We start from the raw sequence: 144,179 nt of genomic DNA on the forward strand, positions 1-144,179 counted from the left end.
TCATATACACTCAAATATGTTCCTGAGTAGGTCCTTCTAGTGGAATCCGTGGAATGTGAAGACGTTTTAAGTGATAACTGATCAATGGAATTTTCTTTTCAAGATTTTGAACGCGGCTGCGCTTCAGTAACTGTGCATGTAAGAGCTTCAATGCATTGGGGAGTAACAGCCAACTACAAAATACAGGTTTAATGAACTTTGACACTGGTTTAGACGATTTTAGAACCGTCTTCTTCAGAAGACGTTGTACCTGTTAACAAAATTACGACATTGTGTGTGGAACAAGTACAGAAACATTACAACAAGTAAAATTACAGGAAATGTTTGCAAAAAATTAGTGTAGCATACTCACGTAGAATCACATACCGGTAGCCGATGTGGGAGTCGTTGACTCTGTCTAGTACATGTCATCGATTTCAAAAATGGTTCAAATGGCTCTGAGCACTATGGGACTTAACTTCTAAGGTCATCAGTCCCCTAGAACTTAGAACTACTTACACCTAACTAACCTAAGGACAACACACACATCCATTCCCGAGGCAGGATTCGAACCAGCGACCATAGCGGTCCAGACTGTAGCGCCTAGAACCGCTCGGCCACCCCGGCCGGCTGTCATCGATTTAATCTCCATTTAAAATACATTCTATTAAAGTAGTAGCGGTCAGTTATAGGGCTTTGTCTTGAAACCTGTGAAAATGCCACATATTTGGATACAGCAATATATAATATGCCACTTGAATTATTTGTATAAAACTGGCATTAAAATATAAAATGTGGCATCGGCTCCTGTAGAACGGAAACGTTCCCCGTAATTTTGTTTATTGTAATGTTACTATCTTAATTCGACACACAATGTCGTAATCTTGTTAAAAGCTACAATATCTGCTGAAGAAGATGGTTTTAAAACCGTGGAAACCACGGTGAAGTTTTAATAAACTTGTGTTTTGCAACTGTTTGGCAGTTATTTCTAATCCACTGTAGCTGTAATCTTGTGGCAGTTATTTCTAATCCACTGCAGCTGTAATCTACAGAAAGTAAGCCTAATAACACTTTTTGCTTGCTGTTGTGATTACCTTATTTTTGCACTACAGGGCTGTGCAAAGCCGATTGTACATTGGCGAAGAGTTCTTGGGCTTCCAGCCGGGTGGCGGTGTCTTCAAACTGCGACGTTTCGACGAGTGACATACTCGTCATCTTCAGAAGATGACGAATATGTCACTATTCGAAACGTCGCAGTTTGAAGACACCGCCACCCGGCTGGAAGCCCAAGAACTCTTCGCCAGCTGTATACGCCGGGAAAGCATACATTCACATCTGTACATTGCTAAGTCACTAGTAGCTTGTCATCTGCAACTGAATGATGTTAAGGGGGGTAGGACGTCAAACGGGACGTCTTGGAGCGGGAGAGACACCACAGGAATTTTTAATTTCCACAGTCTATACTTTTAAAAATAAATTCATAAAAATGACCAGAAAGGATTCAGGATTTACACTTATAGTGGTGGAAGTTCAAAAATATAAGAAAATAATTTATTTTTTTACATTTGTATTTCACCTTTTTTTCACATACCATTGGCTGCATTTGTTGGTATAGGTACACTTTTCTTCATAATTAAGGGAGATTCTTCGATGAATTTTGCACAGCATACAAACCATCCTTACAGGTGTATGAAACTCTAGAATTTTCCAAATCTATTAAAAACTGTGGTAAAAATTGAGATAATTAACTATAAAATTTGAGTTTTTTCTAAACATGAAGTTTAAAATGTAACAGCACATTCATTTTTTTTATAAATTAAATAATTGCTAGAGTTTCATACACCTGTAAGTATCGTTTGTATGCTGTGCAAAATTCATCGCAGAATCTCCCTTACTTATGAAGAAACGTGTACCTATAGCAACAAACGCAGCCAACAGAAGTGAAAAAATGTTGAACTTTCACATGTAAAAAAAAGTTATTTTGTTATTTTTTTGAATTTCACTGCCATGATTGTGAATCCTGAATCCTTCCTGCTCATGCTGACAAAGTTTTATGAATTTATTTGTAAAAGTATAGAGGGTGGAAATTAAAATGTCCTGTGGCGTCTCTCCTGCTTCAAGACCGCCCGTTTGACGACCTACCCCCCTTTATGTGAATTTGGTTTGTGAGTAATTTTGTTGTGCGAAGATATTTCGCACCTTTATTTACCAATACTTACGTTTTTGCTTTGAGGAATTTTTTTTTTCATCTGCTTTACCTGAGTTAGTGAGACCCACACCGCTGTGTTTGCAGCCCCCGGTCGGCGGCAGCGCAGCGCCGGCATGAGCTCGGGCGGGGACGTGGACCCGCCCCCCGCGGCGCACAAGACGGCGGTGCCGCCCCCGGCCATGCCGCCGGGCGCCGGCCTGGGGGCGGCGGGGGCGGGCCTGGGCATGGGCGGCGCGGGCCGCCTGCCGCTCGACTTCCGCAACGGCGACCTGGTGTCGCGCCTGCTGGCCGCCACGCCGCCCTACCTCTACAACATGCCGCTCGTGCCGCACTCCTTCTTCTTCAGCGAGATGCTGCGCAGCTTCGTGCAGGCCAAGGCGGCCGACGTGGGCGGCGGCGGGGGCGGCGGCGGCGGCATGGGCGCCGGACCGGGCGCGGGCTCGCGGTCGGCCGCGGCTGCCGCCGCCGCTGCTGCCGCGGCCGCAGCTGCCATGTCGCCCCAGCACCAGCAGGTGAGCCGAGCTGAACGCAGCCAATACACCGTACTGTAGAGAAAGGGCCGGACAAGTGCGGGGGGGAACTCCGCACAAACTTCATTATTACTCGTACTTACAAGGGAACCTCCCCATCGCAACCCCTCAGATTTAGTTATAAGTTGACACAGTGGATAGGCCTTGAAAAACTGAACACAGATCAATCGAGAAAACAGGAAGAAGTTGTGTGGAACTATGAAAAAAAATAAGCAAAATATTTAAACTGAGTAGTCCATGGGCAAGATAGGCAACATCAAGGATAGTGTGAGCCCAGGAGCGCCGTGGTCCCGTGGTTAGCGTGAGCAGCTGCGGAACGAGAGGTCCTTGGTTCACGTCTTCCCTCGAGTGAAAAGTCTGACTTTTTTATTTTCAGTTTATGTCACAAACTCTTATGTTTTCAACACTTGATTGGGAGTGATTATCACATCCACAAGAAAACCTAAGTCGGGCTAGGTAGAAGAATCTTTTTACCCATTCGCCAAGTGTACAAGTTAGGTGGATCGACAACATATTCCTGTCATGTGACGCACATGCCGTCACCAATATCGTATAGAATATATCAGACGTGTTTTCCTGTGGAGGAATCGGTTGACCTATGTGTACTAATCGCACGGTTTTGGGCTGCGGTCGCAAAACACAGACACTAAACTTGTTACAGTGAACGGAGACGTCAGTAAACGAACGGACAGGTCATAACTTTGCGAAAATAAAGGAATTAAACTTTTCACTCGACGGAAGACTTGAACCAAGGACCTCTCGTTCCGCAGCTGCTCACGCTAACCACGGGACCACGACGCTCCTGAGCGCGCACCATCCTTGATGTTGCCTATCTTGCCCATGGACTACTCAATTTCTATATTTTGCTGATTTTTTTCATAGTTCCACACAACTTCTTCCTGTTTTCTCGATTGATCTGTGTTCAGTTTTTGAAGGCCTATACACTGTGCCAACTTATAACTAAATCTGAGGGGGGGTGCGATGGGGAGGTTCCCTTGTTAGACATCATCACCGTTTTACAGTGCATTCTTGGGAATATTCGCCCCGGAGACGGATAGGGAGTTGGAACGTCCGCCTGTGTGTTGAGATATACCTGCAGTTCTCTACTTATGCGGTCTACCTGCGCAGTTGAGTGGTAACGTGCTTGCCTGTCATGCAGCGAGTCCGTGTTCGATTCCCGGCCGTGTTGGAGATTTTCTCCGCCCGTGGCCTGGGTGTTGTGTTGTCCTCATCATCACCGACGGGCAAGTCGCCTAATGTGGCGTTACGTGAAGTAAGACTTGCACCCGACAGCCTAACTTCCCTGGGTGGGGCGTCCGGCCAACAATACCACACGATCATTTGATTTCATTTCTCCCTACGCAATATGCTGTCCTCAAGCTCCTATGGCTAAAATTACCCCAGTACAAGTCAGAACACGAGTCAAGATTTCTGTTTCCTCACTTGCCAGGAACAGAGTTCCGACTCAAGTATTCTCCCGTAAAGAACACTTCACTGTGTCAGACTCTCCAGAAAGCTAAAGAATCGTCACTGGAGTGAACAGAATAACTCTGTTCACAGAGAAACGACTTACGCTTTCCACGTGTCGCAAACAAAACTTCTCGAGAATGAAATTTTCACTCTACAGCGGAGTGTGCGCTGATATGAAACTTCCTGGCAGAATAAAACTGTGTGCCGGACCGAGACTCGAACTCGGGACACAGTTTTAATCTGCCAGGAAGTTTCATATCAACGTACACTCCGCTGAAGAGTGAAAATATCATTCTAGAAACAACCCCCAGGCTGTGGCTAAGCCATGTCTCCGCAATATCCTTTCTTCCAGGAGTCCTAGTTCTGCAAGGTTCGCAGGAGAGGTTCTGTGAAGTTTGGCAGGTAGGAGACGAGGTACTGGCGGAATTAAAAGCTGTGAGGACGGGGCGTGAGTCGTGCTTGGGTAGCTCAGTCAGTAGAGCACTTGCCCGCGAAAGGGCCCGAGTTCGAGTCTCGGTCCGGCACACAGTTTTAATCTGCCAGGACGTTTCAACACTTCTCGAAATCTAACCGACAGATTCTTCACTCTGTGTCTCGCCAGCGAAGTCTCTAGGTCGATCTTCAGAGCAAAGTGTCTTCGATCGATGCCCACAGGGAAATGCCTCTTCATGCCATAACCCACTGCCTCCTGGGCGCCCAGCTTCGAATACCACCGGCAGCCACAAAAATATCCCCCTCCCCGTCCTGCACGGGTAATGAATCTGCCAGCCGATCATTGGCAGCACATAATCAGTTAAGGAAATTTTCTGGATATTTCCCTTTCCCTTCCTAGGTCCTTAGCACTCTTTCCAATCAAAAAAGGGTCTCTGCTTTTCGGTGGGAAGTGTTCCCCAGCACTTCCCGTGAGGAGGTTCTTCGTAGGTCAATTCATGACCATCGTTTGTGCCCCTTATGTTTCTACACACTAAAAGGATGACGTTTCGCCTTCGTCCACCGCTAACCCTCCCTGTACAGTATCTCTATTCTGAAATGCTTTCCATTTCACCAGAATGCATTCTCCTGCCCACACTACAGGGGTTTTGTGTTCTCCAGCATTATGAACCACTCCTCCTCGCTCTGCTCTCTCTCAGGGCGGTAAATGTCTGCCCCTACATAATGGAAGTCTCTTCCCAGTCCCTCATTAGCCGATAGAGGCTTCTGAGGAATAGAAATGCGTGGCCATTCGCATTTCCTGTGAGTGCTCAGCTCTGATTAACTCCCATGCATGTAGTACTACGGAAATTGTTAGTACATGGTGCTAGACAGTATCAGCCAATTATATGATTAACAATCCGATTGTGCACCGTAAACAATGATCTAGTATAAATATAAATCGAAACGAATATGCAATGCATGGTGGTAAAGTCTTGGCGCCTTGCAACAGATAAAAATAAAAATTTCCTGTGGCTCAGTGACTTGGTGCAAGTTTATCTTTTGGACGCCACTTTAGTGACTTGCGTGACCCTAAGCTACCCCAGTTATCGGACCAGGGAAAGGGGGCTTACAGTTGAACGTCGAATTCGAACCATGTGTCCTTTCTGGCGACTCCTCACATCGTTGAGAAATAAGGGCTAAGTTAAAAGAAGGTCTCTAGAAATCCGTGTCTGAGTGGGATTCGACTCCGCGACTTCCCAGTTTCCAGGCACAAGCTTTACCACTAGCGTACCAGGCCCGACATGTGCATAGATTGTTTATGTATAGGTTTTTATGAGTGAGATTGCAAATATACCTGTTAACTGCAGTGACTTAGAAGCTTAACTGTTTTACACCCCAGAGGGTCGTAGGCCTTAGTATCTGACCCAAGTTTCAACCTGGTACCTCACGTGTTCCTGAGAAGAAAGGTTCTTAACAGTCAGATAGACAGATAGAGAGACAGACAGGCAGACAGACATACAAGAAAGTGATCCTGTAAGGATTCAGATTTCACCAACCGAGGTACGGAACGCTAAAAACACCGACAGCCCTCAACATACAGCGTGAATCACCAAAACCTCACGCAGCTTATATTTCGTGAACCGGTAGATACTGAAAGGAGGTTTTCGGCAGACAAAACAACAAAGGACTTAGCCCACTGTTTCCCTCATAGAAACTAAGTTTATTGTGCGGTATCTCTCCTTGTCATATTAATAAAGCCAGCCAGTACCCTCGTAGAGTCTTAGTAGTCTGTTTACTACTGCACAACACCAAGATAATTTTTTATGAAGACTGCTGATAGCGTGTTCTAATCATGTTCTTTTGAACGAAATTGGCAGTGATACAATTCATGTGTTTCTATACAGCTGTGGTAGTTTCTTATAAATGTTAACAAGGATCAACCGTTGAGCTCAAGATGAACAATGCTATTTTCGTCAGGTTACCTTTCATTCACAAAGCTGTTTAACTCAGCGACTGTTATATTGATCTGTAAATTATAGATTGCAGCGATCTGTCGTCCTTTTTAAATTTTATTGTGCAGATCTAGATTTCGGCTAGAACCTAGCCATTCTCAATGCACTATTGTTTTCGCTCAATGCATGTAATTCCCTGTTGGTCGGGCTTCATCCACAGTTCATTGAATACTCAGTGCATTGAGCGAAAATAATAGCGCTTTGAGAATGGCTAGGTTCTAGCCGAAATCTAGATCTGCACAATAAAGTTTAAAAAGGACGACTCCTAGCTGCAATCTATAATTTACAAACAAATATTATTTTCTATGTGAAATGGCTACACAGTGTAGGATCATAAGACATTGAGCTTCACGTTAGCGTCGTCGTACAGGTGTTGGACAAAAATATGGGAACACCGCGAGACACGCATGCTTGAACATAAATGAGGATGCTGGCCAAGCCTGCAGACTGCACTGTTCTATTTGACCACGAACGGCACCCGCGCAATCTAGTTGAAGTGTTTTTCTTGTTGCTTTAGGGTTTCATGTAGCTGCTGCCTCACTCATTGTAGGTAAAGCTGAGTTGGGACACTTCATGAGATCTGTCAACCGACGTAACATCTGACGTATTTACCTTTTTCTTTTAATCCGGGCCGGCCGCGGTGGTCTAGCGGTTCTGGCGCTGCAGTCCGGAACCGCGGGACTGCTACGGTCGCAGGTTCGAATCATGCCTCGGGCATGGGTGTGTGTGATGTCCTTAGGTTAGTTAGGTTTAAGTAGTTCTAAGTTCTAGGGGACTTATGACCTAAGATGTTGAGTCCCATAGTGCTCAGAGTCATTTTAATCCGGTCACCGTAGTTGATTCTCTTGAAGTTAAAGTCCTGCTGATCAGTGCCTCCAGAATCCTTTGGTAGCTGTTACTGGAGCAAAAGAAGACCTACTGATATCGCGAAGAGGCACGTCCACCAGTTTCCCTTTACAATCACATGCTTTCTTGAATAGGCGCACAAATCATTGGAGTGACTCATGAATTTGAGTAGAACGCAACTTTACATACCAGATACGCCTCGAAGGTTCAACATGACATTCAAGATTACAATATATGAGGGTTAAATGAAAAGTAATGCCTCCACCTTCGTTAATTGAGTTTGGATGGGGATATTTTAATAAATCAAACGCAGAAATAATCCTTAGAATGTGATCTTTAATTACCAATATTAACTTTACCACATAATCACCAGCCAATTGGATACTTTTCTGCCAACGATGAACAACTTTTTTGAAGCCGTCACGGAAGAAGTCGACAGGCTGTACCCGCAACCACAGTCTCACAGTTCTCTCAGCGTCTTCACCGGAAGCACAATGATGTCCCCGCAGATCGTCTTTCATTATCGCAAACAGATGGAAGTCAGACGGTGCTAAATCTGGACTGTGTGGAGGATGCCGAACGGTGGTGAGATTGAGTCTGTGAAGTTCTGCTGTGGTGGCATGTGAAGTGTGTGGTTTGGCATTGTCATGCTGCAGGAGAACATTTCCATTTTCCTTTCAGACCCTTGTTAGCTGTCGTTTCAGAGTTCGCAGCGTTGTGATGAAACGCTCTAAATGGCTCTGAGCACTATGGGACTCAACATCTATGGTCATCAGTCCCATAGAACTTAGAACTACTTAAACCCAACTAACCTAAGGACATCACACAACACCCAGTCATCACGAAACGCTCTGAGTTTATTGTTGTTCCATGATCAAGGAAATCAATATGGATAACACCATCTGCGTCCCAGAACACCGTGGCCATGATTTTCCCAGCTGAGGGCTGCGTCTTGAATTTCTTTTTCTGGGGAGAGCCTTTATGTCGATATTCCATAGACTGAGGTTTTGTCTCCGGGTCGTAATGGTGTACCCACGTTTCGTCTCCTGTCACAATTGAATGGAGAAAGGTGTCACCTTCATTCTCGTAACGCGAGAGGAGTTCCTGGCAAAGTCTGTGCGCTTTCATTTCGGGAGTCAGCATCCGGGGCACCATCGTGCACAGATCTTCCGATAGCCAAGCAAAGCAATAACGCGACCCACACGTTCTTGTGAAATGCCGATTGCGCTCGCAGTTCCTCTCTGCGTGACACGACGATCGTCCTGAATCAATCTGTCAACATTTTGCTTGTGAAACTCAGTGGTTGCTGTCACAGGCCGTCCACACAGGTCAGATGTTCCCGCCTCAACATCTTTAAACTCAATCGCCCAGCGGCGCACTGTACTCACGTCAACACAATCACCATAAATTGTTTTCATTCTCTGATGAATCTCCTTTAGGGTCACATCTTCTGCTGTCAAGAATTCAATGGCTGCACGTTGCTTAAACCGCAATGACCGACCGTCTGCGCGGGATTCCATACATTACACTGTAAAAACACAATCGTTCAATGCTCAGGCTTCCTGCCAACTGGAGCTGTAGAGAACAGGCTGCGGCACAAGCCAAAACCTCCCGTATACCATTGCTGCCGATTGCTGAAGAGTTACGAAGGTGGAGACATTACTTTTCAGTCAACCCCTGTATTTTATTTATATAAAAAAAATGAAAAGGTTCAAATGACTCTGAGCACTATGGGGCTTAACATCTGAGGTCATCAGTCTCCTAGAACCGTGGTCTAGGGGTAACAAAAAAAAAAGGGGTAGCGTCTTTGATTCATAATCAAAACGTCTTCAGTCGCGGGTTCGATCCCCGCCACTGCCTAAATTTTGATAAATAATCAGCATTGGCGGCCGAAGACTTCCGGCATAAGAAGTCAGCCTCATTCTGCCAATGGCCTTGTCAAAGAGGGCGGAGGAGCGGATAGAGGTTCAGGGCACTCTCTTGTCCTAGGGGTGGGAAATTGCCCCTAAAGGCGGAAGAATCAGCTATGATCAACGACATGAGGATAGAGGAGGCAATGGAAACCACTGCATTAAAGACACGTAACGTGTATCCACAGGACATGTGGCCTGTAATTGAAGAAGTGTCATGATGATCTCTCCATTGGCAAAAGATTCCGGAATAGTCCCCCATTCGGATCTCCGGGAGGGGACTGCCAAGGGGGAGGTTACCATGAGAAAAAGATTGAATAATCATCGAAAGGATAACGTTCTACGAGTCGGGGCATGGAATGTCCGAAACTTGAAGGGAAACAAGAAAATCTGAAAAGGGAAATGCAAAGGCTCAATCTAGATATAGTAGGGGTCAGTGAAGTGAAGTGGAAGGAAGACAAGGATTTCTGGTCAGATGAGTATCGGGTAATATCAACAGCAGCAGAAAATGGTATAACAGGAGTAGGATTCATTATGAATAGGAAGGTAGGGCAGAGGGTGTGTTACTGCGAACAGTTCAGTGACCGGGTTGTTCTAATCAGAATCGACAGCAGACCAACACCGACAACGATAGTTCAGGTATACATGCCGACGTCGCAAGCTGAAGATGAACAGATAGAGAAAGTATATGAGGATATTGAAAGGGTAATGCAGTATGTACTTCAATCTGTACATCGAGGAAGCAATGATGGAAATAAAAGAAAGGTTCAGGAGTGGAATTAAAATACAAGGTGAAAGGATATCAATGATACGATTCGCTGATGACATTGCTATCCTGAGTGAAAGTGAAAGAAGAATTAAATGATCTGCTGTACGGAATGAACAGTCTAATGAGTACACAGTATGGTTTGAGAGTAAATCGGAGAAAGACGAAGGTAATAAGAAGTAGTAGAAATGAGAACAGCGAGAAACTTAACATCAGGATTGATGGTCACGAAGTCAATGAAGTTAAGGAATTCTGCTACCTAGGCAGTAAAATAACCAATGACGGACGGAGCAAGGAGGACATCAAAAGCAAACTCGCTATGGCAAAAAAGGCATTTCTGGCCAAGAGAAGTCTACTAATATCAAATACCGGCCTTAATTTGAGGAAGAAATTTCTGAGGATGTACGTCTGGAGTACAGCATTGTATGGTAGTGAAACATGGACTGTGAGAAAACCGGAACAGAAGAGAATCGAAGCATTTGAGATGTAGTGCTATAGACGAATGTTGAAAATTAGGTGGACTGATAAGGTAAGGAATGAGGAGGTTCTACGCAGAATCGGAGAGGAAAGGAATATGTGGAAAACACTGATAAGGAGAAGGGACAGGATGATAGGACATCTGCTAAGACATGAGGGAATTACTTCCATGGTACTAGAGGGACCTGTAGAGGGCAAAAACTGTAGAGGAAGACAGAGATTGGAATACGTCAAGCAAATAATTGAGGACGTAGGTTGCAAGTGCTATTCTGAGATGAAGAGGTTAGCACAGGAAAGGAATTCGTAGCGGGCCTCATCAAACAAGTCAGTAGGCTGATGACCAAAAACAAAAAAAAAGAACTTATAACTACTTAACTAACCTAAGGACATCACACACATCCATGCCCGAGGCGGGATTCGAATCTGTGACCGTAGGAGTTGCGCGGTTCCAGACTGAAGCGCCTAGAAACGCTCGGCCACACCGGCCGGCTTTTATTTATCACAAAATCATTTTGTATTTTGTTTTCATTGTTGGAGAGAGTGGTTACTCCTCGGCGGTCAAGCCACCACCAAGCCGCGACGCCTGAACGTAAAAAGCCCCGCACACAGCACGTGAAGCCGTTCATTTATGGTCACACCTTGCCGTTTTCTCGTACTCCACACCTCCCGTCTAATGTCTGCACATACGAAAACAAATATCCGCGCACAGTATATGTTCCGCGACCCACTCCCTACTTAATGTTATTCTGTCACGGACATCTTTCCTTGTAGTACATAAGGAGTGTGAGATGTTTGCATAAACGGCATGTAACACTTCATCCTCAGTAGTGTTCGGAAGAGTGTTCCGCGTAGTTATGAGTGCCTTATGTCGGAGCCAAGTGAACTCTAACGTGGCAAAATCGTTGATCCTCGTATGGTGGGTGCTTTCGTAAACAAGGTAGTCGAAATGGCTGGTGTTTCAAGAGGAGTCCTATCGAAAATTTACATTACACATAGGGAAAGCGGAAAAACGTCATCCGCTGAGTCACAACGCGGACGAAAGTGTGTGTTGACTGACCGTGACGAACGTTCATTGAACAAGATTGTAATGAAAATTAAAGGGCGACAGCTGCAAAAGTCACTGCAGAAGTGCGCAGTGGTTAGACACTGGACTCGCTATTCGGGAGGACGACGGTTCAATCCCGCGTCCGGCCATCCTGATTTAGGTTTTCCGTGATTTCCCTAAATCGCTCCAGGCAAATGCCGGGATGGTTCCTTTCAAAGGGCACGGCCGACTTCCTTCCCCGTCCTTCCCTAATCTGATGAGACCGATGACCTCGCTGTCTGGTCTCCTTCCCCAAAACAACCCCCCCCCCCCCCCCCCCCACTGCAGAAGTGAATATCGCACTCGCGAACCCTGTCAGCACGGGAAGAAAAAGAAAAAAGGAAATGGAGGGAGCTCCGTCAGCAGGGAAGTCCTGGGCGAGGTGAAATTCCAAAAGCTACTCATCTGTGATGCAAATACACCCATAACAGAGGAAAACGTAGAGCTGTTGGTGTAAAACCTGCACTATGGAGGAAGAGTGACATTTGGTCAGATTTTTTGACACTGTTTCTAACTTCTGGCCGAATTTATTTTCCTATAATAAAATATGGCGGGGATTCGGTTATCAAGGTTACATTACTGCCAAGGATTATGCGACAGTTCTGGCGGATGAGGTTCATCCAGTGGTACAATATTTGTTCTCTTGTTCAAAAGGCGAGAATCGCCCGGGACTGGTTTTGTGAACACGAGGATTAATTTACGCATGTCTGTGTTACTGAGCCCTTGTGGTATACGTCGCAAGAAAGGTGCGTGATCTAGAGATGGGTCGTTCGCGAACTAACGGGTACAATGTTACGGTTCACCAAGATGAGCGGAACGAGCGAGGAACGAATTCTAAGGAACGGTCGTTCATAGTTCACTTCGGTCGCGGCTTTCCACTTATACACTCCTGGAAATGGAAAAAAGAACACATTGACACCGATGTGTCAGACCCACCATACTTGCTCCGGACACTGCGAGAGGGCTGTACAAGCAATGATCACACGCACGGCACAGCGGACACACCAGGAACCGCGGTGTTGGCCGTCAAATGGCGCTAGCTGCGCAGCATTTGTGCACCGCTGCCGTCAGTGTCAGCCAGTTTGCCGTGGCATACGGAGCTCCATCGCAGTCTTTAACACTGGTAGCATGCCGCGACAGCGTGGACGTGAACCGTATGTGCAGTTGACGGACTTTGAGCGAGGGCGTATAGTGGGCATGCGGGAGGCCGGGTGGACGTACCGCCGAATTGCTCAACACGTGGGGCGTGAGGTCTCCACAGTACATCGATGTTGTCGCCAGTGGTCGGCAGAAGGTGCACGTGCCCGTCGACCTGGGACCGGACCGCAGTGACGCACGGATGCACGCCAAGACCGTAGGATCCTACGCAGTGCCGTAGGGGACCGCACCGCCACTTCCCAGCAAATTAGGGACACTGTTGCTCCTGGGGTATCGGCGAGGACCATTCGCAACCGTCTCCATGAAGCTGGGCTACGGTCCCGCACACCGTTAGGCCGTCTTCCGCTCACGCCCCAACATCGTGCAGCCCGCCCTCAATGGTGTCGTGACAGGCGTGAATGGAGGGACGAATGGAGACGTGTTGTCTTCAGCGATGAGAGTCGCTTCTGCCTTGGTGCCAATGATGGTCGTATGCGTGTTTGGCGCCGTGCAGGTGAGCGCCACAATCAGGACTGCATACGACCGAGGCACACAGGGCCAACACCCGGCATCATGGTGTGGGGAGCGATGTCCTACACTGGCCGTACACCACTGGTGATCATCGAGGGGACACTGAATAGTGCATGGTACATCCAAACCGTCATCGAACCCATCGTTCTACCATTCCTAGACCGGCAAGGGAACTTGCTGTTCCAACAGGACAATGCACGTCCGCATGTATCCCGTGCCACCCAACGTGCTCTAGAAGGTGTAAGTCAACTACCCTGGCCAGCAAGATCTCCGGATCTGTCCCCCATTGAGCATGTTTGGGACTGGATGAAGCGTCGTCTCACGTGGTCTGCACGTCCAGCACGAATGCTGGTCCAACTGAGGCGCCAGGTGGAAATGGCATGGCAAGCCGTTCCACATGACTACATCCAGCATCTCTACGATCGTCTCCATGGGAGAATAGCAGCCTGCATTGCTGCGAAAGGTGGATATACACTGTACTAGTGCCGACATTGTGCATGCTCTGTTGCCTGTGTCTATGTGCCTGTGGTTCTGTCAGTGCGATCATGTGATGTATCTGACCCCAGGAATGTGTCAATAAAGTTTCCCCTTCCTGGGACAATGAATTCACGGTGTTCTTATTTCAATTTCAAGGAGTGTAGTTCCCTGGAACGGGAAACGGTCGGTCTCGTTCCCGCAACGGCACGTCGGCTGGTCTCGTTCCAGCCTCGGTCCCCTTCCCGTCTGTCTCGGTCTCGGTCTCGCTCGGCCGGACTCGCCCTTCTTCGCGTGGGCCACTCGTCGCAGTTCCACTGCCGACTGCTCGCAGTTCAGTATCGAGTTGTTGTTATTTGTTCGCTTCGACGCCCATTCTAGATCCGTTTCAAATCTCTTGTGAACTCTGAACTTCTTGTTCTTTTCGTATTCTATTCAGCGTCCACGACCGGTAATTAAAATTTATTTTATGATCACGTAAAGTGCATGAAAATTACATGGTATGTAATACATCTTTTCAGGTAATAAAACGGCGTATCAGCTTACTTCACTATTTCGATAACCAGCAGAAGAAAAGGCAAGATTTTTTGTTATTACACATGCAAAGGACGTCGGCACGGCATTCAGGAGTGGCCATTTTCCGTCTTTTTCTGATCCAAGGTACAAGAGTATTGTTATGTAAGGCAGACCGACTCACAACCGAATGAAGCCCGCTCTTCGTAATGGAGTGTATGGTGTCACATTTTGTAAAGAGTATATGATAACTCCTACAATATTATTTCAGTCGTACAGGGTGGCGCAAGAAAAATCGGCCGCTGCTACTACACCGCTCATTGTCACTCATCAATCATCTATTGTTTAGAAGTTGTTTGCATTAGCTTATTTGTTATTATTTGTTATTTCTTCACTGCCTAATTATTACATGTTTATCTATTCTGCTCGTAGCGGTCAACAAATCGTGTGTAATTGGCGAACAGTCTGTACTAGGGACCGGGTTTTTCGTGCGCCGCCTTATGTTTTTCACAGCGTTCAGTCACATAACGCTACAGTTGGCTAAACGAGATGTTTTGCAGAATCACGAAAATTACAAGTGTATGAGAATTCTGTTATGAATAAACACTCTGTACTCCAGGGGGTAAGCAACGGCCTTGCCGCAGTGGATACACCGGTTCCCGTGATATCACCTCAGTTAAGCGCTGTCGGGCGCGGCCGGCACTTGGATGGGTGACCATCCAGGCTACCATGCGCTGTTGCCATTTTTCGTGGTGCACACAGCCTCGTGATGCCAATTGAGGAGCTACTCGACCGAAAAGTAGCGGCTTCGGTCAAGAATACCATCAGAACGACCGGGAGAGCGGTGTGCTAACCCCACGCCCCTCCTATCCGCATCCCCCACTGAGGATGACACGGCGGTCGGATAGTCCCGGTAGGCCCCTCATGGCCTGAAGATGGAGTGAGTGAGTCCTCCAGGGTGTAGGCAAGTGCTCCCTTTTGACGCCTTCCATCTTCAGTCACCCATGGTACTAATTTTCAGTTTTTCATAAGAACCATATACCAAGGACAATGAACTGTGAACGAGTAAAAATGAACGGTTCCCAAAAAAGAGCGATGACCAGTAAACTAGTTCCAAAGATTAACGACTTTTCCCATCTCTAGCGAGATCGCTATATATCTCAGTCACCGTTAATTCAACCTGCCAGTATTTTGTAGGAATAATAAGATTTCCTTCAAACCCATACAGGTTCTGTATTTAACCATTCCGAGACGACTGGAAGCTGAAAGCCAACGGCTTTTGAGCACCGTATTTGGCATAATAATGCGTTGTGTTTATGGTGTTCCCACATTTTTGTGCACCTTGCTGTATATCAGCACCATTCCGAGACGACTGGAAGCTGAAAGCCAACGGCTTTTGAGCACCGTATTTGGCATAATAATGCGTTGTGTTTATGGTGTTCCCACATTTTTGTGCACCTTGCTGTATATCAGCACACACAGCGGTGAATCCCTTACATCATTTCAATTACGACTTGCTGGCACTATTCATTTTGATTAATCGCGTATTTCGACTCGTCAGTGTGTGTGTCTGGCACGTGGAGAGCCCGGACCGAACGCCTGCCACCTGTTGTCAGGCGCCCAGCCGGCGCAGCCGCAAGCGGTCGTGGCGAGAGAGCAAGATGCTGTCGGTGCCGCCCCCGCCGCCCCCGGCGCCGCCGCTGGACAAGCCGCTGGAGCTGACGACGACGTCGCGGCAGCCGCCCGCGCACGGCGCCTGCTCGCCGCGCGACGAGAAGCCGCCACCGCCGTCTCTGTCGCCCGCGCTGCCGCCCCCGCCGCCCCCGCAGCTGATGCTACCGCCGCCGCTGCTGCCGCCCCCACCGTCCTCGCACGACTCCTCGCCCACGCTGCCTCCGCCGCCCGACATGCTGCTGCCTCCGCCACCTCCTATCTGGTAATTTGTGTCTCTACTGAGCGCTTTTGTAATCTAGATATAGACTAGCAGGGTTGATAGAGAAAGATTCGGAAAATTAAGAAGATATGGTGGGACATCTCTGTGACAAGACATGATCGGAGGTAAAAGTAACTTACTACACGTACCATCGGCGGGTGCGTAAATGATTAGACCTGAAGTTCTCTGTGAACGTCCATCGGAATGTATCATTGGTGTTTAGTGCGGTTACTAGTCCTAGTAGACTTTACAGTGTGATTCAGAAGTTAGTGCACACACTTCGTGGGTGTGGTGTGCGAATAAAAATAAGGGTTTAATTTTAAGGGGGTGCAACGTCAAACGGGCCGTCTTGGAGCAGGTGAGACACCACAGGACAATTTAATTTCCACCTGTCTATACTTTTACGAATAAATTCATAAAACTTTGTCAGCATGACCAGGAAGGATTGAGGATTCAGAATCATAGCAAAAAAATAACAAAATAATTTTCTTTTTACATGTGAAAGTTCATCATTTTTTCACTTCTGTTGGCTGTTTTTGTTGCTATAGGTACACGTTTTTTCATAAGTAAGAGAGATTCTTCGATGAATTTTGCACAGCATACAAACGATACTTACAGGTGTATGAAACTCTAGAAATTATTTAATTTATGAAAAAATGAATGTGGTGTTACATTTTAAACTTCATGTTTAGAAAAAACTCAAATTTTATAGTTAATTGTCTCAATTTTTACCACAGATTTTAATAGATTTGGAAAATTATAGAGTTTCATACACCTGTAAGGATGGTTTGTATGCTGTGCAAAATTCATCGAAGAATCTCCCTTACTTATGAAGAAAAGTGTACCTACAGCAACAAATGCAGCCAATGGCATGTGAAAAAAAGGTGAAATACAAAGGTAAAAAAATAAATTATTTTCTTATATTTTTGAACTTCCACGACTATCAGTGTAAATCCTGAATCCTTTCTGGTCATTCTGACAAAGTTTTATGAATTTATTTTTAAAAGTATAGACTGTGGAAATTAAAAATTCCTGTGGTGTCTCTCCTGCTCAAAGACGTCCCGTTTGACGTCCTGCCCCCCTTAAATAAAGGTTTGTATGACCCTGGCTTATTTCAAAGTTATGGTGCACAACGTCATGTGTGGTAGGCATTGTACCATGGGGCAGTAAAGGCTTCTGGCACGTCTTCACCTGCACATCGGCTGACGTTGCATTGTCGACGATACCTCTGCACACTTCAGTCGGAGGCAGGAGGGTATATCATCGTTGCTTATCTCGATAAGTGATCAAGTCGTGGAGGACCAGTTGCTTGACGCACCAGATCTCTGGGTCTTAACCTCTGGACTTCTCCATTTGGGGCCATCCCAAGGAGCTCGTGTATGGTATTGCAGTTGAGAACGTAGCGCAGCTACAACAGCGAATTGAAAATAACTGTAAGACTATGCAGAATGAGATGAACGGAGCTTGCAACATTTCGAGAGACGTCGAGTACGTCACTGTCCTCGTGTAGATTGACATCATCTGAACATGTCCTGTGATAAACTTACACTACATGAAACATCCCCTTATATCAATTGTACATGACTGTGCTTAATCTGGCACACAATATTTTTAGTGCAACGCAATCTGACTTTCAAAAATCCCTACAAAAGAATGGCCCTGACTAACATTAACCTATACCTTTCACAAATCACTTACCTCACAAAAATCTTCGTTACTCGAACTACTGCAATACAGCGAGCGCCACTACTGCCAGCTAAATAAAAGATTCAAACTACTGAAGGCACTAACTACTGATAGGCATAGTTAGCAAATGAAAGATTTTAATAGAGAACAAACAATGTATTTACCTTAATAGTGTTGAAAAATCATAATATACATAATAGTTCATGACATCCAGTATTCGAAATTTCAAAACTCCGCCATTTCTCTCCCCACATCCACCACTGCTGGCGGCTCACTTCCAACTGCGCAACGCTACGCGCTGTTCACATCCAGCTGCCGCTGCCCAACACTACAATGGCAGACAACAATGCAAACTAGCCACAGACTGCACACAGCACAGCCAGTGATTTACATACAAAGCGCTACGTGGCGTTACCAATATAACAACCTAAACAGCCTACTTACATACATATTGAGCTGAATTTCGGGTCCCTTCGTGTCGTTCCTTTCTGAGAGGAATCAATTTTGTGTTGCACTGGTGATCCCTACTGCAATGCATAACTTTGCAATAAAGCAATTTCAGACAAAACTTCATAACTTTTTACTCTTACTTTGATGCATACATTACGCCCACTAATTTTGTACAGCTGCTTTTGAATTACTCTGTATGAGGGGCGTGAACATGTTGAGTAGTTGCCGTGAAGGACACGGAAATGCGGCGTAGCCATGTGAGACAGCTTTTTCAGCTCCTGACAGAGTTTGAAAGGGACCTCACTGTGGATCCCAATTTGGCTGGCTGGTCGAACCGTACAGTATCTGGAACCGTGTGGCATCTGAATGCGACATTGGCCCGGTGAATGGGAATGTGAGACAAAGGCAAACTGTCCTCTGTATTCACTGCACATAACTTTGGATGTTGTGGTTTGAATGTTTCTCCAGTCAGTTGGCAGCCGATGCTTGAACTACAGACATGAAAGTTTTTAGATAGTCTGCGTAACCATTTATGTTGGCTACTGATGCAATATATGTAGGGCTCGTGTCAACCGCTTCAGCATCAACTACAGCCTGAAGATGGCGCACTGAAGCGCCGAAACTGGTAGTTACAAAATAAATAAAGTCATATGGACGGCTGTAGGCGTTTCATTTTCTCACAATAGTTACAAAAGTAGTGGACCATATTACCACAAGAGGGGATACAAGAGGGGAACCAATGCATCCATGCAGGCCACAGGAGGTGCAACGTCATAATAGTAAGTGAGCTCATATTGCCAGGATATTTGTAAAAATGATTTTAATCACTGAAATAACATCACAACCCTTTTAACTTATGAAGTTCCAATTTGTTTCCTCCTCCGCATCTGGGTGCCTCATTTTTTGATCGTTCAGTGTAATTATTATCAACGGTAAAGTAAGCATTAGAAACTATTATTGTCATGCTTGGATAAGGATTTACAGAGAAAGTAGTAAATAATTTTTTTTATGAAAGTTACTGACTGGTTTTCCAGAAATGTGCTAGCGGGAACTTGAGGAAACACAGCCCATTCAGTTTTGTACTGTCCAAAATATATCACACCCTCTTAATCTTGTACAGCAGGAAGAAATAATAAACAAGGTGGGAAGTTCTAATTTCTTATGTGTGCGTAATGATGAAAACCTAAATTGGAAAAACAGCTTAGCAGACTTGCTAAAACGTTTATTTTCGACTACTTTTGCTGTAAGAAAAAAATTGTCATCATTGGGGATGTAGGAGTACAGGGCGACAATTATTGAACTATATGAAAAAAAACGTAAATTAGTTACAAACTGTGGCGTACACACACCTTATTCAACGTCTAATGCTCATTACAGATCTTCAGTTTTAGGTTATGACATGTTTGATATGCTTGCCATCCTTGGTGATGATGTGGCGCAGACGAATAGCGAAATTCTCATGAGTCACTGAAGTGTCACAACATCGATACTGTCGATGAGCTCCTGAATGGCTGTTGTCAGCTCAGTAATTGTTTTGGGGCTATTGCTGTACATTTTGTCTTTAATATAGCCCCACAATATGGCGGCTAATCTAGGTCCGTGGCATTGGCCTCTGGGTACCCCAAAGCCAGGATGCGGCCCCCAAAGGGCTCCTCCAGGGTATCAAACACTCTCCTGCTTCAATAGGATCGGTCACCATGTCGAAAGAAGCATCACTTTGTATAATGGGGATGAAATTTTCTTCCATAACCTTGAAGTACCGTTCGATAGTCACCGTGTCATCAAGGAATATCGCACCGATCATTTCGTGACTGGACATTGGACACCACACAGTCACCCGTTGAGGGTGAAGAGACTTTTCGATCGCAAACTGCGGATTGTCAGTCTCCCAAATGCGCCAATTTTGCTCATTGACGAACCCATCCAAATGAAAGTGGGCTTCGTCGCTAAACCAAACCGTGCATGCGCATACTAATTTCCGTCTTGCCCCGCGGCCAACAGAGCAGTTTGAAAGTCCTAATGCAAACCGTTCAGAAGTTATCATTTTATTTCATACAGTTTAATAATTCAAAAAATGTTCAAATATGTGTGAAATCTCATGGGACTTAACTGCTAAGGTCATCAGTTCCTAAGCTTACACACTACTTAACCTAAATTATCCTAAGGTCAAATACACAAACCCATGCTCGAGGGAGGACTCGAACCTCCGCCGGGATCAGCCGCACAGTCGATGACTGCAGCGCCTTGACCGCTCGGCTAATCCTGCTCGTTTAATAATTGTCACACTGTAAGTAAGTTAATACAATTTGCATATTTTCATTGACAGATTCAGCAGATCTCTTCATTTAGGTAAATAGAATTCATGGTACAAAAGGAAGTAATTAGAATTACTCGTAGTCCTGACAGGAACTAGCTTCGTCGTATGAAGAGCTATAGCCTGTTTTCAGTTCAGGGTGAAGGTGTAGCCAGCTACGGCATATACTAACGTCTTTACACACAGATAGGACGGCTTGCTGGAAACGCAGTGGACTTCTTGTGACGACAAGGATCGAAGAGCGGCAGTATTATTTATTTATTCATCAACAGTACAGAGTAGCCCACCACTCAGAAATGTAAGGTGGGTCGGATGCTTCTGAATCTAATAGCAAAGACTTCTCATTGTTACAACCTTATTGGTATACAGTTGTTAATGTTTTGTTTAATAATATAATGAACATAATATATAAAATCTTCCAATCCATATGTGGTACTAGTACCTGAGCCCCCATCTTACCCTGTTGCTCGCTCCTGTGAACGGGAACGCGTTATGCAGATCTTGGTGTCACTTGCGTCCATCTAGAAAAGATAACCTGAAGATGCCTAAATAAGGCGAAACGCGTCGTTGAAAAATAAAAAAAAAATAAAATTGCACCCAAGGCTGTTTTTAGTAACATAATATATAAAGATTTCTCTGTGGTTACAGAAAAATGAATGCTTAACAATTGTTAAAATGGTTCCATATGATTTGTTACTACCTAGTTGATAAGAATTAATTTATATAATTCAAATGTCAAAGAAAAATAAACAAAAAGAAAACGTAACACATTGAGCGTGGTGAAAATAATTTGTAGTATGTAGAGGGAAGTGATATGCTGTATTTGGATGTGTAATGCAGTCTAAGTAGCATGTTGGTTAGTAATGGCCTATTGCCACCCATTTCAGATGAGAAGGTCTCGGTACAACCTCGAGGTATTGTCATCTGAAATGGTTTGTGGTAATGTATGTTTACACAGATTATACAGATTAAATGCTGATTGAGCACTTCATACATGGAATACATGAATTTTAGCTTTACATGAGAAATACACTTATGTTTGTACCTTGTTAGTAGAAGTAGACTATACTTCATTGCTACTTGAATGCATTATTTCTTAAATAACTTAATACATTTCTGATATATGAAATTCATTGATTGTAGCTTTGAATAGAGAAGAGAATATACTTCTGTCGGCACACAATAAGACGAGCAATACATTACTGCTTGTGAGCAGTATACTTTAAACACTATGTAGGATATCATGTAGGAGGTGCCTCGGAATAAAAGTTCTTTGAGCCTTCTACTCCCAAGCGACATTATCTTATTACTACAGTCTGAGTATGTGGTGCCAGTGTTTATTTGTTTTATGATTGTTGTGTTGTTTGTGACTGTGTTGTGGCATGCAGTGCCATGTAATGTTGGTTTTGGTCCCTTACATGTTGATGCCTTCTGAGTTATGTTCACTTAGTGTTCCTTCCTCGGTTTCGGAATCTGTGATCGTGTTTGTGTCCTCCGATGTGGTTTGCTGTGTTGTTTGTGCTTGTCTACACCTCCTTCCATATGGGTTTTGGCGCTTGTATTCTTCGTGCAGAGTGTTCGATACAATATCGGCTACGCTATTTATTGTGTCCCAGTCATCGGGATTACGTATTATTCTGGCGATGTCACTGTCGTTCTAGCCGGCCGCTGTGACAGAGCGGTTCTAGGCCCTTCAGTCCGGAACCGCGCTGCTGCTACGGTTGCAGGTTCGAATCCTGTCTCGGGCATGGATGTGTGTGATGTCATTAGGTTAGTTAGGTTTAAGTACAGGGTTATTACAAATGATTGAAGCGATTTCACAGCTCTACAATAACTTTTTTATTTGAGATATTTTCACAATGCTTTGCACACACATACAAAAACTCAAAAAGATTTTTGAGGCATTCACAAATGTTCTATATGTGCCCCTTTAGTGATTCGGCAGACATCAAGCCGATAATCAAGTTCCTCCCACACTCGCGCAGCATGTCCCCATCAATGAGTTCGAAAGCATCGTTGATGCGAGCTCGCAGTTCTGGCACGTTTCTTGGTAGAGGTGGTATTAAACACTGAATCTTTCACATAACCCCACAGAAAGAAATCGCATGGGGTTACGTCGGGAGAGCGTGGAGGCCATGACATGAATTGCTGATCATGATCTCCACCACGACCGATCCACGGTTTTCCAATCTCCTGTTTAAGAAATGCCGAACATCATGATGGAAGTGCTGTCGAGCACCATCCTGTTGAAAGATGAAGTCGGCGCTGTCGGTCTCCAGTTGTGGCATGAGCCAATTTTCCAGCATGTCCGTATACACGTGTCCTGTAACGTCTTTTTCGCAGAAGAAAAAGGGGTCGTAAACTTTAAACCGTGAGATTGCACAAAACACGTTAACTTTTGGTGAATTGCGAATTTGCTGCACGAATGGGTGAGGATTCTCTACCGCCCAGATTCGCACATTGTGTCTGTTCACTTCACCATTAAGAAAAAATGTTGCTTCATCACTGAAAACAAGTTTCGCACTGAACGCATCCTCTTCCATGAGCTGTTGCAACCACGCCGAAAATTCAAAGCGTTTGACTTTGTCATCGGGTGTCAGGGCTTGTAGCAATTGTAAACGGTAAGGCTTCTGCTTTAGCCTTTTCCGTAAGATTTTTCAAACCGTCGGCTGTGGTACGTTTAGCTCCCTGCTTACTTTATTCGTCGACTTCCGTGGGCTACGCGTGAAACTTGCCCGCACGCGTTCAACCGTTTCTTCGCTCACTGCAGGCCGACCCGTTGATTTCCCCTTACAGAGGCGTCCAGAAGCTTTAAACTGCGCATATCATCGCCGAATGGAGTTAGGAGTTGGTGGATCTTTGTTGAACTTCGTCCTGAAGTGTCGTTGCACTGTTATGACTGACTGATGTGAGTGCATTTCAAGCACGACATACGCTTTCTCGGCTCCTGTCGCCATTTTGTCTCACTGCGCTCTCGAGCGCTCTGGCGGCAGAAACCTGAAGTGCGGCTTCAGCCGAACAAAACTTTATGAGTTTTTCTACGTATCTGTAGTGTGTCGTGACCATATGTCAATGAATGGAGCTACAGTGAATTTATGAAGTCGCTTCAATCATTTGTAATGGCCCTATAGTTCTAAGTCTAGGGGACTGATGACCTCAGATGTTAATTCCATAGTGCTTAGAGCCATTTGAACCATTTGAACCATTGTCATTCTGTATGAGTCTCACTTATGCTAGCGTGTTGCACAGCAGTGTGACATGTTCTGGTGTCCCAGTTTCTCTGCATACGCATACTGCATCGTTAGTTAGTCCCGAACGTTTTGAATGCACCGGATACGGCCTGTGGCCTGTTAGGAAATGGACCATCCCTCGGCTTGGGCAGACGTGTTTCAGTTGTAGTCTTTCGTTTACATCAGGAAAGAAAGATTGTACTCGGCGACCCTTGTCGGATGCATCCCACTCTCTCTGCCATGTTTGAATCCGCCATTGTTTCATTTGTGTTTTGTTCATAATTTTGGTTCCCGTAATTTCGGTGACTTTATCGAGCCTGTCCCTCTTAAGCCAGTAAAGTGCAACTCTATAACGTATTGTTACGTCTATAGGGCAGGTCCCTATCACAACGCAAAGTGCCTGTAGTGACGTGGTGTTGAAGGCTCCACTCATTCTCAAGAGTACACTACGCTGACCTCGTCTTGCATTTGTCTTGTTAGTCTGTATGTCCAGTCTGTGAGCCCAAGCACTTGCGGCGAAGCATGCGATGGATTCAAATATCGCAGTGCGGTAGGTCCTTATCGTCTTAATAGGCAATTTGTACTGTGTTTAGTCTTGCTAGTTTGTGCATAATTTTGGAGACTTTGTCAGTTGTCAATTGTCAATTTTATATGATGGTTCAAAGTCAGTTTTTCGTCTAGATGCAGTCCGAGATAACGTGTGGCTTGCTTCCTCTGCATGCTTGTCTAATTTTAGAATTGGATTCCTCTGTAGTGTCCCTCTGAGCAGTAAATATACAGTTTTGTTGGGAGCTATTTTTAATCTATTTTCTTTGCACCAACTCTTGATTTTCTGAAGCAGCTGCGTGCCTTTTGTCTCCAGTGCTGGTCTCTACCTGGCTGACAGCACTACGAGCAGGTCGTCCTCTTACCCTGTCGTCACTGTCCAGGGTGTTCAGCAAGGGCTCGATTGCGATATCCCAGAATATTGGTCCGCAGATCGAACCCTGTGGACATGCCTTTGTTATTCTCTTGACAACCTTCCGTGTACCAGCCCTCCACTCCGCCACTCTTCCTCTGCAGTAGTCGAAGAGGCTATTGTAGAGCGTAGCTGATGGCCTCATTTCCCTTAACCTGGCGAAGAGCGACGGCCACCAAAAGTTGTCAAAAGCCCAGGCTATTAGAATGGCGGCCCCGTATTTGTCGCTGATGCTATTTGTAACTGTCAGTGCTTGGTTGACGGCGTCTTCTATTGATATACCATCCCTGAAGCCGAATTGATGGGGCATTAGGCCGAGGAGGTGTCTGTGCGATTGTAAACGGTCACACAGAAGCCTTTCCTGTATCTTGCAGAGAGTGTTCAAGAAGCAGATCGGTCGGTACGTTTGGGGGGTCTGTTGGCTCTTTGTCTTGTGATTTACTGGTTATTACTACATTAGCAGTTTTCCAGAGTGGATTTCTGCCTGTTAGTCGTGCCTCGTTGAACAATTTAGTAAGAAAAGGTGTGATCTGTGTTACTGTGTGTTTTAATGTTTTCGAAAGTATTTTGTCTGGGCCAGGTGCTTTTCAGGTCTTAAGCCTGCTGATTGCCGTCGTGACTTGTTCTTGCTGAATGGCATGCTTACACTGTCACTGACGTATGGTTGCCTCATGCTCTCTCTTAGGTCAATGTGGTGTCGCTCGTCTTGTGTGGGGTCGTCATCTGGGAGGAGCTTGTTCAGAAGATATTCTGCTGTGCTTTTCCATCCTCTGGTCATTGTGCCGTCAGCTTGTTTTAGTGTTGACAGAACTGTCGGTGCCTTAAGTCATTGCGCAGTGGTTAGACACTGGACTCGCATTCGGGAGGACGACGGTTCAATCCCGCGTCCGGCCATCCAGATTTAGGTTTTCCGTGATTTCCCTAAATCGGTCCAGGCAAATGCTGGGATGGTTCCTCTGAAAGGGCACGGCCGACTTCCTTCCCCATCCTTCCCTAATCCGATGAGACCGATGACCACGCTGTCTGGTCTCCTTCCCCAAAACAACCCAGAAGATCTTAAGTCATTCTGTTTCTATCTGGAATGGTTGTCCCCCAGATGTCGTTCTGTAGCTGGGTTTTTACAAAATTGGTCCAGTAGTCTTGCCTTGTTGTCTTTAGTTGTTTTTGGTATTTCTGTTTAGCGTCACGATACAGATGAAGTCTTATCTTTCAGGAGCTGTCTTTGCTTGTTGGTAGTACTTTCTTTTTTACCGTGAATCATTCCTTAGTTTTGTCAGTTCTATCGACCACGGCTGTTTCTGTCCCCACCCAGTTTTTGCGCGTGGTATAGCTGCTTCCTGTGCTCTTTGTAGGACCTCTGTCAGTACATGCGTTTTGTAATCTATACTGTCTTGAACAGTGTGTAGTGACGACGCCTCAAAAATATCTCGAACTTTTTGCCAGTCGGCTCTTCCTATGAGTAAATGCTGCTGTTCGTAGTCCATGTTATGTGTATTGATATATCTGTCTGTGGTTATGATGATTGCATTGTGGTCGCTGTGTGTAGCTCTAACTAATACCCTCCATGTATTGACTAGTGGAAGAGATTTTGCGTTCCCCGCGGTAAGTAGATGGCTGACCCTCCCTATTCAGTTTGAAGAGGCTGCACTCATTTACCACGTCAAGCACCAATTTCCCTCTGTCGTCAGTTCTATCTGAGTTCCACAAGGGGGATTTTGCGTTGATATCAATTAGAATGAGCAGCATTTTTCTTTCTGAGTGTCGTTCATTTTCTTTTATTTTGTCTAAGAAAATTTCTGTATCATACGAGTACTGAGCGTAAATAGACGACATGAGCCATACACCCTGTGCGTCTGTTATTTCTGCTGTGGCAATGTGTTCAGAGCAAAACTGGGTGATCTGTGTTACTATGAGGTTTTTATTAACTACTATTATCGCGGCTTTCGCGTTTAGTGTTCCTGCTATTGTAATGTGAGGGGAGCCCTGAAATTTTCCCGCCTCGCAGATGAGGTTCCTGAACGCAGGCCATGTCTGCTTTTGTTTCTTCTAAGAGACTACCTAGTTCCATGTTTACTGGGGCACTGCCCTGGCAATTTAGTTGTATTATCTTCAGAAGGGATATCTAGTGAAGGGAAAACTCTTGAGTGTGGTTTCTTTAAAATCCAGAAACACACGTCCATGTGCTCTCACGAAGTCCTTGTATACTTTCTCTACGTTTAGGCCCTCTCCCCTTCGCGCAGCCGGCCGTGGTGGCCGAGCGGTTCTAGGCGCTTCAGTCTGGAACCGCGCGACCGCTATCGTCGCAGGTTCGAATTCTGCCTCGGTCATTGATGTGTGTGATGTCCTTAGATTAGTTAGGTTTAGGTACTTCTAAGTTCTAGGGGACTGATGACCTCAAATGTTAAGTCCCATAGTGCTCAGAACCATTTGAACCCTTCGCACACATGCCTCCTCTTAAAGCTTACGTAGCTCTTTGGCGTTCGTTGGCAGATTTTCAACTCTTAGGATCATCCTGTCAGTCTGTTCTGTAGTTGGAAAGCAGAGTTTATCCCCGTTTTCATGCTTAGTTCATATTACATGGCGAAGAGCTGTTTGAAATATATCCTTGTTTTCTAGTCTGCTAATCCGTAGGTTAATTTCTAAGTTTTCGTAATTAACCTAATTAACGGTATCAGCTTGGGGTGCTTAGTTGTGTCTCTTTGGTGTTCTTGACTGTTCGTTTGTTGCTCCGATTTCGAGTAATTTTGTAGTGCAGCACGTCTTTCCTGCTTTGTGGTTTCTGGTAGTATGGAGTTTGACGTGTTTTCGTTGAGCATTATCCCTGATAGTGACTTGTTGTTTTTGCCGGGGACTTGTTCGTAAAATGTGACTGTTGTATGTCCGTTTTTTGGAGTGGTTGTGTCTCGAGCTGTACCTCTGCAGGATGTGTCTTTCTGTTCAACTACCTTACTGTTTTGTTATTCGTAGTGACTGTGTGCGCTGCCTCCGTAGACAAAACGAACTAATGTAATATAGGGTCTACATTTGGTTGTATCATATTCTACTTGTTGCGCGGGTAGTGTACAATTGTCTTTGTTTGTGTTTGCCCGTGATGTTGGATTTCTTGTTAACTCAGTGACATCTTCATTCTCAGGATGTTCAACGACGTCGCTATATTTCTCTGTACTCGAGTATTTCGTCTTCTTGTTCGTCAACTCGTAAAAGGAGACCAGCGTGGAAAATTGGCCCAATCCAACATGTGATGTTTCAGGTGCTTGGCAACCTCATATTCAATTGCACCTTGCATGCACATATCGTCTATATAGTCGGTAATGCTGAATTACCTGCACTGTATTGTCTCCTCGCACTGAGGCATTACATTAGTATAGGTATCTGCAGTTGGGGGTTGTAATATCCCCATGTGTTGCCGCCAGCCAACGTCTCTTCGCCAGCCTCTCATCCTAGTCGAAGGCGATTTGTACCTTTGCCTGTTTGTGCTATTAGTTACGTCTGTTCCTGCGTGTTAGGGGGGTGGGTTTCTGACAGTTATGGTAGCACTCCTTATTAATGGACGTTGTACAGAACATCGTATTCGGTGCGCTCTATTTGTCTTTCGTAGAGCTGTTTATATGTAGGACAGTCTGGCACCGTGCCTTATCGCATGTTCTGTTTCTGTGTTTGCATGGTATACAGCCTACAGGATTCTCCTGCCTGCATTCTGGCTTTTTGTGTCCCGGTTTTGCACATCGTCCACATACTGCATCTTTGTCGCAACGCTTCGATGGCCGACCGAAGCCCCGACAGTTAAAACGTTTCGGTACAGCAACAAAGTCGTTGATGTACAAAGATTCAAACTGAATAAAAACCCTTTCTTTTTGAAGCAGCTCTTGGCGACACTTCTAGAGTATTGTTTTTACTGTCCTTTTCCCCTTTGGTTCTGTTTTAAATTTTATTTTAACCTCGTTATCGAAGGTGCAGTGCTGGGGGAAGACATGAAGAAACTCTCGCGCAATGTTAAAATTGGGTAAGTTGTTGTGAGCAAATAAAGGAAGTGATCGAACGACGGCGTCAGAAATTAGATTCTGGTATTTCCCTCAAAGAATGAGAAGAAGAAGACGTGAATTAGTCTCTTTAAATATTGTACGATTCCATTATGCGCCTTTGAAAGGTGTCCGATCAAATGAACGCTTTTTTTAGAAGGAATTCTTTACATGGATTGCATTGCTAAGGGTAAAACAGCAACTGGCGGATACTATGTAGTTCTTCAAAAGTGAATGAAAGATAGAATACTTGCGAAGGTGGTTGGATTGTAAAATAAAAATCATATTAGATCTGGTCAATAGGACGGGCAGGTACTGAAACACCACATAGATTGTGTGATTGGATTGAAGAGTTCCTGGATAACAGAACGCAGCATGTCATTCTCAATGGAGAGAAGTCTTCCGAAGTAAGAGTGATTTCAGGTGTGCCGCAGGGGAGTGTCATAGGACCGTTGCTATTCACGATATACATAAATGACCTTGTGGATGGCATCGGAAGTTCACTGAGGCTTTTTGCGGATGATGCTGTGGTGTATCGAGAGGTTGTAACAATGGAAAATTGTACTGAAATGCAGAAGGATCTGCAGCGAATTGACGCATGGTGCAGGGAATGGCAATTGAATCTCAATGTAGACAAGTGTAATGTGCTGCGAATACATAGAAAGAAATATTCTTTATCATTTAGCTACAATATAGCAGGTCAGCAACTGGAAGCAGTTAATTCCATAAATTATCTGGGAGTCGGCATTAGGAGTGATTTAAAATGGAATGACCACATAAAATTAATGGTCTTCATTGGAAGAATCCTAAGGAAATGCAATCCGAAAACAAAGGAATTAGGTTACAGTACACTTGTTCGCCCACTGCTTGAACACTGCTCACCGTTGTGGGATCCGTACCAGATAAGATTGATAGAAGAGATAGAGAAGATCCAACGGAGAGCAGCGCACTTTGTTACAGGGTCATTTAGTAATCGCGAAAGCGTTACGGAGATGATAGATAAACTTCAGTGGAAGACTCTGCAAGAGAGACGCTCAGTAGTTAGGTACGGGATTTTGTTGAAGTTTCGAGAACATACATTCACCGAGGAGTCAAGCAGTATATTGCTCCCTCCTACGTATATCTCGCGAAGAGACCATGAGGATAAAATCAGAGAGATTAGAGCCCACACAGAGGCATACCGACAATCCTTCTTTCCACGAACAATACGAGACTGGAATAGAAGGGAGAACCGATAGAGGTACTCAAGGTACCCTCCGCTACACACCGACAGGTGGCTTGCGGAGTATGGATGTAGATGTAGATGTAGATAGATGATACGGTCTGTATTACTATTTCAGAAAATTGCACCGAAGATTGAACCGTGTGGGCATTCTTAAGTTTTTTTTATAACTTTTTGTGTCCCTGCTTGCCACCGAGCCACCCTTTCTTTGTAGTAACTGAGTAAGTTATTGTTTAAGACTGTTGGTGTTTGCGTCTCTTGTAGCCTTGCGAACAAAGCTGCCGGTTGTTTCTGTTGACTAGTCGATCACACAGGAGCCTCTCTTGCACTTTAGCCAAAGTGTTCAAGGGGCAGATGGGCTTGAAAGTGTTTAGCTGTGTTGGTTCCCGATCCTCCGATTTTTTTGATGATTACTACGTTCGCGGTTTTCTGTTACAAAAGGGATGATGTGTGCAACTATATTTTTGAATATTTCTTAATGTATGCCATTTGGACCGGGAATTTTATTATTTTTAATTGTTTAATTGCTAATGCTAACTCTACTTGGGCAAACAGAACAGTAACGGTGCCATTTGTGTTAGACTCCTCCATTTGTCTTCGTAATCTGTGTGATCTTACTGGTCAATAGTGTTTTCGTCATCAGAGAGAAGGTTGTTCAGCAAGTAATCTGCTGAACTTCTCCAGCCCTTTTTAACAGTGCCGTCCGTGCGCCTATGAGTTGACTGTGCTGTTGAATGATGTCTCCCCCCCCCCCCAACCTCCCCCATATATATTATTTTGTAGCTGAGTTTTGACAAAATTGTCCCAGTGATCCCGTCCGATCTTGTGTAATTCATTTTTATATTTTTGCTTTGCATCACGGGGTAATTACAGTCTTGCTTCCCTCTCTTGTCCTGTTTTTGCCCTTTAGTATTGCTTCCTTTTAACTCTAGCGTCTGTCCTTATTCTTGTTAACTCAGTGGACCCTGGAGATTGTTTTTTCGATCTCTGTGATAGGTAAGTGTTGTGCTTTTTGAAGCAGGTCCGTCAGAATGTGTGCTTTATACCTGTCGATTGTCAATGCACTCGGAACACGCCTGGGATTTTTGAGCTTGTACGGGAATTAATGAGGAGACGTGCTGGGGCCTCTCTTCGCATGCGCGGTGGGCAATTGCAGTGCGTTTGTCCTCTAGTGCATATCTACAGTTCGGATCCTCGGGGACTCTGTTACAAGGTGTTAATGTACTCAGTCGTTATAAGTCGCATCGGAGAAACCGTTGGTTTCTGGACCTATGTTTACTAGGATTATTTGCTCGTTTCATTGTCCTCTACTCACCCCTTTTTTTTCCTGTATTGATTTTCAATTCACCCCGAAGGGGGCGGGCTGGCAGCAGCTTAGTACGCTGCTCTACAGCCTACAGACATTTATTTAAAAAAACGGAAGAAGAAAAGAAACAAGAAAAACAGGCGATAAAACGGTGACGTCAAGTGTAAAATGGCGGAAAAATGCGGAAAGTTAAAACAGAAAGCAAAAGGGGTTGGCAACGTTAATGAAGACACAGGAATCAGACAAGTAACGTAGTACACACACAATTAAAAAACACGGCGACAGTCTGGTTTCTGTTCGCAAGACATAAAAGGCACACCCTGCGACAGTATGATGGCCGTTCGCAACACTTCCCAAAAAACACAACAAGGAACACTCACTGTAAAACACTCACTGTAGAACACTCACTGTAGAACACTGCACGAAAGTGGCAGCACAAAGATGACACTCCCGAACCAAAGGTAGATTGGGGGGGGGGGGGGGGGCGCCTGGAGGAGGGGGAAGAACAAGGAGGGAGGAAGGAAAAAAACGAAAAAGGGGGGGGGAACCAAGGAGGATTAATAAAGGGGGAGAAGGGCAGACGCGAGAGGGAATGAAAGGAGGCAGAGGAGGGAAATGTAAAAGGACTCGGGGGAGAGAAGGGGGCAAAGAGAGGGAGAGAGGGGAGGTGGGGAAGAAAGAGGATGGAAGGGGGGGAGAGGGAGCCTGGGAAAAGGACAGAGGAAAAGAGGGGGAGTGAGGATCAGAGTTGATAGGAGGGATAAATGAAGGGAGAGAGGGCATCATCCAGGAGGGGGAGTTGATGGAAGCCACCTTGGGAAAGGAGATGTAGGGTGTAGAGATGGAGGGTAGGGGGGACACAACAGTGAAGATGGGGCAGGGGCAGGGGGCAGGGATGGGAGAGGAGAGGAGCAACCAGGGAGTGAGGGGGTTCAAGGCGGCGGGAGGTGTAGAGGATGCGGATATGTTTGAGAAATAGGAGCAGATGGGGGAAAGGAATGAGATCATAGAGGATCCGCGTGGGGGACGGGAGGCGAATACGGAAGGCGAGGCGGAATGCATGACGCTCGAGGATCTGGAGGGACTTATAGAATTTGGGGGGGGGCAGATATCCAGGCAGGACTGGCATAACAAAGGATGGGACGGATTATGGATTTTTAGGTGTGGAGGATGGTAGAGGGGTGCAACCCCCATGTCCGGCCAGAGAGGAGTTTGAGGAGTCAGAGGCGGTTGTGGGCTTTGGATTGGATGGAGCGGAGATGAGGGATCCAGGTGAGGTGGCAGTCAATGGTGGGGCCCAGGTAGGTGAGGGTGGGGGTTCTACTCACCCCTTTCGATGGTAGATATAATAGTGTAACGCCCCGTGTGTCAGACGGAAGACCTCTCATAATATGCCGTTATATGTACGAGTTAACAGGGTAAAAGAGTTAATACATAAACAATTTTTTGTATCACTTTTGTAGTACATTTCCCAGTGAGTAAGTACTGGTTTAATGTTACTATAAACTGCAGACGTAAAGTATGCTTTGCGTGTTACATCTGTGCGATGCAAAATGAGTATCTCTATTGGCAGAGCAACGTACCGCACGATTGCCTGAGCGTGTTGGTGTCTTGTTGGTTCAGGTACCCGCCGTTGTACCCGCTGGCGCCACCGCAGCATCACCACGCTCCGCCGCCGCCATACGGAATCGACCCTCTGCATTTCTTCATCGACCTGCGCGTCTCCGGACACATATGGGACAGAAAGGTACGGTTCACGTTTGTCTTCTTTTTATTCTGCCTAGTAAAGCGCGACGGCATCTTCCAAGTGCTCGCGGTGATTCGCCATTGCGAATTGGTATCACTTCTACATACAGTTCCCATAAAAATAAATTCTCTGTAAAGAAATAAATAACTGTAAGGAAATAACGGAATTTATTTAGCCTGTGACAGCCACCTCCACACCTGTAGACATCCTCAAAACTCTTTTTTCAGAATCGTCCGTGCGCCTGATGGGCCAGGGGCATAAATTATTAATGGACCTGGCCGACGATGACACCTCCCCCCACCACATTTCAGTTAAATTTTTACATACAAGGATTTCTAAATTTCGCAGGTACCTTTAAAGAAGCATTAAAACGAAGTATCACAATATTGGCAAGAAATTCTTTAATTTTATTTGGTCATCAGTCTACTGACTGGTTTGATGCGGCCCGCCACGAATTCCTTTCCTGTGCTAACCTCTTCATCTCAGCGTAGCACTTGCAACCTACGTCCTCAATTATTTGCATGACGTATTCCAATCTCTGTCTTCCTCTACAGTTTTTGCCCTCTACAGCTCCCTCTAGTACCATGGAAGTCATTTCCTCATGTCTTAGCAGATGTCCTATCATCCTGTCCCTTCTCTGTATCAGTGTTTTCCACATATTCCTTTCCTCTCCGATTCTGCGTAGAACCTCCTCATTCTTTACCTTATCAGTCCACCTAATTTTCAACATTCGACTATAGCACCACATCTCAAATGCTTCGATTCTCTTCTGTTTCGGTTTTCCCACAGTGCATGTTTCACTACCGTACATTGCTGTACTCCAGACGTACATCCTCAGAAATTTCTTCCTCAAATTAAGGCCGGTATTTGATATTAGTAGACTTCTCTTGGCCAGAAATGCCTTTTTTGCCATAGCGAGTCTGCTTTTGATGTCCTCCTTGCTCCGTCCGTCATTGGTTATTTTACTGCATAGGTAGCAAAATTCCTTAACTTCATTGACTTCCTGACCATCAATCCTGATGTTAAGTTTCTCGCTGTTCTCATTTCTACTACTTCTCATTACCTTCGTCTTTCTCCGATTTACTCTCAAACCATACTGTGTGCTCATTAGACTGTTCATTCCGTTCAGCAGATCATTTAATTCTTCTTCACTTTCACTCAGGATAGCAATGCCATCAGCGAATCGTATCATTGATATCCTTTCACCTTGTATTTTAATTACACTCCTGAACCTTTCTTTTATTTCCATCATTGCTTCCTCGATGTACAGACTGAAGAGTAGGGGCGAAAGGCTACAGCCTTGTCTTACACCCTTCTTAATACAAGGACTTCGTTCTTGATCGTCCACTCTTATTCCATCTTGGTTGTTGTACATATTGTATATGACCCGTCTCTCCCTATAGCTTACCCCTACTTTTTTCAGAATCTCGAACAGCTTGCACCATTTTATATAGTCGAACGCTTTTTCCAGGTCGACAAATCCTATGAAAGTGTCTTGATTTTTCTTTAGCCTTGCTTCCATTATTAGCCGTAACGTCAGAATTGCCTCTCTCGTCCCTTTACTTTTCCTAAAGCCAAACTGATCGTCACCTAGCGCATTCTCAATTTTCTTTCCCATTCTTCTGTACATTATTCTTGTAAGCAGCTTCGATGCATGAGCTGTTAAGCTGATTGTGCGATAATTCTCGCACTTGTAAGCTCTTGGCGTCTTCGGAATCGTGTGGATGATGCTTTTCCGAAAGTCAGATGGTATATCGCCAGACTCATATATTCTACACACCAACGTGAATAGTCGTTTTGTTGCCACTTCCCGCAATGATTTTAGAAATTCTGATGGAATGTTATCTATCCCTTCTGCCTTATTTGACCGTAAGTCCTCCAAAGCTCTTTTAAATTCCGATTCTAACACTGGATCAACTATCTCTTCTAAATCAACTCTTGTTTCTTCTTCTATCACATCAGACAAATCTTCACCCTCATAGAGGCTTTCAATGTATTCTTTCCACCTATCTGCTCTGTCCTCTGCATTTAACAGTGGAATTCCCGTTGCACTCTTAATGTTACCACCGTTGCTTTTAATGTCACCAAAGGTTGTTTTGACTTTCCTGTATGCTGAGTCTGTCCTTCCGACAATCATATCATTTTCGATGTCTTCACATTTTTCCTGCAGCCATTTCGTCTTAGCTTCCCTGCACTTCCTATTTATTTCATTCCTCAGCGACTTGTATTTCTGTATTCCTGATTTTCCCGGAACATGTTTGTACTTCCTCCTTTCATCAATCAACTGAAGTATTTCTTCTGTTACCCATGGTTTCTTCGCAGCTACCTTCTTTGTACCTATGTTTTCCTTCCCAACTTCTGTGATGGCCCTTTTTAGAGATGTCCATTCCTCTTCAACTGTACTGCCTACTGCGCTATTCCTTATTGCTGTATCAATAGCGTTAGAGGACTTCAAAAGTATCTTGTCATTCCTTAATACTTCCGAATCCCACTTCTTTGCGTATTGATTCTTCCTGACTAATGTCTTGAACTTCAGCCTACTCTTCATCACTACTATATTGTGATCTGAGTCTATATCTGCTCCTGGGTACGCCTTACAATCCAGTATCTGATTTCGGAATCTCTGTCTGACCATGATGTAATCTAATTGAAATCTTCCCGTATCTCCCGGCCTTTTCCAAGTATACCTCCTCCTCTTGTGATTCTGGAACAGGGTATTCGCTATTACTAGCTGAAACTTGTTACAGAACTCAATTAGTCTTTCTCCTCTTTCATTCCTAGTCCCAAGCCCATATTCTCCTGTAACCTTTTCTTCTACTCCTTCCCCTACAACTGCATTCCAGTCGCCCATTACTATTAGATTTTCGTCCCCCTTTACATACTGCATTACCCTTTCAATATCCTCATACACTTTCTCTATCTGTTCATCTTCAGCTTGCGACGTCGGCATGTATACCTGAACTATCGTTGTCGGTGTTGGTCTGCTGTCGATTCTGATTAGAACAACCCGGTCACTGAACTGTTCACAGTAACACACCCGCCGGCCGTAGTGGCCGAGCGGTTAAAGGCGCTACAGTCTGGAACCGCACGACCGCTACGGTCGCAGGTTCGAATCCTGCCTCGGGCATGGATGTGTGTGATGTCCTTAGGTTAGATAGGTTTAAGTAGTTCTAAGTTCTAGGGGACTTATGACCACTGCAGTTGAGTCCCATAGTGCTCAGAGCCATTTGAACCATTTTCTTTGAACAGTAACACACCCTCTGCTCTACCTTCCTATTCATAACGAATCCTACACCTGTTATACCATTTTCTGCTGCTGTTGATATTACCCGATACTCATCTGACCAGAAATCCTAGTCTTCCTTCCACTTCACTTCACTAACCCCTACTATATCTAGATTGAGCCTTTGCATTTCCCTTTTCAGATTTTCTAGTTTCCCTACCACGTTCAAGCTTCTGACATTCCACGCTCCGATTCGTAGAACGTTATCCTTTCGTTGATTATTCAATCTTTTTCTCATGGTAACCTCCCCCTTGGCAGTCCCCTCCCGGAGATCCGAATGGGGGAATCTTTTGCCAATGGAGAGATCATCATGACACTTTTTCAATTACAGGCCACATGTCCTGTGGATACACGTTACGTGTCTTTAATGCAGTGGTTTCCATTGCCTTCTGCATCCTCATGTCGTTGATCATTGCTGATTCTTCCGCCTTTAGGGGCAATTTCCCACCCTTAGGACAAGAGAGTGCCCTGAACCTCTATCCGCTCCTCCGCCCTCTTTGACAAGGCCGTTGGCAGAATGAGGCTGACTTCTTATGCCGGAAGTCTTCGGCCGCCAAAGCTGATTATTTATCAAAATTTAGGCAGTGGCGGGTATCGAACCCAAGACCGAAGACGTTTTGATTATGTGTCAAAGACGCTACCCCTAGACCACGGGACCACCTATTCTTTAAACAGCAAGACTAATTTATCACAGTGTACTTTCCAGCCAATTACATGCGAGCCTGACCACGTGGACGGTCTTACGACCTCATCATTGACAAGAAGTGTACACATTCGGCTTTTAACCTGCCCATGCTTGCCAGTTAGCCAGCCAGCAAACTGCCGTTCGTCATCAGAAGACGGGCACGCAGCTTTACTTTCATCCGAGCCAAGCTGTGCCCAACCGAAGCAGGCTAAAGGAATCGTGCTTGCCCGCTGTTTTCCCGCTGTGCAACGCTGCGTAGAAGTTTATTCTGTGCAATTTCACTGCAATGTTTTTAACGGAGTTTAGAAGTTGATGGAAATATACATGTATCACAAGACGAGGCTCAATGAAATTTACGTCATTCTAGGCCAAAAAATGGTGGATTTCACTTGTTGTTTTTTCATTTTCTGCGTATTTCATGCATACATATTGCGATATGAATGGCTTTCTCTGCAACTTCAGCCTCTTCTGACTAGTGCTGACTATTCTCACTTCGAACCATTATGAGGTCATCTCTAATATATGTGTTCTGTTGTAAGAGAACCTGAAGATGTCTACTATACTGCAACGCCAACTAAAGTAAGGTTTTGGTAGTCTTGTTTGTGTAATCTTAGTGCGTTTCAGACAGATATCTGTTGTAAGAGAACCTGAAGATGTCTACTATACTGCAACGCCAACTAAAGTAAGGTTTTGGTAGTCTTGTTTGTGTAATCTTAGTGCGTTTCAGACAGATATCTGTTGTAAGAGAACCTGAAGATGTCTACTATACTGCAGCGCCAACTAAAGTAAGGTTTTGGTAGTCTTGTTTGTGTAATCTTAATGCGTTTCAGACAGATACGACTCCTGTTATAAAAATTCTAATTACTTTTTGCAAAATGTGTATTGCGGATTCATTGAATTCAAAATAGTTCATTCTAAATTCCGAAAATGCATTTTAGCAAACACTACATTTGTGAAAGAATAAGTTTTTCTTTCACACTAAGCATTTTCGCACTACCTTGCGTACCACTAGAACGTGGTTTTTAATGTACACTGAGCCATATTGTTTTCCTATTTCAGTCAATGTTTGCCCTACATTTGGAAAGCCAGTTTACTGATAAATGACCTTAGCATTAAATTGCACACACTTGTCAGCCACTTAGTCTTTGTCCTCCTTCAAAATCTTTATGAAATGATGAAAATGCTTGCCCAATTCAGAAACATGTCCTAACGTAATCGAGGTTCCCGAGTAAATGCTTAGTAACTTTTCATGCAGTCTGTGTGGTGAGACTTTACTTGCAGCTGCCTCATAAACACACGAAAACTTTTCTCCTGCTGGTCTTGAGCTGTGTTGCTTGACTGGTATACAGGGTAATTTTTTTCCACCGTGTACAAACTCTAGGGATTTACCGATGAGAGGTTACGGAATAAAAAAGGTATAATGAACTTATGTCAGAAAATACATGGCTTCCATGCTAGAGACCATTTATTCAATCATACTTTGTCACAGAGACTAATAAGCGCTGCACCATGCAGTCACAGTTACAGTATGCATGGTTTCCTCCTAGAGGGTGGAACCGTTCCTCATGCCCTAGCACCCTCTCTTGCCATAGTAATTGGTAATGTTGTGTCTGGTTTACTTATCTTGTTGACTCACCTTGTAGTGGATGTGGTACAGCGTTGTACGCAAAGTTTCCGTATTCGAATCGAGAAATTTCCAGCATGGTGTTTACGTACGGAAAGGCAAATGGCAACGGGTGGCGTAGAGCAATGTTGGGGACGTATCCCTGCCGACAACAACCACGGCATTCAGTGTTTGCAACAATGGTCCACCGTTTGTCTCAGACAGGGTTGTTTCAGGAAGCAGAAAATCATGAACGACCCGAAATTTTAGGACACCAAATTCGGAGGAAAATGTGATGAACACTGTGGAAAGAGATCACCTTGTCAGTACCAGGCAGTTGGTCCGGCAGTACAGGGTAAGCCAGACGACTGTGTGGAATATTCTCCATAACAGTTGTTATTATCCTTATCACTTACAGCGTGTGCATGGCTTACTAGCGACATACTTTCCACATCGGGAGCAATTTTGCCAATAGCTTCTTCACCAGGCAACCTCGATTCCGGGATTTCTGTTATCCATCCTATTCACATATGAAGCCACCTTTAAGCGAAGTGGTATCTTCATTTTTCATAGTGATCATCTGTGGAATAATGGTACAGTGACAGCGTTGGTGCAGCTGGAATGTGTGGGCTGATAATTGACGAGCGTATTTTGGCACCAGTCTTCCTTCCACGTCGCCTAACAGGCCGGAACTATTGGCGTTTCTTGCGGGTGACTCTGTATCCCCTGCTGGAAGAAGTGCCATTGACGATTCGGAGGATTTTCTGGCTGCTACATGATGGTGCTCCAGCTCACTTCGCCGTTAATGTCTGGACGCATTCCATTCGTGTCTTCCCTGGTCGATGGATCGGACGAGGGGGTCTAGTTGCATGGCCTACTCGTTCACCGGATCTCAACTCGCGATTTTCAATTCCCCCCGAAGGGGGCGGGCTGGCAGCAGCTTAGTATTTTAAAAAAATGGAAGAAGAAAAGAAACAAGGAAAACAGGCGATAAAACGGTGACGTCAAGTGTAAAATGGCGGAAAAATGCGGAAAGTTAAAACAGAAAGCAACGTTAATGAAGACACAGGAATCAGACAAGTAACATAGTACACACACAATTAAAAAACACGGCGACAGCATGGTTTCTGTTCGCAAGAGATAAAAGGCACACCCAGCGACAGTATGATGGCCGTTCGCAACACTTCCCAAAAAACACAACACGGAACACTCACTGTAAATCACTCACTGTAGAACACTCACTGTAGAACACTGCACGAAAGTGGCGGCACAAAGATGACAGTCCCGAGCCAAAGGCAGATGGGGGGGGGGGGGGGACCTGGAGCTGGGGGAAGAACAAGGAGGGAGGAAGGAAAAAACGAAAAAGGGGGGGAACCAAGGAGGGAGAGGACTAATAAAGGGGGAGAAGGGCAGACACGAGAGGGAATGAAAGGAGGCAGAGGAGGGAAATGTAAAAGGACTCAGGGGAGAGAAGGGGGCAAAGAGAGGGAGAGAGGGGAGGTGGGGAAGAAAGAGGATGGAAGGGGGGCAGAGGGAGCCCAGGAAAAGGACAGAGGAAAGGAGGGGTAGTGAGGATCAGAGTTGATAGGAGGGATAAATGGAGGGAGAGAGGGCATCATCCAGGAGGGGGAGTTGATGGAAGCCACCTTGGGAAAGGAGATGTAGGGTGTAGAGATGGAGGGTAGGGGGGACACAACAGTGGAGACGGGGCAGGGGGCGGGGATGGGAGAGGAGAGGAGCAACCAGGCGGTGAGGGGGTTCAAGGCGGCGGGAGGTGTAGAGGATGCGGATATGTTCGAGGAATAGGAGTAGATGGGGGAGAGGAATGAGATCATAGAGGATCCGCGTGGGGGACGGGAGGTGTATACGGAAGGCGAGGCAGAGTGCAAGACGCTCAAGGATCTGGAGGGACTTATAGAATTTGGGGGGGGGGGGGCAGATATCCAGGCTGGACTGGCATAACAGAGGATGGGACGGATTAAGGATTTGTAGGTGTGGAGGATTGTAGAGGGGTGCAACCCCCACGTCTGGCCAGAGAGGAGTTTGAGGAGTCGGAGGCGGTTGTGGGCTTTGGATTCGATGGAGCGGATATGAGGGATCCAGTTTCTGGTTATGGGATCATGGCAAGGGTATCGTGTATGCAGAGTCCGTTCCAGATACTCAGGCACTGGAACAGAGTATTTATTCTGCCTCTGTCTAATTGCAGCCTGACCGATTTTAACTTGTGAGACTACGGAGCGTACACGCTTGCGTTGAGGCGCATGGAAACCATTTTCAACACATACTGTAACTATGGCTGCATGGTACAGCGCGTATTAGACCGCAGACTCTGTAACAATGTATGACTGAATAAATGGTCACTAGGATGGAAACTGTATTTCCGGAGATAAGTTCTTTACTTTATAGTTCCTATTCTCTCGTCGATTAATCCCTAGAGTATATACACGGTGGAAAAAAATCTCAAAGACGTGCACTTCATTCACCATTCAGTGCTCGCATTTCATGTTTCTAATCCCAGCATTCTGGTACTCGGTAAAATAATAATTCAGGTAATATTAATAATTTCTATGGGTTGCCTGATTTATTTGACGATTTTTACAGCTTGTGTCACACTGATCTGTGAGAGGAGCTCGGCGGTAGAAATTTTCTTTTTTTATGGGCGAGGGCAGCAGTCTTCCTAGCAACCATGATGGCTTCTCGTTTCCCATCCCTTTTCTGATCGCCAGGGTAGCACGTGGTGTCGTTTGAACATTCAGTAGTGACCAAAGTTTCTCCTGTTCTCAGTTCCCCAAGCTGACTTACCAACCTTGTAACCGCCATTTCTGCTCGATTTTAACGTCCCGAGATCGCCTCCCTGTGAGATTCCGGCCCTCTGATTGGCCAGTTTTGGTGCGCGCCTGTTTTTCGCCGGTAGGCGCCAACCGCCTTCCGCGGGTGGACAGTGGACAAAGGGGCAGTAGGTCAGTTCTAGCGTGACCGTGCCGGAGACCGGAGGTGCCGCTTCCAGGAGATGAAGTTCAGTAAGCATGAGCGCCGACGTGAACTGTTGATTCGCGCCCTGCGGCCCAGAGGGAACCTGATAGGTCATTGTGAATAGTTTCGCGTCTTGCGGATTTTATTGCTTTAGTACGGGAGGCTACCTAGCGATTCACGCTCAGTTGCGTATTCTTAGTCTTTGGCTAATTCCTGGTGGTCGCCGTTGCACGCCTGCAACCCCTTCGTTTACTAAATGGGATTCTATTTGGTAATACGGCGATCGTTACTAAAATTTCTTTCCTCCTGCTATCGTGACGTGTTATGAACGTACGTTAGGGCAGGCTGCTGAACACGAATCTTTCTCCCCCCCCCACCCCTATTTGGTTGTATTATTGTTCGATTTTCAACTGTTTAATAAATGAGTCCGTAAATCTTACATTCTCTCTCTTTCCTTACGTGAACTCACCCCTGGTGTAACAGAATAATGCGGAACTATAACGGTTGCTATAAGGTCGCTCAGGTCTCGCGCCACTAACGGTAGTATAAATTCAATATCGCGCGCCTGGCACGACCATTGCACTCATGGCCCCGATAACAGTAGTAATCACGTTCAACTACTCCCCATTGGTGAACTGGGAAGTGTTCACGGCTCAGTGTGAGTACGTGACCACAAAATCCACTTGATGTGGTGGAAGGAGTGGCCTCTGCTTTGCCTTGCTGGTTTAGACAAAAAATATCAAAAATCACAGCCCTTACAGCAAGGAATAGTATCTTGCAAGATAAACAAAAAAACGAGCCACCGCTTTTATAAATCATTCTGTATATACTCCCCAATTCTTAATTTTTCCTCAGTGAGTTTGATTCGTTCATTTTGCTGCTCCCACCTTTTTGATGAATGGCTGGGCTCTGAGCACTATGCGACTTAACTTCTGAGGTCATAAGTCGCCTAGAACTTAGAACTAATTAAACCTAACTAACCTAAGGACATCACACACATCCATGCCCGAGGCAGGATTCGAACCTGCGACCGTAGCGGTCGCTCGGCTCCAGACTGTAGTGCCTAGAACCGCTCGGCCACTCCGGCCGGCTTTTGATGAATGATTTGCAGTGATATTACCTAAGCAAACATATATCTGGCTAATAACGTGAACTGATAGGGCAACCTGTTGTCAGGTGCAGCAGGCTGAATGGGTCCCATGAAGGTTGCCAGGCTTGTGGAAACCCACGCTGGCCTGCTTTACCCACTATCCTTCAGTACACAGGTACTTTGGTGTCACCGGCCGCTGCGGCCGTGCGGTTCCTGGCGCTTCAGTCCGGAAGTGTGCTGCTGCAACGGTCGCAAGTTCGAATCCTGCCTCGAGCATGGATGTGTGTGATGTCCTTAGGTTAGTTAGGTTTAAGTACTTCTAAGTCTAGGGGACTGATGATCTCAGATGTTAAGTCCCATAGTGCTCAGAGCCATTTGAACCATTTGAACTCTGGCGTCTCCGTTGTGGCAAGTTGAGCTGCTTTAATGGCTGCTTCGGTCATGGGGGCATGCAGGCTAAAGGAGAACTTTTGCACCTCTGCCATTAACATGCTAGCCACATAAAGTCGACAGATTCTGCGGCTGACCATACCTTTTATCAGCAACAAATCCAACGCGACTCGTAAGTCCTCAGGTAGAACGAACAACACCCTAACGCAGGTGATACGGTGGTAAGTGGAAACAATCTTACTCTCATTTACACGCACACACAGCCATAATCTTCAAACCCATGTTCACAGACATCCTGCTAAGTGAAATATCGATAATGGTGGTTCAAATGACTCTAAGCACTATGGGATTTAAAATCTGAGGTCATCAGTCCCTAGACTTATTACTTAAACCTAACTAACCTAAGGACATCACACACAGCCATGCCCGAGGCAGGATTCGAACCTGCGACCGTAGCAGCAGCGCGTTTCCAGACGTTGATAATGGTAAACGCACTCTTTGACTTTATGCTATGCAAATTCAGATGTTGTTAAAGTTGAGAGACTTTGTTATTATTATAGTTCTTTTATTAACTGTATGACACTTCACATTCTCAAATCTTCGGATAAATGAAATCTGTTGGATTTTATACGTGTGATGTACTGAGTACTAATGAAGTCAAATTACTATGATAATATTAAAACATTAAAGATCAGTGACAGACTGAAACCCTGTGACAATCAGCAGCAGAATATATCATAGGAAATGCATCACACAGTGCTGTTTTGTAAATTCGAATTTATTTCGACTGGTTCCTGTCGCTGAGCATAATCCAGGGAACAACTTTCACTTGTCGTACCTCACGCAATATGAAGCTAATATTCTTGTTAGAATTATTGAGCACAACGGAATAACATAGCGTCACAACGATATAATGTGGTCCATTCAGTGAAAAAAGACGATCTTTCTTCCTGAATGATGGCCAAAAATTGAAACCGATTGGAATAAACACGAATTTGCAATACAGCACAGTGACACGCATTTTGGGCGAATTTGACCAAGGCCGCGCAGACGTAGGGAAGAGATTTCGCAACGATGAGGTCGCCCGAACAGCTGTTCTCGTATTGCTCTGTAGCCAAGGAGCAGATTTCTATGGCCGACGAGTTGAACGACTCGTAGAACGTTCTGACAGTTGTTTATAGTCTTCACAATAGTCACGTATCTCTGACACTTTCAAGTGTAATGCAGCATTCAGTAGAAGTTAGTTGGCCTGCCATTATAATGTGTATCTTACTTCCTGAATCCAATCCTACAGCTGCATGCGTACTCTGCAAACCACTGCGAAGTGCATGGAAGAGGGTACTTAGCATTGCACTACATGCTAGAGTTTCTTCCCGTTGCAATAGCGAAAGGATTGCGGAAGACCGACAGCTTAAATGCCTCTTATCTCCACGGTCTCTACGGGAGAAATACACAGGGGATTCAAGAATATTGCTAGAGCTTCCAGTTATTACAAGGTTATTCAAAATGATATAGACACTTTCAAGCGCTTATTAACATTTTTTATACGATTATATGTTCGGAAACAGCAACTAAAGAAGTGTTTTGTCCCATGTTAATAAATGTTCCATGTGTGAACCTTAAGTTATACCCCAGAGGTCCATTGCATAGTCCAACTCATCGCACAATCGACTGAAGTGTCCGCAGTTATGCCAGTCATAGCTGCCCTGACATGTCCTCGCAAGTCAGAGATGTTGCGGTGGAGGGGTGAAAACTGTCTCTGATGTAACACTACAGGTGAAAATCACACAATGTCAGGTCCAGAGAAGGTGTGGGCTGTTGTGGATTGGCAAGACAGCCAACCCACTATGAGGAAGCCGAAAGGCACGCGTTTAAGCTCACGCAGGCTGGCGTGAGGTATGTTTTACAGCATCAATAGTAACTAGTAATGGCGCCTTGCTAGGTCGTAGCAAATGACGTAGCTGAAGGCTATGCTAACTATCGTCTCGGCAAATGAGAGCGTAATTTGTCAGTGAACCATCGCTAGCAAAGTCGGCTGTACAACTGGGGCGAGTGCTAGGAAGTCTCTCTAGACCTGCCGTGTGGCGGCGCTCGGTCTGCAATCACTGATAGTGGCGACACGCGGGTCCGACGTATACTAACGGACCGCGGCCGATTTAAAGGCTACCACCTAGCAAGTGTGGTGTCTGGTGGTGACACCACATGGGCCATCCTTATGCATGACCGATACATCATTGTAGTAGCTCCGTATCCAAGAACTCACTAACAACATTGTGCAAGTGCAGTTCTCGCAATTACGACACGAACAACTACAAAAAAAGGAATTATTTTTTAAAAGCTATATATTTTCAAATTGTTTGCAGAACAACCTTATCCCCTTCAAAATACTCCCCATTGCAATCAATAAGTTTGTCCCACTGATGCTTCCTCTGTTCGAAACATTTTTTGCAGTCATCTTTAGAAATGACTGACAGTCAAATCGGTGTCCTTTCATGTTCGTTTTTATACTTGAAAATAAGAAAACCTCGCACGGAGCCAGGCCAGGCGAGTGACGTGCGTTGTGCAGCGGAATCATGCCATTTTTAGCCAAAAACTGTCTAATGGAGATGGCTGTGTGTGCACATGCGTTGTCGTAGTGGAAGAACATGTCTCCTGTCTGCCACAAATCAGGTCTTTTTTGACGAACACTATTGGGCAATCTTCTTAAAGCTTCCAAATAGTAGATTTGATTGGCGGACTGACCTGGGGGAACAAACTCTGAGTGAACTACGTCCTTGGCATTAAAAAAGGAAATCAGCATTGTTTTGATGTTTGATTTGGCTTGACGACATTTTTTTTGGACAGAGTGACGATGACGTCTTCCACTGGCTTCGCTGTTGCTTTGTTTCTGGCTCGTAACCATAGCACCACGACTCATCATCAGCAGTCACCTCTCAAGGAAAATCTGGGTCAGTGTCAAGCTGTTGTTTCAAAGCGCGACATGTTTCAGCACGAGCTTGCTTTTGACTGTCAGTCAGAACCCAAGGAACAAACTTAGCAGCAACCCTTTTCATTCTTCCGTTAAAATTCGCTGAACCGAGCTGCAAGATGACCCACTAATCTCTGACAGTTGATCATTTATCTGTTGACGGTCTGCGAGCACGAGATCTAGATTTTTTTCAATATTTTCGCGGATTCGGGCAGTTGCTGGAGTCCAGAACGAGGTTCATCATCAATCGATTTGTCGCCATTTTTAAATCAAGCAAAACACTCGTACACATTAGTTTTTCCCCATAGTATCATCTTGGTAAGTTGTTTTCAACATCAAAACAATTTCAGCAGCATTTGTACCGAGTAGAAAACAAAATTTCACAGCTGCAGATTGTTCACTTAAACTTACCATCGTAAAAAACGAAAGAAGAGCAAAACAGCGCTAGCAAAAACAATCACTGAAGATGAAAAGAACAATCCAGTTCGACAACAAAGGCGGCACTAAACTGGCAATAAGTTGCACTATACACGCCTAGTGGGAGATATGCGTACTGCACAAGCTCCACCCACGGCAATGTTATTCATGTTTTTTTTTTTTTTTTTTCGTGGGTACCCTCTCATGTTCAAAGTGCCTTCTCCATTGGTCTGGCATAGATGTTGCTGGAGATAAATGTAGCAAAGGAAAAAACTTCTTGAGTTGCTGTTTGCACATATATAATCATATAATACTTTTCTTCCTTCAACTTCACCCCGAGAAGATAGAGAAGATTCAAAGAAGAGCGGCGCGTTTCGTCACAGGGTTATTTGGTAACCGTGATAGCGTTACGGAGATGTTTAACAAACTCAAGTGGCAGACTCTGCAAGAGAGGCGCTCTGCATCGCGGTGTAGCTTGCTCGCCAGGTTTCGAGAGGGTGCGTTTCTGGATGAGGTATCGAATATATTGCTTCCCCCTACTTATACCTCCCGAGCAGATCACGAATGCAAAATTAGAGAGATTAGAGCGCGCACGGAGGCTTTCAGACAGTCGTCCTTCCCGCGAACCATACGCGACTGGAACAGGAAAGGGAGGTAATGACAGTGGCACGTAAAGTGCCCTCCGCCACACACCGTTGGGTGGCTTGCGGAGTATAAATGTAGATGTAGATGTAGATAGCTAAGTGGTCAGCGTGGCAGTCTGAAACGCCAAGGAGCCCAGGTTCGATTCCCGGCTGGGTCGGAGAGTTTCTCCGCTCAGGGACTACGTGTTGCGTTGTCCTCGTTATCATTTCATCATCATCAGTGGAAGACAAGGAGAAAAACCATCACTGGAATCACTTCCCTCATCCTGTGGACCTCTCTGACGAGGCTTCCAATGACAAGACCTGCCGTAAGGCAGAACACAAAAGTTGAGTTCTTCCTTCAAGAATCTGCAAATGCAGGTGTTTCAGCACCTTCGCCACGCTCTGTCGGGTATCTAACTCCTGAACCTTTACACTGCTCTACTGCTCTTCTTTGTGCCCATTGAATATCTCCTGGCAGTGCTATTTGCAACAGGTACCGCACACTTGAACAGTCTTCTAATATGAGGCGTAGACGTGATTTGTAAACAGCCTCCTTCGTAGGCTGACTACATTTTCCGCGTATCCTGCCTATGAAACGAAATCTGCCGCATGCTGAACCTATGTGACCGCTAAATTTCATATCCATAGAAATTGTTAGACTCAGGTATTTCTATGAATTTCATTGATGTCTCATGGATGTTGTAGTCATATACTGAGGTCACAAAAGTCATGGGATAGCGATTTGCACATATACAGTTGGCAGCAATGTCGTTTGCGCCAGGTATAAATGGGTAGTGCGTTTGCGCAGCTCTCATTTGTACTCAGGTGACACATGTGAAAATGTTTCTGACGTCGTTGTGGCCGTACCATGGGAATTAAGAGACTTTGATTGAGAATTGGTAGTTGCAGCTAGACGCATGGGACATTACATTTCGGAAATCTTTAGGGAATTCAGTATTCCGAGATCCATAGTGCCAAGAGTGTGTCGAGAATACGAAATTTCGGGCATTACCTTCACCACCGACAATGCAGTGACCGATAGCCTTAACTTAACGACCGAAAGCAGCAGAGTTTGCGTAGAGTTGTCAGTGCTGACAGACAAATAACAGAAAGTGAAATTACCGAAGAATTCAACGTGGGAAGTACGAGGTGCATTCAAGTTCTAAGGCCTCCGATTTTTTTTTTTCCGAACTGGAAAGAGATAGAAACATGCGCATTGTTTTAAAATGAGGCCGCGTTCATTGTCAATACGTTCCAGAGATGGCAACACCGTACGGCAGATGGAATTTTACCGCCAGCGGCGACAATGAGAACTGTTTTAAATACTTAAAATGGCGACGTTTTCCTTACTTGAACAGCGTGCAATCATTCGTTTTCTGAATTTGCGTGGTGTGAAACCAATTGAAATTCATCGACAGTTGAAGGAGACATGTGGTGATGGAGTTATGGATGTGTCGAAAGTGCGTTCGTGGGTGCGACAGTTTAATGGAGGCAGAACTTCGTGTGACAACAAACCGAAACAACCTCGGGCTCGCACAAGCCGGTCTGACGACATGATCGAGAAAGTGGAGAGAATTGTTTTGGGGGATCGCCGAATGACTGTTGAACAGATCGCCTCCAGAGTTGGAATATCTGTGGGTTCTGTGCACACAATCCTGCATGACGACCTGAAAATGCGAAAAGTGTCATCCAGGTGGGTGCTACGAATGCTGACGGACGACCACATGGCCGCCCGTGTGGCATGTTCCCAAGCAATGTTGACGCGCAACGACAGCATGAATGTGACTTTCTTTTCGTCGGTTGTGACAATGGATGAGACGTGGATGCCGTTTTTCAATCCAGAAACAAAGCGCCAGTCAGCTCAATGGAAGCAAACAGATTCAGCGCCACCAAAAAAATTTCGGGTAACCGCCAGTGCTGAAAAAATGATGGTGTCCATGTTCTGGGACAGCGAGGGCGTAATCCTTACCCATTTCGTTGCAAAGGGAACTACGGTAACAGGTGCATCCTACGAAATTGTTTTGAAGAACAAATTCCTTCCTGCACAGCAACAAAAACGTCCGGGAAGGGCTGCGCCTGTGCTGTTGCACCAAGACAACGCACCCGCACATCGAGCTAACGTTACGCAACAGTTTCTTCGTGATAACAACTTTGAAGTGATTCCTCATGCTCCCTACTCACCTGACCTGGCTCCTAGTGACTTTTGGCTTTTTCCAACAATGATAGACACTCTCCGTGGCCGCACATTCACCAGCCGTGCTGCTATTGCTTCAACGATTTTCCAGTGGTCAAAACAGACTCCTAAAGAAGCCTTCGCCGCTGCCATGGAATCATGGCGTCAGCGTTGTGAAAAATGTGTACGTCTGCAGGGCGATTACGTCGATACGTAACGCCAGTTTCATCGATTTCGGGTGAGTAGTTAATTAGAAAAAAAATCGGAGGCCTTAGAACTTGAATGCACCTCGTACAACGAATGTGGCAGTTAGGACAGCGCGGCGAAATTTGGTTTTAATGGTGTATGGCAGCAAACGAGTGATGGTAATGCCTTTACTAACAGTACGACATCGCCTGTAGCGCCTCTCCTGCGCCCGTGACCATACCAATTGGACCCTGGAGGAGTGGAAAACCGCGTCCTGTTCAGATGAGCGCCGATTTTAGTTGTCAACAAAACACTTTGCAAGCTGGTGGTGGCTCCATAATGGCCAGGGTTGTGTATACGTGGAATGGACTGTTGCCTCTGAATTTTCGGCTACTTGGAGACCATTTGCGGCCATGCACGGTCGTCATGTTTTAAAACAAAGACGTGATTTTATGGATGACAGTGCGCCGTGTCATCGGGCCGCTATTGTACGCGATAGGTTTAAAGAAGGTCCTGGACAGTTCGAGCAAGTGATTTTGCCACTCAGACGCGCCCAACGTGAATCCCATGTAACATCTATGGAACAAACTCGAGAGGTCAGTCAGTGCACAACATCCTGCACCAGTTAACACTTGCGCTGTTATGTACAGCTATACAGGGTGTTACAAAAAGGTACGGCCAAACTTTTAGGAAACATTCCTCACACACAAAGAAAGAAAATATGTTATGTGGACATGCGTCCGGAAACGCTTACTTTCCGTGTTAGAGCTAATTTTATTACTTCTCTTCAAATCACATTAATCATGGAATGGAAACACACAGCAACAGGACGTACCAGCGTGACTTCAAACATTTTGTTACAGGAAATGTTCAAAACGTCCTCCGTTAAAGAGGATACATGCATCCACCGTCCGTCGCATGGAATCCCTGATGTGCTGATGCAGCCCTGGAGAATGGCGTATTGTATCACAGCCGTCCACAATACGAGCACGAAGAGTCTCTACATTTGGTACCGGGGTTGCGTAGACAAGAACTGTCAAATGCCCCCATAATTGAAAGTCAAGAGGGTTGAGGTCAGGAGAGCGTGGAGGCCATGGAATTAGTCCGCCTCTACCAATCCATCGGTGACCGAATCTGTTGTTGAGAACCGTACGAACACTTCGACTGAAATGTGCAGGAGCTCCATCGTGCATGAAGCACATGTTGTGTCGTACTAGTAAAGGCACATGTTCTAGCAGCACAGGTAGAGTATCCAGTATGAAATCATGATAACGTGCTCCATTGAGCGTAGGTGGAAGAACAGAACGCACAATCAAGACATCACCAACAATGGCTGCCCAAACGTTCACAGAAAATCTGTGTTGATGACGTGATTGCACAATTGCGTGCGGATTCTAGTCAGCCCACACATGTTGATTGTGAAAATTTACAATTTGATCACGTTGGATTGAAGCCTCATCCGAAAAGAGAACATTTGCACTGAAATGAGGACTGACACATTGTTGGATGAACCATTCGCGGAAGTGTACCCTTGGAGGCCAATCAGCTGCTGATAGTGCCTGCACACGCTGTACATGGTACGGAAACAACTGGTTCTCCCGTAGCACTCTCCATACAGTGACGTGGTCAACGTTACCTTGTACAGCAGCAACTTCTCTGACGCTGGCATTAGGGTTATCGTCAACTGTACGAAGAATTGCCTCGTCCATTGCAGGTGTCCTCGTCGTTCTAGGTCTTCCCCAGTCGCGAGTCATAGGCTGGAATGTTCCGTGCTCCCTAAGACGCCGATCAATTGCTTCGAACGTCTTCCTGTCGGGACACCTTCGTTCTGGAAATCTGTCCAGATACAAACGTACCGCGCCACGGCTATTGCCCCGTGCTAATCCATACATCAAATGGGCATCTGCCAACTCCGCATTTGTAAACATTGCACTGACTGCAAAACCGCGTTCGTGATGAACACTAACCTGTTGATGCTACGTACTGATGTGCTTGATGCTAGTACTGTAGAGCAACGAGTCGCATGTCAACACAAGCACCGAAGTCATCATTACCTTCCTTCAATTGGGCCAACTGGCGGTGAATCGAGGAAGTACAGTGCATACTGAGGAAACTAAAATGAGCTCTAACATGGAAATTAAGCGTGTCCGGACACATGTCCACATAACATCTTTTCTTTATTTGTGTGTGAGGAATGTTCCCTGAAAGTTTGGCCGTACCTTTTTGTAACACCCTGTCACTTGTAGTGACTTGTTGAGCCTATACCACCTTGACCTGCTGCTCTACACCTAGCAAAAGGAGATCTGACACGGTATTAGAAGGTACCCCCCGTGACTTTTTTCACCTCAGTGAGGTATAGGGCTCCACTTAGCTTTGTGAAGTGCACAATTTTACACCTCTGTAAACTCAAAGCAAGTTGCCAGTCTTTGCACCAATTTGAAATCTTATCAAAATGTGGAGATTATTTGTCCATCATTTTTCGACAGTACTTTGTTGTCTTTATTACTAAACGGATAAAACGGTCACACAGTCCCAGTAACAGGTAGCCCATCTAATGTTTCCCAGGGCAAGGAAACTGAGTTTCAGTATTTCAGGTAAAACTGAGCGAGTTTAAAAATGTAATATGCTGTAATAATCTACTCAGTAAGAGCTGTTATCTTACGTTAAATGTTTAACGTAATAAGTCAACTATTAAACTTACAAACTGTGTATATTTCTTCAGGCAGCACATTATCCAAACTATATTCATCCAATACATGAGAATGACAGCACGGAACTACACTCCTGGAAATTGAAATAAGAACACCGTGAATTCATTGTCCCAGGAAGGGGAAACTTTATTGACACATTCCTGGGGTCAGATACATCACATGATCACACTGACAGAACCACAGGCACATAGACACAGGCAACAGAGCATGCACAATGTCGGCACTAGTACAGTGTATATCCACCTTTCGCAGCAATGCAGGCTGCTATTCTCCCATGGAGACGATCGTAGAGATGCTGGCTGTAGTCCTGTGGAACGGCTTGCCATGCCATTTCCACCTGGCGCCTCAGTTGGACCAGCGTTCGTGCTGGACGTGCAGACCGCGTGAGACGACGCTTCATCCAGTCCCAAACATGCTCAATGGGGGACAGATCCGGAGATCTTGCTGGCCAGGGTAGTTGATTTACACCTTCTAGAGCACGTTGGGTGGCACGGGATACATGCGGACGTGCATTGTCCTGTTGGAACAGCAAGTTCCCTTGCTGGTCTAGAAATGGTAGAACGATGGGTTCGATGACGGTTTGGATGTACCGTGCACTATTCAGTGTCCCCTCGACGATCACCAGTGGTGTACGGCCAGTGTAGGTGATCGCTCCCCACACCATGATGCCGGGTGTTGGCCCTGTGTGCCTGGGTCGTATGCAGTCCTGATTGTGGAGCTCACCTGCACGGCGCCAAACACGCATACGACCATCATTGGCACCATGGCAGAAGCGACTCTCATCGCTGAAGACGACACGTCTCCATTCGTCCCTCCATTCACGCCTGTCGCGACACCACTGGAGGCGGGCTGCACGATGTTGGGGCGTGAGCGGAAGACGGCCTAACGGTGTGCGGGACCGTAGCCCAGCTTCATGGAGACGGTTGCGAATGGTCCTCGCCGATACCCCAGGAGCAACAGTGTCCCTAATTTGCTGGGAAGTGGCGGTGCGGTCCCCTACGGCACTGCGTAGGATCCTACGGTCTTGGCGTGCATCCGTGCGTCGCTGCGGTCCGGTCCCAGGTCGACGGGCACGTGCACCTTCCGCCGACCACTGGCGACAACATCGATGTACTGTGGAGACCTCACGCCCCACGTGTTGAGCAATTCGGCGGTACGTCCACCCGGCCTCCCGCATGCCCACTAGACGCCCTCGCTCAAAGTCCGTCAACTGCACATACGGTTCACGTCCACGCTGTCGCGGCATGCTACCAGTGTTAAAGACTGCGATGGAGCTCCGTATGCCACGGCAAACTGGCTGACACTGACGGCGGCGGTGCACAAATGCTGCGCAGCTAGCGCCATTCGACGGCCAACACCGCGGTTCCTGGTGTGTCCGCTGTGCCGTGCGTGTGATCATTGCTTGTACAGCCCTCTCGCAGTGTCCGGAGCAAGTATGGTGGGTCTGACACACCGGTGTCAATGTGTTCTTTTTTCCATTTCCAGGAGTGTAATTCCAACAAACCACAGAATTTCATACCTTTTCGAGACTTTCTCTCGCTGATAGACCCTACAGAACCATAACAGAAAAAAAGTTTGTCTTGCTACATTTTCGTTGTTCATGCAGTAAAACTTCAGCAGCAGGTAAGGCTTTTTAATTTCTTACTTCTTCACTACCGTCTGTATTGGCAACACATTTTGCAGACAGTATCTCTACATTTAAAATATTAACTCATTTGTAAAGTAAGACGCTCAGTTATGAATGGGAGTCCGATTCCTTAAAGAGTCAGAGGTGGATGGCGATGATATACATACCCCTCGTTTAAATGATTATTGGGGTGGTCTCAGATCGATACACAAACAGAGCATGGGTTACATGATTCGCAGACGACGTACACCGCTTATTTCTCTTATGTTAACTGACGACTGCAACGAAAGAAGGGTATCCTAGCCATAACGTTAATATAAAAAAAATGCCTGATCATATACTCGTTTAAGTGATTATTGGGCTGGTCTCAGATTGTTCCCTCAAAGTACGACAGACAAACAGAGATTAGATTACATGATTCGCAGACGACGTACACCGCTATTTCCCTTATGTTAAATACGATTGCAACGAAAGAAGGGTATCCTAGCCATGACGTTAATAGAAAAAATGCCAGATCTTGTAAACAGCACACGCTGTATGGCGGGGCTATGTCTTTTAACAGCTGAAGAAAGAAAGTTAGTTTAGGTAAGCTCACAGGCTAAAAACCAACTTGTCGAAGATATCTCTCGCTGAAAAAAGACATTTTGATACATACCGTGAGCTCGAACTCAAAATTATTTAATTTCTAGACTGATATTCGGGCATATATCCCATCATCAGTGGTATCAGGTCCCCAGGACATAGACGTAAATGTATATACATCAATGACTGTAACATCAGAAAAATTTTTATTCATTACAGTTGAAATGTACAATTATTTACACAGCGTGTTTATCAGAGACATGTGTGTCAAGTATGAAATCTTTATGATATTTAAACTGACGTGGATCCAAAAACGTAGAACCGCATGGATATTTGAAATGCATTTATAATCATGTCTATGTAATCACCATAAGCTCCATTAAATTAAAAACCAGCTCTGCGTCTCGATCACAGTTTTGTTCCGCATGATACAGAGACTGTTTTTCTGCATAAAGTAGAATGGAAATCTGGCCCATTATAGAGTTGTGGTACTTTTCACTGAATTAACAGACGAGATCATAATAGGGAATGAATGGGAGTCGATCGTGTTTGAGCGAATGAGAGAGAGAGAGAGAGAGAGAGAGAGAGAGAGAGAGAGAGTTGCGCTCTACAATAACTACACCTTTGTAGTTTTAGTACAGAACATGAATGACACAGTTTTAATCTGCCAGGACGTTTCATATCATCGCACACTCCGCTGCAGAGTGAAAATCTCATTCTGTAAACATCCCCAAGGCTGTGGCTAAGCCATGTCTCCGCAATATCCTTTTCTTTCAAGAGTGCTAGTTCTGCAAGGTTCACAGGAGAGCTTCTGTAAAGTTTGGAAGGTAGGAGACGAGCTACTGGAAGAAATAGAGCTGTGAGGACGGGGCGTGAGTCGTGCTTGGGTAGCTCAGTTGGTAGAGCACTTGCCCGCGTAAGGCAAAGGTCCCGAGTTCGAGTCTCGGTCCGGCACGCAGTTTTAAATCTGCAAGTGAGTTTCATGAATGAAATAGTAAATGGTAGCATCACCATTAGTATTGGGAGCATTGGCTGGGAAACAAACAAATATGAATGTGTGTGAGAGAAACTGGGAGCCGAAGATATTTCTTTGTTTGTTTTGCACATAATTAGATTTGCACATCGTTCATTGTGCATTTTATATCCTTATAAAACATAATTGCATTTTATAAATAGTAAAAATTTGTCGATCGCGTAATTTCAATTACTTGTGATGCAAGCACAGTTTACATGCGCAAACATAAATAAATCTATATTTTTTACTCAATAGAACACTCTCCGTTTTGAGCAAAGGTAAGTGTTTCCTGTTTCTCATTATTGATAGTGCAAAATTTGTTTATGACTAAGAGTAACATGTTTTATATAAGCTCGAAGAAGTATTGAAGTGGTGTTTGATATGTTTATATGACAATGAAGTCTTCTTGGGTTATCAGCCGAGTCAAGGCATCGTTGTGCGACAACGTTTCAACAAGTTTCCTACATGTCGTCTTCTGTCGAAGATGTCTTCTTCGCCTGAAGATGACAAGTAGGAAACTTGTTGAAACGCTGTAGCAGAAAGATGCCTTGACTCGGCTTATAACCCAAGAAGACTTCATCATCGAGCTTCGCCGAGAAATTCTAAATTCTATGTTTCTGATGTGGATTTTCAACTTCTCGCGTCGTATTGAATAGTCCATTAAATTTCGGGCATGCAACGGTGCAAATAAAATTTTCTCCACTGATATTTCGGATGCGTATCGTCCGACCATCCTCAGAGTGAGTCACTCAGGATGGCTGGACGATACGCATCCGAAATATCAGTGGAGGAAATTTTATTTGCGCCGCTGCATGCCCGAAATGTAATGGACTCTATGTTTCTGTTTTGTATTTTTTTTTTACTTTATCTTTTTCTTGACTAAATTGCATCATCTAGCGCTTTATATTAAATTTATGCTTTTTTTATGTTTATTACAACATTCCTCTTTTTCACATTACAAATTAACAGCTTTGGAAAAAAATATAAATGAAATTTTAACAATTTCAATTTTGGCATAAATACGGTATTTTTAAATGAGAGACAGGAGGATAACCATGTAGAAAAAAATCGTTCTATACGTTACACCCTTTAAATTTCCACATTTAGTTTCTGGGAGGTTCACCGCATCCGATTTCGACAGGGATTTAGTTAAGACACTGATCACGCATACGAAAAAAGCGATCGAAATAACATAACGCCCAGTAGGTATGCAACACACCTTACGTACAAGTAACGCTCTTCACTGATCGAGCTACTAGGAACTGTACCGTAGTCTACACTTACTTACGATGGTCTACGGTAGTTTTGCAGCTGTAAGAGAGAACGTTGTGTTGGTGCTGGTTGTATGTTCAGCTGCGAGACGGCGTGGGGTGAGCGGACGCTGACGGTGGTGGTGGTGGTGCGCAGGCAGGCGGCCAGGGCTCTGCCGGCGCCAAGGAGGAAGCGCTGTGCGGCGGCGGCGGCGACGACAAGGCGGCGGGCGTGGCGTCGGCCGCGGCGGGGGCGGGCGCGGGGGCGGCGGCGGGGGCGGTGCCGGGCGCCGGCGCGCTGGGGGCGGCGCAGCAGCGGCCCGCCTCCGTGGGGCTGGTCAAGCACACAAAGCACTGCTCGGCCTTCAGCGTGCCGCAGCCGCAGCCGCAGGCCCAGCTGCAGAGGGCGTCGCCGCCCTGCCCCGCCAGGCACTCGCGGCGCGGGCCGCACTACCTGCTGCACAACCTGGCGCGCATCTACAAGGTGCGTGCCGCTCCGCTCACACTTGCTGCAGCAACGTACGAAACTAGGTCACACACCACTGCCTGCTGTATTTACGCTCGATATCTTCCGGGAGATGTGGCTGAATAGGCGGAATTCGTCTTCCTAGGTTTGTGAAAGGCATTTTACACTGCACTACATCGTCCACTAATAACCAAACTGACAACATGTGAAATATCGTCACAGGTATGCGACTGGCTTCACAAATGGTTTATACACTACTGGCCATTAAAATTGCTACACCAAGAACAAACGCAGATGATAAACGGGTATTCATTGGACAAATATATTATACTACAACTGACATGTGATTACATTTTCACGCAATTTGGGTGCATAGATCCTGAGAAATCAGTACCCAGAACAAACACCTCTGGCCGTAATAACGGTCTTGATACGCCTGGACATTGAGTCAAACAGAGCTTGGATGGCGTGTACAGGCACAGCTGCCCATGCAGCTTCAACACGATACCACAGTTAATCAAGAGTAGTGACTGGCGTATTGTGAGGAGCCAGTTGCTCGGCCACCATTGACCAGGCGTTTTCAGTTGGTGAGAGATCTGGAGAATGTGCTGGCCAGGGCAGCAGTCGAACATTTTCTGTATCCAGAAAGGCCCGTAGAGGACCTGAAATATGCGTTCGTGCATTATTCTGCTGAATTGTAGGGTTTCGCAGGGATCGTATGAAGGGTAGAGCCACGGGTCGTAACACATCTGAAATGTAGCGTCCACTGTTCAAAGTGCCGTCAATGTGAACAAGAGGTGACCGAGACGTGTAACCAATGGCACCCCATACCATCAATCCGGGTGATACGCCAGTATGGCAATGACGAATACACGCTTCCAATGTGCGTTCACCGCGATGTCGCCAAACACGGATGCGATCACAATGATGCTGTAAACAGAACCTGGATTCATCCGAAAAAATGACGTTTTGCCATTCGTGCACCCAGGTTCGTCGTTGAGTACACCATCGCAGGCTCTCCTGTCTGTGAAGCAGCGTCGATGGTAACCGCAGCCATGGTCTCCGAGCTGATAGTCCACGCTGCTGCAAACGTCGTCGAACTGTTCTGCAGATGGTTGTTGTCTTGCAAACGTCCCCATCTGTCGACTTATGGATTGAGACGTGGCTGCACGATCCGTTACAGCCATGCGGATAAGATGCCTGTCATCTCGACTGCTAGTGATACGAGGCCGTTGGGATCCAGCACGGCGTTTCGTATTACCATCCTGAAACCACCAATTCCATATTGTGCTAACATTAATTCGATTTCGAGCAACGCGATCAGCAATGTCGCGTTAGATAAACCGCAATCGCGATAGGCTACAATCCGACCTTTATCAAAGTCGGAAACGTGATGGTACGCATTTCTCCTCCTTACACGAGGCATCACAACAACGTTTCACCAGGCAACGCCGGTCAACTGCTGTTTGTGTATGAGAAATCGGTTGGAAACTTTTCTCATGTCAGCACGTTGTAGGTGTCGCCGCCGGCGCCAACCTTGTGTGAATGCTCTGATAAGCTAATCATTTGCATATCACAGCATCTTCTTCCTGTCGGTTCAATTTTGCGTCTGTAGCACGTCATCTTCGTGGTGTAGCCATTTTAATGTCCCGTAATATATATTTCCGGATTTGCAGCCGAATCATCGCTTTTCTTACCCCATTTTTGGCCAAATGCCATCGATTTTACCAAGAGAGCCTTAGAGGCTCCATAAATCTTCTTCTTCCTCTTCATTAGATGCATTAGTTAGCTGCTGCGGTACTCCATCTCACCTACGGCCTTACGTTCTTCTTCCAGTGTATTTACCAGAGACAATTAATAATTACCGAGACAATCTGATGTAGGAAAAATAAACTGTCCACTTTTACAAATTGAGAATTTGACTATACTGAAGCAGATACATCTATACGTAAACAGGCAGAATACGGCGCTTATGTAAGACAACAAGTGTCTGGCACAGTTATTAGATCGGTCACTGCTGCTACAAGAATTAAGTGAGTCTTAACGTGGTGCGCTGGAACACAGAAGATGGAATTTACCCGTACGACCATTTCACGAGTATACCATGAGTATCAGGAATCCGGTAAAACATCAAATCTCTGACATCACTGTGGCCGGAAAAAGATCTTGCTAGAAAGGGACGAACGATGACTGAGGAGAATCGTTCAACGTCACAGAATGCAACTCTTCCACAAATTGCTGCAGATTTCAATGCTGGGTCATCAAGAAGTGTCAGCGTGCGAACCACTGAACGAAACATCATCGATATGGGCCTTCGAAGGCCGACTCGTGTACCTTTGATGACTGCACGACAGAAAGATCTACACCTCACCTGGGTCCGTCAACACCGGCATTGGATTGTTGATGACTGGAGACACGTTGCCTGGTCGGACGGGTCTCGTTTCAAATTGTATCGAGCGGATGGACGTTTACGGTTATGGAGACAACCTCATGAATCCATGGATCCTGCAAGCCAGCAGGGGACTGTTGAAGCTGGTGGCGGGCTCTGTAATGGTGAGGGGCGTGTGCAGTTGGTGTGATATGGGACTCCTGATACGTCTATATACCACTATGACGTGTGCCACGTACGTAAGCATCCTGTCTGATCATCTGCATCCATTCAGCCATTGTGTATTCCGGCGTACTTCGGCAATTCCAGCTGGACAATTCGACACCCCACACGTGTAGACTTGCTACAGAATGGCTCCAGGAACACTGTTATGAATTTAAACACTTCCTCTGGCCAACAAACTCCCCAGACATTATCATTATTGAGCATATTGGCGTGACTTGCAACGTGCTGTTCAGAAGAGATCTCCACCGCCTCGTGCTCCTACTTATTTTTGGACAGTCCTGCAGATTCATGGTGTGCAGTTCTCTCCAGCACTACTCCAGACATTAGTCAAGTCCATGCTACCTCGTTTTGCAGCACTTCTGCGTGTTCGCAGGGACCCTGCACGATATTAGGCAGGGGTACCAGTTTCTTTGGCTCCAGTGTAGTTCTCAACACAATCCCCACCAACATTAATGCACTTGTGCTAGCGATGAACTAGTTTTTTTATACCTGTATACCTGATGCAGAGACGTCATCTCTTATTGTTTGAGCCATTTTCCACACCTTTTTTGGCTTTCTCGCTGTTGCCGAACTTTATTTTGCTGAATGCCGGCTTTAGTGGACCACACAAATGAAAATTCAAATGAGCCCCGTCTGGAAGGGAAGATAAGGCAGTATCTTCGTATCTTCCAACCCATTTCTCAATGGTTTCTTTAGTCAGCAGGGCAGTGGAGAGCGAGTCTGTCGTGTAGCAATATCACGCCTTTTTCTTTGAGATCCACGACGTTTTTCTCTCACTGCCGGTTTTCCTTTTCCATATGTTGAACTATAATACGTTGGTATCCACGAATAATGTCGCTAGTGTGGATTTGAAACAGAGTTTATAGCCGACCAGCTAGGAAGTTGCTCATCAGTCATTGAGGTTCGATAGATTTTGTACTGGTGTACCAACTTATAAAAATTTTTCCAGTTCATAATACTTTCACCATACTGGAAAATATTTCAAGAAAATATTTAGGCAGGTTTTTCACCTTCTTAACTCAAAGATGGAAACTTCAGGTGGACACAGCAAGATTAAATGCAATATTGAGGTTATAAAGGAAACAATTTTTGTTCGTCAGCTGTTCACCGCTCATCCCAGTGATGCCAACCTAATTTCATAAAAGTACAAAGTGCTCTTACTAAGTGTTTCATCTCTACATATATTTGCGTCCTCAATTATTCAATGGTCCTCGTGTAACTGGACACCTTTACCGGAAATCTTTCGCCACCCATAAAGTCTACACGTTCCTTCCATTTTCTTATGTTTTCTTTTATATTGCTTGTTTGGTTTATATGTTCATAAATCCTCCCTTTTATCACAATTTATTTTACGATTTTCTCTTGTACTTATTTCCACTTTTGGCAGAAACCTCATTTCTTGAACCTGCATTCTATTTTCTTAGTGTCTCGTTGTCACCCACGCTTCACTTCTGTAAGTAAGCAATTTTACTGCTATGCTTATGCAAAAGTTCAGCTGGATTCCTTTACTGATTTTATTCTATAATTTTTTTCAGTCTTCCACATATGGAAGTATATATTGTACGACATTAAAGAATTTGAAGAGATGGAAGTTTTTCCAGCAGTAACACAGTATATCATTCAGGGACGCAGTAAATGTACTAGCAGTACTCAGTCTTACTTCGAAAACAAGACAGATTACGGGGATACGACATGAACAGGAAATAGGCTCCACGAAAATTTGAATAATAGAATCCAGCACCGCTAAAGTGTACTGCGAATGTTGTACAGAAATGAAAGTATACGTGGCAGTCAAATGAAAACGAGACAGATGAAAAAAGTAAGTAAACTATTATTTCAAAACTAGTCTCCATAACTATTAATGTAATGCATTGAGCCTACTGTGAGACAATACAGTCGATGCCTTCAAGGAAAAATGTTTGCTGTAGCGTACGGAAAATTTGTTGTATCCACCCCGTGCACTTTTTTGTCCGAAGCAAATCGACGGTCATGAATGTCTTTCTTCAGGTCACCAAAAATATGGAAATCGCTTGGGGAGGGACCGGGACTGTACAGAGGATGTGTAAGGGCTTCCCAGCAAAATTTCTGCAGAGGAGTCGAAACAACTTGGGAGCACGTGGGCCCGCTCACATGCGTGCCCCAAGCACGCATAATAGATCCGCTAATGTTATCAATATACCGAGAAGAATTAACAGATACGTTTAGCAGCGCTATCAGACTGTTCGGAAACGTTGCTACGGGAGAGTACCGCCGTTGGGAAAAGCAGAAAGATTTTGTCAAAATGAGTGGAAGCTCTCATTAAATGGGAATTGATGCGATAGAATGTCTATAACAAAGAGAAAAAACCCGATAGTTTCAGATTACAAAATTGGAAACCAAGCTCTGCAGTACGTCTCTTCGATTACATTATATTCCCTGGTCCAGTTCTTTATTCCTCGTATCTGCTAGTAATGCCTAACATACGTCTCTCCATTTCTGATTGAAAAACATTTTTTTTATAAAAGTCTTGGCATTATTTTCACATTAAAATTCCATCTTTAATAACCATACTCAAAACTGGGAGTACACACTGATTACAACCTTTACTTTTTTATCTTGTTTTTAAAATATTATGTAAGTTACCAAAATCGGAAGTGTATTTCTGTCTTCTGTCCGTTTCTTACGCTGCGCACTCAATCGATGTCTTTAGCAGCCTAAAAAATGTAAAGTCGTGAGCTCGTTCCATGCTGAATCTATAAATTCGACCAGTTTGCTTACCGGTATGTCAGCTTCATATTATTTGCAACCGTTTTTAATGCCACTTCAAGACTACTTACAATCTTTCGCACCTAAATTCCTCCAAGCCTTGTTGTAGTTGATCTGCAGTAGAGGCACTGCATCATTGCCGTCAGCCAAACAAAGGTAGATCAGACATATGCCATTAACGCATACACTATATTCGTTTTCCAGTTCAAGGATCTGAAAACGTTCACCACGACCTCAAGAATAGGTTTCTTTTATGTGGAGCGCCACTGACTGGTTAGTCTTTAAATTCTAAATTTTTCGTTCTCCACATACGTCGAATAAATACATTCTCTCTCTAGGACTTTAGGACTTCTAGCACAAATTTTTTTGAAACCGAGTGAAATGTATTCTTTTTCAATATGTACGAATCCCCGACAAAGTGCTAATTGATACTCATTGCTCCATTGTGATAACTATATCCATTGTGCTATATACACTTCTAAAGTCAGCTTGTTCCCCTGCCCCACTTGTATGCAGTGATGTGCGATTTCTAATAATTTTAGTGAATGTCTCGTACGTTCCAGAGAGAATATTGATGATTATGTAGTTTTTCATTTGTCTGTCTCCCATCGTGTGAACTAGAGAAGTTACAGCATTTTTCCAGATTTTTTCGCCTAGAACAAATGTTCTGTAGACAGTTTTCCAAGAACCTGTTGTATTAATTATTCCCCCTTTACACAGTTTTAAATATTTCTATTGAAGCGCCATAATATCTAGGTGACTTTCCTTTCAATGTGTAGCGGATTGCTTTATACACCACATCGACCTGCACATCCGGAATGTCGATGTTTTCAGCATCAACGATTTGTGTTTCTGGTTCACTTCTTGAACTACACAAAATTTAACAAAGTCCTCGCTGTTGTTAATTTTTGTGTCATCTGTCGTTATAATCAATTATCTGGTGCCTCCCGAGTACAAGTTTGTGTTACTTCTTCTTTATGCTATTATTGTTTTCGGCTATTTCTCATATCCATGTTTCTACCTTCTCACATCTTCTACAAGCTGTTACGGATGAACGTTTAAAATCTCACCGTACCCTTGTCGGAGAATGTTACACAAGTGCTTTTACACATGAGACTTTGGCGCGTAAAAGTGGGGTAAAATTTGAAATGAGACATGTAAAAAATATTCTTGTTATCAGTGTTGTATTGCGAAACCGTCGAATGGTCAATGGCATGTCAGATGTATACGCCGTGTTCGGCGAATATTTACTATTTACACGATATACAACAGAGAATTGCCAGAGCATGTGCTTTGATAAGTGCCGGTGTGATAAGAAATACGGCTCAATCCATGATAAGAAGATTGCAGCACTGCAGTGACACCAATGGTCATCACTTCGAACACCTTCTGTAAATGGACGTTCATGCCACCTTTGTGACGTTCGTTGACCTTCAAAGACCTTACTGTTACACATCATTGGATTCGTCTCGATAGCCGCTATCAGAAAATAAGTACCAAACTATAGCATCCCATTAAAAAAAAAAACAAAGTTGACCTTCATATATCTGAAGCGACCCACCTTAGCAACAAAAAACGAACGGCATATTATGGCCCTCGTTGTCCCATGCAACGTTTGTCCCACAAACGTTTCAGCTCCTACCATACTTACGGAGTTGTTCTTGGTGGCTATAGTTAGTGACTCACCCGATTTCTTTAAAACTTCTCACTGTGCCTGTCAGCTCAAATGGCGATTAGTGCTGTGTGGGTGACGTACCGGTGGAAGTCGTTACCATCAGTTTCGACACTCTGTAGTTTCGAGATTTCAATGTATGGATTCCTATCCTCAGTTCCTCCCCTAACACTCTGCATCTGCATCTACGTGACTACTCCGCAGTTTACACCTAAGTGCTTGTCAGGGAGTTCATAAGACCACTTTCGTATTATTTCTCGACTGTTCCTCTCTTGAACAGCATGTGAGAAAAACAGTTAAATCTATCCGTGCGAATATATTATTACGATAGTCTTTTCTCCTTATGTAGTGGGAGCCAGTAAAATAATTTCGCATTCGGAGGAGAAACCTGGTGATTAAAATATCGTGAAAAACGGCGTTGTTTTAAAGATTGTCGCGATAAATCGCGTATCGTATCCGTCACACTGTCTCCCGCATTTCGCCATAATACAAAACGAGCTGCCCTTTCATAAAGGTTTTCGATGTCCTCCACCGCAGGTTCGAGTCCTCTCTCGTGCGTGGGTGTAAGTGTTGCTCTTAGCATGAGTTAGTTTAAGTAGTGTGTAAGTCTAGGGACAGATGACCTCAGAAGTTTGGTCCCTTAGGAATTCACAAACATTTGAACATGTCCTCCGCTAATCCTGTCTGGAAGGATCCCAAATTGCGCACTAATAGTCCAGAAGAGGGCGAACAAATGTAGTGTAGGCAATCTATTTTCTAGATCTGTTGCATCTTCTAAGTGTTCAACCCAAACATTTTCTATGTGTTGGTGCCAATTTAATTCATTCGTAATTGCAGCTCCAAGCTATTTAGTTGAAATTTAACAGATTTAGTTGAAATTTAATGGATATTTTTAGTACTCTCTGTTTTTATTGCTTAGAGTCAATTGTCTCTTTCAGCACCATACAGACATGGTGGCTAAATCATTTTGTAATTCGTTTTGATCTTTTGACTTCTTTACTAGGCACTAAACGACAAAATTATCTGCAAACAATCAAACAGTACTGCTCATATTGTCTCCTAATTTGTCTCTTCAATATCTCGGAGCCTTTCGGTAACATTTTGCAACACCATGTGTATACATCAGTCCTTCGTGATTTGACAATTGTGTTTACGATATCCAAACTCCTGACATTCATTTACGAAAATAATCCTTTCGAAATCAGCGAATGCATTTTGGCTTGTTCCTCGCAGCTGTTCACACTTTTTGTTGAAGTTACTTCTGTGCGTTCTTGACTTAAATTTATATGAGGATGTTGCAGCGGGTTAGTATAGATGCCCGTGAACGTCACTGAATGAGAAAGCAGTCGTGATAAGAAGCATGAGAAATTCAATGCTGCAAATGTTCGATATTAAGATGGTTTAGGACGCCTGATTGAAAGTGAGTGGAACTCACAAGTTCTTTCCGGAAAGAAAGATGGTATCTAGACTTTGCAAGGAGAGGAACAGAACACGTTCTCTTGTAGGACTTTTCTATTATCGCCTGATTCTCAGTTCGAACTCTCCGCTTGATTTGTGTATTACGGTTTCGAAGACACAACAAGCACGTTCCTATGTCCGCCATATTCTCCAGGTTCAGCCACTGCTGTTATCTAGGTTACGTCATGAGGTACGTTATACGGGTGAACACGAAATATGTCGTAAATGTAAACATTACATTCTGAGATTCGCATTTACAAAATTCGAGCTTCATTCCACCACGAATATTTCAACACGTCAAAGACCATTCGAATAACCACGTTCCATAACAAATTGTGGAACTATATGCAATACTATACAAAACTTGCATTAAAACACCTAACTAGACATCATTGCTTTTGAGACATAGTCACATTCCTTCATACTAAGATTCTGAAAACAACTGCATAGGACATAATTCTGTAAAGAGCTGCATCAAAAATGTATTTTGACTGAAGACTATTCTAGCTACATTGTTGTTTACTTAATAAATACTTTATCTTGTAATCAGTGCTCGGAAATTGAGCGGAAAGAATGGAAACTCATAAATTTTGAGCTCACTCTTCTAACGATAATTTTGTAAGGTCTCTGAATACCACGCTCAATAAACAAAAGAAATTGCCATAAGTGTCAATAATAAAATGCCTCCTGTACAAAACCTACTGTTATACGTGGCGTGAGTGGCCCATGTGTATGAAGTAAATCTTTGCCACGTACATGAGCTTCTACCAGTACACACTTCAGCGAGTAGTCTGCCTGTTGTTCACGTTAAATTCTGTGCTCTCCTGACGTTAAATAACAAAATCTTTGCGATCTGGGCATCTACAGTATCTTTTCATGTTGTTCACCAATCTGTCGTTTCCTTGCTGTGTGAGACAATTCTCAACATTGGTAAACTTTTTCAGATCGTTCACAAACTGTATACAGGACACTCCATGTAGAAAAATGTTCCTTGTAGGCCTTTTTTATGTGGGAAATGATTTATTTGTAGACATTGCGTTGGGACTGGACGACTCATTTCGTCCTGAACGTAACATACAATGCAATATTGAAACTGGTTGCTAATGAACTCTTCCGTGCTTATTACAAAACGACAATGTAAATTTTATGCGATATTCTACTGAAGTAGGATAATAGAAAGTCGTCGTCACTACTTGCGCGTCATAATAAACTGTTTTCAGCATAACTAGAACACACTTTTTCGCTAACGCTACGGATTAATAACCTTAAAATTAGCAGTGGATGGCTATCGGAAGACGCGCAGGTCACATTGCTCAAAGAAAAAAATATTAAACTAAGTAAAACCCTTCTAAAAATAATCCCTAACCACTTCGAAAACACAGTGATACTAAGAGACACTGATAGTTTACACTAATCATTGTACCCTTCCGAACAGCCATGCGCGTTAAACCCACCGCGTCTGGGAGTGGGAGGCGTGCGAATCGCGGTTTCACACTAGGCATAGCCAACCTGGATGTGGGTTTTTGGGGAGTTTCCCACATCCCACTATCTGAATACCGTGTTGGCACCCTCGTTCCGTCCCAGATACGCGCTAAGCAAATATTTAGGAAAGTTTTATCACACTTGTACATACAATTTACTGTACATGCAGACAGATGGGATGCACTGATTCCTTTCTGGGCGCAAATAAGTGGCTGATGATCTTACGTGTTTAGCGCCCTTAAACCCTTGTTCAGCAGCACCTAATCATCGTTTGATTTCGAAACTCTAACAGCAGCAATATTTGCAAACTAAATTATGACAATTGATGTTCACAAATGCCCAAACATGTTTCTGCACCTTTGTGCCATCCTCAATGATACTTTATTCAATTCTGTGAAACGTAAATTAAGCACTAACTTCTGATGAAATGGATATAAAAGCAGATTTAATTTATGTTTTGATTATTACCTTTTTTTAGAATGTTACGTTCTGTAGGGCTTTCTTTACGCTATTATGAAGCACGCTATCTTATATAGATAGTTATCCAGCGACCAAAGGCCCTGCAGACCACGCGCTGCTTCCATAAACTGCCTCCATTATGCTATCTATAACGAAATGATATTATTGCAAATTTCATTGGCGACTTATTGTCACATAAACTATAAAACGCAATATTTCGCAATTATACTTGAATTATTTCACTAACTATAAATGACAATTGAAAAAAAATTAGGGTTCGTACTCAAAAGGACGTACTATTGAAATTCCAGCTAGCTTGTAGACTTACGCAATTTTATATCACCTTTTTATCAATTTCTTAATTTCTAATTTCTCTTTCGATGTTCTGAACGATGTAATATTTACCAATCACGTTACAATATAAAGCAACAACAATTTTTCTGATCGAATGGAATGAATACAGAAGGAAGTGCGTAACAATCGGCTTAACATACGACAACAGTGTGTGAATGCAATGTTTACAGGGGGTGAAATGACTATTTCGACAGTTAGCATGTTTAGGGGTGTATGTAAATAATATTCGTTGCTTACTTCCTCATTCTCTGGGCATGTTTTTCAGTGTGACCATCAAGTTATTTCCCGCCAGTTGCTTGAAGTTTCGGTGCAGAAGTTGTATTTTAACACTTGAAACTTTGTAAGCTAATTCTAACATGTAGCGGTTGGCGATTCCAGTTTTATCGCCCGTTAATACACACAAAAGAAACTGCTCCTTGTGACTCTGAAATTCAAAATCTTATCTGCGCAACGGAAAATCACCTATACTCTTGCTACAGTGTCTGAAATACACTGAAGAGCCAAAGAAACTGGTACACCTGCGTGTAGGGCTCCCTCGAGCACGCAGAAGTGCCGCAACACGATGTGGCATGGACTCGACTAATGTCTGAATTAGTGCTGGAGAGAACTGACACCATGAACCCTGCAGGGCTGCCCATAAATCCGTAAGAGTACGAGGGGGTGGAGATCTCTTCTGAACAGCACGTCGCAAGGCATCCCAGATATGCTCAATAATGTTCATGCCTGTGCTGTTTGGTGGCCAGCAGAAGTGTTTAACTCAGAAGAGTATTCCTGGAGACACTCTGCAGCTATTCTGTGCGTGTGGGTTATCGCATTGTCCTACTGGAATTGCCCAATTCCGTCGGAATATACAATGGACATGAATGGATTCAAGTGATCTGACAGGATGCTTACGTAAGTGGCACCTGTCAGAGACGTATCTAGACGTATCAGGGGTCCCACATCACTCCAACTACACACGCCCCACACCATTACAGAGCTTCCAACAGCTTCAACATTCTCCTACTGACTTGCAGGGTCTATGGATTCATGAGGTTGTCTCTATACCGGTACATATCCATCCGCTCGATACAATTTGAAACGAGACTCGTCCGACCAGGCAACATATTTCCACTCATCAACAATCCAATGCCTGCCGGGGTGGGCCGGCCGCGGTGGCCGTGCGGTTCTGGCGCTGCAGTCCGGAACCGCGGTACTGCTACGGTCGCAGGTTCGAATCCTGCCTCGGGCATGGGTGTGTGTGATGTCCTTAGTTTAGTTAGGTTTAAGTAGTTCTAAGTTCTAGGGGACTTATGACCTAAGATGTTGAGTCCCATAATGCTCAGAGCCTGCCGGGGTGGCCGGGCTGTTCTAGGCGCTACAGTCTGGAACCGTGTGACTGTTGCGGTCATAGGTTCGAATCCTGCCTCGGGCATGGATGTGTTTGATGTGCTTAGGTTAGTTAGGTTTAAGTAGTTATAAGTTCTATCGGACTGATGGCGTTAGAATTTAAGTCTCATAGTGCTCAGAGCCATTTGAACAATCCTATCTCTGTGTTGTGGCTACCGAGCGAGATGTAAAGCTTTGTGTCGATCAGTCATCAAGGGTACGCGTGTGGGCCTTCGGCTCCGCAAGCAAATATCGATGATATTTCGCAGAATGGTCCTTACGCTGACACTTGCTGGTGGCCCAGCATTGAAATCTGCAGCAATTTACGGAAGGGTTGCATTCTGTGACGTTGAACGATTCTCTTCAGCCGTCGTTGGTCCTGTTCTTGTAGGATCTTTTTCCGGCCGCAGCGATGTCGGAAATTTGTTGTTTTACAGGATTCCTAATATTCACGGTACACTCGTGACATGGTCTTACGGGAAAATCCCCACTTCATCGGTACCTCGGAGACACCGTGAGCCATCGCTCGTGCGCCGACTATAACACCACGTTCAAACTCACTTAAATCTTGCTAACCTCCCATTCTAGCATCACTAACTAGACACTTGTCTTATAGAGGGTGATTCACGAAGATATGCAAATATTTTAAAATGTTATTCTATAAGTAAAACTAAAAATAAAAGTACATTTAAACATAGGTCCGCAAATGTTTATTTACGGAGCTACGCCTAATAAAAGATTTTACCTGAAATTTAGCAACTTCTCTAATATGAAGCAATCATAAAACTGTACGAGGTTAAAGTAAAGGACGATTTCCATTTCTTTTGTTGCTATTGATCTGGTGAATCTAATGAAACACATCCCAGATGTGTATTTGTAGTAGTTTTTCAGAACACCCAGAGAAGCTAAGATTATTATGCAAGTAAATTTGTTTACTTTCCATTAAGAATCTAGAAACGTTTGTGTCATAATTGGCAACCGTTAGTGAGTTGTTTCAGTCGTTTCCTAACTTTGAAACGAGTTAATTTTCTGTATTGTTCAGTGAAAGAGCATAATAACAAAAGTGTACCTAAGTTCAAATGGCTCTGAGCAATATGGGAGTTAACATCTGAGGTCATCAGGCCCCTAGAACTTGTTGTTGTTGTTGTGGTCTTCAGTCCTGAGACTGGTTTGATGCAGCTCTCCATGCTACTCTATCCTGTGCAAGCCTCTTCATCTCCCAGTACCCACTGCAACCTTCATCCTTCTGAATCTGCTTAGTGTATTCATCTCTTGGTCTCCCCCTACGATTTTTACTCTCCACGCTGCCCTCCAATACTAAATTGGTGATCCCTTGATGCCTCAGAACATGTCCTACCAACCGATCCCTTCTTCTGGTCAAGTTGTGCCACAAACTTCTCTTCTCCCCAATCCTATTCAGTACTTCCTCATTAGTTATGTGATCTACCCATCTAATCTTCAGCATTCTTCTGTAGCACCACATTTCGAAAGCTTCTATTCTCTTCTTGTCCAAACTATTTACCGTCCGTGTTTCACTTCCATACATGGCTACACTCCATACAAATACTTTCAGAAATGACTTCCTGACACTTAAATCTACACTCGATGTAAACAAATTTCTCTTCTTCAGAAACGCTTTCCTTGCCATTGCCAGTCTACATTTTATATCCTCTCTACTTCGACCATCATCAGTTATTTTGCTCCCCAAATAGCAAAACTCCTTTACTACTTTAAGTGTCTCATTTCCTAATCTAATACCCTCAACATCACCCGACTTAATTCGACTACATTCCATTATCCTCGTTTTGCTTTTGTTGATGTTCATCTTATATCCTCCTTTCAAGACACCATCCATTCCGTTCAACTGTTCTTCCAAGTCCTTTGCTGTCTCTGACAGAATTACAATGTCATCGGCGAACCTCAAAGTTTTTATTTCTTCTCCATGGATTTTAACACCTACTCCGAATTTTTCTTTTGTTTCCTTTACTGCTTGCTCAATATACAGATTGAATAACATCGGGGAGAGGCTACAACCCTGTCTCACTCCCTTCCCAACCACTGCTTCCCTTTCATGTCCCTCAACTCTTATAACTGCCATCTGGTTTCTGTACTACAAATTGTAAATAGCCTTTCGCTCCCTGTATTTTACCCCTGCCACCTTTAGAATTTGAAAGAGAGTATTCCAGTCAACATTGTCAAAAGCTTCCTCTAAGTCTACAAATGCTAGAAACGTAGGTTTCCCTTTCCTTAATCTTTCTTCTAAGATAAGTCGTAAGGTCAGTATTGCCTCACGTGTTCCAGTATTTCTACGGAATCCAAACTGATCTTCCCCGAGGTCGGCTTCTACTAGTTTTTCCATTCGTCTGTAAAGAATTCGTGTTAGGATTTTGCAGCTGCGGCTTATTAAACTGATTGTTCGGTAATTTTCACATCTGTCAACACCTGCTTTCTTTGGGATTGGAATTATTATATTCTTCTTGAAGTCTGAGGGTATTTCGCCTGTTTCATACATCTTGCTCACCAGATGGTAGAGTTTTGTCAGGACTAGCTCTCCCAAAGCCGTCAGTAGTTCCAATGGAATGTTGTCTACTCCGGGGGCCTTGTTTCGACTCAGGTCTTTCAGTGCTCTGTCAAACTCTTCACGCACTATCGTATCTCCCATTTCATCTTCATCTACATCCTCTTCCATTTCCATAATATTGTCCTGAAGTACATCGCCCTTGTATAGACCCTCTATATACTCCTTCCACCTTTCTGCTTTCCCCTCTTTGCTTAGAACTGGGTTTCCATCTGAGCTCTTGATATTCATGCAAGTGGCTCTCTTTTCTCCAAAGGTCTCTTTAATTTTCCTGTAGGCAGTATCTATCTTACCCCTAGTGAGATAAGCCTCTACGTCCTTACATTTGTCCTCTAGCCATCCCTGCTTAGCCATTTTGCACTTCCTGTCGATCTCATTTTTGAGACGTTTGTATTCCTTTTTGCCTGCTTCGTTTACTGCATTTTTATATTTTCTCCTTTCATCAATTAAATTCAATATCTCTTCTGTTACCCAAGAATTTCTACTAGCCCTAGGCTTTTTACCTACTTGATCCTCTGCTGCCTTCACTATTTCATCCCTCAAAGCTACCCATTGTTCTTTTACTGTATTTCTTTCCCCCATTCCTGTCAATTGTTCCCTTATGCTCTCCCTGAAACTCTGTACAACCTCTGGTTCTTTCAGTTTATCCAGGTCCCATCTCCTTAAATTCCCACCTTTTTGCAGTTTAATCTACAGGTCATAACCAATAGATTGTGGTCAGAGTCCACATCTGCCCCTGGAAATGTCTTACAATTTAAAACCTGGTTCCTAAATCTCTGTCTTACCATTATATAATCTATCTGATACCTTTTAGTATCTCCAGGGTTCTTCCACGTATACAACCTTCGATCATGATTCTTAAACCAAGTGTTAGCTATGATTAAGTTGTGCTCCGTGCAAAATTCTACCAGGCGGCTTCCTCTTTCATTTCTTAGCCCCAATCCATATTCACCCACTACGTTTCCTTCTCTCCCTTTTCCTACTCTCGAATTCCAGTCACCCATGATTATTAAATTTTCATCACCCTTCACTATCTGAATAATTTCTTTTATTTCATCATACATTTCTTCAATTTCTTCTTCATCTGCAGAGCTAGTTGGCATATAAACTTGTACTACTGTAGTAGGTGTGGGCTTCATATCTATCTTGGCCACAATAATGCGTTCACTATGCTGTTTGTAGTAGCTTACCCGCATTCCTATTTTCCTATTCATTATTAAACCTACTCCTGCATTACCCCTATTAGACTGTGTGGTTATAACCCTGTAGTCACCTGACCAGAAGTCTTGTTCCTCCTGCCACCGAACTTCACTAATTCCCACTATATCTAACTTTAACCTATCCATTTCCCTTTTTAAATTTTCTAACCTACCTGCCCGATTAAGGGATCTGACATTCCACGCTCCGATCCGTAGAACGCCAGTTTTCTTTCTCCTGATAACGACATCCTCTTGAGTAGTCCCCGCCCGGAGATCCGAATGGGGGACTATTTTACCTCCGGAATATTTTACCCAAGAGGACGCCATCATCATTTAATCATACAGTAAAGCTGCATGCCCTCGGGAAAAATTACGGCCGTAGTTTCCCCTTGCTTTCAGCCGTTCGCAGTACCAGCACAGCAAGGCCGTTTTGGTTATTGTTACAAGGCCAGATCAGTCAATCATCCAGACTGTTGCCCTTGCAACTACTGAAAAGGCTGCTGCCCCTCTTCAGGAACCACACGTTCGTCTGGCCTCTCAACAGATACCCCTCCGTTGTGGTTGCACCTACGGTACGGCTATCTGTATCGCTGAGGCACGCAAGCCTCCCCACCAACGGTAAGGTCCATGGTTCACGGGGGGGCCCTAGAACTTAGATCTACTAAAATCTAACTAACCTAAGGACATCACACACATCCATGTTCGAGGCAGGATTCGAACCTGCGATCGTAGTGGTCGCACGGTTGCAGACACTAGCGCCCAGAACCGCTCTGCCAGTCCGTGTACTTAAGTGAAACTACAGGGCTATTACAAATGATTGAAGCGATTTCATAAATTCACTGTAGCTCCATTCATTGACATATGGTCACGACACACTACAAATACGTAGAAAAACTCATAAAGTTTTGTTCGGCTGAAGCCTTCAGGTTTCTGCCGCCAGAGCGCTCGAGAGCGCAGTGAGACAAAATGGCGACAGGAGCCGAGAAAGCGTATGTCGTGCTTGAAATGCACTCACATCAGTCAGTCATAACTGTGCAACAACACTTCAGGACGAAGTTCAACAAAGATCCACCAACTGCTAACTCCATTCGGCGATGGTATGCGCACTTTAAAGCTTCTGGATGCCTCTGTAAGGGGTAATCAACTGGTCGGCCTGCAGTGAGCGAAGAAACGTTTGAACGCGTGCGGGCAAGTTTCACGCGTAGCCCGCGGAAGTCAACGAATAAAGCAAGCAGGGAGCTAAACGTACCACAGCCGACGGTTTGGAAAATCTTACGGAAAAGGCTAAAGCAGAAGCCTTACCGTTTACAATTGCTACAAGCCCTGACACCCGATGACAAAGCCAAACGCTTTGAATTTTCGGCGCGGTTGCAACAGCTCATGGAAGAGGATGCGTTGAGTGCGAAACTTGTTTTCAGTGATGAAGCAACATTTTTTTCTTAATGGTGAAGTGAACAGACACAATGTGCGAATTTGGGCGGTAGAGAATCCTCACCCATTCGTGCAGCAAATTCGCAATTCACCAAAAGCTAACGTGTTTTGTGCAATCTCACGGTTTAAAGTTTACGGCCCCTTTTTCTTCTGCGAAAAAAAAAACGTTACAGGGCACGTGTATCTGGACATGCTGCAAAATTGGCTCATGCCACAACTGGAGACCGACAGCGCCGACTTCACCTTTCAATAGGATGGTGCTCCACCGCACTTCCATCATGATGTTCGGCATTTCTTAAACAGGAGATTGGAAAACCGATGGATCGTTCGTGGTGGAGATCATGATCAGCAATTCATGCCATGGCCTCCACGCTCTCCCGACTTAACCCCATGCGATTTCTTTGTGTGGTGTTATGTGAAAGATTCAGTGTTTAAACCTAGTCTACCAAGAAACGTGCCAGAACTGCGAGCTCGCATCAACGATGCTTTCCAACTCATTGATGCTGACATGCTGCGCTGAGTGTGGGAGGAACTTGATTATCGGCTTGATGTCTGCCGAATCACTAAAGGGGCACATATAGAACATTTCTGAATGCCTAAAAAAACTTTTTGAGTTTTTGTATGTGTGTGCAAAGCATTGTGGATATATCTCAAATAATAAAGTTATTGTAGAGTTGTGAAATCGCTTCAATCATTTGTAATAACCCTGTACATAGTAACGTAGTTTGTAGATTATTTATGAAATAGGGATGCCTTTCAAATTTACGACAGAGGAATATGCCGATACGGTATTTATTTATGACAAATGTGATGGTAATGCTACGCCTGAAGTTAAGGAATATCGCGTACATTATCCAACTTGGAGGATTCCGCGTGCACGATCAATTTCAAATGTTACGGGAGACAGTTTCTCTACCTACCGTTTACTGTTTCATTTTTGCTTCTTTTTTCATATTCCAGTAAAATTTCTTCCTGCTTCCTTGCTTAATCTGTGTTCCGTTTTTGACAGACTGTCACCCGGGTTATCTTACCTCGATATCTGAGAGAGGGTGCGGAGTTTCCCTTGTTAAGTCCTCTCTACAACCTCTAGAAATGAGCAGCACGAATTGTTAAACACCCTGTAGGTGACATATGCGCATGCCCGCGAAGCCGCGGACAAAACGCTTGTCTCCAATACAGTGTTAAATAACGCCTGCAGTTGTTGGGTAATTCCAGTAAAAATACACTCCTGGAAATTGAAATAAGAACACCGTGAATTCATTGTCCCAGGAAGGGGAAACTTTATTGACACATTCCTGGGGTCAGATACATCACATGATCACACTGACAGAACCACAGGCACATAGACACAGGCAACAGAGCATGCACAATGTCGGCACTAGTACAGTGTATATCCACCTTTCGCACCAATGCAGGCTGCTATTCTCCCATGGAGACGATCGTAGAGATGCTGGATGTAGTCCTGTGGAACGGCTTGCCATGCCATTTCCACCTGGCGCCTCAGTTGGACCAGCGTTCGTGCTGGACGTGCAGACCGCGTGAGACGACGCTTCATCCAGTCCCAAACATGCTCAATGGGGGACAGATCCGGAGATCTTGCTGGCCAGGGTAGTTGACTTACACCTTCTAGAGCACGTTGGGTGGCACGGGATACATGCGGACGTGCATTGTCCTGTTGGAACAGCAAGTTCCCTTTCCGGTCTAGGAATGGTAGAACGATGGGTTCGATGACGGTTTGGATGTACCGTGCACTATTCAGTGTCCCATCGACGATCACCAGTGGTGTACGGCCAGTGTAGGAGATCGCTCCCCACACCATGACGCCGGGTGTTGGCCCTGTGTGCCTCGGTCGTATGCAGTCCTGATTGTGGCGCTCACCTGTACGGCGCCAAACACGCATACGACCATCATTGGCACCAAGGCAGAAGCGACTCTCATCGCTGAAGACGACACGTCTCCATTCGTCCCTCCATTCACGCCTGTCGCGACACCACTGGAGGCGGGCTGCACGATGTTGGGGCGTGAGCGGAAGACAGCCTAACGGTGTGCGGGACCGTAGCCCAGCTTCATGGAGACGGTTGCGAATGGTCCTCGCCGATACCCCAGGAGCAACAGTGTCCCTAATTTGCTGGGAAGTGGCGGTGCGGTCCCCTACGGCACTGCGTAGGATCCTACGGTCTTGGCGTGCATCCGTGCGTCGCTGCGGTCCGGTCCCAGGTCGACGGGCACGTGCACCTTCCGCCGACCACTGGCGACAACATCGATGTACTGTGGAGACCTCACGCCCCACGTGTTGAGCAATTCGGCGGTACGTCCACCCGGCCTCCCGCATGCCCACTATACGCCCTCGCTCAAAGTCCGTCAACTGCACATACGGTTCACGTCCACGCTGTCGCGGCATGCTACCAGTGTTAAAGACTGCGATGGAGCTCCGTATGCCACGGCAAACTGGCTGACACTGACGGCGGCGGTGCACAAATGCTGCGCAGCTAGCGCCATTCGACGGCCAACACCGCGGTTCCTGGTGTGTCCGCTGTGCCGTGCGTGTGATCATTGCTTGTACAGCCCTCTCGCAGTGTCCGGAGCAAGTATGGTGGGTCTGACACACCGGTGTCAATGTGTTCTTTTTTCCATTTCCAGGAGTGTACATCGTAGTGTGCAGTAGATGGTGTGGGAGCGTGATTCAGAGGGGACCCGCACTGTTGCAGGACGTGCGCGGCCAGGCGGCGGCGTGCTCGTCGCCGATGCGGGAGGCCGCCTCCCCGCTGTCGTCTTCGACGTCGGCGTCGGCGTCGGCCTCCGCCTGCACCGCCTCGGGCGCGGGGGTGGGCTGTGACGGCGGCGGCGGCGACACCGGCAGCACCGGCGGCGACTCGGAGGAGTCCAGCTCCGGGGGCGGCAGCGGGGGCGGCAAGGCCTCCTGCAAGGACCTGCGCGCGCTCATCGGGCTCGAGCTGGTGGTCGACTACGTGAAGCACGAGCACGGCGGACGGCGCCGCGGGAGCGACGACGGCCCCGCCCCCGCACCGGCCGTGCCCGGAGGCGGCGGGTCGCGCACCTCCTCCCCCGCGGCCCCCGCCGCCGCCCCCGCCGACAGTAGCGCCGCCGTCGCCGCCACCGCCACCCCCAAAGTGGAGCCGCAGCAGACGGACTCCCTGTGAGCGTCGGCCGGCGTCGGTGACGCCTTCAGACCGTGGCTGCTCTAGCTCGCCGGCCGGCCTCTGCGGTGAACGTTCCACTGCCCGCCGGCACCTGTCAACCACAGCCGTCCGTGTCGCGGAGGCCTCGCTGCCTCCTGCCGGGAAGCTCTCGTTCCACGTGGCTACCACTTGGATTCATTTTCCTCGAGTCTCACGCACTAAATGCTTTCTTCGTCAATTTTATCACAGACCACAAGCGTGCATAAAGTTGCCTTCCGAGTGAAACCCGATCTGTAACACTAGTCAAATGTTCGGAAAATTGTCGCATTCCAAACATACCTGTTACAAAGAATCGTCTTTTCTCACTGTTGTGAAGGCGTGCTATCGATAAAAAAATGTTGTGCTTCTCCTGTGTAGCTCGATAGCTGATGACTGTTTGACACTTTCGAATAGAACAGACAAGTTACGACCCTTTGCCGGACCAGGAATCGAACTTGGCACCTGCTGCAGAAGAGTCTCTCAGGAGCTTAAATGAATAGATGTGACGTGGGGATCTGTTCGTAGTGTAGCCACGTAACTGACTTCAACGTGAAGAAATCGTGTTCGATATGCCGTATTGCCAAGAATTTTCCTTCATTAGAACAAAACCAGCTCACCAATGTAGGCACAGAAGAGCTACTATTATAGGTTCGTAGGCTTCCACGATTACCATCAACGTGAATACTATCATTTTGGGTGTTAGACCATGTCACTGGTTATAAAAACGGTCATTCCCAGTTGTTGGTTGCATGTTAATCGTTTCCAGAGGCAACAAAAATTTGGTTTTCTGTATTGAAGATAAATTGATTGAATTTAAAATCTGAAGGTGCTGACACAATCTACTCAATAAACGTTTCGCAGAATAACTAAGGTGTAAAAGTTAGAAACTACATGTATGTCTTTGATCAGTGTAAATCATGGCGTGCAAATTGCTTGGACTATATTCACTCCAGAATTTGAGAGTGAGAGCACTTAGTACTCCCAGCAAACTTCACACCAAATTGCAAACGTTTCCTCGCCGACACCTCCCACAAAATAATGAAAAGAAAAAATGTTTATCACTTACTATTTATTCGCTCATAAAGTAAAATTTAGTCATCAGGCATGACGTTTTAATTTATTATTTCTTTGCTACTAATTCTGTTCTCAACTCACTATCCTGATAAAATCCTCATGTACTAATGAAATGTACTTGCAAAATTATGTCTTTGTGCCACAGGTAGTTCAAGCGATATGATGCTTGACTTTTTCATTAGTTTTGGGTGAATAATTAGAAACTGATATAACCATCATAATTAGGGTTTTGCGCCTTTAATCATAGAAGATTTTCATGCTCAACACCAAATTTAATGCATTAACTAATGTGTAAAGTAACCAAACTCTTGAAGCTGTTTTATACATGGCAGTTCGATTCTTTAAAAAATCGATGGGGGATGTGAGAGGGTTACTGCTGAAACGCGAGACAACTACACAGCCGACGTTTCGACCCTCCTTGAAGCGGTTCTACTCAGAGTGGCTATACTGATGTTTTATGTTTGATGATGACGCGGTCCTACACACAAAATGATTTAATTCAAAAAGGGGAGCTGCCTGAAGGAGAATTTGTGAGTATATCTTCCAAAATCGACTGTGTCGGAATGCGGAGAAAGCAGCTAGTCACGTTCCCTCCAAGTAATGACTTGCAGTCGAACAGAACTGATGACTGAACGAGGATTGGTCGACAGAATTTTACGACTCCCAGGGCTTCTTTACGTTGCTGAGGTACTTTTCTATTGGCGACCAATATTTGGTGCTCACAGGTGGAAGAGCGCTTCGCAGATCTCGGGATTCGCTGTCTAATGAGGTAAAGTATTCACACGTCACAGGTGACTACTGCACTGTATGCCATGCCATATTGTATTGACATTGGTATTTTACAATCCAGCTGTCAGTTCACTACGTTGCTCCAATTTACATTACGGCCAGCAGTTGCATCAGCATTCGGTTGTGTTAAGTCATGTCTGCGTTCTTAAAGCAAGAGAAATTTCTACCACCACGTGAGGTATACACGGCGTCATTAGAGACAACACAACTAGCGATCGAGCTATCAACTCAACACAAACATATCTGAAGCCTGAGTTTCGAGCGATCAGTTGAACAATATCGACGATTTTATTTCGCTCCAGTGAGTTCCGGATTTTTTTATGCAAGCTGTGAACTATACCGCTAGTTCATTAACTCATTTAATGATTGCGAAGCAAGTAATTGTCTTTTTGGAGAACAGTGAATTACACGTAAAAAACCGACAACCGCAAGATGTAAGTGACTCTTCATAAACGTCATATACACATGGGAATGAAAACAGTCATACTTGTGGCCGTTGTTGCTTTACACGTGAACACAAGGACTCAAGTGGGCCGTTATGGCTGAAGTCTATTATGTGGGTGCAATAAATAATATACATGGATATTGGTGTTCAGTGTGAGAACAGGAATAGCTTCGGCAGAGCCAGTTCATGCAACGGGATGTGAACAATCTGTTGTTGACGCTGAAAGACAGGCCCAGAAAATGAAATAAGCAACGAATTTTATTTATGTACAACCCTAACCTTACTATTTGTCGAAATAGCAAATTTCATGTCACTTTGTAAACATTGCAATTCCATGTTGTTGTCATATGTGAAACCGATTGTTACGCACTTCCTTCTGTATTCATTCCATTCGATCAGAAAAATGTTGTTGCTTTATATTGTAACGGGATTAGTAAGTACTAGAATGTTTTGAACATCGAAAGAGACATTTATAATTAAGAAATTGATGAAAAGATGATATAAAATGAAGACTGCAAACTAGCTGGCATCTGAATATTATTTCTTTTTCAGTGCGAACCCCACTTGTTTTCAATTGTACTAGATAGTTATCGAAATATTTCAAGTTTATGATAATTGTTGTAGAGATCTAAATCGTATATACACCATTTCCTTGTAGAGCTTTTTGGTGTGAACTTCAGAAACATGTTTCGTCGAGAATGGTAAAATTTCATCACGTTCCAAACATATCCCAAATTTCATACCGTACTAGTAGTGAAGCATATTACGTTAACATAATTTCATACGTTTTCCCATCAGCTAAATTTTGAAATATGTACTTAAACGCCTGTTCACGTGTTGTGATGAGGCGCTGCATACTCAGAATGCAATATTCGACTGATACTGTTATCCGAATCTAGTCTGCACGGAACAGTGCAACGGAGAAACATAATTATTGATAAAAAACTGTTTGTTATTTTTCTCTTCTTGTTGTTGAGTTTTATTGGCTGCACTCATGTACTAAATATTACAATAAAGTGTAAGCAACAAGATGTGTGCCACGATTTTTTTTATTGATAATACTTCTGCTTTTGAAGATTGTGAATATCTATTTCTTCATTATTGTACCTATTCCTCAATGTAGAATTTTAAAACTTCCTACACTTAATCAATCGTTGATATGACTATTCCAATTCGGACTTAGTCCGCCTCTTATTTTTCCATTTTCAGACAAGAAGCAAACTATTCATCTTATGTGGTTTCAAAATTGAGAAAATACTCTTAAGTTCAACTGAAGCTTTAAAAGATTGGCATCACCGTATATATGTGCGTCCCTCACAAAAAGAAAAAAAACAAACTAAAAACCAATTTTGTGCACAGTCACCTATTTATTATGCCTGTATGTGTTTCAGGCGTTCACACCGCATCTTCAGTGGAAAATTAGTCGCCTACATCTGTGAAGAGGGCAGACCAAGTGGACTTCGTACACTCGTAGTACTCCATTGGGACAACAAAATGTGTGTGTAAGCAGTAGCGCGTACTTCTCAAGCGTTATTGAGAAAATCGCAAGATAATTTCGGTCATCAAATATATGCCTATGCGTGGCCATTTTTACCATGAAGCGGCAGCAACGGAGTGGTTAGCGTTCAAGCCCCGTAATCGCTGCAGTTTCTTTTTTTACTTCTAACACAACCATTTTCTTTCCTATTTGTATTACAATTGATACAATGGGAAAATACGTGTAATCGGTTGAACTTTTATTAAATTACGATGTTATTTGGCAGTCTACAAATTTCAAATTTTTACTATCACAAACAATATAATCTTCATGACTATCAACTAGTAAACGACCAAACGCATAAAGTGATACTGAAAATGTATGCTTCTGCGTGTCTTCAAAATTCATCATATTTAAGCGACAGAGAACGAGAAACTGCTTCTCGTAAGGACGCCATAAAAAAAAAAAAAACAGTCGATACTGCATGACCAATTATCAGCGCCGATATTTCAGGAAATGCAGCGTTATGCATGGTTTGCTTCCAAATCATCGCCTGAAAGCGAGGTTTTTGAAAATGTTAACGAGATTTGTTTTTCCACGGAAAACCTCAAAAGACCTTGCGTATGTGGAAACATAGCATTTATTCAATGCAACTGGTGCCCTTTAACTTTTCTGTTTTCCACGTTTTTTTTATGAAAAATACCGTCCTGCAACTTGTAATGTCGAAAGCGGCGATTAATTGTTCATCTTTCGAAAGCCCTCTGTGCCGGTCAAAACTTGAAAGTAACAAGTCGTTCCGGGCTCGTTCCAGGTATAAGGGATTTCGCAAATCACCGACAAGCATACATTTTCAGTATCACTTTATGCGTTTGGTCATTTACTAGTCGATAGTAAAGAATATTATATAATTTGTGATAATAAAAATTTGTAGACTGCCAAATAACATTGTAAATTTAATAAAAGTTCATCCGATTACAAGAACGTTTCCCATTATATCAATTGTAATCTAAATAGTAGATAAAATGACTGTTAGAAAAAAAACTGACGAACGGGACTCGATCCATCGATCCAGCAATTACGGGGGTTCAACGCTAACCACTCAGCTGCCGCCACCTCATGGTAAAACTGGCCACGCACAGGTATATATTTGACGACCGAAATTATCTTACGATTTTCTCAATAACGCTTGAGAAGTACGCGCTACTGCTTACATATTTTGTTGTCCTCTTGGAGTACTACGAGTGTACGAAGTTTGCAGTAAATCCGCGTTCCAAACGTCGTGGCCTCCCCTTGTAAGTTGAAAATAGTTACTATGTATTTACAGCCGGAGGGGAACCAAATAGTTGCTGCATTCTGCTAGGTGTGCTCCGTACTAATACCAGAAATGAACTATCTAGTTTTCTATCTCGATACGATACTGTGAATCACTGTAACGATCGGTGGTATGATATATAAGTGACTGGCGTAGAAACACTGCCAGATATCATATAGCATGTTATTCGCAGCGATTAACGTAGTGTCAAAGACAAGATGATGATGTTTGGTTGGTGGGGCGCTCAACTGTGCGGTCATCAGCGTCCGTACAAAGTCCCAAACTTTACACAGTCCAATCTAGCCACTTTCACGAATGATGAGGGCAACACAAAAACCCAGTTCCCGGGCAGAGAAAATCCTCAACCTAGCTGGGAAACGGACCCCTGTTCTACAGGCAGCAACGCTAGCTACTAGACCACGAGCTGCGAACTCAAAGATCAGAGCTCCAAGAACCAGTATCGTCTACTGCCGAGAGAACGTCGCATGAAGCTTCGAGGTGAGGGCCAATCACAACTCTGCGAAGAGTATACACTACCTGATCAGAAATATTCGCAGATCCGTGGAATCGATCACTACATAGCACGAAAGGCGGACCCGCCTGTATGAAAGGGGGCGGGGAGTATTGTGAAACCTGTAGGGAAGCTGTGATAGGAGAAAGAGTCGGTCAAGACAGAACAGTGACTACGAATGTGAGCTAGTCTCTGGATGTCACTTGAGTAACAAAACCATCAGGAACATTTCACCTCTACCAAAGCTGCCCCTGATTCTGATACATTTGTGAAATAGGAACGAGAAGGGACAATCACGTCTAAACCGAGACCAAGTAGATTTCACTTACTGACAGACAGGAATAGTCGTGCATTACGGACGTTAGTTCCAAAAAAAATATCATGACATCAATTGACGGAATAGCTCCTGGGTCCCAAAGTGCTACCAACGATCCAGCTAGCACAATGACATTGCGTATAAAGTTAAAAAGAATTGGCTGCAGTGATGGAGCAGCTCATCATAAGACCCACATTTCGGTAGTCAGTGCTAAGCGCCACTTGCGTTGTTGTAAAGAAAAACGCCACTGGACAGTGGATGACTGGAAAAGAGTGATTTGGGCAGACGAATCACGCTATAAACTGCGGCACTTCAGTGTAAGGTTTTTTTTTTCTTTTTAATCTCATTGTTCTTCGCTTTCGTTCGTTTTATCTGCTCGGAGCGGACGTTGTAAGACATCCGTTTAAGTTCGTTGTTGATCAGATAACCCTCTGACCGAACACGCTGAGCTACCGTGCCGGCAGGGTTTGGGTTTAGCAGACGCCTGGAGAATGTATAATGCCAGCAGTGAACTACAAAGACTCGTCCGCAGCTCGTGGTCGTGCGGTAGTGTTCTCGCTTCCCACGCCCGGGTTCCCGGGTTCGATTCCCGGCGGGGTCAGGGATTTTCTCTGCCTCGTGATGACTGGGTGTTGTGTGATGTCCTTAGGTTAGTTAAGTTTAAATAGTTCTAAGTTCTAGGGGACTGATGACCATAGATGTTAAGTCCCATAGTGCTCAGAGCCATTTGAGCCATTTTACAAAGACTCTAGTAATACAGTTCGGAGGTGATTTTCATGGTGAGGTTGTGGTCCCTTTATTGTGCGTCAGAAAACGCAAAATAATTAAGTATATCAACACATCTACGATAATGATGGAAACAGAAGAAATGAATCAAAAATTGTGCTGCAGCCGGCTCATACCCGTATCTTCTCGCTTACTTCTTTTTCTTCTTCTTTTTTTTTAATGTCATTTTGATCCTAATTGAGCGTTGTATTTTTTCGGGACTGACGTCTTAGGATACTTGTTAAAGTTCATCGTTGATACATTATCTGATTTTTTTTAATTAGAGAGTGCAGCTAACCCTCTACGTTGAGCTACTGTGCAGGTGCTTACTAAGCAGAAATGCTAACCATTATACCATCGCAGCACCATGGTCAACATTGCTGCACAAACTATTCAAGTCGAGTGCCCTCTCAAACACAAACTTTATATCTTCAACATATTTTCCCGCTACATTGTCGCTATTGCCACTGTTCAGACACCAGAAATTTTGATTCATTTCTTCTCCTTACATCATTATCGTAGATTAACATGGGCCTTAAACGCTTCAGGGGAAATTTAGTTGTTAGATCTATAAGATCACCTACAATACAGTTCTCCATTACGTCTAACGCTGGGGTGTTATTCCAGTGCCGGAGAGCCCTGGCTGTAGGGGGAAATAAGCGGAAGATATGGAGTTCGTGTTCGGGAGGGCAGTAGACTTGGGTACTCTGTGCAGCAGTGTTGACCATAGCGCGGCGCTGGTGTAGAGGTTAGCGTTTCTGCTTATTCAGCAAGAAGACAGGGATTCGAAATGTCACACATTTCAATTCATTTCTTCTGCTTCCATCATTAACGCAGGTAAAGATGAGACTTGAATGTCTCAGGGAAATTTAATTCTAAGATCTATATTAACATACTTTATAGCATTTTGTACTGCGTACAGTAGAGGAACAATTCGGAGACGATGAATGTTTCTATCAGCTGGCTATACACCCTGTCATAAAATAGCAAAGACGAGCAATGGTTGCTGTACAACAACGTTCCTGAAATGGAGTGGTGTAGCCGGGAGTCCCCACCTGAACCGAAAGAAACACATTTGAGACGAGTTAAAACGTCGAATTCGCTCCAACAACAGCGTTAAACGTCTCTAAGATACCTGGTTTCGGTTTTTGAGGGGGACTGTGCTATCATTCCTTCAGACTTTCAGACACCTCATTGAAAGTGTTCACAGCAGAGTTTTCAAGCGTCATAAAGGGGAAAGGAGGACACACCTCATATTAATATCCACAATAGGTGTTCGGATACTTCTGACCAGGATACGACCACCAGCGACACCCATTTGAACTCTGGAACAGTCACAAGCAGTCGCACTCGTCTCGGCGATGATGTGAGTTACTTTATTTAGAAGGGTCGCAAGGGTAGTTAGTGTAATATGTTGGGAGTCAGTAATAATTTAAAATAAGACCATACAATAGCAAAAGCTTACTGTGTTAAGCACTGACAACATGAACTAGACGGCGTAAGCATGGTGTCTTCCGATCGTGGTCAGTTTCTTCCGTTCATTTCTTTGTTGAAACAATTATAGTAAGATATACAATTGATAAGAAATGTGCAAAATGAACTTTATTACCTAAATACTTGGAGATATAATTCGTCGTCTGAATGCACGGAGACTCGTCAATGAAAAACAGCAAACTTCATGTCATATATCCTGGTCCTGACGCAATATCCCTCAGGATGATATCCAACAATTCTACCAATCAGCGCTAAGCCGATTAATTGCTTGCATAAGGACTAGGTGTGGACCCAAACGTTATTGACATGTTGAATTAGTGAAGTTCTTTCTTTTGAATAAATCATTCAATTTTTTTTTTTTTTTTTTTTTTTTTTTGAAGTAGTGATAATTTGCTTGTCTGTCCATGTTCATTCCTGTTGTATCCTGCCTAGTTGTCAAAGATGGGGTATCTAGGAGACCTGCTCCTCGGATCGCTAGACAAATATTCAAGCAAATCGTATTAAATAGTTTTATTACGAAATGAATCAGTGACAATACTTAACCTTGAGAAATACCGCAGGGCGACATGCAATATAATCATTGGCCTTCAGTATAACGATTCCAATATAAGTGAAGTAACACAGTGGATGGTTCTGTCCAGGTCGCTGGCTTTGACGCGACCAGTCGGCACGGCGATTATGTTGTCTTCGCAGATTCGAATCCTGCCTCGGGCATGGATGTGTGTGATGTCCTTAGGTTAGTTAGGTTTAAGTAGTTCTAAGTTCTAGGGGACTGATGACCTTAGAAGTTAAGTCCCATAGTGCTCAGAGCCAAGATAGAAGTGTCATCAGCGAATCGTATCATTGATATCGTTTCACATTGAATTTTAATTCCCCTCCTGAACCATACTTTTATTTCCATCATTGCTTCCTCGATGTAGAGTTCTTGGTCATCCACTCTTGTTATTCCCTCTTGGCTGTTGTACATATTGTATATGACCCGTCTCTCCCTAAAGCCTACCCCTACTTTTTTCAGAATTTCGAACATCTTGCACCATTTTACCTTGTCAAACGCTTTTTCCATGTCGACAAATCCTATGAACGTCTCTTGATTTTTCTTTAGTCTTGCTTCCATTATTAACTGCAACGTCAGAATTGCCTCTCTCGTGCCTTTACCTTTCCTAAAGCCAAACTGATCATCATCTAGCGCATTCTCAATTTTCTTTTCCATTCTTCTGTGTATTATTCTTGTAAGCAACTAATTCTCGCACTTGTTAGCTCTTGCCGTCTTCGGAATTGTATGGAGCCAAATTGATCGTCAGCTAACACCTCAATTTTATTCTCAATTCTTCTGTATAATATTTTTGTCATAAACTTGGATGCATGAGTCGTTAAGCTGATTGTGCGGTAATTCTCCCACTTGCAAGCTCTTACAGTCTTCGGAATGCTGTAGATGATATTTTTCCGAAAATCAGATGGTATGTCGCCAGACTCATACATTCTACACACCAACGTGAATAGTCGTTTTGTTGCCACTTCCCCCAATGATTTTAGAAATTCTTCTGCCTTATTTGATCTTAAGTCTTGGAAAGCTCTTTTAAATTCTGATTCTAATACTGGATCCCCTTCTTTTCTAAATCGACTGTTCTTTCTTCTTCTATCACATCAGACAAATCTTCCCACTCATAGAGGCTTTCGATGTATTCTTTCACGTATCCACTCTCTACTCTAAATGTAACAGTGGAATTCCGTTGCACTCTTAATGTTATCACCTTTTCTTTTAATGTCACTGAAGGTTGTTTTTACTTTCCTGTATGCTGAGTCTGTCCTTCCGACAATCATTTCTTTGTCGATGTCTTCACATTTTTCCTGCAGCCATTTCGTCTTAGCTTTCCTGTACTTTCTATTTATTTAATTCGTCAGCTACTTGTATTTCTCTATTCCTGAATTTATCGGAACATTTTTGTACTTCCTCCTTTCATCGATCAATTGAAGTATTTCTTCTGTTACCCATGGTTTCTTCACAGTTACCTTCTTTGTATATATGTTTTCCTTCCCAATATGTGTGATGGCCCTTTTTAGAGATGTCCATTCCTCTTCAAATTTACTGCCTACTGAGCAATTCCTTATTGCTGTATCTATAGGCCTAAAGAACTTCAATCGTATCTCGTCATTCCTTAGTACTTCCGTATCCCACTTCTTTGCGTATTGATTCTTCTTGCCTGATGTCTTGAACTTCAGCCTACTCATCATCACTACTATATTGTGATCTATGTCTGTTCCTGGGTACGCCTTACAATCCAGTATCTCATTTGGGAATCTCCGTCTGACCATGATGTAATGTAACTGAAATCTTCCCGTATCACCCGACCTTTTCCACGTATACCTCCTCCTCTTGTGATTCTTGAACAGAGTATTCGCTGTTACTAGCTGAAACTTCTTACAGAACTCAATTAGTCTTTCTCCTCTCTCATTCCTTGTCCCAAGCCCATATTCTCCTGCAAACGTTTCTTCTACTCCTTTCCCTACAGCTGCATTCCAGTCTCCCATGATTATTAGATTTTTATCCCCCTTTACGTACTCTATTACCCTTTCAGTATCCTCATACACTTTCTCTATCTCTTCATCTTCAGCTTGCGTCGTCGGCATGTATACCTGAACTATCGTTGTCGGTGTTGGTTTGCTGTCTATTCTGATAAGAACAATCCTATCACTGAACTGTTCATAGTAACACACTCTCTGATCTGCCTTCCTATTCATAACGAATCCTCCTTCTGTTATACCATTTTCTGCTGCTATTGATATTACCCTACACTCATCTGTCCAGAAATCCTTTTCTTCTTTGCACTTCACTTCACTGACCCCTACTATATCTAGATTGATGCTGTGCATTGTCGAGTTTCCCTACCATGTTCAAGCTTCTGACATTCCACACCCCGATTCGTAGAACGTTATCCTTCCGTTGATTATTGTCTTTTTCTCATGGCAACTTCCACCCTGACAGTCCCCTGCCAGAGACCCGAATGAGGGACTACTGCGGAATATTTTGCCAATGGAGAGATTATCATGACACTTCTTCAATTACAGGTCACATGTCCTGTGGATACACGTTACGCGTCTTTAATGCAGTGGATTCCATTGCCTTCTGCATCCTCTTGCCGTTGATCATTGCTGATTCTTTTGCCTTTAGGGGCAGTTTCCCACCCATAGGACAAGGCAGTGTCCTGGATCTCTGTCCCCTCCTCCGCCCTCTTCGACAAGGCCATTGGCAAAATGAGGGATGTCTTCTTATGCCGGAAGTCTTCGGCCGCCAGTGCTGATAATTAATAAAAATTTAAGCGGCGGCGGGATTCGTACGCGGAACTGAAAACGTTTTCATTACGAATGAAAGACGCTACTCCTAGCCCACGGGTACAAGCCGAGTACGAACAGGAAAATGATTAGGAAGTTAGGTAAAAAATAATAGAAATCACCACGAGGATTACAGAATGTTGCTCCCCTTTATCAGCAAGCAGCTCCATGGATCCACGGTTCGTCGCGGCGGTTACTGAGTGGTGCCGATGAAAGCCAGGTAGAAGAGGGCAGCCAGGCCACGAGCGGTCGTCCGACACGAATGTTGCCAACCAACCGACGGGATGTCGGCCTGCTGCTTGTAGTCGACGCTGTCCCCGGTGAAGTACTCCGGTATCATTACTCTGCGCAGGTCCTTCTTGCGTAGCTCGTGGCTTCGGCCGCTCGGAGCTTGTAACCGCCTCTTGTCGCTACGTTACCGCCAGTCCCCAAAGTTGGTGCTTCCCTGTCTCGTGCCAGCAAACCCCGTATATATATGCATCGGCAAGCAAAGACGTTCTAAGGCCAAAACCCACAGATACCAACTCTTCCTCACAGATATTGGCAATGGGGCCGCAAGAGGAATAGTCGATACCACCCTGGAGCTAGAGGCGCCAGACGGAACATTAATGGCGCCACGGCTCAGGATGTTACGCCAGCCTTCGATGAGAACCTCTTCTAACTCCTTTAGTGACGAGAGAGGCGGAAATCTGCTCCAGAGTCTGCGCTCCAAACTGCCCACAAGGGTTCGATATATGCAAGTCCACGGACTGCGCTGGCCTCGGAAGACGCTGCAGTTCAGTTGCATGCTCCTCATACCACGATTGTACTGTCGTGGCTGTGTGAATGGGTGAATTATTGTCCTGAAAAATGGCATCATTGTTGGGGAACAACATTTGAATCATAGGGTGCACCTGACCACCTAAAATGTTCACGTAATCGTTGGTTGTAACATGGCCTTTGAGAGCTATGATGGGACCAACCGAATACCATGAAATGGCTGTCCATACAATCACACTTCAATGCTTAACCGTTGGAATCAAGTAGTCGAAATTGTAGGCTTCTTTTGGAGTTCTCCAGACGTAAACCTGACCCGATGTTGGAAATAACGAAAACGTTGACTCATCGAATCATATGACGTATTTCCACTGAGAAGCTGTCCAAGATTTATGTTCCTGACACCTTCTTTTACACTTCTCTGCGTCGTTTGTCGTCACTAATGGTTTCGCTGTAGCAGCTTGTTCTTGAATAATCGCTTTATGGAGTTCTCAGCAGACAGTATCGATAGATACGGGGTCTCGAAGATGCCTATTGGGCTCTGCAGTCACTTTAGCCGTCGCAGTTTTGTGTTGTTACGACACAATTCCTGTTAGCATTTAGTTTTGGTTTGCGCCTACTGCTACGTTTAAGCGATGATGTCTTTCTATGTTTTGTGTAGGCTGTCATGACTGCTGAAACAGTTGCTCTTGAAACATTCAATAAGTTGGCTGTCTTAGTTACTGATGCCCCAGCCAATCGAGTCCCCACAATCTGTCCTCTTTGGAACTCTGTTAGGTCTTTCATTGGACGTTGACCTCGGCCTCAAAATGCAAATGCGAAGAGTGCACTACTCGTAAACAACCTGCACTGATGCCTAGTCCGTACTGAACACGCACAGTCAAGCGTGACACGTGCCTTATCTGCGTTGCTGACCATCAAACAATACCATCCCATTAGTCCCACTGTTCACATTATTTTGCTTATCCCCTGTAAGCAGGGAAGGCGAGCTGTTGATTTCAGTTTATTGGGATAATTCTAGGAACGTGTATCTTACCAATAAAGGAGATTACATATAGAACACTTGTGCGATCTATTCTTGAGTTTGCTCGATTGTTTAGGAAACTCTCCAGGTCGGACTAAAGGAAGACATCAACACGGTTCAGTGGAGTGCTGATAAATTTATTAATGGTAGACTCGATCAGCACACAAATATTACCGAAATGCTATGTGAACTGAAAAAGGAATCCCTGAAGGGTAGACGACGTTGTTTTCGTGAAATACTGTTGAGAAGATATAGGGATCTGGCATTTTCGGGTGACTGTAGGACAATTCGACTGTCACCATCGTAATTTCGTATAAGGGCCACAAAGACAAAGGAAATTAGGGCTCGTACTAAGGCACATAGGCAGTTTTTCTTTCCTCGCGCCATTTGTTAGTCGAACAGAAAACGGAGTGAATATTAGTGGTACAACATACCCTCCGCTATGCACCATGTTTACCTACATGTATAGTTTGAACTTATAATCCTGTATTCAGCTGACTACTGTCCCCTCCTTCCTGCCACCGCACTTTATTAACTCCCGTTGTACCTAACTTCAACATATCCAGTTCCCTCTTGAGATTCCCTAACCTATCTACCCGGTTAACGGATCTAACATTCGACGCTCCGACCCACAGAACGCCGGTTCAGTTTGTCCTGATGACGACGTGACCTTGAGTAGTCCGCATACGGACATCCGCATACTTTTTTCTCACTGGAATATTTTACCCAAGGAGAAGACATCATCACTTAACAGTATAGTAGAGCTGCACGTCCTCGAGAAATATAACGGATGTAGCCTCCTCTTGTCTTCAGCCGTTCGCAGTTCCAGCCGGCAAGTCTAAGTTAGCTAATGTTACAGGGCCAGAACAGTCTTTCATCCAGCCTGTTGCCTCTGCAATCACCGCAAATGCTTCTCTCTATCGGAAACCATAGGTTACTATGGAGTCTTCACGGATACTGTTTCGTTGTGGCAATGTTTGTGGTTCACGAATGTTTCCTGCTGGTAGGCATTATTATTCTACAGACGCACTTCGTATCTCACTACTTGGCGGGATATTTAGAGGACCTATCACAAATTTAAAAGTAGAATCGTTATTAGATTTACAACTGATCAGTCTGTTGCATTATTTACCGGTACATGCAAGGTCATTGCATAGCACAAAAACGCAAGCAAAATTGCAGACAATTCTGTATGTGAAACATACACCTCCTATAGTATCGAGGCTCGAACATACGCTTACACGAAACACAAAACTGGGCTGCCACGGGATGGTCAGTGTAAAGGACATAGACGATGACAAGCACATAATTCAGGATTTCTGGGGGTCTTGGTATTTCAAAGAGAGAGGAATCTAGCATTGACATGAGGAGAGAGGAGGTAGACAAGACCCTTGATGACTACCTGAAGAAGTGGCAACAGAAGGTTGTTCAGTGAGGTCATACCGCAAGGAACATCGGTGACTAACAACGCGGAGCAGTGACCTTGGAGACTGTTTTTTACCTCTAATACGTGCACGATCTCGATTGAAACTTTACATTATTACTGACCACATAACGGCTTCAGACGGTGGGCACCGAGGTAAAACATGGTGAAACTCAGTTGCAAGTGCGCTACTAAACGTTCGACTGCAATTGATCTACATGTGACAACAAGACACCGCAGGTGCGCGCTCAAAAATGCGGATCCCTTGCGCCTCGCAGAAGTTGGACCAATTTATGGCACCAACCTTCTGGGAGGTACTGTAAACCCTCCTCTCTTGACTAACAGTGGAGCAACAGGTTAGAATTTTTTTCTCTAAACTTGCTGGAGTCTGCCATGGGCTTCCTGACTGAAGTCCTGTGAGAGATTACCTTCCGTGAGAAACGAATGAAAAGACCTTTCGAATAGAAGAACAGACTCAATAAAACGGTGAATTACTTAAGAAGACTGGCTTGTGAACACGAGCGGAAATCTTGAAAAAATTTGTCAATTTTCAAAATAGTGTAGTTCAAGGAGTAAGAGTTGTAAGCGAATATAGTGCTTACAATCTTTTAACAGATCTTTTGGGAACATTTTAATTTATGAATCACAGCTTTTGGACTCACATCATTTTATGAATTGTACTTTTCGTTGCAAGTGGAATAAAGCATTTTAATTATTTATGTACAGTCTAGATACATGTATGCCGAAATAAATAAAGTAGAAGCTTGATTTTTTCAGGGAGTTCTTTATGGTATTTTTCTTTACAAAGTTTTTAACTGACAAATGTAAATCATAAGAATTGTCTACTTTTTTTACTTAATATACAGGGTGAGTAACTAACTATTGCCACCAAGAATAACTCCAAAAGTTTAATAGAAGCTGAAAAGTTTGTGAGACAATAGTTGCATGGGACAACGGTGGACATAATATGACGTTGGTTTTTTGTTGCTAAGTTGGGTCGCTTCAGATATATGAAGGTCAACTTGGTTTTTTTTTAAATGGGATGCTATAGTTTGGTACTTATTTTCTGATAGTGGCTATCGATACGAATCCAATGATGGATAACAGTAAGGTCTTTGAAGCTTAACGAGGATCACAAAAGTGGCATGAACGTCCATTTATAGAAGGTGTTCGAAGTGATGACCATTGGCATCAATGCGTTGCTGCAATCTTCTTATCATGGATTGAGTGGTATTCCTTATCACATCGGCACTTATCGAAGCACATGTTTCGACAGTTCTCTCTCGCATATCCTCAGGTGTAGTTGGAACATCTTTATGAATGTCTTCTGCGAATCCAAACAATAAAAAATCCAGAGACGTCAAGTCTCGCCAACGAACCGGCCACAACACACCTCCTCCGTGTCGAATCCAACTATTTGGGAATTGTCTTTGCAACTCATTTTGAGCCATCAGCGAAAAATGTGCCGGACACCCATCGCGTTGATACCACATTATGTTCCTTGTTCCTAAAGATATTTCTTCCAATAACAGACCTAATGTTTCTTGCAGAAATGTGGTGTTCTTCCTACCATTAAGATTTCCTGCGATGAAATAGGGGTCTATAATTCTGTCCTCCAGAATCCCACACCATACATTCACTGGCCACGGTTTTTGGTGTGCAACTTGCCACAGCCAACATGGATTTTCAGTTGCCCAGTAACGCATGTTATGGAAATTAACATTTCCATGGTTCGTGAATGTAGTCTCGTCAGTAAATAAAAGCAAATTAATAAGTGTGTCGTCCCTCTGTGTCTGAAGTTGAGCCTATCGTCAGAATTCAATGCGACGCATAGAATCCATATCAGTTAATTCTTGCTGGAGGCTGGCATGGTAACGATGATATTTATGGCGATGCAGAACACGAACAACACTACTCTTGCTCATGCCAGATTCTCTTGCGATTTGATGCGAACTAACGCAAGGATCTCGAACCACAATGGCAAGAATAGCAATTTGCGTTACCTCGTTAGTAACTTTCCTTCGCCAGATGTGTTTCTGATGCGTTAAAGATCCAGTTGTTCTGAATTTATCATACACGCATTTAAATGTATGACGTGTAGGGTGAGTACGTTGACGATATCTTCCAGTGTATAAGTCTCTACCTCTCACAAGATTTCGTTGACATTCTCCGTAAATGAGAGGCATATCAACTTGTTCTTCGAAGGAATACATGGTTCACATTCGCTTGATTCGACGATAATAGTCTTACCGTTCCTATTAGTGTTGCATTGCGAAGCCGTGGAATGGTGTTTACATGTCAATGGCGCGTCAGATGGATACGCCGTACTCGGCGAATATTTACCATTTGCACGACATACGAGAGAGAATTGTCAGAGCATGTGGTTCGATAAGTGACGAAGCGATAAGGAAATACCACTCAATCCATGATAAGAAGATTGCAGCACTGCATTGATACCAATGGTCATCACTTCGAACGCCTTCTGTAAATGGATGCTCGCACCACCTTTTTGATCTTCGTTGACCTTCAAAGACCTTGCTGTTACACATTACTGGATTCATCTCGATAGCCATTATCAGAAAATACACTATGTGATCAAAAGTATCGGGACACCCCCCAAAAATACGTTTTTCATGTTAGGTGCATTGTGCTGCCACCTACTGCCAGGTACTCCATATCAGCGACCTCAGCAGTCATTAGACATAGTGAGAGAGCAGAACTGGGCGCTCTGCGGAACTCAGTGACTTCGAACATGGTCAGATGATTGGGTGTCATTTGTGTCATACGTCCGTACGCGAGATTTCCACACTCCTCAACATCCCTAGGTTCACTGTTTCTGATGTGATAGTGAAGTGGAAACGTGAAGGGACACGTAGAGCACAAAAGCGTACCGGCCGACCTCGTCTGTTGACTGACAGAGCCCGCCGACAGTTGAAGAGGGTCGTATTGTGTAATAGGCAGACATCTATCCAGACCATCACACAGGAATTCTAAATTGCATCAGGATCCACTGCAAGTACTATGACAGTTAGGCGATTTCATGTTCGCGCGGCTGTTCATAAGCCACACATCACGCTGGTAAATGCCAAACGACGCCTCGCTTGGTGTAAGGAGCCTAAACATTAGACGATTGAACAGTGGAAAAACGTTGATTGAGTGACGAATCACGGTACACAGTGTGGCGATCCGATGGCAGGGTGTGGGTATGGCAAACGCCTGGTGAACATCTGCCAGCGTGTGCATTGCCAACAGTAAAATTCGGAGGCGATGGTGTTATGGTGTGGTCGTGTTTCTCATGGAAGGGACTGGCACCCATTGTTGTTTTGCGTGGCACTATCACAGCACAGGTCCTACACTGATGTTTTAAGCACCTTCTTGCTTCCCACTGTTGAAGAGCAATTTGGGGATGGCGATTCCATCTTTCAACACGATAGAACACCTTTTGATATTGCACGGCCTGTGGCGGAGTGATTACCCGAGAATAACATCCCTGTAATGGACTGGCCTGCACATAGTCCTGACCCGAATCCTATAGGACACCTTTGGGATGTTTTAGAACGCCGACTTCGGGCCAGGCCTCACCGATTGACAACGATACCGCTCCTCAGGGTAGCACTTCGTAAAAATTGGGCTGCCATTCCCCAAGAAACCTTCCAGCATCTGATTGAACGTATGCCTGCGAGAGTGGAAGCTGTCATCAAGGCTAACGGTGGGCCAACACCATAATGAATTCCAGCATTACCAATGGAGGGCGCCACGAACTTGTAAGTAATTTTCAGCCAGGTGTCAGGATACTTTTGATCTCGTAGTGTAAGTACCAAACTATAGCACACCATTAAAAAAAAAAAGTTGACCTTCATATCTCTGACGCGTCCCCACCTAGCAACAAGAAACCAACGTCATATTATGGCCCCCGTTGTCCCATGCAACATTTTTCCCACAAACTTTTCAGCTCCTATAATACTCTTGAAGTTATTATTATACTTTCGGAGTTATTCTAGGTGGCAATGGTTATTGACTCACCCTGTCTCTGTTAAGACAGTACACAAAATTTCAGCCCTCTACCTTTAATAGTTTTTAACCACTGTTTTACCAAAACATCAAAAATGTATACTTCCGGGAAATTCAAGTTAAAGCTAAAACTTGTTTCCCCACCTACCTTGCATAACATTAATGCATCCCAGGTGCTTATTCACCCTGTTTCTGTTGTTCTTCTCCCTCCCTTCTCCTTTTCAGACTTCTTATTCTTCCTTCTTTGACAGCTTCCAACATTGATTTCTTCTGCGGCCAATGGAAATTAATGGTATTTATTTATTTAGTCCACCAGTACTTCCAAAATTGCATAACCTTATTCCTTGACACCGCATTACCACTGAAACATAGCAGAGCATCCAGTACACCTATTTTCAACGTATTTAGACCAACCAGAACAGTTGTTGGTATCTGCTCCCATATAAAGTTGTTAAAACTCCCATCTGTGTTTTGAATCCTACCATGTGATAACTTCTCTAATAATCTTCTGTCAATAAGGCATTAGAGACTAAAAAGTTATAAAGAAACTAACAAGCGAGAACGAAACTGTCTCTTTAACAGAGCTATCTGCGTGATGATGTTTGGTTTGTAGTTTGTGGGGCGCTCAACTGCGCGGTTATCAGCGCTCATACAAAGTCCAAATTTTTACACAGTCCAAATGTAGTCACTGTAATGAATGATGATGATATGATGAGAACAAAACAGACACACAGTACTCGGGCGGAGAAAATCCCCAGCCCGGGCGGAAGCCGAACCCGGGACCCTGTGATCACGAAGCAGCAACGCTAGCCACTTGACCACGAACAGCGAAAGAGCTATCACCCTGACAAGAGGACATCATCATGTGTGCAGAGAGTTTTAAATTCCTCTAATTTTGTGGCTTTCTTCGGCACAATTTCCTCAAGGTAAACTTTACATTTGTTCAGAAAACTACAGAAACTTCTTGACACTTATTCACGCGTTAACCCCTTAACAGCGATATTCATCAGCCTGAAAAGCTGTACCTAGGTATTAGAATTGGTAACACACACTGCCTTCTGATAAGGTGGGCTGGTACATTCAAATACTACAAATTAAAGAGTTAATTTAAAACCTAAATAATACTAAAAATGAATGATAGAGATACATTAAATTAATGTGACGGACTATGTTCAGAAAATAATTTTCTCTCCTGGAGTCAATAAAATGAGTGGTCACATCATGAACACATCGCTTTTAAACATTTTCACATCTAAGGTTCACATCTGACATCAGCTGAAGTGTTAGAAAGATTTTCCTGAAGGTATTTATCTGGAGTGTAACCTTGTCGGATGTGTAATGTGCACGACAAACAGTTCAGACAGAAAGAGAATGGAAGCATTTGACCTGCGGTACTATAGAAGAATGCTGAAGATAAGCGGAGTAGAAAGAATAACTAATGAAGTGGTTCGGCATCGAAGTTTCAAATGGTTCAAATGGCTCGAAGCACTATTGGACTTAACATCTGAGGTCATCAGTCCCCTGGACTTGGAACTACTTAAACCTAACTAACCTAAGGATATCACATACATCCACGACCGAGGCAGGATTCGAACCTGCGACCGTAGCAGCAGTGCGATTCCGAACTGAAGCGCCTGGAACCGCTCGGCGCATCGAAGTTTGTCGCATAACTTGATTAAAAGAAGCGATCGGTTGAAGTACTCACTGCAAGGCATCAAGGAATCATCGATCTGGCGTAATATAAAAATACGGTTAGTAGGTGCATATCATGTCGGCTGCAGGAGCTGTGCATAGATGAAGAGGCTTGCACAGGATAGCGTAGCATGGAGAGCTGTATCAAAACCAGTCTTCGATCTGTAGATAGAAACAGCAAAAACAACAATTAAAACAACAAGAACACGTCTACAGACGTTACGTAGACGGCGAAAAATAAAGGAAAAAGATATAACTAGTGAAATTAATGACTTATTGAAGACGACGTCATTGGAGACGGAAAGCATACAGGGAGAGGGAAAAGGGGTGCGTAAGAAAATCAGCCGTATTCGTTTCAAAGAAAGCACGCCGGCATTCCCCTCAAGTAATTTATAGAAACCAAGAAATAACCAAGTTTTGTGAGCGGGAATTCGATACCTGCCCTTGCAGAAGCAAACACAGTGCCTCAAGCAGTGTAATCAGCTCTCTTTACTAAGATTGACAGCCGACTGTTAAGACTCGAGTGATGTTCACGCTAGGCGCTGTTACTTGCTCAGTGCAATGGTCAACTTAAAGCGCGGCTTGCTTAAACCGCGGCTTCGTGGCTCAACCATCTGCCTCCATCGACGCATACATTTCAAAAAACCTTGTTTACTGTTAGGAAATGCATCATACGACACAGCTCTACATTTTATTATTTTATTGTGACCATCGTCTTCGGTCGTATTCAGACCATCTTCTGAGCATAAAAACCTATTCAACTGTGTATTCTGCAATTTCCGTAACTAATCTTTCTTGAAATACTCTGTTTACGTGTAAAATGTGTTATAAAAAACAGGTACTTCGTCATTAACATTCAAGTGCGGGATTACAATTCAGGGTGAACTGATATCAATGACAACATTGATGACATTGTTACTCTGAATGAAAGTGAAGAAGAATTACAGGATTTTTTAGATGGAATGAAATGGAGACTGATAAGAAATCGAAGAAACGCGAAAGCAATGAGAAGTAGCAGAAATAAAAAAAAGCGCCAAACTTCACATAAGAATTTGGGATGACGAAGTAGACGAACTTAAGGAATAACACTGACAGACTAAGCAAGGACGACATAAAAAGAAGACTAGCCCTGGCAAAAAGGGAATTGCTAGCCACGAGAAGTCTGCTAGTATCAAAGACGGGATTTAATTTGAGGAAGGAATTTCTTAGATGTACCTTTGGAGAACAGCGTTGTCCGCAGCTCGTGGTCGTGCGGTAGCGTTCTCGCTTCCCTCGCCTGGGTTCCCGGGTTCGATTCCCGGCGGGGTCAGGGATTTTCTCTGCCTCGTGATGACTGGGTGTTGTGTGATGTCCTTAGGTTAGTTCGGTTTAAGTAGTTCTAAGTTCTAGGGGACTGATGACCATAGATGTTGAGTCCCATAGTGCTCAGAGCCATTTGAACCATTTTTTTGAACAGCATTGCATGGTAGTGAGACATGGATTGTGGGAAGACCGAAACATAAGCGAATCGAAACCTTTAAAATCTGATGCTACAGAAGTATCTTGAAAATTAGGTGGACTAATAAAGGAATGAGGAGGTTCTCCGCAGAATTGTCAAGGAAAGAAATATATGGAAAACAATGACAAGAAGGAGAGATAGGCTGATAGGACCTGTTAAGACATCAGGGAATAACTTTAACGATACTAGAGAGAGCCGTAGAAGGTAAAAACTGTAGAGGAATACAGAGATTGGATTACATCCAGCAGATAATTGAGGACGTAGGTGTACATTAACAGTCTCAGTGCCTAGAGACTAGGTACTAATGTTGCTGCAGGTATGTTAATTTTACGTTGGACACACTCAGATGACTTTGTTTCGCCCATAGTGCTGTGTCGTCCGAACAAGACACAGCCAAGGAGAAAGCACCACAGGCACAAACATGCGAGCTGGTGCCAGTGCCGTAGAGATTCGGCACGTGTGGCGCTGAGGATGAAGATATCGACTTCGTCTCGGGCAACTGCCGGCCGAGTACAATTCGTCAATGACCGGAAGGCAACAAACGGACAGAAGCCTACCCCTAAAATAGGAAAGTAGCTTTCGCCCTCTTGGTTATAGATCATCGTCCAGGGCTGTCTTAGACAGGGAACGTCGTTTAGTGAACTCTTAGAAGTGAAAAGGCAATTGTTCTAAATTTCATTAGCTATGTAAAGGGAAGTTTACCTACGATTATTTGCACATAGCAATTCAGGGTCTTCATTTTGGGTTATATCACAAGCAGTGTTGCAGACTTCATTATTCTACTACTCACAAAATAAGTAAACCTCATAACTCGTTTGTGTGACTTCGTTACTAATTTTATAGAGTGTTGTAGAACCTTCGTTCTCCTGCCCTGTTACTTGACCCTGGGGCATAGCTGTGTAATATTCGCAGGAGGAAATTGTCTTAGCGGTGTACTTCACCAGAAGCCGTTTCACGAACTCACAAACTCGGCCTGTCTAACAACAATGGCAACTCGGCCTCCACAGCAGTAGCGACGAAGCCTTTACAAAACTGGCGACGAGGTTTTATAAAACATATATTTTGCAAAAGTTAAAGTGTAATGCATTGTAGTAATGCCATACTTGCTACGAATGACTGATGAAGTTCCTCTATCATTTTCTATAGAAAAAGTAGGTTATTGTTTTTCATATTTGTAAGTTACTACCGACTGGCACAAATTCTCAGGGTGATTCCTGATATATATGTCAACATGCAAGATATCTTATCACGTAGCGAGTCACTCCTTAAAACACAGACCTGCTATAAGCACCACATTGTATGGCAGCATATGAGCTGCTGAAGCGCTCTCCACCAATGGCAACAGCCTCCTGCAACATTTCTGCAACTCTGCAAGGTACTGCTCGGAAAAGTACTGTTCCAACTGAGTTTCAGTAATAATAAAAAATTCTAATTAAGGAAAATAACTGACTCGCCACAGCTTCACACAGGTAGCACCAAGTATCTACAGTCGGACGACTATTGTGGTGTGGCAGACGGGAAGGACAACATTCCATCAGAATTTCTAAAATAATTAGGGGAAGTGGTAGGGAAACGACTATTCAAGCTGGTGTGTAGAACGTATGAGTCCAGCGGCATACCATCTGACTTTCGGAAAAATATCATCTACATCATTCCGAATACTGTAAGAACTAACAAGTGCGAGAATTATCGCACAATCAGCTTAACAACTCATGCATCCAAATTGCGGACAAGAATATTATACGGAAAAATGGAGAATAAAATTGAGGTGTTAGCTGACGATCAATTTGGCTTTAGTAAAGGTAAAGGCAACAGAGAGGCAATTCTGACGTTGCGGCTGATAATAGAAGCAAGACCAAAGAAAAATCAAGACATGTTCATAGGATCTGTCAACCAGGAAAATGCATTCGACAATGTAAAATGGTGCAAGATGTTCTACAATCTGAGAAAAATAGGGGTAAACTATAGGGAGAGACGGGTAAATATAATACGTACAAGAGCCAAAACGGAATAATAAGCGTGGACGACCAAAAAGGAAGTGCCCGCATTAAAAAAGGTGTAATACAGTGATGTAGTCTTTGGCCCCTACTGTTCAATTTGTGCATCGAAGAAGCAATGACGGAAATGAAAGAAATGTTCAGGAGTAGTGAAAAGATATCAATGATACGATTCGCTGATGACATTGCTCTGCTTAGTGAAGCTGAAGAAGAATTACATGATCTGCTGAACGGAATGGACAGTCGAATGAGTACAGAATATGGATCAACAGTAAATCGAAGAAAGACGAAAGTAATGAAAAGTAGCAGAAATGAGAACAGCGAGAAACTCCAGGGTTGTTGGTCACGAAGTAGATGAAGGTAAGGAATTCTACAACCTAGGCAGCAAAATAACCAGTGATGGACGGAGCAAGGGGTACATCAAAAGCAGACTAGCAAAAAGGGCATTTCTGGCAAAGAGAAGTCTACTAGTATCGAACATAAGCGTCAATTTGAGAAAGAAATTTCTGAGACTGTACGTTTGGGCTGTAGCACTGTATGGTGGTGAAACATGGACTGTGGGAAAACCAGAAAAGAAGATAATCGAAGCATTTGAGATGTGGTGCTACAGAGTAATGTTGAAAATTTGGTGGACTGATAAGATAAGGAATGATGAGGTTCTGCGCAGAATCGGAAAGGAAGATGTGGAAAATACTGATAAGGAAAAGGGTCAGGATGATAGGGCATCTGTTAAGAGATCGAGGAATGACTTTAATCGTACTAGGAGGAGCTGTAGAGGGTAAAAACTGTAGAGGAAGACAGAGATTGGAATACATTTTGCAAATAATTCAGGATGAAGGTTGCAAGTGCTACTCTGAGATGAAGAGGTTGGTACAGGAGAGGAATTCGTGGCCGACCGCATCAAACCAGTCAGAAGACTGATGACTAAAAAGAAGCCACTGACTGAAAACTGGGCTAACTTAAATGGTTCATGTCTTGCCCGAATCTCGCCAAACATCCTAGTTTTCTAAACGCTTGACCTTCTAGAGCTCCCCCTTCTGTCATTTTCATTTCTGTCTAAGCCCTGCCTGCACCACAAATTTGGATGAAATCGGTGCCGTGCGGAGTGGCCGCGCGGTTTGAGGCGCTATGTCACGGATGACGCTGCCCCTCCCGAGGAGTCCTCCCTCGGGCATATGTGTGTGTGTGTGTGTGTGTGTGTGTGTGTGTGTGTGTGTGTGTGCGTGTGTGTGTTGTCCTGCTGTCCCTAGCGTAAGGTACTTTTAAGTAGTGTGTAAGTCTAGCGACCCATGACCTCAGCAGTTTGGTCCCTTAGGAATTCACACACTTTCAACATTTTGATGAAATCGGCAATGACGAGTAGGCGCGGTCCCCTTGCTTGTGAATTAGTGCATAGGACTTCCTGTTTCATGTTCTGTGCACATCTCTCATTGATGTAGCCCCTTGGAGCTGTTCTCGAGGTGTATAGGATTCGTTCAGAGGTGTAAACAGTGTACTTACCTGCCTGTGAACGGGAGTGCGAGTAGATAACTTACTTTAATAAATTCCACGATATGTACGGTGCGTTTATTCACAAATACCGTAAAATACTTCACAATTAGATAGTCTGATACAATGAATATCGAAGTTACTAAAACCTGAGAACACGATTTGCACAGAGATTAGACTCAAACTGCATCCTAATGCTGACTGGAGCGCTTGATGCTTAACAAAAATCTCTAGCACACTTCGTATAGTTTCGGAATGATTCGTACGTTGCCGACAAAATAATAATCGTCATTTGTTTCCTGATATAAATAATTTACAGCAAAGTGGAATTAAGAAAACAAGCTTTAATGATGCTTAGGTTCCCCCTAGCATTTAATATGCCAAAAGATCTGATGGAAGTCTTAGTTTCGCGTCTAAATGTTGGTGAGTCTCCAAAATGTAAGACAGCAAAATTGTAATCAATCTCTCGCCTTATTCATAGCTTCACATCCCGCTGTCGACAGTAGAGTGCCACGTGACTCTGTCAGTCTTCCTGCCTCTTCCAGCCGTGGGAACAACTTTTGTAGTACCTGGCCTCGCAGGAGTCGAATGCCCGCGGAACAAATGGATCTCGACGGCAGATAGAGGGCAGTGCCGCTGCAGCGCTGCACTCGCAGAGTCCAGCCATGTGAGCCGGCCGAAGTGGCCGAGCGGTTCTAGGCGCTTCAGTCTGGAACCGCGCGACCGCTACAGTCGCAGGTTCGAATCCTGACTCGGGCATGGATGTGTGTGATGTCCTTAGGTTAGTTAGGTTTAAGTAGTTCTAAGTTTTAGGGGACTGATGACAGCAGCTGTTAAGTTCCATAGTGCTCAGAGCCATTTGAACCATTTTTGAATCCGCCATGCGAATACACCGGTCGGTATAAACACCACCGCACCTCGACCGCTCAGTCCGCTTCTTGTCAACTTCAACCACCTCATTGCCACCTTTCTCTCCCACTGTCCTATCTATGTCACCATCCACAATACCAATTCCCGTCGCTTCTACTCTGCCGGAGGTGTGCCCCAGGGCTCCATCCTTTCTTCTCTCATTTATCTCCTGTACAACGTACTTATCAAGATCTTAACATAAACTAACTACATTGAAGTCGATCCTAGTTGTCTAGCGGTAACAGCGCGTGGTCGGAAACTGACTGTCGGGATCAACTACATCATACCACTTATTCTTCAGGCTTCATTTTAATCTAGCTTTCACCACAGCAATTTGATTGTACGGAAGGTAGGCGTGTGAAAGATTTTTGGTCAGTGTGGTTTGAACAATACGTGGAAAACCCGCGCTAAACTCACCTACAATACACTGCTGAATCTGCTATAGAGAGCATTATACAGGGTAAAAAGTATTTAAACCGACAAACTCTGGGAGGTTGTAGTGGACATTAAAACTAATATTTTTCCCTAATTTCATTTTTTCCTACGAGGAGTATTTAAACCGGTAGGCGAAGATTTCTCTGGCGGAAAATTAATTAAAGCAACAAACGCTTTTCCATTTTTTATGACCAAGAGACAACACATTAACAAAACCCAATTTCAATTACAGCAGACTTTCAAAAATGCCTCCATTTACATGTAAACAACGGTTACACCGTCGAATCACGTTCTGTCTGACACAGGCAAAAACCCCAGGAGTATCCTGAATTGTTCCTGCTACTGCTGCTACTATCCGGGCAACCAGATCCTCTTCTGATGCAACAGGAGTTGCGTAAACCAGGTTGTGTATCTCTCTCCACACAAAAAGGTCCAGAGAGGACATATCTGGGGATCGATCAGGCCATGGTACAGGATCACCTCTGCCAATCCACGTTTCTGGGAACCGTCAGTCCAGCAATCGACGCACACGACGACTGAAATGTGCCGGCGCCCCGTCATGTTGGAAACACATGCGTTGTCTTGTAGGGAGCGGGGCGTCTTCCAGCAATTCTAGCAATTCTCTGGGGAGAAAATTGTAATAGTGCCTGCCATTTAATGGCCTAGGTAGCATATACTGCCCAATTAAACAGTCCCCAACAACACCGACCCACACATTAACGAAGATCCGCACTTGATGAGCGGTAGTAACTGTGGCATGTGGCTTATCCTCACTCCAAACATGCGAATTGCGCTTGTTGAAGACTCCATCACGCCCGAACGTTGCTTCATCCGTAAACAACACAGAGGATGGAAATGTAGGATGCATTTCACACTGTTCCAGGTACCACTGCGTAAACTGTGCTCTGGGTTGATAATCAACTGGTTCCAGATTGTGGACGCGCTGTAAGTGAAATGGAATTAACAATTGCTCTCGAAGGACTGTTCTTACATTCGTCTGATTCGTCCCCATGTTACGTGCAATTGCACGAGTGCTGACTGAAGGGTCCCGCTCCACATGCTGCAAGACAACTTACTCAAATTGCAGCGTTCTTACCGTGCGACGGCATCCCTGTCCAGGTAATCTGCTAAATGACCCGGTCTCACGCAGACGTTAGTACACAGCAGAAAAGGTCGTATGGTGCGGGATACGGCGATTAGGATGTTGTTGTTGATAAACCCGCTGTGCAGCTCGTCCGTTGTGGTGCGCTACGTAGTACGCACCAACCATATCAGTGTACTCATTCCAGGTGTAAACAGAGACAATGCACTACTACACTGGTGGACAGCAGTTGCCTACAACTAAAGAGCGTAATACGCCCTCTAACAACTGAAGATCGTAGTACGGCCTGTAACAACTGAAGAGCGTAATACGGCCTCCACCGGTTTAAATAATCCTCATAGGAAAAAATGACATTAGGGAAAAATATTTGTTTTGATGTCCCATACAACCTCCCAGAGTTTGTCGTTTTAAACACTTCTCACCCTGTATAAAGCCAGGCCCTCTATGCAATACGAGGTCGGCCGGGTTTTAACTTATGTACCACCATTCTGAGACTCAAGCTTCAGGGAAGCCACTGAAGTATGTTTGGCGAATAACTTAATCACTCGTGACGATATTTTTAACCCTGACAGGAATGTTGAATCCGGCACTGACAACAGTTAACATTCAGTGACAACGGTAAGGTTCACATGTCTACCACAACTCGTGGAACAGCAGCCTTCAGAGATGGATATCTCTGCGGCCCTCGTGGCATTTCTTTCATCATAATTATCCGTGCACGCAACAGCAATCAGCTCGCCCTACCAGTATGTAAGTTGGACGGAAGATCTCCGTATATGGCTGAATGGTTTATAGCCAAAATATTAACAGATGCGAAGTTTGGTTACGGCTGAATTCACCAAATTTTGTGGACCACGTGAAGTTTTGTTTGCTGCCGTGACCAATGGCCTTTTGCAAGGTACCCAGCTTTACATGTCATTTGCAAGCATTTTCCTTTGCAATGTTCACTCGGAAACTGGTTCCCTTTGCAATGTTCAGCCGGAAACTGGTTTTGATGGACCTCAATTCAGCGACAGTAACAATTCCGGTCGGGTTCAAAATCGTTTGTCATTGAGCAGGCGTCACAATCACGTCTGGTTCTTCTCTGTTGGGCTCTTCTAACAGACTAATGGTATTCCGTCGAGTTAAATGTCTGCAAGTAGTACATCACACCTTGGGGCACCGCTGCACAATTTGCGTTGCCACTCCAGCAAATCGACCAGTTTCATTCACGGTATGGTCGTGGTCACGATTTGACGATTCGGCTATTAATGCTGAATGATTCGGTTTAATTCGGAGAATTTCGTCCATATGTTCCCGAGCACTGAAACTCAGTAATAATTTTATTTCTGTTAATTGGACTCTGGTTGAACCATCCGTATTAGAAGCCTAATATAAAAATCCCCGATTATTGTAACTGATGGGGCTCTGTTTGCGATCTGACTGCGTTTACAGTCCAACTTTCTACGGCAACATTGATTCTCTAATCCGGACGAAAAAAAGCGGAAAGTACTCAGCGTCCGTTCCAGGAGTAAACACCTCTCACAACTTCAAGCACCAGTCATTAAATAAAAAAAACTCCACTGCGCTGTAACTAACTGAAAGTAAGCCACCACACCGTCATTCATGTAAAAGGAAAACAGCGAATTTCTGAACACAAATATGCCGTCCGTATTCCTCCAGTAACAATGCATTTGATACGCTGCCTTGTCTCAATACCTAACAATGTATTACAGAAAACAAAGGAATATCAAGTTAAATTTTTCTCCCCTGGCGCAAATGAAAGGATTACTTCAGTCAGTAACGAACACAAGGCATAGGCTGGAGTGTAGGAAGTTTAAACCGAGTGTTCTTTTGGTGCGGCAACACCATCTGCAGGCTCCGTGCTGTCTGATTTATTGTTCTCTGGCTTCCACCGCTGAAGCATCCTATGTCCAGTTTCCGCGTTCCGTGGACGGTGCATCTGGCTGGCGGTTCAGACGTTCTTACATGTAGCAGATTTTCCAAAAACAGTTAATAAACGGATTTTCTCCCCACTTGTAGCCTTTATCTCATCAGCCAGCAAATATCTTCAGTGTATCATTTCATTACCACGCTTTCTGTTAACACTTTGTCGAGGAATAAAAATGCGAATTATGAGGTTACAGCTTAGCTCACGGCACTCTGATGTGAGTTCCAGAATAATCTGCATTGGGTATATTGGTCGATAGTGAGGTCGATCCTCAGAGACACATATGCATTCAATAAAAAAAGGTATCATGCAACAGATAACTAATAGGAAAGATGCAGCCCGAAAAGCATGAGACTTGGATGTTATACCTCACAAAATCTATGAAATGAAACAATACTCTAAATTATTCCCTGTTAGCAGACATGAATAACAAATTAGTATACGGACTGTTCCATTACAAGAAATAAGAGAACAAGGTTATCAATTGTTATCATGCGTCAGTGCTAATTTCATACATGAAAAGTTGGAATGGTCCGAGGTAAAAGGACACGACATAATGTACACATGAATTAGCGGAAGATAAAAGTGATCGCACAGTGATTGTCTGAATCTGCCAGATGACTGAAAAACTATACATGCAGCTAATATTTCCGACTGAGTCGCACTGAGCCTTTAATTACTTGCGAAAGCGTTAGATTTCAAAATGTGGCTAATCCCTACATTGTAGCTACAAACGCATTTTTATTCTCCTAGCCAATGTGATCATCTACATGTAAGCATGTCACAGAATATTATGTCCTCACTTTTCTCACTCCGCTATTTGTTTGTTTCAGCCAATGAGGATCCTTCTTACAACTTTTTAAGTGAGAGGGTATTTACCTCACGTGAAGTGGTGACAGAAAGTTGGCTCTGTGCGTTACAAGAAGCAAAGCGTAAGCATGTCAAAGCAGCCCAGCTATTTCCCACTGACCCTCGGCATCTATATTTATTTCTTATTGTCCCCCACACAGCATTATCGGTAGGCGATAATCAGCAAGAAAAAAATTCCTTTTGTTTTGCCTGTACGTCCCTGCATATAAAAAATTACTCTCTTCATGAGTTCAGATTATTCTTATGCCATGTGAACTCTTACTGCAAATGTAGTTCTGAACCCACCAGCTACACACAGCAGCAGATGGGGCGCCAGCGTTCCAGTCCATGACGGGTCGCTGGTTCGACCCTCTGAGGCTGATGTGGAGTCTGTAGCCAGCCAGTGGTAGGCCAATCAAAGGCTGGCTACCACGGGCAGTCGTCTTGGCTTCCAACACACGCCGGAGGCATCCCAAGACGAGGGCCGCAGATTTGGACTCTGGAACGCGGGTGCTTGTTGTCGCTGTGACCTTAGCCACGCCGGCGAGAAGCACGTAGCTGGCCGCCTGCGGCTCACGCTGAGCGGCGCTGAGTCGTCATGGATGCAGACCACTTAGTCAATTGCCGACATCCTGATGACGCCGCAACCCCACTGTCATACAAGGCCGACACACACCAGTGTGTGCATGGGTCGCTAAGGCACCCATACCGCGCCAAGTCATTTCGCAGACAGAGAAGTGGTGTCCTCAGCATTGTGGGACCCAGTGATGCAGATCGAGAGGAATGGGGGCACTGTAGTTGGAAATAATAAATCACTTGGAAAGCTTGGACGAGTCTTAATATGGTGCCTTCTGCCTCTTCCCACTATATTTGGTGTTGCTGTTACATTCGGTGGCAGAAGTTTCCACTACACAAAGAGCAAAGCGTTAGTTTTCTCAAAGCAGCCCACCTGTACCCACTGACTCCCAGCATCTGTATTTATTACTTATTGTCCCCCACACAGCATTACCGGTAGGCGATTTTCGGCAAGAAAAAATTCCTTTAAGTTTGTTTTGCCTGAATGCTCTGCATATAAACAATTAGACTCTTCACGAGTTCAGATTGTTCTTATGCCACGTGAACTCTTACTGCGATTGTAGCCCTGAACCCATACTGTACAGAGCAGGCAGCATTATGCAAAGACTGCGGGAAGGCGATAGCTGGCATCTGCCCGGGCAAAACCGGAATGGAGCCTGATACGAGATATCAGAAAGCAGAGTGGAACTGTCCAAACGTAAGGTGACTGCCCCGGCCTACAGCGTCCGGCGGTAGATAATCTACCCAACTGAACAGCAGAGAAAATTACATGCTAAACTGTAGCAGGAAGGGGAAGTAATTAATACAGAAGTAGACGTGTTACTCCTGGGGATCACTGACATTAGTCAATCATTAGCTATGTTATTAAGTGACGGGAATAAAGTTGAGTTAGTAATGATTTAAAATCAAATTACGAATAGCACATGAGGTGCACGAGTCGAGCAACAGACTGTCGTATATTAGAATGTACATACAACAAATATGGGGTGAGTTCAAAAGGACTTTGCAATGATATAGAAATTTGTTGAGATAACTAATAGAATCGGTATAAGTGTCATTTTGTAACAAACAATCTTAAGTATGATTCACGTAGTGCATCAGTAACCCATTCCGTCACAGAAGCGGCAGCGTGGAGCATAGTTAAAATGGCTAGTTTCATTCGTGCGGAAAGTGCTCGCGATGTGTTTTGGTTTCATGAAACAAACTTTGCAACGACTGTTCGGTGTAAATTTCGCAGCGAATACACTAGACAACCTTGAAGCCTACCATTTATTCTTCGCACAAGAACTTTGTTGAGACAGGTTGTTCACTGCGACAGGGTAAATCACCAGGTCGTCCGCGAGTTGGTGATTATATCGAACAGGTTAGGGAGAGATTTGCCCGCAGTCCATAAAAATAAACGCGGCGTGCGTCCCGTGAGACTAGCATGCCACAAAATACTATTTGATAGTACTGCACAGCCATTTACAATTGAAACTCTACAGATTCACAATGGTACAGCTCATTAGTGATGCAGATAAGGTTGTTCGTGGGGAATTCTGTGGAGAAATTTTGCACCAGATAGAGTAGAGAAAGAGATTCCTGAACACAACAATATTCAGCAGTGAGTCAACAATTCATATCAGTGACATAGTGAACATCCACAATTGCAGAATGTAGGACAGCAAAAGTCCACATGCGACCCTGGAACACGTTCGTGACAGCCCCACAGTTACAGTATTTTATGCCCATAGGAAACTGAAAGTGCACGACCCTTTCTTCTTCCTCGAGATAATTAATTGTCTTTGGTATTGTGTATCTGGATATGCTTGACAACTTTTTAATCGATGAATATGACCGAGATGGGATGGTTAACTGCCAGCAAGACGGTGCACAGCTTCGTTTATTCGCGGAAGTTTGAGGTTTACTCGATAACCGCTCCCCAGGTCGATGAATAGGTCGTGAAGGGCCAATCGCACAGCCACCTCGTTCACCAGACTAGACACCACTGGATATCTTTCTCTGAGTTTTCATTAAAGACTACTTGTATGTTCCTCCCTCACCAAACAAATCAGCTGACCAGCAAATCGGGTCTATGATGCCGTTGCATCTACATCTACATCTACATCTACATCTGCATCTACATCTACATCCATACTCCGCAAGCCACCTGACGGTGTGTGGCGGAGGGTACTTTGAGTACCTCTATCGGTTCTCCCTTCTATTTCAGTCTCGTATTGTTCGTGGAAACAAGGATTGTCGGTATGCTTCTGTGTGGACTCTAATCTCTCTGATTTTATCCTGATGGTCTCTTCGTGAAATATACGTAGGACGGAGCAATATACTGCTTGACTTCTCTGTGAAAGTATGTTCTCGAAACTTCAACAAAAGCCCGTACCTAGCTACTGAGCGTCTCTCTTGCAGAGTCTTCCACTGGAGTTTATCTATCATCTCCGTAACGCTTTCGCGATTGCTAAATGATCTTGTAAGGAAGCGCGCTGTTCTCCGTTGGATCTTCTCTATGTCTTGTATCAACCCTATCTGGTACGGATCCCACACTGGTGAGCAGTATTCAAGCGGTGGGCGAACAAGCGTACTGTAACCTACTTCCTTTGTTTTCGGATTGCATTTCCTTAGGATTCTTCCAATGAATCTCAGTCTGGCATCTGCTTTACCGACCATTAATTTTATGTGATCATTCCATTTTAAATCACTCCTAATGCCGACTCCCAGATAATTTATGGAATTAACTGCTTCCAGTCGCACAAGTTACACCCGATCTGCTGCAACGAGTGTGGGAAGAAATTGACTACCGCATCACAAATAGTAGTCACATCGAACCAAAATGGCACTGGACAATTTTGTATGGAACTTCAGGTTAACTGCTACAAAATGATGCATGAACCTATTTTATGAATAGCCGCAATAAATTTCTGTATCAATCCCTGCGGTGTCGTGGCGTGCCGAGAGCGGTGCAAGAAGTATCCGCCACCGTAGAGATACCGCACAGCAAAGCGGTATCACGAGGCGCCAATGAGACGCTAGGAAGAAGTCGTGCCTCCCGTAGTTCCGAGGCGCCGTCGCCGCACCTCTGCCATGAAATAGCGTCGCCAGAGGCCAGGACGGCAGTCGGATTCTTCCAGGAAGTTCCTACTGCAGTAACGTCGCTCTGCTGCCTACTCGCTGTGACACCGCCTTTGTCAATAGTCGGGGAGTGAAGAGACTTCCATTTCCTGTGAATTCTGCCTATGCACCAGTGTAACAAGTGTCCACGAACTTGTGTTTCGTAGTGGCTTTAGTAAAGTCACAGTACGCCACTCTGAACTTGTATCAGTTCGTCATTCAGCAATTGTGGCTCGTTTAGTGTGTTCTGAACCACAGGTTCACGGGTGCAGTTTCATAACTAAAGCTGAGCCTAGTGAGCAAAGATAAGTTTTTTTGTAACTAATAGAGTACTACATATTCAGAGGGCTCTAATTCACTGTATTATTACTAGCCACTTCTGTGTCCAAAAGGTCGTACACAACATTCCAAAGTTGTAAAGTTCTTATTGCTTCACTCTGTATAGTGTGATATACACGTACAGACATGACCTATCCGTTGTGGCTCAAGCATTGTTAACGAATTATCAGTCTAGTAGCTGTTAGCTAGTCCAAACTGACGGCGTTCTGTCACACAAGAGAGATCTACTGACAATTAAATACAGGATGTTACAAACAGGACTTTACAACTTTAAAAATTCATATAAATTTACTGAAAGAAGACATAGAGCTGGGTTTAATGGTATTTTGTAGGAAAATACATCAAGTGTTTTTTTACCTGAAACTAGAGATGTTATATGTGGCTTCCGTTGGTTATCCCGTGCGCATCCCACCGGAAGTCATTTTTTTCCCAAACTCGCTGTAGCGTTGTAGGTGTAACTTGCTCAGTGGCGGTGTAAATTCTTGCTCTACGTTCAGGTAGAGAAGCCGGCACTTGAGGTAAAACACGATATCCTTGATGAATCCCCCCCCCCCCCTCCCAAAAAAAAAACCGAGCGGTGTCAGGTCTGGGGAACGTGGGAGCTATGCAATTGTCGCATCGCGCCCAATCCATTGACCTCGAGAGGTGTCACTGAGAAAATCCCAGACATCAGCCAGGTAGTGAGGTGGTGCACCATCTTGCACGAAGTAAACATTTCGTTCTTGGTCAGCCTCGTTAATCTGTGATATCAAAAATAGTTGTAACGTATCCAGGTACACTATCCCGTTGATGGTTCTCTCACGGAAAGAAAAGGGTCCGTACACTTTGTTCTTGCTCAGCGAACAAAAAGCGCTCAGTTTAGGGCTATTACAAACATGTTACAATGTTTGATGTCGATTTTAACTGCCCCAAATCCTACAGTCACGTGTGTTAACCTTACCAAACAAGTGAAAAGTCGACTCGTCAGAAAAGATGATTTTGGTCAAGAAATGTTCATCCTCATGTAATCGATTTAACATATACGCGCAGGACTTCTTGCGAGCAATTTTATCAGTGTCTTTTATTGCTTCTACGATCGTCAATCTTTACGGTTTCAAATGCAAACGGGTTCTCAATACATTTCGTAGAGCTGTTGACTAAACGTTGTCTCATTCGCTCAGTGATGTCGTCAGATATGCTTGGACAATCTGATGATTTCCCATGTCTTAACGAGCCCATGTTTCTGGAAAACAATCATAAATTGTAGGCCTACTAGGAGGATCTTTAGCGTATTTGGTACGGAAATTACGCTAAACTGTGGTTACCGACTTCGATTCTTCAAACCAAACAAAAAAAAAAAAACCAGCTAGCACGCTCGGGTCCAGTGAAGGCAACTATCTATAACGCAACTGTCGCTAGCGCTCCTTTCGGTGAGATTCGGCACTAGCGAAGTACACGAAATAAAACTTGATGTACAGGGTGATTATAATCACAGTTAAAGTTTCAAACCGTTGTAGAAATAACACCCCTGGCCAGACTGACCTCAAATTGCAACGGAATATTATCGGAGGATGGGAAAACGTATGGCAGATGAAAAATGAATAGTTACAAAACGTAGCAATAGATGGCGCTGTAAGATTAGTAATTTAATAGTGGTCGACTACAAATGAAAAATGAATCATACAACAATGCCTAAGATGTACGTCTGACGTTAAACAAACTGTACAACTCAGTGTGCATGGGCGTACAGGTGTGATACTGTTATTTACGTAAGCCCATCCGCCACGGCAAGGTCATATCACATCGGATGGGAAAAATCGGTTTTTAAATGTCCTGAGGTCAAAAATAGCATAAAAAGTATCAATCACGTCAGTTTTTAATAGTCTTGAGGCCAAAAGCCGGATAAAAAGCATCAATCAAAATCAAATCGGATTATTAATTTGCGTGTGACTGGCGCAAAATATATTCAATATGCTGTCCACCGTTTTCTGCAACAAGTTGAAATCGACAAATAGTATGTTCCACAACTGATCAAAGTGTTTCCGGGGTCACATTGAGAATGTGTTGCGCAATGCGTGCCTTCAATGCAGCTAAGTTGGCAATCGGAACATTGAACACAACATCTTTCAGATAGCCCCACAGCCAGAAGTCACACGGAGTGAGATCAGGTGATCGGGACGGGCAGGCTTTCGGGAAATGGCGGCTGATAATTCTAGCATTTCCGAAATGGCACCGTAACAGCTGCTTAACTGGATTTGCAATGTGCGAAGGTGAGTCATCTTGCATAAAAATGCCCATTCATACATCCACGCTGTTGGAGAGCTGGAATGACGTGGTCGCGCAAAAGAAACTCATAGCGTTTACCAGTGACGGTACAGGGAACAGGACCGGGAGCACCTGTCCCTTCGGAAAAATATGGTCCTATGATAAATGATGCCATAAACCAGCACCAGACAGTTACCTATCGCCGGCCAGTGTGGCCACGCAGTTAAAGGCGCTTCAGTCTGGAACCGCGCGACCGCTACGGTCGCAGGTTCGAATCCTGCCTCGGGCGTGGATGTGTGTGATGTCCTTAAGTTAGTTAGGTTTAAGTAGTTCTAAGTTCTAGGGGACTGATGACCTCAGATGTTAAGTCCCATAGTGCTCAGAGCCATTTGAATTTGAAGTTACCTATCCAAGATGAAGTGTTACTGCCTGATTTGCGCGTGGATCTTCCGTTGCTCATACTCGACAATTCTGTGTATTGACATATCCTGTGCAGCCGGCCGATGTGGCCGAGCGGTTCTAGGCGCTACAGTCTGGAACCGGGCGACATCTATGGTCGCAGGTTCGAATCCTGCCTCAGTCATGGATGTGTATGATGTCCTTAGTTAGATTAAAGTAGTTCTAAGTTCTACAGTCCTGATGACCTCAGATGTTAAGTCTCATAGTGCTCAGAGCCATATCCTGTGCACAAAATCTTCCATGGCCAATCAAAGTCCACTTCCATGCGAGCAATAAATTCTAAAGCAGAGATCTCTTTTGCTGGCAGGTCAACAGGTAGCAACTCGTGCACTTGGGTAATTTTGAATGGAGAGCAAAGAAAGACGTTTCGTAGGATTTTACCCGCCGTGCTCATCGGTATGTCCAATGTTCGGGCAATTCTCCGTGCACTACACGTTTGCACACCACCAAGCGTCTCCTACTGCATTGCTGTGGCCACTGCTTCCACTGACGTCGAATCAGTTCGTTTCCTCCCTCTACCAGGTTGCACACGAAAAGAACTCGTCTTTTCGAATTTCCGAATCATTTTCTCCAGACCCACGGCAGTCATCGGACCGACGCATTTTTTCAAATCATTCAGTGTCCGGAACTTCTGCAGGGCAACGTTTGCACAGTCATCATTCTTGTAATACAGCTTTACAATCAGAGCACGATCCTGCATTAAGTTAGTCATTGCGGACGTCGCAGACGCGAAAGGAGGAAAAGCCGTGTACCCGGTGTGTTTATACCAGCTTCAGTGTGTCGTGTGCATGACAGGTGTTTTCATTTACGTATTCTGACACATACAGCGCCATCTACTGATCAGTTTTCACACTATTTTTTTTTTCTTTTTCCATACGTTTCCCCCCTTCTCCGATACTATTCCGTTGCAATTTGACGTCATTCTGACAGTGGTGTTATTTCTACAGCGTTTAGCTAGTTTAACTTTAATTACGAGGATCACTCCAAAAGAAATGCACACTATTTTTGTAAAAATACAGTTTCCATTCTACATGTGTGAAAGGTCTACAGTGTGTAGATACATCCTTGCCACTTGTTTTCTAACTTAGTTCAACCTGTTCCCGTGGCGCCGTCACAGCATGTCTTCAAGACGGCTGCTACACTTGACGTTCGTCAGAAGCAACGTGCTGTCATAGAGTTCCTGTGCTGTGTAAACGAGACATTGGGAAACATCCACAAGAGGTTGAAAATGGTGTATGGAGATGCTGCTGTCGATCGCAGTACAGTTAGTCGGTGGGCAAGCAGGTTGCGCGATGAAAGCGGGCACGGCAGTATTGAGGATTGTCCTCGCAGCGGCAGGCCTCGTACTGCACACACTGCAGACAATGTGGATAGAGTTAACGAATTGGTGACTGCTGACAGACGCAACACAGTGAACGAATTGTCACGTTACGTTGGGATACGGGAAGGAAGTGTTTGCAGAATACTGGAAGTGTTGGCGTTAAAAAAAGGTTTGTGCCAGTTGAGTTCCCAGGATGTTGACAGTGGCTCACAAAGAAACAAGAAAAACGGTATGCAGCGAACTTTTGGAACAGTACGAGAATGGGGGAGATGAGTTTCCTGGAAGAATTGGGACATGTGATGAAACATGGCTCCATCATTTTTCACCAGAGACGAAGAGGCAGTCAATGGAGTGGCATCATGCAAATTCACCCAAGAAAAAAAAAATTGAAAACCACATCCCCTGATGGAAAAGTTATGGCTACGGTGTTCTTCGATTCCGAAGGACTCTTGCTTGTGGACATCATTTAAAGTGGAACCACCATAAATTCTGATGCATATGTGACGACACTGAAGAAACTTCAAGCTCGACTATTTTGATGTAGCACGACAATGTACGGCCACATGTCAGTCAAAAAACCATGGAAGCGATCACAAAACTCGGATGGACAGCACTGAAACACCCGTCTTACGGTCCTGACCTGGCTCCATGTAACTATCATCTCCTTTGGAAAGTGAAAGATTTTCTTTGTGGGACAAGGTTTGAAGGTGATGACTCCCTTGTGCAGGCTGCCAAACAGTGTCTCCAACAGGTTGGTCCAGAATTTTACCGTGCGAGTATTCAGGCGATGGTTCCAAGATGGCGTAAGGCAGTTGAGAGGGATGGAAATGATGTGGAGAAATGAAAATATTGTTCCTAAAAGATGTATCCACACACTGTAAAAATTTCAAACGTGTAGAATAAAAGATGGATTAAAAAAAATAGTTTGCATTTCTTTTGGAGTGACACTCGTATAATCACCCTGTATTTCTCTACAAATTGACACCACGGTCATCTCTGTAGGTGCTATGAATTAATTTATGAATTTTCGAAGTTGTAAAGTCCTTTTTGAAAATCCCAGTAGACGTCTTTACGTCAAGGGGATGTGAGGATGTCCAACCTTCGTGTTGGATGTCAGAGTGCAGACGGACCTGCACGCGGGCAGCAGAGCCGGCCACGGCGTGGCTGCGGCCCCAGCGCAGAACACGGCCGCTGTCGCCTCTGCGGTCGGCGGCTCGCTGGCGGCTGTTGACGAGGGCCGGGCTTAGCAGCGGACCCGCGTGGCCCTGCGAGGCCGTGTCCGCCCGCATTATGCATGGCTGCCGGAGGCTTAGGAGGCGCCCTCAATAATTCCCGCCGCCCGCACAAAGGGAGCCCGGCGATTAAGTCCGCTTGTTGCGCCGGCGCCGGCGACAGGAAAGAGTAACGCGATCCCCGCAGGCCTAGTCACGTGCTTAGGGAGGGGGGGGGGGGCGGGGGGGCGGAGCTACTGTCGAGAGCAGAGTGTGCGTACACTGACGTGACAAAAGTCGTGGGATATCGCCTAATATCGAGTCCGGCGTAGTGGAGCAACCCGGCCTGGCATGCACTGAACAAGTTGTCGGAAGACCACTGCAAAAATACTGAGTCATCAAATTACGTCCTTGTCTCAGTTATGGGACTGGGTTCACGGTTCCCTATCAGAGAGATCACAGTTCGTAGTAACAGACAGAAAGTCATCGAGTAAAACAGAAGTAATTTCTGGCGTTCCCCAAGGTACTGTTATAGGCCCTCTGCAGTTCTTTATCTAAACAAACTACAGGGTGCCCGAAAAGTCTTTCCCTGATTACATATATTGATAACACAGGCTAGAATAAGATACAAATATGAAACTGATGTCTAATTGTTTACAAACTATCAGAGTTTTTTTCACACATCAGTAAACTTCCACATGAGCACCCTTGGTAGCACGTAGCACATCTAGGCGATATTCAATTTCCGTCCACACATTAGCCTACATCACTGAAGGGATAGATTCAATGACTGTGGTTATCCGTTGCCGCAGGGTTTCAAGATCTGGTAGACGTGTTCGGCAGACCTCGTCCTTGACATAACCCCATAAAAAGAAGAATAATGGGGTTATATCAGGAGAGCGTGGAGGCCAAACCATTGGCCAATACGACCAATCCATCGTCCAGGAAAGGTCATATCGAATAGGCCCGGACGCACAAACCCCAATGAGGCGGTGCACCGTCTTGCTGAAACAAGAAATCGGGGTGATACTGAAGCAGCTGAGGAACAGCATACAGTTGCAACATGTCCAGATACACTGCAGATGTGATGGTAGCCTCAGCGAAGAAGAATGGCCCCGATAATTCGATCGTGCAATAGCGCGCACCAAACATTCACCTTTGGTGCACTCCATGACCTCGCCAGGGGGTTGTGAACCCCAAATGCGCACATTACGGCGATTCACTACTTCACTGACAAAAAAGCTCGCTTCGTCGGAAAAGGAATTCGTCTGAGATAACCATCATCGTCCTCAATACGTGACAGCACTTCGACCGCAAAGTCATATCGACTTGCCCTGTCATTGGGCAACAAGGCCTGAACGATTTGCCCTTTGTATGCACGAAACAATAAACGTTTGTGTAAAATGTCACGGAGAGAGCTTTTTGGCATCTGTAATTCACGTGAGGCCCTGCGCACCGATTTCTCCGGACTTCGCAGAAAAGACTGCCTTACAGCTTCCCCTGAGGTTCTTGGTCGACCAGACCTCGGAAGTTCAGCAACCGATCCTTGAACTTCGCATACCAGGCTTTAATGCTCTTGACATCAGGTGGATTCCTTCCAAATGTTGTCTGGAAGTGTGTCTGCACTGTAGTTGGTGATCGTGTCTCATGGTACCACAGGACACTGTGCCTTCTCCTGATTGGTTAACATGGCTTCTTGGGCACTGCAACCCATCCACTACTTACGTACTGCGAACCTAAAACAGAAAAAAAAACTTTGATAGTTTTAAACAATTCGACACAAGTTTCATATTTGTATCTTACTTTTAACCTGAGTTATCAATTTATCTAATCAGGGAAAGTCTTTTCGGACACCCTGTATTTATGAGGCAATCTGAGCAGCAGTCTTGATTGCAGATCATGCTGTCGTTCATCGTCTAGTAAAGTCATCCCTTGCACTGGTATACTCTGCAGCAGAATACTGTGCACCAGTTTGGATCCGAAGTGCCCACGTAGTGAAAGTAGACGTCCAACTGAACTCAGTTATGAAAGTGATTAGTGGTACAGTCCGGTCTACACCTGCATGCTGGCTACCAGTGCTTTCAAACATCTCTCCACCAGACCTCCGTCGAAAGGCTGCTCTTTACAACCTCTGTCAGCAAGTTTAAGAAAACAGCTCGATCCCTCTTCATGACGATTTGCTATCACTGCCCAGGAAACGCCTCAAATACAGAAGACCAGCATATGAAATGGGAGTCCAAATGCTAACCACAGGACGCAGAGTGGAAACGCAAGCTACTAGAACCCGAAACCACGAACTTGTAGACAATCCAACAGTTCCAGTTCCAGGCTTCCACCAACCAAGGGAGATGTGGGTGCAGTTAAACAGATATCTGACTGAAGAGGGTAGGTGCGAATACAACATGCACAAGTGGGGCTTTTCAAGTGGCAGTGTGTGTGACTGTGGTGACACCCAAACAATGAGCCACATTGTGAATGAATGTCCGATCAGACGCTTCCCTGGTGGCACTGAGAAGCTCCATCAAGCATCCCACGAGGCACTCCGCTGGATCGAGTCCATCAACATCCGAGTGTAGTCTGAGCCTTTGTAAAACTTGTGTACTGTATATAATTTCACATGTTCATTTTATACATATTTATTGTTTTGCTAAATGAGTATTATTGTAATTGATGCATACGATAACAACAATCAGAAGGTCAAAGCAAATCGCAAAACGATTTAGAAAAGATATCTGTAGGGTTCGAAAATCAGTAGTCAACAGTGGTTTTGGTACAGACAAAGTACATATAAATCTTAATTGGAACGTGACATAAAATGTGAAATCAGAAAGTGTCCATCACGTCAGGATTAAAGTTATGACTTGCAAGTTATATAACATAGTTGAATTAACTTTACAATTTTCAAGTGCTTTGTGTTTCAAAGGAGTGTGATATAAGTTAGTACAGTGACCTTTTTTCTTCTTAACTTCAATATGAACTACTTTTTAAATATAATTTGTAACATTAGTGTATTTTACATTGTGTATTTAAATCCTCCAGTCACACACATTTGCTTACTCTTCTTTCTATATTATCTGAAGGCTTAGAATTTTTTTCTTCTTTTCAGGAATTGATTTGGCTAAGTTATTCGACAGAAAAGTGTTTTGTAGGCATTGAAAACACAACATGAAGAAATCAAAACGTGGATGTACAAACCATCCCGATTCGTTTCGTTATAAATGTGGTGAAGTCACAACAAGGAAACAAAGACGACCAATTTATAACTTACTGAAGACGTCGTATCGTATATACTTCAAATGCCAACTGGGAGACCAGGATAAATATTGGGCACCTCACATAACTTGCACTAAGTGCAATTCTAAACTAACACAACGGCTGAAAGGAAAAAAAGAGCACTTGCCATTTGGCATACCAATGATCTGGCGACTGCCTCAAAATCATGTTGATGATTGCTACTTCTATTTGACTAATGTAACTGGCTTTTCATCAAAGAATAAGAAGAATACTAAGTACCCTAACTTGCCCTCAGCAATTAGACCCCCACGGTGAAGTCCTGCCGGTTCCGACTCCTTCACTAGTGTGGGAAGAAGTTCCTAATTCTGATCATGAATCTACAAACGCTGAGGAAGCACAATGTCAATCAACTGAAGAGGAGCACTTTCCAGAAGAAAGACCATATTTAATCACACAAGCAGACTTGAATGATCTAGTTCGTGATTTATACTTATCCAAGGAGGACGCAGAAATTTTATCTTCACTTCTTAAGGAATGGAACTTACTTCATGAAGAAACAAGAATTACTCACTTCAGGCAACGTAATAACACATTACCGTATGGTGGGCAACGTTTGTGCTTGTGGTGATCTAGTAGGATAAATTAATCAGTTCAACATACCATACGATGCTGCCGAGTGGCGCTTGTTTATTGACGCTTTCAAGACGTCCGAAGGCTGTATTATTGCATAATGGTAATACGTTTCCATCTATACCTGCAGAGTACTCTGTGACTACGAAAGAGAACTGCGTAAATTTGACAGAGATACTTGAAAATATTAAGTATAAGGAAGAAAATTGGAAAATATGTGGTGATCTTAAGGTAATTGGTTTACTAACTCGTCTCCAAAGTGGTTTCACAAAGTATTGCTGTTTCCTTTGTCTTTGGGACAGCCGTGCAACACATAGGCATTATCCTGTACAGTTAAACAGTGGCCACCACGAATAAATTGGCTCCATGGACAGAAAAACTGAAATATGTACCTTTGGTGGGTTTTCCTTCCCCAACTCCATATTAAGGTCGGGAATGGACAAAAATGCTAATGGTGTCATGTAACTACGTGAAGTGTTTCCTGTATTACGTGACGCCAAATTTAAAGAGGGGATTTTTATTGGGCCACAAATTAGGAAGTTAATGCATGATAAGAACTTAGAAGAAAATTAAGTCAAAACTTGCAACCTGGCGTTATTTAAGGATGTCGTTGAAGGTTTCATAGGGAAAACAAGAGCAGAAAACAGTGAAGTATTAGTGGGAACTCTTTTAGAGAACTATAAAAATCTTGGATGCAGAATGTCACTGAAAATGCACTCCCTTCATTCTCAATTAGATTTCTTCCCTACCAATTTGGGAGCGGTTAGTGACGAACACGGAGAAAGGTTCCAACAGGACATTTTGCGAACTGAAAGCCGCTATAAAGGTAGATGGAGGCCTTCAATATTAAGCGACTACTGTTGGTTTTTGAAGCGTGAAGGATATATATCTCACAGAAGGAAGTTGGTATCAAAAAGACTCAACCATCAACATCATCGAGCAAATGAATGTTACAATTTTTCTTGTAAAAATTTAGATTAGGCCCAGGACGCTAGAGTAAGATTGTTTTATGGCGTTAAGTATGTTATATATTGCCTAAATTTAGTGTAGACCAACCTAGTCTGTTTTTAGAGATAGGCATTTAAGAAATTCCGTAACAAAAAATGGAGGGTGATGGCGAAAGTCTAACTGCATTTTCAGAGTCAGCAAGTCCAAATTATTTAGGTGCATCATGTTTTATCCCTGTACCTGAAATTTTTTGTTGTTGTATAGTGAGATTGGCAATTGATCCCAAATAATGAAAAGTGTGAAGTAGTCCATACGAATTTCAAAAGGAATCCATTAAACTTCGCTTGCATGATAAATCAGTCAAACCTAAAGGGCATAAATTCAACTAAATACCAACAACTTAAATTAAGAAGAACACGCAGAAAATGTGGGGAAGGCGAACCGAAGACTGCATCTTATTGGCAGAATACTTAGAAGATGCAATAGATCTACGAGGATAAGTAATGCCCACATTTTTTCTCAGAACACATTTATTTTTAAGAGAATTTTGTGACAATATACATCAACATGTCTTGTCCATGTCCTATTTTTCTACGTTGTCTCCATCACGATCTTTGACCGTAGGCCAACGTTGTGGAAGAGCATGTATTCCCTGCTGGTAAAAACTCTTGCCCTGTAGGCGTAGCCGTGTTTTCACTGATTGACTGACACTCTCGTCGTCTTCAAAGCATGTTCCCCCTATCTCTACGGCCCAAAGACATGGATGTCCGTGGGTGACAGGTCTGGACTGTAGGATGGATGAGGCAATGATGTCCAACTTAATTTACATCTACATCTACATTTATACTCCGCAAGCCACCCAACGGTGTGTGGCGGAGGGCACTTTACGTGCCACTGTCATTACCTCCCTTTCCTGTTCCAGTCGCGTATGGTTCGCGGGAAGAACGACTGTCTGAAAGCCTCCGTGCGCGCTCTAATCTCTCTAATTTTGCATTCGTGATCTGCTCGGGAGGTATAAGTAGGGGGAAGCAATATATTCGATACCTCATCCAGAGAAGCACCCTCTCGAAACCTGGCGAGCAAGCTACACCGCGATGCAGAGTGCCTCTCTTGCAGAGTCTGCCACTTGAGTTTGTTAAACATCTCCGTAACGCTATCACGGTTACCAAATAACCCTGTGACGAAACGCGCCGCTCTTCTTTGGATCTTCTCTATCTCCTCCGTCAACCCGATCTGGTACGGATCCCACACTGATGAGCAATACTCAAGTATAGGTCGAACGAGTGTTTTGTAAGCCACCTCCTTTGTTGATGGACTACATTTTCTAAGGACTCTCCCAATGAATCTCAACCTGGTACCCGCCTTACCAACAATTAATTATATATGATAATTCCACTTCAAATCGCTCCGCACGCATACTCCCAAATATTTTACTGAAGTAACTGCTACCAGTGTTTGTTCCGCTATCATATAATCATACAATAAAGGATCCTTCTTTCTATGTATTCGCAATACATTACATTTGTCTATGTTAAGGGTCAGTTGCCACTCCCTGCACCAAGTGCCTATCCGCTGCAGATCTTCCTGCATTTCGCTACAATTTTCTAATGCTACAACTTCTCTGTATACTGCAGCATCATCCGCGAAAAGCCGCATGGAACTTCCGACATTATCTACTAGGTCATTTATATATATTGTGAAAAGCAATGGTCCCACAACACTCCCCTGTGGCACGCCAGAGGTTACTTTAACGTCTGTAGACGTCTCTCCATTGATAACAACATGCTGTGTTCTGTTTGCTAAAAACTCTTCAATCCAGTCACACAGCTGGTCTGATATTCCGTAGGCTCTTACTTTGTTTATCAGGCGACAGTGCGGAACTGTATCGAACGCCTTCCGGAAGTCAAGAAAAATAGCATCTACCTGGGAGCCTGTATCTAATATTTTCTGGGTCTCAAACAAATAAAGCGAGCTGGGTCTCACACGATCGCTGTTTCCGGAATCCATGTTGATTCCTACATAGTAGATTCTGGGTTTCCAAAAACGACATGATACTCGAGCAAAAAACATGTTCTAAAATTCTACAACAGATCGACGTCAGAGATATAGGTCTATAGTTTTGCGCATCTGCTCGACGACCCTTCTTGAAGACTGGGACTACCTGTGCTCTTTTCCAAGCATTTGGAACCTTCCGTTCCTCTAGAGACTTGCGGTACACGGCTGTTAGAAGCGGGGCAAGTTCTTTCGCGTACTCTGTGTAGAATCGAATTGGTATCCCGTCAGGTCCATTGGACTTTCCTCTGTTGAGTGATTCCAGTTGCTTTTCTATTCCTTGGACACTTATTTCGATGTCAGCCATTTTTTCGTTTGTGCGAGGATTTAGAGAAGGAACTGCAGTGCGGTCTTCCTCTGTGAAACAGCTTTGGAAAAAGGTGTTTAGTATTTCAGCTTTACGCGTGTCATCCTCTGTTTCAATGCCATCATCATCCCGGAGTGTCTGGATATGCTGTTTCGAGCCACTTACTGATTTAACGTAAGACCAGAACTTCCTAGGATTTTCTGTCAAGTCGGTACATAATTTGGCGGTGTTTCCCGGGTTCTCGTACTTGTGTGAGGGCGTGCTTTATCGTGTTGAAGCAAGATTTCTGCTGGATTCGTGTCCGATCGAATACGTCGAAAACGGTTCTTGAGTTTATTCAGAGTCTTCACGTATGCCTCTGAATTGATGGTTGACACTCTTTGCATCACATCCACGAGAATGACAGTATCACAATCCCAGGAGACTGTCACCGTGACGTTTCCGGCAGAGGGGGCTGTCTTGAATTTCTTCTTATGTGGTGAATGAGGATGATGCCACTCCACGGACTGCCTTTCTGTTTCTGGCGCAAAGAGGTGCACCTAGTTTTCGCCTCCCGTAACGATTCGTGACAGAAAGACCATTCCGTCGGTCTCAAAACGCTCCAACAATTTAGGTGAAATGGACTTCCTTTGAATCTTGTGATCTGCTGCGAGCTTCCGTTAAACCCGTCGTAAGCACATCTTTGAATATCCAGGAGCGTCGATCATTTCAGACGCACTTCCAATGCTGAGGGACAACTGTAGAGCCAGTTCTCGAGTTGTGATGCGCCGGTCGGCACGAATAATGGCATCCGCACGATTCAGCTTGTCTGGAGCAGTGGCTGTGACAGGGCGTCCCGAGCGTGGCTGATCCTGGAGCTCTGTTCCTGCGTTTCCTGAGGCTGTAACTTTCTTTCCCTATCGCCCAACTGTACTATCAACCGCATCATCGCCATACACTGCACACAAACGTTTACGTATGTTCGCCTCGGTTTCTTTTTCTGCACACAAGAATTTAATAACAGCACGCTGCTTGTAATGTGAGTCGTATGTAGACGCCATTTTGACACTGTACTACGGCTCTGCCATCTGCCAGAACGGTTCGAAACTTCACCAGCGCACAGAAAAAACTTCAAATATGAAGCACCAACTGTGGTGTCACCGCGACACCACACTTGCTAGGTGGTAGCCTTTAAATCGGCCGCGGTCCGCTAGTATACGACGGACCCGCGTGTCGCCACTGTCAGTGATTGCAGACCGAACGCCACCACACGGCAGGTCTAGAGACACTTCCTAGCACTCGCCCCAGTTGTACAGCCGACTTTGCTAGAGATGGAACTGACAAATTACGCTCTCATTTGCCGAGACGATAGTTAGCATAGCCTTCAGCTACGTCAATTGCTACGACCTAGCAAGGCGCCAGTATCATTTAATATTTATCTATGGATGCCTGTACCGTCAGATCGATGTTCTCCAATTGTGGATTAAAGTTAAGTACTCCAAGAGCTTCGTACTTTATTTATTAGACTCAACTCCTTTAACTGTTCCAGACCTCACGCCAGTCTGCGTGAGCTTAAGCGCGTGCATTTCGGCCTCCTCTAGCAACACGATGTTGGCTCTTCTGCCAACACAATACCAACAAGGACATTTTTCTATGTATATTAATGGCTATTTTTAAAAAAGTATGGGGAATTACTTATTGAACGACCCCCGTACTAAAGAGACTGTCTACATTATGCTTGTCCGTCCTCTTTTGGAGCACTGCTGCATGGTGTGGGATCCTTACCAGGTAGGGTTAACGGAGTATATCGAGAAAGTTCAAGGAACAGCAGCACGTTTTGTACTATCGAGAAATATGTGAGACAGTGTCACGGACATGGTACAGTATGTGGTGTGAACATCATTATAATAAATGTATTTTTCGTTGCGGCTGGATCTTCTCACGAAATTTCAATCACCAACTTTCTTCTCCGAATGCGGAAGTATTTTGTTGACGTCGACCTACACAGGGAGAACCGATCATAATAATAAAATCAGAGCTGACACAGAAAGATATAGGTGTTCGTCCTTTCCGCGCTCTGTTCGAGAGTGAAATAGTAGATAGTTGTTGTAAAGTGGTTCAGTGAATCCTCTGACAGGCACTTAAGTGATTTGTAGAGTAGCCATGTAGACGTAGTTGCTGCCTCTATAGCCGTCCACAATTTGGAAAGTGTTGTTGGTGCAAGATTTTGTGCACGAAATGGCCTTGTCGGGCGGTCTGGATGTCCAAATCATTCGCTCGAATTATTCAGAATGTGCTTGAAACCAATCACGAACAACTGTGGCCAGTGAAATGGCGCTTTGTCATCGATAAAAATTCCATCGTTGTTTGGGATCTTGAAGTACATAAATGGATGCAAATAGTCTACAAGTAGCCGAACATCGCCGTTTCCAGTCAATGATGCATGTAAAATTAGCCCAGACCATTATGGAGCCATCACATCCAGTACAGTGCCGTGTTGGCAACCTGGGTCCATGGCCTCGTGGGGTCTGTACCACATTCGAACCCTACTATTGGCTCTTACCAACTGAAATCGGGACTCATCTGGGCAGGCCACGGTTTTCGAGTAGTCCACGGTCTAACCGACATGGTCACGAGCCCAGCAGAGGCGCTGCAAGCGATTCTATGCTGTTAGCAAAGGCACTCGCATCGGTCATCTGCTGCCAGAGCCCAGTAACGCCACATTTCGCAACACTGTGCTAACGAATATGTTAAAAATGGTAACTTGTAGCGGAAGCATGGAGGACAGTGTCTCATCAGGGACTGACAGATGGCAGAATGTTAGCTCCATCTAAATCAGCGAAATAGATGTTGTAACTTCAAAAGAATATACTGAGGCAGTGAGAGGAGTTTGTTGCTTCATCCGCGACTGAGTTTTAACTAGAAAAAGTTTTATTACTACCCTCAAAACCGATACCCTTTTGTTTGTGTACCTAAGACGTGCCTTAGAAAGGAGATGTGGACAAGTTGGTATAACAGTTGTAAATTGTGTTGGGAAAGTACCAGAGCTCCAAGCGCTAATAGAAAGCACTGATGCTCAAATCGTTATAGGCACTGAAATCTTGGTAAAGCCGGATATAAGCTCAGCAAAATTTTTTGCGAAGGACCTAACGATGTTCCGAAAGGCTAGGCTAAACACGGTTGGCGTTGGCGTGTTTCTTGCTGTCAGAAGCAGTTTAACTTGTCGCTAAATTGAAGTAGATACTTCCTGTGAGTGAGTATGGGCAGAGGTCACTGTTGGTAACCGGAATAAAATAATAATTGAATCATTTTACCGACCTCCCAATTCAGATGATACAGTTGCTGAAAGGTTCAGCCGGCCGAGTGGCCGAGCGGTTCTAGGCGCTTCAGTCTGGAACCGTGCGAGCGCTACGGTCGCAGGTTCGAATCCTGCCTCGGGCATGGATGTGTGTGATGTCCTTGAGGTTAGTTAGGTTTAAACAGTTCTAAGTTCTAGGCGACTGATGACCTCAGAAGTTAAGTCGCATAGTGCTCAGAGCCATTTGAACCAAGCAATGCCAAATTTAAACAGACGCAAACTCGCTAAGATTGGCGATCTTTTACAGAAGCTCGAAATTTAGCGCAGGCTTCAATACAAGATGCTTATAACTGTTTCCACAACGGAACTTTGTCTCGAAACCTGGCAGAAAATCCAAAGAGATTCTGGTCGTATGTGAAGTACGCCAGCGGCAAGAAACAATCAATGCCTTCTCTGTGCGATAGCAATGGAGATGCTATCGAAAACAGTGCTGCCAAAGCAGAGTTACTAAACACAGCCTTCCCAAATGCCTTCACAAAAGAAGACGAAGTAAATATTCCAGAATTCGAATCGAGAACAGCTGCCAACATTAGTAAGGTAAAAGAAACTGTCCTCGGAGTAGTGAGGCTACTTAAATAACTTAATAAAAGGAAGTCTTCTGGTCCAGACTGTGTACCAGTTAGGTTCCTTTCGGAGTATGCTGATGCATTAGCTCCATACTTAACAATCACAAACAACCGTTCGATCGACGGAAGATCCGTACCCAAAGACTAGAAAGTTGCCCATGTCACACCAATATTCAAGAAAAGTAGTAGGAGTAATCCACTAAATTACAGGCCCATGCAATTTGGAGTAGGAATTAAAATCCTTGGGGACCTTGTAATGGTACTTGAATTACGTAACCATTACGGCACCTCACCTCAACTTTTCGATACCAGCAATATTCTACTGTGTTTCTGTAAAGTAGTTAACCTTTTTTCCCGGATAACATTCAGTTTTGATTTCATTAATGTAGAAGTACTTTGATACATCGATATGTTTGTATTGCAATGATATTATTCTTATGTGTATTCTTTCCTTTGTCACTATGATCTTTCACGTACTTGTAACTCTGAATTTTGGGCGCGTAAGCGGTTATTAGAGAGTCTTGCCTTGGTCGTCATGTTGAAAAGATGCAAATTATAGTCAGTTTATGAAATGTGAACTTTAACAGTGAGAAAGGTATTTTCAAGTATGTTTTATAATGTGAAGTGATATTGCAACAAAAATAATAAAAAAGAAGTGTAACTTGAATTCGGAGTGCTGATTATTTTTTTACATCACCATTGTGCTAACTTGCAAAAGTTTAATTTTCAAGAATGGTTTATGAAACACATCCACAAAACTTTTGAATATCGCAGAATAACACCTAGGCCTCTTTGCATCCGAGCTTGGAATCATCACTACCTAGATTTTCGACGATTGAGCTATGAGTTCACAACGAGACCAGCGAGACCAGCGTGGGAAACACGAAAAGATGAGTGCCTAGTTTATCCATTATTTCATGAAATGACTTTATTAACCGTGCTCTAATGACACCTGCCACATAATGTAACTTTGTTGTTCCCCGAAAATGCAATATTTAGCAGCGTGAGCAACACTACAATCATAATTAATTTTTGACCTTTCTTGTGGTAGGGTTGTTAGAACCTGTAAGCGCAGTTGAACGGAATGGACATTGTCTTGAAAGGAGGACATAAGATGAACATGAACAAAAGCAAAACGAGGATGATGGAATGTAGTCTAATTAAATCAGGTTATGCTAAGGGAATGAGATTAGGAAATAGACAGTTAAAGTAGTAGATGAGTTTTGTTATTTGGGGAGCAAAATAACTAATGATGGTCGAAGTAGACAGGACATAAAATGTAGACTGGCAATATCAAGGAAAAAAATGGTTCAAATGGCTCTGAGCACTACAGGACTTAACATCTGTGGTCATCAGTCCGCTAGAACTTAGAACTACTTAAACCTAACTAATCTAAGGATATCACACACACCCATGCCTGAGGCAGGATTCGAACCTGCGACCGTAGAAGTCGCGCTGTCTCGGACTGAGCCCCTAGAACCGCTAGACCACCGCGGCTGGTGGCAATATCAAGGAAAGCGTTTCTGAAGAAGAGAAATTTGTTAACATCGAGTATAGGTTTAAGTATCAGAAAGTCTTTTCTGAAAGTATTTGTACGGATTGTAGCCATGTATGTAAGTGATACATGGATGATAAATACTTTAGACATGAAGAGAATACAAGCTTTCGAAATTTGGCGCTACAGAAGAATGCTGAAGATTAGATGTGTATATCACGTAACTAATGAGGAGGTACTGAATAGAATTGGGGAGAAGAGGAATCTATGGTACAACTTGAGTAAAAGAAGGGATCGGTTGGTAGGACACATTCTGAGGCATCAAGGGATCATCAATTTAGTGTTGGAGGGAAACTCGGAGGGTAAAAATCGTACAAGGAGACCTAGGTGTGAATAAACTAAACAGATTCAGAAGGATGTAGGTTGCAGTAGTTACTCGGAGATGACGAATCTTGCACAGGATAGAGTAGTATGGAGAGTTGCATCAAACCAGTTCTCTGGACTGACGACCACAACAACAACCACAAATATCGTATGTGTACGATGTGTGGTGTGCCTGCATGTGTGCTTCCTCATGCGTCTGCGTGTAAACTTGTGAGTGTGTAAACTTTGAGTGCAGATGCCTGAGTAAATATGTATGCCTGTATGTAAGTACGTTCTGTTTATTTTTTTCTTAATAAGTAGCATACTATGTATGGATGAATATACAAACACCACGTGCTGGAAAAAAAATTTATTATATATAAATGGAGTAAAATCATCAGAAAAAGTTCAAAAATTGTAAATGGATAAAAAAATAATTTACCGTATTTCTGTCTTTTGCACTTCTTGTGCTTGTGAGATTGTGCAAGTGCATGTGTAAATAAGAAGTTTTTGAAGTTTCACTTACCTCTAGCTGTCTAAGTCATACTAGTATTAAGTGTGAGTTCCAACCAGTTCCTTTTAGTGCATGTGTTTGGGATAGACTTTTTAAGACCGTCCTCTTCATTCTATTATTAAGTTATTTCAGCTGCTTGAGGTGGAAAATTTTTAGGGCTACTCAGTTCAGTGCATAAAGTAAGCCTTCTGTTTGGACGGAATTTCACTGGTAATAGTACTAGTATTAGTGTAAGAGAAACTATACACCTCCAGTAGCTGTAATCAGTACCGAAACGTTAAGTAAAAAAAAAAAAAATTCAGCCAGTACTATTATTAGTAAAACGAAGAACCATGAATAAAAAACTTTCAAACAGTGACAAGAACTGAGAATTTATAAAGCAGTATTACTTCGTGTTGAAACAACAAAATTTGTTAATGTAAAGCTATGTTACTAGGGTGAATATTTATGTTTGAATAAAAAATTGTTACCCGCTACCATACGTCTTTGTTGATATTTCAGAAATCCCTACCCTTACAAATGTGTGTAAAGTCTGTACAAAATGTTGTGTAAACCCTCGTCGCCAGTTTTGTAAAGGCCTCGTCGGTGTTGCTGTGGATGTCGAGTTACTACTGTTTTTACGGTAGGCCAAGTTTGTGAAACGGCTTCTGGTGCAGTACGCCGCTAAGACAATTTATCCCTGCCACTATTACACAGCTGGGACCCAGGGTGAGGTAAAAAGTTAGGAGAACAAAGGTTCTACAACACTCCAAAAATTAATAACAAAGTCACACAAATGAGTTAAAAAGGTTCACTTATCTTTGTGATTTCTTGAATAATGAAGTCAAGCAGATTTATCCCCTTATCACCGCAGACAATCGTCTTTGAAGTTTTGTTCCAGGTCCACAGTAGTTACATCCAGGAATGTGTAATTAGACCGATAGTTTGTCTCCTATCACGCATGTTATGCTATGAGGCGGTTGTGGTCTGTGCACCCTGTTATATAGCATATCGTCATCGTCGATCTAGTTGTTTGTGATGTGGGTAAATCAAGCCCTTTAACTAACGCCCTATTCCCTTGACGCCTTATGACTCTCTCTACAAGAAACTATCTGGTTCCGAGCTCTTCTGTAACTCTTCTGTGTAAAAGCATCCTGCAATTTCACTACCACTGCTGTCCTCTAAGAGGCAGGTTGTCGGATTTGTTCTCTGCACTTCGGAAACAGTGTGTATCTCGGCTGACCAGTTAGCCGTGTATGACTTCTCAAACGCTGTCTGCGTACTAAATCATTAAATTGCTCTTTACGTGGATCTTACATTTTAAAACGATTTTATACTGTATCTAGAAGTCTATTATCACGAACATCGATAGGTCTCATTTTTATTGTGGAACATTTGGTTCGATTATACTGTACAGTTATTTGGGGAAGGATGTCTGTGCATTTGTGTAAGCCACGAAGATTGAATTTCATCCATATTTGGGATTTCGTTGCTCCTTTCAGACGTTCCACGACACACGTCTTCAGGTGAATGAATGTCGAGTAGTGATGTATTACATAACATTCCAACACAGCCTTGAAACATCTATTGTAAAACTTGCCACCATGATTTTTTTGAAGATTGTCTGGGATTCGATTCATCCTTGTCTGCAGCAATCGCTCAAACACATCCGCGACATCCTTCTCTGTTTTCGCTTTCATGGGTAATGCCCAGGAAAATTTAGAATAAGTATTAATTACCATTAAAATATATTTGAATCTGTTATTCACACGTGAATATTCCCTCATGACGACGAGATCCACCTGCCAAAGGTCCTCTAAACCTTTAATCGTAACATATCTTTGAGGGTATATTTGACTGCTGGTTTGTGCAGTTCTCGAACTACAGCCTCCACTCTTATTCGATAATACCTGTCTCTCTAAGCTCATAAATTACTGAAACAACTTCATTAGAATGAGTTGTATTACCAGCGGCAGCTGATGCCAAGAACAGTCGTAGCTGATTAGCTCATTTGGGTCGTTGCAAGATATACACTGCGGGAGTCGATTGCTCACTCTTGTATGATGAATGTCAGTACCATCGCTACTGCTATTTTTTCTCCATCCAATATGTTTTATAATGGATTTGTATTTTACATTGCTTCGACTTTTTGCATTCTTATGCAGGTCAGTCAGTAGCAATAATTCACAATACATTTCGAGATCTTCAGTGGAATAATTTACAGTTTTTTGTCGGGCTCAGAAAAATAAGGTTCATTGTACCTGGTGTTCTTTGACACTATCGCCGATCTGTATTATGTTTTCAGTTAAAGATATAGGCAGCGGGCCGAACATTTATGGGTTCCATTCCCGGCTGGGTCGGAGATTTTCTCCTCTCGGGGACTGGGTGTTGTGTTGTCTTCATCATCATCATCATCATCATCATCTCATCCCCATCGACGCGCAGGTCGCCGAAGTGGCGTCAACTCAAAAGACTTGCACCAGATGACCGATCTACCCGACAGGAGGCGCTGGCCACACGACATTCCCATTACCACTGAAACCAAATGTTTTGTCTGTCCTAGCGTCGCTGTGACGGTTAGTGGAATCGGTAATAGCATCATCGTCGTCGTTGTGGGATTTCGCTGAGAGTTCATAGAGAAATTGCGTAACTCGTTTAAAGGAGACTTCATAGAGAGATTGAGTAACTGCTTTAAAGGTTTCTTGCAATGTCTGCTCTGCCTCAAATGCCCTAATCTCAGCAATGGTAACCTCTCTAGAACAGCCTTCCATTGCTTCGACGACATTATGCTTGGTTGGCATTTCGCTGTATACTAATCGGACTTCTGTGCTGCTTGAGGTTTTATATTTCCGCTCTTCTTCTTCTTGTGCTGCTCCCCCTTCACAGTAACAGCTATTGTACCTTCAGTTAAGCCGCTTACTTTCTTTTTTCAGTATTGACCCAAACACACCATGTTCCTTTCTCAATAACATCTATCTCCCCGCCAGTGTCGTTCACTTTCTTTTCGATTGCATTAACTCAATACTTCAATGCATCGTTCAGTCTCAGAAGTGTATGACAATACCTCTCTAGTTGCTTGCGTACACCTCCATCTTCACGTACGAGGTGCGAATTTATCCCCGGTGATGCGTATACTGATGTACTCACCTCTTTCCATGGCTCTCTATACATGAGCTCCTGGACGTTCCATCTATACCTGCCACCAATCAGCTTCCTCGTTTTATCAACAAAGAGAAACCCGTATTGCGAGTAATTCCAGCAACCTGCAAATATTTTCATAAAATTATTGAAAGTCGTGTAGGTTCCTACATGAGCCTGGTAAATGTATTTTAAATTCAGATTGTACTGTTTGGATACTATAATTAGGTTTGCATTATCCCTCACCAGCTGTTTTGGGATTCTGGAATATATGTTACTCAGACAAAATACATCAACAGCCATTTGGCAACCAAAACAGAAATATCGCCGAATTTGATGTGGGTTTTCCACAGGAACATCATCAAATATTAACACTGTGTTTGGGTTCACTTTTCCCGGTGGAGGGATATCACTACTCAAAAAAAATGGCTCTGAGCACCATGGGACTCAACTGCTGAGGTCCCCTAGAACTTAGAACTAGTTAAACCTACCTAACCTAAGGACATCACAAACATCCATGCCCGAGGCAGGATTCGAACCTGCGACCGTAGCGGTCTTGCGGTTCCAGACTGCAGCGCCTTTAACCGCACGGCCACTTCGGCCGGCTATCACTGCTCACACTGAATTTTGTGTACGTCACACCATCTGCGCTCTGCAATATCTCCTATATTGGTTGGTATTTGGGCTGGGACAGTTTTTTTGAAAAATACACATACACTACTGGCCATTAAAATTGCTACACCACGAAAATGGCGTGCTACAGACGCGAAATTTAACCGACAGGAAGAAGATACTGTGATATGCAAATGATTAGCTTTTCAGAGCAATCACACAATGTTGGCGCCGGTGGCGACACCTACAACGTGCTGACATGAGGAAAGTTTCCAACCAATTTCTCATACACAAACAGCAGTTGACCGACGTTGGTGAAACGTTGTTGTGATGCCTCGTGTAAGGAGGAGAAATGCGTACCATCACGTTTCCGACTTTGATAAAGCCAATCGCCATTGCGGTTTATCGTATCGCGACATTGTTGCTCGCGTTGGTCGAGATCCAATGACTGTTAGCAGAATATGGAATCGGTGGGTTCAGGAGGGTAATAGGGAATGCCGTGCTGAATCCCCACGGCCTCGTATTACTAGCAGTCGAAATGACAGGCATCTACCCGCATGGCTGTAACGGATCGTGCAGCGACATCTCGATCCCTGAGTCAACAGATGGGGACGTTTGCAAGACAACAATCATCTGCACGAACAGTTCGACGACGTTTGCAGCAGCATGGACTATCAGCTCGGAGATCGTGACTGCTGTTACCCTTGATGCTGCATCACAGACAGGAGCGCCTGCGATGGTGTTCTCAACGACGAACCTGTGTGCACGAATGGCAAAACGTCATTTTTTCGGATGAATTCAGGTTCTGTTTACAGCATCATGATGGTCGCATCCGCGTTTGGCGACATCACAGTGAACGCACATTGGAAGCGTGTATTTGTCATCGCCATACTGGCGTATCACCCGGCGTGACGGTATGGGGTGCCATTGGCTACACGTCTCGGCCACCTCTTGTTCGCATTGGCAGCACTTTGAACAGTGGACGTTGCATTTCAGATGTGTTACGACTCGTGGCTCTATCCTTCATTCGATCCCTGCGGAACCCAACATTTCAGCAGGATAATGCACGACCGCATGTTGCAGGCCCAGACGGACCTTTCTGGATACAGAAAATGTTCGACTGCTGCGCTGGCCAGCACATTCTCCAGATCTCTCACCAATTGAAAACATGTGGTCAATGGTGGCCGAGCATCTGGCTCGTCACAATACGCCAGTCACTACTCTGGATGAACTGTGGTATCGTGTTGACGCTGCATGGGCAGCTGTACCTGTACACGATCCAAGCTCTGTCTGACTCAATGCCCAGGCGTATCAAGGCCGTTATTACGGCCAGAGGTGGTTGTTCTGGGTACTGATTTCTCAGGATTTATCCATCCAAATTGCATGAAAATGTAATCACTTGTCAGTTCTAGTATAATATATTTGTCCAATGAATAGCCGTTTATCATCTGCATATCTTCTTGGTGTAGCAATTTTAATGGCCAGTAGTGTACATGTTCAAAGTAGACTCCATCCGGATGTGTTAGCAGTGACATGAGAACATTTGTCTTGCCGCTGTTGGACGGAGCTACAATTACTGTACTTATGTTGTCGCGAAAGAGTACGCCATTCTTCAGGCCTTCTTCCATGGCATCACACATCCAGTCGCTTACAACAAAGTCCTGAGGCATCATCCCCCTTCTATGATACCTACTACATGTATTGGTGTGCTTTGGGTTTCTGCAGAAAATAATGAATACTATGCGGTTCCATGATACCGACTATATCAGGTAGTGGCGTGCAATGGCTTTTATAGAGAATATAATTAAATGACATAATTATCGGCTGTTGCATATTTGCAGCGAAAATACTGTTTGCCATACCTTTAGTACTTGTAATACAGCGAGACGTAAGAAAATATAACGAGAGGTAAGAAATAACACACATACGTGGTTATATACATTTTTATTCGTTAATGGTACAGGAGGTGCACTACATTAACAGATTCATTCTTTAATACCAGTGCAGAACATAGAAAATAAAGCCTTCTTGTAAATACAGAATTCAGAATGTATTTCTCTAAAACTTATTGGCAGTACATTAGTTCCCGTTAGCACCATATTGCGCCACTGTTCTAAGACGTCTACATGCTCACTGTTCGTAGGGAGATACTCTGTACTGTCCCTATACACAGCTTTAACGCAAGGCGAGCATCTGTTCAATCTCTCTAACACAATGGCTAGCACCATCTGCAGACCGAGCAAGTTTGTAATGGTGGACCACTGTAGATAAATGGACGTGTCACACAGAGTGCAGAGTTATTGTACATTGTTCTAGTGGACAGAGTTAGAGCAGGACAGTAAATGTCCAAAGGAGAAAGGAGGATACTCGGCGGTCAACTACTGCTTGATGTAGGCGTTTGCACGACACAGTTCATCTCATTCTACCTCTGTAAACTGCACTTTAACACTTTTGGGTGCATTCTCAACCTCTATCACAACACACCAGAGTCTGTGGATGCTTCTATACCAATACATAAATGCTTCAAACCACTAGCCGTTAAATTATGCACTGAAGTGAACAGTAGAGGTGCAGAGGGCTTAATCTTCTCATCCAGTACATCCTACCTTTGTCCATTCAGTATCTTTTTATCTGGCGTCGCTGCTTATGATTAGTCTATTTTCTTACACACATTATGGTGGTAATTAAAACCCGAGTATCAAGTGGAAGCTGGGTTAGTTCAGTTTCTGTTGAAATCGACAGGACGTAAGCTCTGGGTAGGACGTGTCCGTGGACTGCCGTTATTCGTGGCAACGACACGTGCCATAAACGTGTGCGGCGGGCAGCAGATCGGTCACTGGGGGCAGGGTAGTGCGTCGCACGCAGGGGCGCCCCTTCCCGCCTCTCGCACGTAATTGGTTATTTTATGCCGCGCTCGACAGCTCTGGCGCGCTGAGATGCGTAATATCCTTTAATTTAACGGGCGGCTACTATAATGAGCGAGTTATTAATTTTTAAATCTGTGTTATTTTTTAATTTGCCGTCTCGTCTGCGCACTGCAACCCGCTAGGAGAACGGGGGGTAAGAAAGCAGAACACCCACGCGGAAGCTGTTGCGAGCGCCAAAACTGTCATCTCCATCCCACAGGACATGGCTTGTTGTGCCACAGGGCTCTCTGCAAGCCACTGTTCTCCAGAAACGTGGCCTTGTGAATACGTACCGGTTATGTTTTTCGGAAGCTACTACGTAAAATTCTTCAGAACTGTACTAACCCACTGCTTTTAGCTGTTGCGAACCACTGCGTTTGCTGCGCGTTAATACAGTCCTCTTGAAACAAGTTACTAAATGTCCAGTCCAAATTTTGAAACAAATGTTACACGGATTCAGGCAAACCTACGTTTTTAGCATTTGTAGACTTAGAGAAAGCTTTTGACAATGTTGACTGGAATACTCTCTTTCAAAATCTGAAGGTGGCAGGGGTAAAATACAGGGAGCGAAAGGCTATTTACAATTTGTACAGAAACCAGATGGCAGTTATAAGAGTCGAGAGGCACGAAAGGGAAGCAGTGGTTGGGAAGGGAGTGAGACAGGGTTGTAGCCTCTCCCAGATGTTATTCAATCTGTATATTGAGCAAGCAGTGAAGGTATTAAAATCCATGGAGAAGAAATAAAAACTTTGAGGTTCGCCGATGACGTGGTAATTCTGTCAGAGACAGCAAAGGACTTGGAAGAACAGTTGAACGAAATGGACAGTGTCATGAAAGGAGGGTATAAGATGAACATCAACAAAAGCGAAACGAGGATAATGGAATGTAGTCGAATTAAGTCGGGTGATGCTCAGGGAATTAGATTAGGAAATTAGATACTTAAAGTAGTAAAGGAGTTTTGCTATTTGGGGAGCAAAATAACTGATGATGGTCGAAGTAGAGAGGATATCAAATGTAGACTGGCAATCGCAAGGAAAGCGTTTCTGAAGAAGAGAAATTTGTTAACATCGAGTATTGATTTAAGTGTCAGGAAGTCGTTTCTGCAAGTATTTGTATGGAGCGTAGCCATGTTTGGAAGTGAAACATAGACGATAACTAGTTTGGACAAGAAGAGAATAGAAGCTTTCGAAATGTGGTGCTACAGAAGAATGCTGAAGATTAGATGGGTAGATCATATAACTAATGAGAAGGTATTGAATAGCATTGGGGAGAAGAGAAGTTTGTGGCACAACTTAACTAGAAGAAGGGATCGGTTGGTAGTACATGTTCTGAGGCATCAAGGGATCACCAGTTTAGTATTGGAGGGCAGCGTGGAGGGTAAAAATCGTAGAGGGAGACCAAGAGATGAATACACTAAACAGATTCAGAAGGATGTAGGTTGTAGTAGGTACTGGGAGATGAAGAACCTTGCACAGGATAGAGTAGCATGGAGAGCTGCATCAAATCAGTCTCAGGACTGAAGACCGCAACAACAACATTCAGGCATGGTTCCCTGATAACGCAACCTGACTCCGATATTCTAACCACAGTAATGGTGTGATCAAAAGTGCTACGCGAATTTCATTTAAGATTTCCTGAAAGAGACAGATAATAAGTTACAATCAACAATGCTGTTGCATTAATGCAGAGCTGTGTAATGAACTTCACCCTGTAGATAAAACCAATGCGAGGCAGAATACAGTGTGAATATTAATAACATCGACAAACTGCAGGGACGGATTCCTTAATGGCACTGAAGAAAGAAAGGTCCTATGGATATGCGTCCGGAAATGCATAGTTGCCACAGACTGATGACAGCTCGTGTGACCTCGTACCGTGTGTTCCTTGTGTGTTGCAGGCTGCGTAATTTACGAAGTGTATTGTAAGCAGCAGAATTGTCCAGTATTCATGTCAGGAACAACTCGAGATGTTGTTATGTAGGCCAAGGAGGTGAGAACGGTGTGTTATCGATAGCTACGATGCCACAACGTAGGTGCGCTCTGCAAAGTTGGCACTACGAGACACCGACGACAGCGCCCTCTAGCAGGCGATGTCCAGATCTACGAGCTCCGCTCCAGATCCTCCCCATTTGATGAAGAGCAGACGCCCTGGACACTTCGCTCTACTTCCGACGGGTTTAACGCTTGCTCATCATTACAAAGTTATGTATGCCCTGTATACAGGGTGTTATAAAAAGGCACGGCCAAACTTTCAGGAAACATTCCTCACACACAAAGAAAGAAAATATGTTATGTGGACATGTGTCCCGAAACGCTTACTTTCACCGGCCGCGGTGGTCTCGCGGTTCTAGGCGCGCAGTCCGGAACCGCGCGACAGCTACGGTCGCGTGGTCAACGTTACCTTGTAGGGCAGCAACTTCTCTGACGCTGACATTAGGGTTATCGTCAACTGCACGAAGAATTGCCTCGTCCATTGCAGGTATCCTCGTCGTTCTAGGTCTTCCCCAGTCGCGAGTCATAGGCTGGAATGTTCCGTGCTCCCTAAGACACCGATCAATTGCTTCGAACGTCTTCCCGTTGGGACACCTTCATTCTGGAAATCTGTCTCGATACAAAAGTACCGCGCCACGGCTATTGCGCCGTGCTAATCCATACATCCAATTGGCATCTGCCAACTCCGTATTTGTAAACATTGCACTGACTGCAAAACCACGTTCGTGATGAACACTAACCTGTTGATGCTACGTACTAATGTGCTTGATGCTAGTACTGTAGAGCTATGAGTCGCATGTCAACACAAGCACCGAAGTCAACATTACCTTCCTTCAATTGGGCCAACTGGCGGTGAATCGAGGAATTACAGTACATACTGACGAAACGAAAATGAGCCCTAACATGGAAATTAAGCGTTTCCGGACACATGTCCACATAACATCTCTTCTTTATTTGTGTGTGAGGAATGTTTCCTGAAAGTTTGGCCGTACCTTTTTGTAACACCCTGTATATTCATGCACCAGTAAACCACTTTTACTTTCTGGTAGTACCGACGTGTTGTTACCTTTTCCTGCTCCTACTCACTTCCTACATTCGCCCTGCCTTTCAGTTTACAGTAGCAGACCCACAAGCCGCCTTCCAGGCGGGACACAAAAAACGGTCGAGAGGCAGCAAGGCCATACCAAAACAAGTACCCACACAGACATCAGCAACATCACATTTCAAGCTTTTCTTGGTCGTTTGTTTTGTCGTGGGTCCTTTCAGACAATGGACGTGCACGGCGCCGGCGGACTGCGCGTACACTATTTTTGGAGAACGGGGTTATACAGGATACTGAGACGAGCTCCAGTATTATGTGTATCCTGGACGACAACCGCTACATGTACATCTACATCTACATCCATACTCCACAAGCCACCTGACGGTGTGTGGTGGAGGGTACCTTGAGTACCTCTATCGGTTCTCCCTTCTATTCCAGTCTCGTATTGTTCGTGGAAAGAAAGATGTCAGTATGCCTCTGTGTGGCCTCTAATCTCTCTGATTTTATCCTCATGGTCTCTTCGCGAGATATACGTAGGAGGGAGCAATATACTGCTTGACTCTTCGGTGAAGGTATGTTCTCGAAACTTTGACAAAAGCCTGTACCGAGCTACTGAACGTCTCTCCTGCAGAGTCTTTCACTGGAGTTTATCTATCATCTCCTTAACGCTTTTGCGATTACTAAATGATCCCATAACGAAGCGCGCTGATCTCCGTTGGATCTTCTCTATCTGTTCTATCAACCCTATTTGGTACGGATCCCACACTGCTGAGCAGTATTCAAGCAGTGGGCGAACAAGCGTACTGTAACCTACTTCTTTTGTTTTCGGTTTGAATTTCCTTAGGATTCTTCGAATGAATCTCAGTCTGGCATCTGCTTTACCGACGATCAACATTATATGATCATTCCATTTTAAATCACTTCAATTCCTACTCCCAGATAATTTATGCAATTAACTGCTTCCAGTGGCTGACCTGCTATATTGCAGCTAAATGATATGAGATCTTTCTTTCTATGTATTCGCAGCACATTACACTTGTCTACATTGAGATTCAGTTGCCATTCCCAGAACCATGCGTCAATTCGCTGCAGATCCTCCTGCATTTCAGTACAATTTTCCATTGTTACAACCTCTCGATATACCACAGCATCATCCGCAAAAAGCATCAGTGAACTTCCGATGTCATCCACAAGGTCATTTATGTATATTGTGAATAGCAATGGTCCTACGACACTCCCCTGCGGCACACCTGAAATCACTCTTACTTCGGAAGACTTCTCTCCATTGAGAATGACATGCTGCGTTCTGTTATCTAGGAACTCTTCAATCCAATCACACAATTGGTCTGATAGTCCATATGCTCTTACTTTGTTCATTAAACGACTGTGGGGAACTGTGTCGAACGGCTTGCTGAAGTCAAGTAACACGGCATCTACCTGGGAACCCGTGTCTATGGCCCTATGAGTCTCGTGGACGAATAGCGCGATATGGGTTTCACACGATCGTCTTTTTCGAAACCCATGCTGATTCCTACAGAGTAGATTTCTAGTTTCCAGAAAAGTCATTATACTCGAACATAATACGTGTTCCAAAATTCTACAACTGATAGACGTTAGAGATATAGGTCTATAGTTCTGCACATCTGTTGGACGTCCCTTCTTGAAAAGGGGGATGACCTCCGCCCTTTTCCAATCTTTTGGAACGCTACGCTCTTCTAGAGACCTACGGTACACCGCTGCAAGAAGGGGGGCAAGTTCCTTCGCGTACTCTGTGTAAAATCGAACTGGTATCCCATCAGTTCCTGTTTTAATTGCTTCTCTATCCTTCTGTCGGCTATTTCGATATCTACCATTTTGTCATCTGTGCGACAATCTAGAGAAGGAACTACAGTGCAGTCTTCCTCCGAGAAACAGCTTTGGAAAAAGGCATTTAGTATTTCGGCCTTTAGTCTGTCATCCTCTGTTTCAGTACCATTTTGGTCACAGAGTGTCTCGACATTTTGGTTTGAATCACCTACTGCTTTGACATAAGACCAAAATTTCTTAGAATTTTCTGCCAAATCAGTACATAGAACTTTACTTTCGAATTCATTGAACGCCTCTCGCATGGCCATCCTCACATTACATTTCGCTTCGCGTAGTTGTTTATCTGCAAGGCGTTGGCTATGTTTATGTTTGCTGTGAAATTCCCTTTGCTTCCGCAGCAGCTTTCTAATTCGGTTGTTGTACGACGGTGGCTCTTTTCCATCTCTTACGATTTTGCTTGGCACATACTCATCTAGCGCATATTGTACGATGGCTTTGAACTTTGTCCACTGATCCTCAACACTATCTGTACTTAAAACAAAACTTTTGTGTTGAGCCGTCAGGTACTCTGAAATCTGCTTTTTGTCACTTTTGGTAAACAGAAAAATCTTTCTACCTTTTTTAATATTTCTATTTACGGCTGAAATCATCGATGCAGTAACCGCTTTATGATCGCTGTTTCCCACTTCTGCGTTAACTGTTTCAAATAGTTCGGGCCTGTTTGTCACCAGAGGGTCTAATATGTTATTCTTCGATACTATTGCACTTCTTATCGCTATAAACACGCCTCCCCGTTTACTGTCCAGCCTGTCTCTGCGGTATACATTCCAAACTGAGTTTAGAATTTCATTACTGTTTACATCTGGTTTCAGCCAACTTTTTGTCCCTAGTACTATATAAGCATTGTGACCGTTTATTAATGTGAGCAGTTCTGGGACCTTTCTATAGACGCCCCTGCAGTTTACTATTAGCACATTAATATTGTTATTCCCTGTTGCATTTTGCCTACTCCTACCTTGCCGCGTCTCAGAAGGCGTCTTGTCGGGCCTAGGGAGGGAATTATCTAACTTAAAAAACCCACATGCGCACTCCACACGTACTCCGCTACCGTTGTAGCCGTTTCCTGACCTATTCAGGGGGTCCCTACATTTCTCCACCCGATAGCGGAGGTCGAGAAATTTGCACCACAGATCTCCGCAGAATCGTCTGAGCCTCTGGTTTAAGCCTTCTACTCTGCTCCAAATCAGAGGACCGTGATAGGTTCTGGGAACAATACTACAAATAGTTAGCTAAGATTCCACCCCGAAATCGAGGCTTTCCGCCTTCACCATTCCGCCAACCGCTTGTACCAATAGAGGCTGACCTCTGAACCCAGACGGCAGGAGTCATTGGTGCCGACATGAACAACAATTTGAAGTCGGGTGCACCCAGTGCTCTCTATCACAGCCGGCAGGGCCTCCTCCGCATCTCGGATGAGACCCCCCCGGCAAGCAGACAGAGTGAACACTGGCCTTCTTCCCCGACCTTTCCGCTATTTCTCTAAGGGGCTCCATCACCCGCCTAACGTTGGAGCTCCCAA

At 44.2% G+C, this 144,179-nt stretch overlaps 1 protein-coding gene and 1 non-coding gene across 2 annotated transcripts; both read left to right on the forward strand.

The window, feature by feature from the left end:
- Positions 1-2,412: 2,412 nt before the first annotated feature.
- LOC126095425 (sterile alpha motif domain-containing protein 1-like) lies at positions 2,413-77,783 on the forward strand. The gene is made up of 6 exons (XM_049910221.1): positions 2,413-2,574; positions 15,969-16,288; positions 33,094-33,217; positions 56,954-57,019; positions 57,110-57,280; positions 77,331-77,783. The coding sequence occupies exons 1-6, from the start codon at positions 2,413-2,415 to the stop codon at positions 77,781-77,783; spliced, it is 1,296 nt and encodes a 431-aa protein (XP_049766178.1).
- Trnat-cgu (transfer RNA threonine (anticodon CGU)) lies at positions 55,413-55,489 on the forward strand. Its single transcript has one exon. It is a non-coding gene; the product is annotated as a tRNA-Thr (tRNA).
- Positions 77,784-144,179: the final 66,396 nt, after the last annotated feature.

This window comes from Schistocerca cancellata, chromosome 8 (genome assembly GCF_023864275.1).
Source record: "Schistocerca cancellata isolate TAMUIC-IGC-003103 chromosome 8, iqSchCanc2.1, whole genome shotgun sequence".
Lineage (NCBI taxonomy): Eukaryota > Metazoa > Arthropoda > Insecta > Orthoptera > Acrididae > Schistocerca > Schistocerca cancellata.

Bases quoted from the DNA above. Each gene is read 5' to 3' on its own strand.
- LOC126095425 (XM_049910221.1), top strand. From the start codon at position 2,413: ATGGGCGGCGCGGGCCGCCTGCCGCTCGACTTCCGCAACGGCGACCTG. The intron at 2,575-15,968 runs GTGGGCGGCGGC...ACCTGTTGTCAG, and splicing joins TGCAGGCCAAGGCGGCCGAC to GCGCCCAGCCGGCGCAGCCG. The intron at 57,281-77,330 runs GTGCGTGCCGCT...GCACTGTTGCAG, and splicing joins ACCTGGCGCGCATCTACAAG to GACGTGCGCGGCCAGGCGGC.